At 48.9% G+C, this 142,656-nt stretch overlaps 3 protein-coding genes across 6 annotated transcripts in view; 1 reads left to right on the forward strand and 2 right to left on the reverse strand.

Moving 5' to 3' along the window:
* ABHD6 (abhydrolase domain containing 6, acylglycerol lipase) overlaps positions 1 to 12,134 on the reverse strand; it is a 13,077-nt gene extending 943 nt beyond the window's left edge. Inside the window, exons 1-10 of one of the 2 annotated variants that reach the window (XM_074152190.1) lie at positions 11,934 to 12,134; positions 11,318 to 11,387; positions 9,488 to 9,631; positions 5,906 to 6,062; positions 5,391 to 5,504; positions 5,058 to 5,190; positions 3,629 to 3,786; positions 2,800 to 2,854; positions 2,233 to 2,333; positions 1 to 988 (exon numbers count right to left, since the gene is read on the reverse strand). The exon at positions 1 to 988 is cut by the window's left edge and continues 943 nt beyond it. In XM_074152190.1, the coding sequence (XP_074008291.1) occupies positions 812 to 988; positions 2,233 to 2,333; positions 2,800 to 2,854; positions 3,629 to 3,786; positions 5,058 to 5,190; positions 5,391 to 5,504; positions 5,906 to 6,062; positions 9,488 to 9,606 (1,014 nt within the window). In that variant the 5' untranslated portion in view covers positions 9,607 to 9,631; positions 11,318 to 11,387; positions 11,934 to 12,134 and the 3' untranslated portion in view covers positions 1 to 811. Of the gene's footprint in view, positions 989 to 2,232; positions 2,334 to 2,799; positions 2,855 to 3,628; positions 3,787 to 5,057; positions 5,191 to 5,390; positions 5,505 to 5,905; positions 6,063 to 9,487; positions 9,632 to 11,313; positions 11,388 to 11,933 lie in introns of those variants that run through there. The other variant, XM_074152191.1, reaches the window with a different exon arrangement.
* Positions 12,135 to 22,784: 10,650 nt separating this feature from the next.
* DNASE1L3 (deoxyribonuclease 1L3) lies at positions 22,785 to 28,801 on the forward strand. The gene is made up of 8 exons (XM_074152410.1): positions 22,785 to 22,985; positions 24,693 to 24,781; positions 25,392 to 25,484; positions 25,787 to 25,899; positions 26,432 to 26,544; positions 26,920 to 27,077; positions 27,973 to 28,069; positions 28,304 to 28,801. The coding sequence occupies exons 1-8, from the start codon at positions 22,854 to 22,856 to the stop codon at positions 28,430 to 28,432; spliced, it is 924 nt and encodes a 307-aa protein (XP_074008511.1). The 5' UTR covers positions 22,785 to 22,853; the 3' UTR covers positions 28,433 to 28,801.
* Positions 28,802 to 38,210: 9,409 nt separating this feature from the next.
* On the reverse strand, positions 38,211 to 112,521 carry FLNB (filamin B). Of its 3 annotated transcripts, XM_074152309.1 has the most exons (47): positions 112,161 to 112,521; positions 86,971 to 87,219; positions 85,883 to 85,980; positions 84,854 to 85,001; positions 81,656 to 81,774; positions 80,824 to 80,901; positions 79,867 to 80,029; positions 78,399 to 78,596; positions 76,550 to 76,687; positions 75,201 to 75,327; positions 74,510 to 74,646; positions 73,944 to 74,137; positions 73,450 to 73,563; positions 72,786 to 72,929; positions 72,314 to 72,437; positions 71,895 to 72,055; positions 71,250 to 71,340; positions 70,834 to 71,003; positions 68,530 to 68,647; positions 67,548 to 67,810; positions 66,352 to 66,949; positions 65,947 to 66,120; positions 65,392 to 65,554; positions 64,866 to 65,026; positions 63,570 to 63,737; positions 62,879 to 62,968; positions 61,938 to 62,061; positions 61,521 to 61,677; positions 59,661 to 59,850; positions 57,521 to 57,768; positions 55,694 to 55,768; positions 54,868 to 54,970; positions 53,831 to 53,971; positions 52,088 to 52,216; positions 51,435 to 51,608; positions 51,123 to 51,281; positions 50,537 to 50,740; positions 49,782 to 49,934; positions 49,320 to 49,442; positions 48,491 to 48,757; positions 47,904 to 48,041; positions 47,698 to 47,813; positions 45,730 to 45,862; positions 44,501 to 44,677; positions 41,876 to 42,094; positions 40,729 to 40,932; positions 38,211 to 40,017 (listed from the first exon to the last, which is right to left on the reverse strand). In XM_074152309.1, exons 1-47 carry the CDS (start codon positions 112,507 to 112,509, stop codon positions 39,830 to 39,832), a joined length of 7,959 nt encoding a protein of 2,652 aa, XP_074008410.1. In that variant the 5' UTR covers positions 112,510 to 112,521; the 3' UTR covers positions 38,211 to 39,829. The 3 variants fall into 3 exon arrangements, with proteins under 3 accessions (XP_074008410.1, XP_074008408.1, XP_074008409.1); XM_074152307.1 differs by lacking the exon at positions 62,879 to 62,968 and having other exon boundaries at positions 112,161 to 112,509; XM_074152308.1 differs by lacking the exons at positions 55,694 to 55,768; positions 62,879 to 62,968 and having other exon boundaries at positions 112,161 to 112,509.
* Between the last annotated feature and the right edge of the window lie 30,135 nt (positions 112,522 to 142,656).

Below are 142,656 nucleotides of genomic sequence, written 5' to 3' on the forward strand. Positions count from 1 at the left end.
CTCGGGCTCGGGGACCAAATCGCCCCGGGCAGTTTCCATCCCTCTGGTTCACACGGCGGCGGCGGTGAAGCTGCTGTCTGCACCCCGAGTTTTCACCCACTATGTTCACCCCTGGGGGAACCATCCCCTGGGCAAGGCAGGCTGTGCGCGGGTGCCGTACCCTGGGCAATGTTAAGGCATTACATATACACAGGAGCTGTTCAGGGATTTGAAAAAAACCCACTCAAAGTGTAAACATTTTTTCACACACAGTCATTGGACTTCCACGCATGAAGATTTCTGCTGTTTTCTGCATAAATCACGAGTTAAGGAGCTACACAAAAAGCACTCGAGCAGACGCCTGGAGCACTGGGGTTCTCTTACAGCACGGCAGCATGCAACGCGACGGACTCTAAGTAGTAGAAATAGTCTAAGTCTCAGTCCAGGACGCTTCCTCCTTCCTAAGCTTCTTATATAGTTTAGGTAAATGTCATTAACAACTACGTGCCGGTAACTCGGGTAAGATGGGTGGCTGCATAAGGAGCTTCAGCACACGGCATGGCTAGTGCTTGGTGATTTCAGCTCGTTTCTACTTTATCTCTAAGTAGAAAAGGGGGAGTTTCTGCTTCCGTTCCTGTATCTATGGAGGTTGCTCAATGACCCCTGGGTCGCTGTGCCGGCGGTGCTATAGGTCTAGGTATCAGTGATTCTGCCTTCCTCAGGGACTTTGGCACATTCACCCCGATTCGTACAAGATCCCTGAGAACTTATCAAAGCTGCAGTACTTTACAATTTAAAAGACCCAGCGTGGGCACTTGGCTCTCTGCCATGCTCATGCCTGCTTCTTGTTGTTGTCCATGCTGTGCAGCAGCGCCAGGAACTCCAGGATGAGGTTGGCTGTCTTGCGGGGCCGCTCCACCACCACTGAGTGCCCACAGTTCTCCAGGATGTACACGTGGCAGTCCGGGATAGCGCTCGCTAAAACACTGGCACCAGAAACATCCAGGACCTGGAAGGGAGGGGAAAAATAGTCACTCCCACGGGCAGAACTAGGCTTTCCTGACCACCATAGAAACCCCATTGGAGCCTCCTTTGCAAGTCCAAGCGAGATGCTGAGCAGGGATGTGGGCAGAGCCCTTGTGATGCCAGCCCCATCCCGTGGTACCCGTGCCTGGGGCCAGGACAGGAAGGCTATATGGTGCCGGTCTCAGCATGTGGCAGGGAACTCTCCTGGATGTTTTATGGCTGCCAAGCTCAACGCAAAGGGGTCATTGCAAGCAAATGCTTGCACCTTTGCATTTGCACAGCCCTTTGCATGCGTGCAGCTTGCCTCCTTCCTCCTTCCACTCCTCTCTCTGTAACCAGCCCTACAGAGAAACACCGAACAAGAGAGAGAAGTCCCATGCCTTTGCCTCCCCACCTGCCCACAGACAGCATATCTCTCCCCAGCTGCCAGGACGACTCTTTGCTGGCACTTTATTCCTCTTCCTGGCCAACACATTCCATGGCTGGCACTTGCCCCCTCACCCTCCCCAGCCCCGGCTCTGCCCTCTCCTTCCTCTGGCCCGCCCTGGCTGGCAGCTTTATGCCCATCACCCTGCTGTGCCCCATAATCAAACCCACTGAGGACAGGGACACACGTGTGTGTGGGAAAGTAAGGGAAGATTGGCAAGGAGGACTGTAAACACACTCAAGTGACTTGCATGTGGGGTGCTGGAAAAAACATATATCACACTAGTTGTTGCTTAGTTTTGTGTGCTCAACAAGTAGACCATCTGCACTTAGATAACACAGGCATGGGATGGACTCAGAGGCACCTTATCGAACACGCCTGAGATTCCTGCCCTGCTGTTGAAGAGATCAAAGCACAGCGGAAAACTCTGCCTGCCAGAATCCTTGAAATACAGGCCCAAACAGCAAGTGGGAGCTCTCTCACTCCCTTGCTAACAAGGACTCGCTTGCTAATAAGGACTCTCGCTCCGCAGTGCCTGCGTCCCATGCTTGCCTGCCTCTGCCCAGGTGCTGCTTCAGAGGTTCCCCGATCCATGAGGTATTGAGATTAAATTTGTTCTTTGCCCTTAATCCATGGTTTTGTGGTTGTTCCTGCCTCCTGCCTGCATCGGCTCACACAGTGTCCCAGCTCCCCGCTAGAGCAGCACACAGCTCAGCAGCATGGCCTGTGCCATGCTCCGCAGGTGGACGTGGGCAAAGATGGAGACATGGTCTGATAGGGGAGGTGGAGGGTCCACATACCTGGTCCTGCTTTCCCCAGATGACCTGCGTCGGTGCTTTGATCTTGCTCATGTTCTCGTGGAGAGAGTGCCTGGACTTTTCATCCACAATTTCTAAAAACACTAGTGGGAGGAAGAGGAGAGTCAGCCCTACAGGGGGGATGCTTTGTCTTCCCTTCTCACAGGCGTCCCTGTGGGCCAGCCCTGCCAGTGTCCCCTCAGTGGGAAACCAAGGCAGGGGCGATGGAAAGAGCCCCGACAGGCTGTCCTTGCACAGACTGTCCTGCACTGCCACCAAGCCCCTCTGCAGAGAGATCCTCCTCCAAGCCCATCTCCTTGTAGATATTAGTACTAATTAACCCAGCTGGTATGACAAAGATGAAACAGCGATCCTATCACCCATGGTTGCGGCAGAGGGTTGCTACCAGTGACCAAGGTGTATCCCCAAACCTGTCAATGATGTTTCCCCCTTCCACCCTCAACAAGGCAGCAGGGGGTGCAGGGGACAATTGGCAGCAGGGGACACGAGGCCGGGGACAGCCCACCCCCACGCCCCCGTGATCCAGCTGGAAAGCCTGGCAAGACTTACATTTCCGATAAAAATCATTGTGTGGGATGCGAACGTCAACGAGGCCCTGGAGGATCTGCAGGGAGAGCAGAGGAGAGCTGTTGGGGGGGACACTCGCACCGCCCCGACATGCCCTGTGCAGCCTGGCCCCGGCGCGAGCTCCTTCCTAAGCACGTCTGGCTGTCGCAACTATGCTTAAGTAACATGTATTTCAGCAACAAGTATTTTTGTCTTTTATGATGCCAACCCCATTTTCTCCCCCAGGCCAGCTATTCACAGCCAGCAGGCTGCCTCAGCCATGACTGTGCTTTTCTTCCTTCTTTTATTCTTTTGCTAAAAAAAAAAACAGGTCTTGGCATTACCTTACATTTTTTTTCTTGCTCTCCAATCTACTCATCCCAGATTTCCTAAGGAAAAACGACTTAATGGCCAGCCCCTTGCCAAGTTCCTCTCGCCTGACAATGAGGTGATTAACATTTCCATCGCTGTTGCTTAAAAAGCAGCAAACAATTCCCTTCTAGACCGGACAACAGCCGTCTTAGTTATCTAATGCTTCCTGCCAGCCATATTTACTAAAAAACCCTTCAACCCCCCCAGCCTGCTGCCAAAGATCTTGTGGGAGGAGAAATGTCAGTGGGCCTTGCCAGACGGAGCTGGGAAAAGTGGGTTTGAAGGGAGAGTGGTGGGAAGGTGCTGGGAGCTGGGCTGGGGGTGTCCCGCCTGTGAGATGGGGCCTATGGCAGTGCCGGCTCCGCTCCCGGCATCGCCTTGACTGCTACCATGCAGGCTCAGGGAGAAGCACCTCCGAGGTCCCCTTTCCCGACCACTGCAGCCAGCCCAGGCTCCTTACCTGCTGCGGCACCTTGAAGCGGACGTAGGAACAAAGCTTCAGCATATCCGCCATCTCCTCAGGCGTGGAAGGAATTAAAGGGATCCTGTCGATGCGTTCGGACTTTTGCAGCTCCCGGAGCTGCTTAATGAACTTGCTGTCGGTGGTGCTTGGCAGGCCTGGGTCGAACGAGAAGGGGGATGCATGCTAAAACCCAGATGAGAGCTGAGCATCGCCGTACTGACCTCCCCCATGCCTGCCTCTGGCCTCCCACTTGGTAACTCATTAAAAAAAGAAAAAAAAAGAGGCAGGAAGAAAAAAATCTGTGCATACAGAAACTTCAATATGTACCCAGAGATACCCTGACCTCCCTCCTGACACCACCGAGACCCATGGGCTGACACAACACGAGGTGTGTTCCCTGTAGACAGGCATGAATATTTTGACAAAAACTATAGTGCTTATGCTTATGTGGACAGTGAATGCAAACACTGATGCCCATGGCCATTCTGCCACAGCAAAGGGGCCGACAGAAAATTTCAGAAGCCCCATCCACGTGTACCACTGCAGGGGAAAAATCCCCCAGCAGCTTAACCCCAAACCTCCCTGCAACCTCCACGCAGAGGTTTCACATCCAGAGGCACCGGGAGAGTCAGCCGACATGTCTCCCAGAGAGGAGCGGGAACCTTGCCGCCCCCAGAGCCTGGTAACTAGGTAACGTTCGCTTTGCTTCATTACTTATTTCTTATCTGGGAGCTGCTTTCCTTGTGTGGGAGGGGGAAGGAGCTGCTATAACAACCAGGATGCAGCAAATCCCTCCCTGGCAGAGAAGCGCCCTGCCAAAAACCCCCGTGCCTCCTGCAGCATATCGTGCCCAGGCTCCCCTGAGCCCCCCAGCCAGGGGACAGTGGGGATGGACAGGATGGTGGGGATAAACGGGTGCTGCACAGGCACAGGGACACCCCACTGGTGTGCGCCCAGCCCCAAAGTTCTCTTCCCACTTGGGAGCACCCAAATGTGGGAGGATGGCGCTCTCCAGCTCCCGAAGCCCCAGCCCTCTGGCACACTGGGGCTCTCAAGTGGCCAGACAGGGGAGGCTTTTCCCATTACTGCCTGGGTTCCCCCTCCAGAACAGAGCGGCTATGGATGTGCCCCATAAAATGGCTGCCACCCCAAGGGAAAACACATTTTCTCCCAGAGCAGGTCTTGTCCCATCTGCCCTAGTCCCAGCTCTAACCACAGCACAGCAAACTCCAAAGCCCTGGAGAAGAGCAGTCAGGACAAGGCTGTGGTTTCCTCCCATGCCCTGCTAGAGATTTTCAGACTTGTACATATGGAGTATTTTAAAATTCTTTGCACTAAAAGCCTATTTTGCTCCCAGCGCTGCTCTGGGCTTTCACACCAGCTCCTGCTCGCCCTCTCCTCGTCTCACCCCCCCTGCATTGCCCACCTGCAGGACAGATGAGAGTCAGGCTGCAAATGTCTTCTGGGTACTGAGCAGCATAGACGCCAGCTACATTTCCCCCCATGGAAGTGCCAACCAGATGAAAGGGCCTTCTGTTCAGCTTGATGCACTCCACGAACTGGCAGGGGAGCAGAAGGAGCATTGTTAGGGGAGAGGAAGCAACAGCATGGGGTCATCAGAGAAATTCAAAAAAGCCTGTGGTCAGTGGCTCTGGCTGCCCAGGAAGGACTGTGGGTGGGAATGGGGCCACATGAGACACTGAGCATCTCTCACATCCCCATGTCCCTCTGCAGAGGCGATGTGATGCCGGGGCATTACCTGGTGTATTCTCTCAGCTTGCCCGCTAATGGAGTAATCGTCCAAGGCTGAGCGGGTCGTGCCCTCGTGCCCGGGCATGTCAACGCACACCAAGTGCAGGTTCTTTGGCAGGAACTGCGGAAACAAACCAGGGTGGTTATGGCACAGGGGAACTGCTGAAAAGCCCAGGGATGGAAACTGGTGACCACAGGTGGGAATAGTGGGGCTCACTCTCCTCCTAGAAGCCCCTGGTTCCTCATGCACCATAAGTCAGCTCATGTACCAAGGACAGTATGATGAGAAACCACAGGCCAGACTTGCTTCCCACAGAGGAGGCAGGTACCTACCGCTCTCCCCTGCAGCTCTGTGTGTCATATGGATGAAAAGCATCCAACAAGCAACAGAGCTGGGTAGGGTGTTTCTAGCACATTACAGCCACCATCACAGCCCATGCATGCAACCATTGGGTCCCCACACCACCCCCAAGCCCAGGACCAACCTTGCTAAGGAGTGACATGATAGAAATGGAATCCCACCTTGACTATGGACAACCACATGTCTTTGTGGGCTGAGAACCCATGTAACATCAGGATGGATGGTCGGTATCCAGGTCTCCCTCTATAGGAATAACAAAACTGATAGTCATCGTAGTTTGCATATCTAACCTGCATACCCAAGGCTCGGCGCCAGTACCTGGAAACAAGGAGAGAACAACACCAGTGAGTGAGGCAAGACCGGGACGCAGCAGCAACATAAGCCAGGTGACAGGTCCAAACTCAGCTGCAGATTTGCTAGTTTGCTAAGGCCAGTTAGGCTGGGCCCACACTGGTGCCGCCATGGCCCTAACTGGGATTAATTCTGAGGGTCTGGTCCCTCGACCAGACCCTGTGCTTACATGTGATCCTTTATACGTGTAGTACCAGCCACTGGCTATTCATGGCTGGCCTGGAGATAGCTTGTGGAGACACTCTGTTTGTTAAAAACTTCAAAAAATGCCCAAAATAACTAATTTGCCCAATTCCCTCAAGGCAATGGAAATGGGCCAAAATAACAATGCTAAAACTGAAAATGCCCAAAGGTTGGTATGTGGAGAGAGGCTCGAGAGAGGAAGGCAGCACACATGGCAAGGAAGCGTGCCAGACGGGCAGGCCAAGGGAGGCACGTGTTCCAGGTGGGTAAGGGGAATCGGCACGGGTTTATTTGGGCACAGTCCTGCAGCCATGGGACAGCTTCACCCCATGGACAAGTACATCAGATCCCAGCCAAAACAACCATGTTGCCAGGAGCACCACAGAAACGCAGTTACCATATGCCCATATGATGATCTTTAAAAATTTATTTATACACACAAAAAGGACTGGAGGGGACCATCCTTATACTGGGTCAAACACCCCAGAAGATACTGGGCTAATCCCAGAGAAACCGGGGTTATTCCTCTGAAAGCAGAGAGGCAGACAGCTCCTGCCAGTGCACACAGAGGATGCAGTGAAACTGCCAGCCAGAGGGGACCTGGACAGAGATTATCGGTGACACTTTGAATACATGATGTGTACGTGCGGTCCAAGACGGAGGAGCAGGCACGCTTTCACTGGATTTCCCCTGTGTTCAGACATAACCCTTGTCAGGACAACTACTGGGCTACTCCTCATGGCCAAGATATCTGCAAGTATTTTTGTACATAATACCAGAATTTATTTAAGACGAGAGCAAGGTCACCAACACTGCTGGGCTGTCCTAGCCCTCTGCCCACTCAAAGCTTATGCATAGTACAATCCTCTTTTAGCATAATCCCTTTTTGGAGGGAGTTAGTGGGACTTAAGCAACATCTCGGCTCTGTGCTGGTCCTAGGAGGAGAGGTGAATTTCTCCCTGAATAAGTGTCTTAAGAGTCCTCGCCTCAAAGGCACCGGTGTAAACTACTGATGGGCAAGATGATAACATTTTTAGCAACTGATCCTGATGGATCAATTCAGGAGAAGGCAAAATAATCTGTGCAAAGCTGAACTGATCCCCTGCAAGGTGTTAACATGCGGCTAAACTGATTAACCCGTCGGCAGAGCCCACAGGCTCTGGGGCCGGGGTCAGTGGAGCAGCCCTGGACATCATGCCCAGCAGGGATGTGCATTAGTGGCAGGGGAGGGAGCCAGGCCACCAGCGGCGGGGGCCCTGCGTGACCCTTGGCCACACCGGCTGAGGACATGCAGACTGGCAGCGAGGAGGAAGAACAGGGCAGCGAGTGGTGGGAGAAGCATCCCCAGGGACCTCCTGTGGACCTCCAGGAGTGGTGCTGCAAAGCTGGAGCTGCATGGGGTTAAAGGTGGGGGAGCAGCATCACATGCTGTCTGTCCCCTCTCCTGCCTCTGCCGATGGGGAAACACAATGATTTCACCCAAAAAAGCCAACTCAAAAAGAAGCAAATAGGAAAGGAAGAGTAAAGAGCAAACACGCTCTTCTCGCCCACTGTCCCTAAGAAAAGAGGTGTCCATGAAACACAGAGTATCGCAGTTACTCCTGCAAGATGCCAACGCTGCCAGAAACACCAGAAGAGAGAGAGATGGGGGCACTTGCCCTTCCAAAGAAAACAGCCCTGCTGTTCTCTGCTCACATGCTCCCTCCCTCAGCCAAACACAGACCAACCTACCCACGGTGCATTTTCACTCAGCCCCAAAAGACAGGGCAGCAGGGTCTTCTTTTCCTCCCTTCTTAGCTTGGCTCCTCAAAACTCCCGGCATCAGCCCCTTGCATTTCCTTTGCCCTGTCCTGCCATCCCTTCCTGTGGCCCTCTCAAGGCTTCGCCCTGGCCATACTCGCTCTGCTCTGGTTGCGGCAGCATTCCTCTGGAGATCCTCCTCTCACCCTGAGTCCACCAGGGTCCTTCCCAGCTTCCACCAGCCGCTCATTTGTCCAAGGGAAAAAAAATAATCCTTTGAGTGACTAGCCCGGTGCCATCTGGACCTGTCCCCAGGCAGCAGCAGCCCAGATGTCCCCAGGGCAGGAGGTTGTCACAGCCCCTGCTCCCCTTTGCAGAGCAGTGTTTGTCCTCGCAGCTCCCAGTGATGCACAACGGGAAGAAATTCTCCCCCTGTGCTGATGCAGTCACCGGGGTTTTCATCCCACCCTCCCTCCTCCCGCAGCCCCTAGATGCTGTGATTAAAGGGTTGCTAATAAATGTGCCATTAGAAACAGGCTTCATCAGGCTGCTGCATCTGAGTGCCGGGATGGGCTAATGTCTTTGATTTGGAAACACCGCGTGAGCAAAACTGCAGGGGCCACCATCTGCCAGCAGCACGTGAGGGCAGCCTGCCGTGCTGCCTGCTGCTGGGTGATGAGACACTGCCCCGGCTTCTGAAGGGAGCCTTATTCCAGTTTTTCCCTGCAACAAATCCAGACAGGAAAGCCGCCAGCACGCTTATCGCTGATTTCCAGGGACAGACGAGGACTGAAGGATGGTAGTGCCTGCCTGCCAGTATTGGAAAGGACGAGACGCAAGGGTGTAAGGAAAAGCATCGCTCCGTCTTCTTTGATGCTCCAGCCCAGGAGGGAGGGGAAGAATGGGAAAAGCCTTGTCTGTATGTACTAGCGAGAGAAAAGTCCCTGCCTGCTGAGCAGGCTGTTAATCGGGAGGGAGCGTGTGAGCCGGGAGAGACGTGGCAGAGCCGAGGACACCCACGCTGACAGCTGCATTGATGGGGCAGGAGGTCACCAGCCTGCCAGGGCTGCCAGGCTGGGGGACGGGCAGCAACGGTGATGCCTTTCCCAGCATCAGGACAGTCCCGTCCTTGGGGGAAACAACCCAGAAACGTTTGGAGACATCCCACAGCCCAGGTGAGGCCGTCCTGACAGATATAAGCCTCAGCAGCAAAAAAGCAATAAGAAAATGCCATTTTCTTCTTCCAGAGATGCTTAAAGCTACACACACAGCTGGTATGCCCATGGAAAACCCCACCTCAGCTGCTCCTATTGCCACCACAGGCAGGAACACCCGCCTCTGTCTGTGCCACCTTGCTGCCTGTAGCTCTTTGTGCACCCGTGTGTGTGCCAGGGCGCAGGAACCTGATGAGGACCAGCAATAATTCCTCCCCTGCACTAAAATGAGAGCAGCTGGGCTAATGAACTCACCAGTAGTAGATGCGGATGAGCGCTGAGGGCCAGAGGAGGAAGGAGGCCACAAAGGCCAGGATGGGGATGGCCAGGGTGCCACTGGCGATGACAAACATGTTCAGCACATCCAGGTCCATGCTGCTGTTCACGGCCCAGCCTCACCTGCCCACATTTAGGGAAGGATCAGAGGTTAAACACCAGAAACAATGACAAGTTGATGCTAAATGAGATCTTTGCTGCCGGGGAGAGAGGAAAGCGGCTCTGCGAGAGGCGAAGGAGCATGGCAAAGTGTCTTTCAGTTTTAAAACTTGATTATTTGTTCTGGTTCGTTAATGGATCTAATTATTGCAATGTTATCGTCTCAGGAGAGCACATCTCAAACAGGCAATGAGCCTCCTTGACAGGCACAAACCATGTTCAGGGTGACAGGGCACGGCGTGGCCCTTGGGGCACTTTGCAGACAGGGGGGGGGAATCATACCCTTGGGTGCAGGCAGCCTCTCGCCCCACTTGATGGGAGCGGGCAGGGCTGCCTTAACACAGGCTCCACATTGCTTTTCGGAGGCAGGCATCCAGCTCTGGCTCCCCTCCCCCTGCCCGATCCCAAATCCCCAGCACAGCACACAACCACTGACCTAGAATTGATGGCTTGAGCCCGGCGCTCATTACCGCTCCGCACAGGCACCAACTAATCAAGGGAGCAGAGCCTATTAATGGGCTCGGGAACTGAAGGAAGCAACCTGGCAGGGCGCTCTTTGGCCACCAGCCCTTATCTGAGACAAATTCATCCCCGCCCCCACATCCTCCCTCCTACCCCACAGACAGACGTTTTGCACTTGCTGTCGATCACAGGTCCCCCATCCCAGCTCCTGAGCATCCTTCGGACGAATCTCAGGGGCGGCAGGCGGAGGAGACAGGGTGCAGGGGCAAGCTCTCATGCAACGCTACACTCGTCCCTGAACTCGCCCCACCACAGGGAGCTGGGATATATTTTTCTCATTAAGAGATTAAACCCTGTCACACACACATCTCCTCTAATTCCTCCTGCTGACCAACTTAGGTCTCTCCCTTTCCTCAACACTAACTCCTTTGTCACACATTTATAAAACGAAACATCCTCAATGCCTGCTCTCCCACCAGCCATCCACCTACACCAACACCACCACATTTCTCCGTGCCAGGAGAGACAGTTATTTCTGCTTCCTGCAAGACTCACGGCGGTACATGGTATGTGATGCCGTGAAGCAGGAACCGAATCACCCCAGTCACGTCCTCTCCCCGCTCCGACGCCATCACGCTGGATCACATCAAACCCCCACATTACACACAACCAAGAAAAACAGGTTACAGAAACTCTGAAGCAACAGCCAGGTTTGCCCTCTTGCTCCAGGGAAAATAGGAATAACTGGAATTTGAGGAACAACTGTAAATATTTCCACCGGGCACCTCCTTAACAAAGCTAAGCCTCATTTCTTTCTTCAAGCCTCAACAACACACCGTTATTCGTTTAATTAACATTTTGTAGAAAGATCTTTGATCTCTGTGCAGCTTGTTGGTAGATAAATGCTTTGTGCAACAGATAAACCTTGTACACAAGAGCAGGGCTGCATGGGAGCCCACCTGAAAGCACTTGCTGCCTTTTGCTATGTCACTAAAACAGGGAAACTAAGCACAGAAAATCACCATCATCCCCATCAGTGACCCATAACAAGAAAAGGTTGCAGCTAGGGAAAAGCGTGGGGTGGTGGGAGCCCCCATGCTCCCTGGTTTGGGGTCACCGCCTCCACCGCCTCCGCTGCTCTTGGAAAGCAAAACAAGAAGGAGAAAGCCTTTAAAAAGCTCAGCTTACTTTGCAGAGATCCCCTCCTCCTCTCGGCACAGGTCCTGCTCGCTGTGGGTAGTGGCAGTGTCTGAAAACACTGTCGGAAGAGGGAAAAAAAAAAAATGTTAAAATCGCACTCCTGCTTTTTTTTCCTCCTTTCAGGCTCAGTAGCCAGGCGAGACGGCGAGTTAGGGGTATTTAAGCCACCAGCTTCCCTTCAAGACGCCTCATCTTCACCTTCTGACCAACCTTTCCCCTGTTTATGTAAATATAGTCCTTTGTGCAATAAAGCCAAGCGAGGGCACTTGTTCCAAGCAGGAACAAAGTGCAAGCTGCCATCGGAGATGGAGCAGAAGCTGGGGTGGCAGAGTGAGGAGAGCCGAGTCCAGCAGCCCCCACCGCGGCAGGGCTGTGGCACCCAGCGCAACAGGGTTCATGGTTGCGCTTCGGGTGATTACAGCTATTAGAACAAAGCCAGCTAAGCTCCTTCCCATCCCCTTCCTCTTCGTCTTAAATGTAATTTTCTAAGTGCCCTCAGTGCCCCCCCCCCCCGCCCCAAGCCTTCTCTGTGCGAGTCGGGTTGAAGCGTAGCGCAGCCGCAGGAAATTACTGGAGAGGCAGGAAAACACTGGCCTGAACTCACCGGCAGCTTTTGGCCGTGGAAATTCAAGCTGGAGGTGCCACGGGAGCACAGGAACCCCCCTGCACGAGGGCTGGGGGCTGCTTAGAGCCAGAAAATCCCCAAGAGACCCCCCCCGCCGTGGCTGCAGGGCTGGAGGCACCCTGGGAGGATCCCATCCCCATGTGCCGGAGTGTTTTGGCAGGGCCACGGCAGCCGCCACTCACCACGTGAGCCCCGGCGCCCAATGCTGGCCACGCACACCCGGCAAGCCCCGCTCGGGGCCCCCGCCGGCCATGGGTGCCCGGGGGAGAGGGTGCTCGGGGAGCCCCACGGTGCAGCCCAGCCTCCTTTTGTGCAGGCAGAGCATCACCACCGATTTCCATGGTTACGCCTGATGGAGGCAGCGGGGGGGAAAACGCCGGCAGGCCCAGCTGCGCGGTCAGAGGCAGCCACCATCACCCCAGTCCCCAGCACTCCCAGCCTGGTAAAGCCACCTCTGCCCCCAGCAGCGCTGCAGAGACACTGGCTCCCCAGAGCCACAAGGGAGCACCCACAGTGCCAACACCCTGCGATGGTGATTTGCCTGGGGGATGATCCCCTTCCGTGCTGCAGCCATGCTGGGGACCAGAGCGGGCAGCATCACCCCAGGCACTGGCAAGGTCCTTCACTACCAGCTAGAGAGACATTGTGGGCATAAAAATAAAAGCAAGCCCTGGGGTAACAGCTGTAAGTCTTCAGACCACAGCTCATCCATCACTTTGAGGCACCCTGTGACCAAGAGTCACAGCAAATGGCCCCAAGCATTGCTACTGCCTTCTTGGAAGGATCTCCAAGCACCTCATAAATTAACTTGGAAACATTAATTAGGCAGGCCTGATAAATGCTGTGTGATCACAGCGGCAACAGGGCCAAGGCAGGGCACAGGATGCCAAACCAGGAGCGCCGGTTCCCACGCTGGCAACCAAGCCACAGGCACTAACCACCATGGCCCCTGTGTCCCACCTGGGAGGACCTCCCCCAGACAGGCCACCCCAGGTAATGGGGTGGATAGACCAAGGACAGATGCTAAGAGTCTCCACTTGCATCCTAATTTCTCCCCTGCGCCAAACTCAAGCAGGTGCCTCATCACCTGCAGACAGAGGGGCCAAGAGGCAGGAGGGGATGCAGGTTGCTACGGAGGACAGTGTGTTGATGACAATAAAGGGACAATATAATACTGTGAGCAAGGTTTGAGTCCTCATCGGTATTTTTTCCTCTTTCAAGCTCATTGGATCACACCAGGGAGGTGGGAGAAGACCCAACAGTGTAAATCAAGTGTATATATTGATGTTTTCCAAGCCCGAGATAAGATGCAGCAGCAGGAGCAGACCCCAGTGTGTGGGACCAAAAAACTGCATTTGGCTCAGGCAAAAAAAAAAAAAAAGCAATCACAGAAAAGTGAAAGCAGCTGGGATTGTTACCCAGGGAGACAGGAGGCTCTTGCCCAGGATCAGCATCTCTCACAGAGCAGGGCTCAGAGCCAACCTCTCTGACGGGGCAAGAGCTGGCAAGGGGTACCTGGGGGGGGCAGAGGGGCTCAGCTGGGAAGGGGAGAGCAGCAGCAAACGTGCAAGGTCAGGGAGGGTTTTCACAACGCAGGAGTCATATGTGTGCACTCACTCACCGGACATGCCAAAATTCAAGCACAGGGGCTGTATCGGGCTGTGCTCATCGGGACCGGGCTGCAAAACCGGGGCTGCTGCCTCACTCGGCGTTTCGCTTCCCGCTCCCTGCACCCAGAGCAGCCCATGGCTGACCAACAATAGATTTGGAAACTCCAAATAGCTGAAAGCTAAGCAGCACATTCAGACATACTTTAGGGGTTTTAAGAGCTGAAGAAAACCGACCATCAACTAATTTTAAGATCCTACTGCAGAAATAGGGGGGCTTTGACGGGCCTCAGCGACTGAGATTGGGCCCCCAGAAACCCTGATTTACACCACTAACTGTGTAAGAAGAAAAACCCAAAACATGCAAGTAAGCCATTTCCCTTGGAAACCGCCTCCTCCTTGGCATCCTCAACAGCCAGAAAAATAATACTGACCATAAACACCGACATAACTAATATTACAATTCCTCAGAGGTATATTTTGCAGCGTGATTTTTTAGATGCCAATCTCAGTGAAATTATAATTTAAGATCTATTAATATTCAAATGATCTCTGTCCATCAGCCAGCCCGCTTGCAATCTTAGTCCAGCCTCCGGAGGGCTGAGAGTAGGAAATGTGTCCTTTCACCTTCATTTATTTATAGACAGCAGAAATGAGATCATTATTTCTGCAGCACCGTTTCATGAAACGTGCATCTCTGACCCATTTGTATCTGTGCAACACAGCTCTTAAACGTGAGCCAGAGAGTCTGGGCTGGACCCCATCCCCACTGCTGCACCCCGGGCTGGGAACACGCAGAGACAAGCCATCAGCGTCACTGCCAGCCAGCCTGGGGACAAGGCGGCTGAAAAGCATGACTAGAGTAGGCTGTGCTGCCAGCCAGCCGCTGGTATAGACATTCATAACGTGCCCGTCCTCCTTCCGGACCCCGTCACCATCCCCATCCTGCCGCACACGCATGCAGCGGAGCATGCACAGCACATCTGGTGTCACGAGTGCACCCGGACTCAGCCCTCTCCTGGGTGGGGGGGTAGGAAGGAGGTGGGGAGGGATGGGGTAAGGGTACCGGGGGTCACCTCTAGGTCCCCTCTCCCAGCACACAGCCCCCCCCTCCCCAGGCATCCCCTTCCAGCAAGATGATGGCATTCACCAAACAGCAGCAGCAGCCGAGATGCAACACCGCTCTCCTCCCCTTCGTGCCCTGTTTTCTGATTATTTTATAGGTAGGGTTTTAAGGCAAATTAATTAAATCTTTAATATATATAAATATATACACAATTATTTCTCGCATTTTGGCTTTGCTCCTCATGTCCTGCCCGCTCTCCCTCCCCACCACCAACGGTGCCAGGGTTGGGAGCGGGAGAGAGTCCCGGACGCCGTTGCGGAACCCGGAACCCCCCCTTCGGTCCCTCCTGCTCCTGGCAGTGCTACCGTCAGCCCCGCATCCTCCCCCCGCGCCTCTCACCGATCCGATCTGATCCGTGCCGGGCCGCAATGGCAGCGCTGAGCGGCGAAACGCGGCGGCTCCGTTGCGCCCTCCCTCCGCGCCGGTACCGGGGCGGCTCCGCGGGGGCGCAGCGGAGCGCGGCAGCGGCGAGGCGGGGATGCGGCGAGGCTGTGCGCGGTGCAGGGAGGGGATGTAGAGGGGATACAACTGGGATTCTATCCTTGATACAAGGGAGGGTAAAAGGGGGTTCAATGGGGGTACAACAGGGGGATGCAATAGGTCTGCATTGGAGGTTCAAGGGGGGGGACATGATGGGCCTTCCACGGCGGTACAAGAGGGGTTGAAGGGGGGGTGCAGTGGGGTCACAAGGGGGGTATAATTGGGGTGCAAAGGGCCTGCAAGGTGGCTAAAATGGATGGGGTGATGTAGTGGTACTTCAATGGAGGTGCAAGGGGGATGCAACAGGGATGCAAGGGGGGACACAATGGGGCTTCCATGAAGGTGTTGCAACAGGGGTGGAAGAGGGGCTGCAATGGGAGGGGATACAGTGGAGCAGCAACAGAGGGATGTAGTGGGACTTCAGTGGGGGTGCAAGGGAGGGATGAAATCAGGTTGCAGCAGGGGTACAAGGCGGGGGTTAACAGGGGTATAACTGTGGGATATAATGGGGTTTCCATGGAGTTGCAAGGTGGACACAGTGGCACTGCAATAGGGGTGTGCAAGGGGACTGCAATGAAGCTGTAGAGTGGGTATGGGGGAATAGAACAGGGGTGCAAGGGGAATGCAAGGCAGCAGTACAGGGAAACAGTGGGGATGCTTAGGGGGATGCAATATCACTCCAATTGGGGGTGCAGGGGGCAATGCTATATGGCTGCAAGGGGGATGCAGTGCAGCAGTTCCAGAGGCAGCGCAATGGGGAAAGCAAGGGCTGGGAGGGGGAACAAAAGGGTGCAAGAGGAGACATGACAGGAGTCCAAGGGGGTACAGCAGGGAGTGTAATGCAGCTGCAATAGGGATACAATGGGGAGGTAAGGGGGTATGCAAAGGAGACACAGCAGGGATACAAGGAGGATGCAATGAGGCTACAGAAGTTGTACAATGGGGTTGCCATGGGGATGGAACAGGGATAAAAAAGGGAACGTGATATGGCTGCAACAGGGTTACAACAAGGAGAGACAAGGGTGGATACAACAGGGGTTATAACAGGGATGTAAAGGGGATGCGATACAACTGCCACAGAGCTATAAAGGCGAATGCAGTGCTACACCCCACACAGAGACCACACAGCCCCCTTGCACCAGGCTTGGGAACAAGCTTCGCGGTGGGGGACATCTGTCTCTTTCCCAGGTCCTGGGATGGCGCTGGGATCAGAAAGCACAAAGCTCTGCCACATTTCCCATGGAAAGGACAAAAAGGTAGAAATCAGAGCAACCCACCAATACTTTTACACCTCAAATAGGGTTTATAAGCCTGCCTTTTATGTTACACGCCTGTGACCTGTTCTCTCCTCCCAACAGATGACACTGTTTGCTCTCAAGAGCTGCGTTTCAACCTGCATTTAAAATTGGCTCAGATTTTTCTTAAAACTGCCACCCTTTTGCTATAAGCAAATTTACTTTCCTTCCCCCTGGGTCACATATCAGCTTGGTATGCACCTCTAAGATATGCCCAAAAATATGAGAAAACTTAATTAAATTGGGAATGAGATCAGCTCCTGAGTAAATGCAATCAAATTAGGTCAAATCCTCACCACATCTGTGCTTTGATAAAGGCTTTCCCTTTGGTCTGGCAGTCTTGGAGAACAAAGAAAACTGGTGTAAAGGGCTTTACAGGCCAGAGTTTACTACAACAACCAAAAGCTTTTGGTAAAATGAGCTGTCAGAAGAGATTTATAACCAAAATTGAGGTTTTTATGTGGCCCAGGGATGGCGAGGCACAGCTTTATGCAGCTTTTTGGGGTTTTTTCTTTGAAGATCTTCCCAGTCAAGCTAGGCTACCTGAAGATGATCTTTTGCTGAGATGACCTATGCAAACACAGGAGGTGTTTCACAAGCCTTTAAATGTTATTTGCAGAAATATTTGTTTGTTCGACTTTCTCACGCAGAGCCCCAGGCTCCCGCGGGACACGTGCAGGGCAGCGCTGACTCACGCCAGGGATGGATTACCCATCGGCTGGTTATTCCAAGCCACCTGGTGGGAACGCCCCTGGAAATAGTCATAGCAAATGTCGGCTCTTAAAATAGAGAAACTGAAGCAGAGGCCTGTGGTGGTTTTATATCAAAACAAGGCATGAGCTAACAGAGGAACCCGCTTCCGCAATCCTAGCATGGGCATGCAGTCACAGGGAAGAGTCATCGAGTGTCTCCTTTGGTGGTGATGGGGAAAGGAGGGATCTTCGGGGCTCTCCTGAGCCAGTCACTGCCGGGACAAGGCCACAGCTTCAACAGGTCATGGCCTTGGCGAGGAGGGTGGCAGTGCCATGATGACTTTGTCGAGCACGGGCCAAGGCTGCTCCTCTGTCCCAGCACAGCAGAGGAGTCCTTGGGCTCTCTGGGCGGCACAGGGGACCAAGGGGGAACCCAGGGCAGGGCTGGGCTCCCTGTCCCCACAGAGAGCAGATGAGGCCTGGGCTCGAGAGGAAAACCCCAGCAGATCCCATGGCACCTCCTTGAGGACCCTGCAGAGCTGTTCTTGGGGTAGCCACAGTGCAGCAAGCTCAAATTAAAGGCCAGTGCCTGCACTGACCTGCCCTGTGCATTATGTTTCTCCCCTCAGCCCACATACACAACTCATGACACAGCTGTGGCAGCTGGTGAGGACCAAGTCAGCCCCACGTCACCCCCCAAGACTGCCAGTGGTTCAGAGCCCATTGCCAGCTATCCTGGCCCTCAGCTGAATATTCCTCATTCCTAGAGCCCACATCAGGGACCAGGCTTCCCACCAGCACAGGAGCAGAGCTTTGATGCTGTGAGTGGGGCAAAAGATGACTTATGATCCTGTTAGAAACAAAATGTCTTTCTGAATCAGAGTAGCCACTGGGGAAAAAAAAAAAATATCAGGATTAGCTATCCTATGTTCCCAGAAACAAGGCAGCAAGACTTTCACATAAACTGTCTTGTTTTCCATAGGAAGGTGGAAGCTATGGTTGGATTCTGGCCAGCGTAGCTGTGGAGAACTGAAGCTCCTACCTCACCAAGCTGAGGAGCAGCACTGATCCACCAGATGAAAGGCTTCCATGTTATTTTCCACTGCTGGATGATGAAACCCCAGGGAGCACGGCGGGATTGTTTGCAACCATAACAAGTGAAGGCAAAGCACTTTGGCGAAGTGAATCATCTTCCCAGGGTGACTCGTCCCCACGTATTTCCACTCACGCAATGTCGGCCCCACAGCAATCCCCAGGGGACTGTGGGCACAGGGGAGCAGGGAGGCAGGAGGGTGCCCCACAGCACCCATGGGACCTGCTGTTGAGGAACACCTTGCCGTGCCCTGAGCAGAGGGCAAATTCAGTGACATACAGATGCCAAAATTCACCCCGCAGGGAAGGGATAAGGTCTAAGCTCACCTCGTTTGCAAACAGCAGTTCCCAGTGAGCGCAGGGGTAAATAACACCGCCTCCGCCGCCGCTCCGGGCAGCCATCCCGTCACTCTTCCGCAGCTTCATTGCACAACCTGGGACAAACACAGGAACAAACGCTCCTGGCTTTTAGAACGTTATAAAGCAGGACCTACTTGCCTGTTAACAGCTTTAAATAATACTTTCTTAACGCTACTGAAAGCTAATGCATATATTACACACATTTTAATTGCATCTTTAACTGCTAACAATAAGGGTGTGCTCATCGTCGGAAAACCCTCCTTATTTGGTGCCTGCAATATCTTTATGGAGGTAACTTCAAAGCCTTGTCTAATTGTCATACGTCAAAGGCTTTATTTCAGATTACTGCGTGCTCTCCGACGTCCCAGCTAAGTGGCCTCGTTCAAGAAACTGAAAACATGATGAGGCATTTTTCCTTGAACTGCTGTAGCAGGCAGGCTTCCACGCTTCAAACCGCTACTTGAACAACACTGACGTACTCAGCTGTAAAAGAAAACCGTATCAGAGTCCTGTACTAGCAAAGGAATTATACCCTGACGGTAATTTCTTAAGTAGAACATGTACCTTCCAGAATTATAGATAAAGATTAAGTATCAAAGAAGCCCTATTGATTCAAAACATACCTTGTATCTTGCACGCCATGTATTTTTAGCCTCTATTACACTGAATTTCAAACGGGTCACTCCAGGACACTTACCACTGTTACATTGCCTCTGAAGCCACTTTCCAAATGACCATATTTGGTCTGCAGCCCAGCTGAGAACTTTAGCAATACGAAATGGCCTGAGCACTTTGCTACTTATTAACTTGAAATTCCAGGAGACTTCGATAAGATACTCTGCCTGATGGTTGTGATAAGGCCACCGAGAACCCAAAGGTCATTTCATTTGCCCAAAGGAACTTACTTTTATGGTGATGTTGGGGCTGGCCCTTCCTGCTTCTCCCACAGACCTCCCCTCGCCGCACTGGATTTTGACAGAGCTGCAATTTGGGTAGAAATGATAAAAATCAGGAAACACCCAACACCTTAAAGCCTGGCACATGGGAAGGAGAGCGTGTGCGCCCCTTGTTCAGAAAATAGAGCTGTGGTGGCATCTGGGGAGCACCAGCCACAGTCCCTGCGTTGTCCCTTGGCACTCCAACACCACCCTCTGTCCATGCAGAGTGCTCCCCCAGAGCTGCCCATTCCCCTTTAGGGGGACAGGCTTCTGGGGGTGGTGAAGGGGACAGCAGGGACACCCTGATGGGCCAGGGCTCGGGCAGGCTGGGCCAGGCTCGACACCCTTTGCAGAAGGTACATGGCAGCACCGGTGTCCCCAGCGGTACTAAATGCCCTGACCAGCACACAGCCACCACGTTTTGCTCACAGGAGGAGAAATAAAGCTTCAGCTTCATGTTCAGGTGCTAAGCAAAGCCCCAGGGCGACCCCATGCCCGATGGGTTCTTCCCTTCCCCCTCGGGGCACCCCATGGGTCATGCTGCTCTTTGAGCCCAGAATAGGCTTCCTCTGCAGAAGGGGATGTGGGCTTGCCTGCGGTCTCTCCCTGCAGCCCTCCAGAGAGGCACAGGAAACATCAGAGATCCTCTTGGTCCATCTCTGCCAGCAAAAACAAAGCTGTGGGTGCCCCCCGAGGTAGCTGGGGCTGCAGCTGGAAGGAAGTGGCTGTGCCTGAGGGGTGGGTGAGGAGGACCTCCCACATTGCTGCCAGACCCTCACTGTCCCATGGGGACCCTAAGCAGACATGGGGACACATCCCACCCCATCCATCTCTCAGCACCTTCCTGAGAGTGGAAAGATGGTGTAGGGCTGAATCATTGCCCCAGAGATAGCAACACACCAGCCACAGCACAGGCTGTCAGCAAAGCTTGAATGAAGGACCCTCAGGAGGAGCCAGCAGGGCTCTTTCTCACTGCTCTATGTCTTCCCCAAACTGGCTTTGGCATTACCAACAGCCTCACCTCCTGCATCTTCTCCTCAGGGAGCAGGGAAAGGCTGAGGAGAGGCTTTATTAGGGAATGTCCTGCAGGTGCTGCTCAGCTGCAGGTGATGTCCCTCATCCAGCATCATTCAGAGTAGGGAAAAAACCCAACCCAGGCTGGTTTCTCCAGCAGCTCCACCGCTCTTGTGCAAGACCAGGACAGCCCTGAACTGGCAGGGTTCACCAGCCTTCCTCGAGCAGGTTTTATGGCCTGATAAGGAACAAAGAATAATAAGGAGCGCAGAAAGTGCAGTAAACAGAGAGACAGAGGGGTACAAAAAGGAGTGTGAGCTCCCCATGTCCTCCCTGAGGGTCACCTCACTGCTGCTGCCTGTCCCACTGATAACGCCTGGGATGGAGGGAAAAGGGGAGGCTGATAAGCGAGCAGTCCCGGGGAAAAACACGGCACCAACGAAGGACGAGGTTCAGGGTTAAAGCCCTCATAGGCACCACAACAAACATTTGTTTTTTGACGCCAGGGTAGCCAAAGCAAGCCTGGTTTTGGGGGGAGCTCCAGGTTTTGGTGACTCTGACCCCAAGGCTGCAGCTGCCATCACAAGCCCTTGGCTCACGCTGTGCTTTCAGCAAGGTCAGGCGGGAGATTTACAACCCTTAAAGCTGTCGCTTTCCTTCCCTATTTATTAGTTTCCTCCCGAGCATGTCCTGCCTGGGGCTGGCTCATTAGGGACCCGGCAGAGAGAAAGCACCCTACAGCCCCTGCGTCAGGAGGTGGGACGCTGGATCCCCAAGCAGCTGTGTTGGTTAGAGAGCACCAGGGCAGCATGGCAGCGTGCCCCTCGCCAGCAACAAGCGCTCCAAATCCCCATCCAGCCAAAACGGATTCACAGTGCCCATTCCCACTCTCGCAGCATGAACCCTGGGGAGCTGCAGCCGCCCCCCCCCAGCAAGACTGGGATCTCACTGTGGTCAGCACTGCTGTGACCCCGCCATGTGCTGCATTTTTTGCCAGCTCCATCTGACCCTGTTTAATTGGTTTAGGCGGTTTCGGGAGCCATGCACTGGTGCTGCTGCAACTGGACCTGCATGGGCGGCCGTGCAGGAGGGCAGAGGGGCGCAAGCAGCCTTCATGGCTGTTTTCAGGAAAAGGAGAGAGGATATCAAAGCAGCCTGTAAGCACAGGGAGAAAAATCCAAGACACCTGAAGATGCCATTTAGCCTGACTTCTTGTTATACCTCCTGCCATTATACCCGGTCGGGGGCCAACAAATGCATCTCCATCCGAGGGCTGGCATGTGGTGGAGGAGGAAGGGAGGGCAGGGGGATGGTTTCCCTGCAAACGCCATCCCAGCTGCAGCATCCTCACTCAAGTGTCATCTTGGCCAAACTTGTGTGTCCCCTTCAACCGCATGGCATGAGCCAGACCCACGTGCACACACCTTGGGTCACAAGCCCGAGACTGCTGCACTGGGGACACTTGGTCAGGAGTTTGGGGGGGCAGCACTGCAGGCATCACCTACCTTCCCCAAGGCTGCACCACAGTGGCTGAGCCAGCAGGCCCTGTTAACTGTGGGCAAATGGCTGTGCTGCAGCAATCATCCCACAGCAGGGCACATCACAGCTCTAGGTGAAGGTAGAAGTGGGTAAAAGCGTGTGGCCTGAAGCACTGGATGGTTTATCACTTTCTCACGGCACGATTCTCCAACCAAAGGAACATCAGAACAAAACATGGACATGGTCAAAATCTCCATGTCCAGGGTGTCCCACCACCGTTGCCTTTCACTGGGGTTTCTCGTGCCCACCACTAGTGCCTTCTGGAAACCCCTGTCTCCCCACCACTGCTTCCTCATCCCTTTCACCATCTGCCCCATCCACCTCCTGGTCCTGCAGGATCTTGACCTCTCCCCTGGGGTGGTCTAGGGAGCTCGGTCCTGACCCAGCACTGCTCAGGGTGGTCCCAGCTGGTGCCCAGGCGTGGCGGGCATCCCACAGTGGGTGCCTGCCTGTGGTGGGGGGATGCTGGGGTCTGACAAAGTAGTTGTTCCTCCAGGATGGAAAGTTTGGCTCAGAAGAGCCAGTTTTCCCCCCCAAGGCAGAAGTTCAAAGTCTCCATGTTGCTTCGTGCTGGGAGATGAAAGTGAGGGAAAGGAGGAAATGGTGATTCCTGTTCATGTTTGTGATCGACACAGCTGACTGCTCAGTGTGACCTCCCAACTGGCCACAGAGGGACGGACACACAACACACTCACACTCACATATATATATTTATAGCCACGCTCTCGGCAACTCATTTTATCCAAGTTCCTGAAGATGTTGCTCTTCATCTTGCTTTCACTCTTCAATTTCAACCCATCTCTGAGTCTAAAAATCTGCTCCTTCAATGTAAGGTCTTTTGGAGAAACAAAAATAGCCAGACCTGAAGTCGTCGATGCTGTGGTAAAGGTATGTTCATTTGACTCGATGAGACAGACATTGAGCTGTCCGAGGATTTCTTAGCTACATAATCTTGCACCTTATTTATTTTTCACAGTTGAATTTCAAGTAAAAAAAAAAAAAGAGTTGATAATTTAAATAATTTTATTACTCTTACAGTAAAAATCAGCCTGTGGTTGAGTAGGGTGTTTGCTGTTATTTTAGCCCGCATGAGAATATAACAGAAACAACATTTGCTGTTTCCTTTGGAAAAGGAGTTAGGAAAGGAGGAGAAACTCTGTGGCACAGTAAAAATAATTTTTGCGTTGAATCCACAGAGCTTTGTTTTGTGATACATTATTTACCTTGCTTATGTGCTAATTATTCTGAAATATTCTTGACTAATTAAACATATTCTCAGGACAGCAGAGAGTATCATATTAGAGTATGGTACAAAATTGAAAAGCCTGATTGCTAATTTATGTAAATAAACCCTCACCATCAGGCTTCCTCTGCAGCAGCTGAAGGTAACTCAGTTTTTTAAAAGAACCATGTTTTGGACTTAACAGCTTTTGCCAGTCCTTTCCGAGGTGCCACAGTAACGGGGGACATGGTGCTTGGTGTTAGTGGGATGGCTGTGTGAGCCAAGCGGCAGCAGCAAGGGATGCCACCATTTAGCTGGGCTTTAATCCTTTTGTTGCAAACAGTTGGAGAAGAGGGATTTGCTGGCATTTGCATTTCTGTATTGTCCTTCCTATACTGTCAGCGCTATGGGCAATATATACTAAATTATAGGCCATATATTAATTTCTTGCAAGTTTCAGGGGGCAAAAAGGGGCTTTTTTTCCATGAATATCACCCACAAAGCTTGAAGAGCAACAAAACCAGGGGCAGAAGGAAGCTCCTGAGCGTGCTGGGCTGCGGGGTGAGCTGGGTTTTCCCAGGGGGAACCCCAGCACCGGCCACGGGAGCTGAGCCAGGCTGGCTCCCCCCTTCTCCCCAGCACCTCCTCTGCAGTGCTGCAGCCCATGGGTGCCAGGTCCCTGTTTCCAGACCAGGGGTTGCTTCGGGCCCCATGGGCTGTTTCGGAGGGGTCTGCAACAGATGACTGGGACAGGCGAATGCTGAGAGCACACACAGCTTTCAGAAGGTGCAGCATAGCCATAGGACCTTAGGGGTATATACACCAGAAAAAGGATGAAAATCATTTCAGTGGGTTCATGATAGACCCTAACTGGCTCCCCTCATTGCCCCCCCAAAAGCTCCTGCCACAACCATTTGGGAACGCACTGAATTGGGATGCTTGTGCACAGTGCTGGTCCGAAGCAGAAAGAAAACCTGTGTGGCAGGGGCAGGGAGAAAAGCATGACCGACTGTAGGGGGTGGGGGGCTGCAGGCAGCACCCCAGCAGTGGCGGGGGGAGGGCAGCTCACAGAAGCGGCTCTTGCTGCCCCTTCCCCTCCACACTTCCTCCTCAGGGGCAGGCACAAAAGTTTTTCAACAAACCCGAAACCGCTCTGCTCCAAGTTCCCTCTCCCAGCGCCTGTCACGGTGTGAGGCGGCTCTGAAAGCAGAAGGGCTTCACTCCAGCCACTGCCTCCCTCCTATGACCCCAGGCTGGGCTCTGCTTCTTCCACAAAGGACTTCCCCTGCACCAGTAACCACTTCTTTCTGGCGTCTTTCTAATTCTCCAAAACCCACTGCGTGCAAATTTGCTTCTGCTCCTTCCCCCTGCAGATCATTTCTCGCTGCGACATCATGTTGCTGATGGAAATAAAGGAGAACAAGAACCGGGTTTGCCCTCTCCTGGTGCAGAAGCTCAGCAGGTAGGGTGGCCATGGGCAAGGAGGCAAATATTGGGAACGATGCTTGGCAAGAGCCCGTGCTCTGCTCAGCACCGGGGCAAAAGCTCAGGGTCTGGGCTCTGTCCCAGCCGTCGAGGAAGGACCAGGCTCTGGCAGTCTCACTGAAGGTCATGAGCAAAGCCAGCTCCAGACCACTGTAGGACACGTATTTTAAAAACAAAATAAGATTCAATTTGTTAAAGATTAATTCTCAAAAGAAAACAGAAGGGAGGGACAGTCTGGCACCGGCTGTGGCAGGGCAGCCACCTTTCTGCAAGGTTAGGAGTTGATTTAGACTGGGGATTGCCTGCCAGGACTGGGTCCAGAGGAGAGAGCAGCATACGCCTGGCTGGAACGTGAGACCCAGCTGAAAGAGAGCAGGGGCTGCAATAAGCAGGGAGAAGGTAGAGTGAAAGAGCCGGTGATGGAACACAGGTCCAGACAACTGGTCCTGAGAAGGTTTTTTGCTCCTACCACCCATCTCTGAGGTCAGGAAGGAAACGTCCCATACCCTCGGGCACAGGCAAAATTATCACCCCCTGGGCCCCTTGTGAATGCAGAAATAAACTCAGGAAAACCACTTTCATCCCAGTCAGCTGAAGGGGTCGAAGGAAGAATACAGCTGCGTGATCAGCGAGAGGCTGGGAAGGAAGAGTTACAAGGAGCAGTATGCCTTCATCTACAGGTGAGCAAGCTCCCCTTGCCAACCAGCCAGCCCCTTACTCTGCCCTCTCCCATCACAGCCCTCTAGAGATGGGCTGGACACAGTGGAGGTGACTTTGCTCCAAGAGAGCTGGAGAGGTGCAGGTTGTGCAGGTGGGATGGGCTGTGCCTGCGTCTGGCGATCATTCCAGGCGCAGCCACCAGCCTGCCTGTATCCATCCTGGACCACGGCCCAGGCTCCAGGTCAGAGCACAAGAGTCAGTGTTAGACATGTCCCAGCGAGCTACAAAAGTGACATTCCCCATCCTGTTTATTCTGCTGCAGGCAACATCTGGTATCAGTGAAACAAACCTACCAATACCATGACACCCAGCCCGGGGACGAGGATGCCTTCTCCAGAGAGCCCTTCATGGTCTGGTTCCACTCTCCGAAAACAGGTGAGACATTTCAGAAACAAATCATTCTCCCACTGGTGAGTCTCATGGAACCTGATGGTGCCAGCTGGACCTGTGCACGTGGTGAGGGCAGGCGAAAGGGGCCTTATCCTGACCCCACGCTGCATTTCCTTACAAGAGCAGCATCTGCTTTAGGGGCTGCTGCCTCTGGCATCGCCCGCAGCTCGGTGCACACCACAACCCTGCTGCTGGTAGCCCCAGGAAAGCCTCTGCCACCGCCACAGGCAGTGGTTCCGTGGATGTGCTCCATGCCACTGGTGCGGCCCCAGGAGCAGCCGTTGCCATGGGTGTCGGAGCAGGGTTTGCCTTGCCCTGACACAGCACCTCACCTGGCAGCTCAGCTGATGGGGAGCCCCGTGCAATCACACAGCGGTCGCCTCTGATCCACAGCCAGAACAGAAGCTGTTTCTTCTTCAGAAGAACCTTCTTGCTTCCAAGTCACTCTCTGTTTCTCTGTGATTCAGTGCGTGTTTAACCATTACATTTTTTCCTGTTCTTTTGCCTTGTTTTCAAGCTGTCAAAGAGTTTGCTATAATCCCCCTGCATACCACACCGGAGACAGCGGTACGGGAGATTGATGAGCTCTATGATGTGTACTTAGATGTGAAACAGCGCTGGAAAACTGAGGTTAGTTGACACATCTATGTTACCAACAGCAGCTTTGGTACTGAGTCACTTGGCACACTCTGAAGAGTCTCAATTCACAGCCTGATAACCTTAAAACCGTTGATAGCGAGCCCCAGGTTTTCAGTATCTCTCTGATGTCTTCATCAAGTTCTCCACATTTTAACTGGTAAACTTGAGCTCCCGATAAAAGTGCTGTTTTATCAGCATGCCTTGGTGGTGAGCCCAGCAGAAAGGAGAAACCCCACTGCACTCAAGAGCATTGCTATTTGAGCTGTGTGGGCTATTGGGAGCACCTGTGGACCTTAAAAGTCCTTGCCAGTCTTCTTTTGAAGAGCTGTCCTCATGATTACTTTTGAAAACCCTCCTACCTTCCAGAACTTCATCTTCATGGGGGACTTTAATGCTGGATGTAGCTACGTTCCCCAAAAGCAGTGGAAGAACATTCGGCTAAGGGCTTATTCCGAATTTGTCTGGCTAATCGGCGACAAAAATGACACTACGGTGAAGAGAAGCACAAGCTGCCCGTATGACAGGTAAAGGGTTCACTGCCAAACCGTTCCCTGTTTATGACTTTCTGAGAAAAAAAATATATGGAAAGGTGTCAGTGACTGTCAGATAAAGCAAATCTGCATGAGGCCTTCAAAGATAAAACAGCGTCCAAGGGGAAACGAGATCTGAATACTGCTAGTCAGGAACACAAAGCACTTTTCAGTATTGCTGGCAAGCAGTTTTGCAGAAAGGGCAAGATTTCATGCAAGAACTAGCTGTTGTTGTGACTTAGATAGAGATAAATGACAGGCAATTACGCAGCACTTCTCATCTGCAGGAAGCCCTGCAGGCACCCAGGTGGAAGGTGCTCCTGGTGCTGGCTTTGTGCCATGGTTTTTGCTCTTGCATTCATAGTTTGGATTGACAAATGCAAAATCCGGTTCTGCTCAGGAGGAGGGACACCTCACCTCCCCCGGGCACGTGGCGAGTCCGGCTGTTGCCTGCAGCTCCCTCAGCTGGGACGGTAAATACATCAGCTTATTAGAACCCGGAGTAAGGCAAGACTTAAACCTCTTGCAGAATGAGCTTCTGGATCAAAGCAGGACTTCACTGAGACTCCAGTCATTGGTGTCCTATGATTTTTGTATCCAAAATACAGCTTAGAACTTTGCAACACTGATGGGGTGGATTTAGATCCAAGTCATTTAACGTTGGCTTCCAAGGCCAACACAGACCAAGGTATTTAGGGGTCTCAGTCCCAAGGAAAGCAATCAGCACTCAGCAGAAAGCAGATGCATGCAGGTGTCTCTAAGTAGGCAGTCCATGGGAAAGGACAAACCATACGTAGCTGTGACTCCGTCAAGGCCGCGGGCTCGGTGTAACATGGCTGCTGCTGGTTGAGCACCCCAAAACATCACCTTGCTCCTTTTCTCCTTGCAGGATTGTGGTCAGCGGGCAGAAGCTCATCCACGCCATCGTGCCACACTCTGTCAACATCTTTGATTTCCAGAAGGACTTTCAGATGACCGAGGAGCAGGTAGGCACAGCCCAGGCTGTAGGCTGACACAGGAGCACAAAGCCAATGGTATCCAGGCAGCTTTGAACATGGTCTTGTCCATAAAACCATTGTATCCTCCCCCAAAGTGATGCAATGCTCACATTGCACCTCCCCACATCCACCTCCCCAGCACCACAATGAAACCCTCTGGCACAGGGTTTGGAAAGAACATGGCCGAGCAGCTCCCAACCCCTCTGTGCCCTTGTCTTGCAGGCGCTGGGGGTGAGCGACCACTTCCCTGTAGAGTTTGAGTTAAAAGCAAAAGGCGGCTTCTTCAACTGGCTGAAATCACAGTTTTCAAGGAAGAGGAGACCAAGAAAGAGCCGCCACTTGAGCTCATGAGTGTATGGAGTCCTCTCCCGTGGCGTGGAAATACATGGATGCCAACAGATCTTGTAGAAGACTAGTGTAGATATATTCACAGCAAGTGCAGTATTTAGTGAAAAAAAAACCCAAATATTTTGTTAAAGTTCAAGAAGGCAAGTTAAACCTTCAGGTTATTTTCCTCATTGTATGCAAAGATATATCAGCTAGAAGCAGCATACTATAATTACTGTACTGATCACAAATGCAAGGAGCTACTGCAAGGGTGAAATACCTTCACGTACTTTATTGTAACACCCGAAGGGCAGGGATCTCCATGCGTTCACGCAGACTCTGGCGCTCTGCCATTCCTCTGCAGGGGCAGAGGGATTAAAAGGACATTTCCATATCGTGTGTGTGTGCGTGTGAATGCTTCACAGCTGCAACCGGCGGGACACGGGTCTGTGCCTGGTGATTTGTGATGTAAAATGTTGCTGAACTTACAGTATTTGCTCGGCGTGGGTTTGAAACTGCCCACAGCATCGAGGGCTTGAAAAGACAGAAAGAAAAGACAGAGGGACAGGCAGTGAGAGCCTGTTTTCTGCACTAACCCAGCCAGGGAGCAGGAGGAACAGAGCTCTGGTGGTTCCCAGCCCTGCCTGCCTGCCTGCTGCTGGCACCCTGCCTGCAAACCGCAGGTGAGAAGTCCTGCGGATCCCAGGTGACAGTGCTGCCAACAGAGAGCGTCAGCAAAACTTAAATTAAAATCTTATTTCAGCATCCTGATGTGGAAGTGAGCTGCATCTTCCCCCCACCCCACCCCAAAAAACCTCCATGGCAGCCTAAAGTTCTCTGATGAACCAGACTTTAATGATGATTATTTAACGTAGTGGTGCAGCAATCTGTTTTCTCAGCTCAGCCCACAGGCTGTATTTAGTGCAAACCAAACCCTGTCACACAGATGGCATCTGAAAAGTGAAAATAATCCAACTGTTAGTAGAGGCAAATATTCATCTCCCTTCATCAACACCCCCCAGTCAGTCTGCTGGTGGGACAGGGAGGGCCAGGAAACGAGATATGCTTTTAGGGGAGGAAAACAGTTTGGCCTTTGCGAAACTCACTGTCTGGGGAGAAAGAATTTGAGGAAAGAAACTAAATCGAGAGGAGGTTATCCCAGGAGGGTGCATGCAGGGCAGACAACAAATCCTGCAACTTTCAGTAGCAATTAATCTTGAAATGATACAACATTTCATAAGCTCACAAGCGGTTATACTCCAGTCAAGGCAAAAGGAAAGAGCCTGATTTAGAACAAATATTTACATTGGGATTTTTATAGAAATGCCACTGTCTGGCTGACAGCAGTGATGGTTCATGTGAAGGCTGAAATCAGTCTAAGTCTTTGGCCTCACATCTTTGTCCTACATAAGATTCCGCTCTCTTTTGGCTTTCAGAAAGAAGCAATGCACAAAGGAATAAATCACACTCCAGGAAAGCAATAATGGATACATTCAATCATGAAAAATATGTAAATATGACTAACTTTTACTGAAAAAGCTTTGTCCTTATTTTTGACGTTCAATATAATCCTTTACCCAGCATCTGAAGATAAGAGACGTGGCCAGAGAGTAGCTGCTGCAGCAGCTGCAGCTTCAGGCATGACGTTAGTGGCTGTCCATCCAGAGATGCTCTTGCAGAGAGGCCGAGCATTTGACTGGCAGAGAGACATCTTTATGCAAAATGATGCTCCTCTGTGGAGAGCTGGGATGCATTTTTGTGGGACTCAAAGCAGAGAGACAGCATCTGCACTGGGTTCATAACATTTGATAGGGGCCAGGAAGTGTCCAAAGCTCGTACACTCGGCACAGTCGCTCTCTATAGATATTCCTGTGTATATTACATACAGACATTAGATAATATTATAATTACATCCTAAAAACATTTAACACTTCATGTCACCTCTAGATTTTTCCCCACCAGGGGATCATTACCCTGTCTGTCCCAACTGCGAAGGTGTTTTTAAGTTGCTCCAGCCTGCAGGAGCCTCGATGTATTCTGCAGCTAGAACAAAGCTTCTCTCTATATGAATGAGGCTTCTTGAGCTTTATTTATGATCAAACAGAAGTTTTATACTGGGAATCCGAAATGGCCTGGAGAGATTTTGTCTCATGCAAGCCAGGTCTCAGATCATGGCTGGGAAAGAAACAAAGAGGCTCTTCAGAAGCTGAAAACTCTGTTTCCTCCACAGCAGCCCTGGCCAGGCAAGAACACAGAGCGGATAAGGTTCAGTCAAACAAAAAGTGCTAAGACCTCCCAACCCCTCAGGTTTGGGTCCTTGCAAAGCCCCTGTCCAATGCATGACATCTCCACTGACACACAGACACCCCCAGCCCCATGGAAGGTACCTGCTGCCCTGCATTGGGGATGGAGCCAGGGCTGCCCCTCGCCATGCAGAAACCCACACGAGTATGGTTTTTGCTGCCCTGGAGGAGTGAGTGCCTTGGCAGGGAAACCCCCAGGGACCCCCAGCAGCAGCCCAAGGCAGGACTGCTGTTTCTCCATAACCTCCATCATCTCCACTGGCTAGGTTTGTCCATCTGCACCTTGGACTCACCTGAACAGGGCTTGTGTCCTCTTCCTGGCCTTAGCACCACTCCTCACTAACCCCCGATGGCCCCGACACCTCTCTGTGTGCCACAGGGCAAGAGATGCTTTGGCCCTGGGAAAGGCTCTGTGTACCTCCTTTTGACTCCTTTTAGGTAGTGGCAGCAATAAGAACACAGGAGAGCTGGTACAAAACGCCACAGGGACACATGTGGCTTGTTCGTTTGGGGTCTCCATATTCCCAAACACAGACCAACACAGCATGCACTGCGACTGAACATATGGCACTAGGGGAATGTTAACAAATGATATATGAACCACAATAAATCAGACGAACATGCTGGGATGTGCTGTTTAACGAACTGCATGGGAGAGGAGTCAGCAGGACCAGGGACCATCCCCTCTCTGCATCAGGGCAGGTGTCCCCAGGTCTGAAGCCCTCAGTATGACAATACCCGTGTGCAGCCCAGCCTCTCTTATTTGGGTTTACATCCACATCTGCTTTGCTTTCCTGAAAGTTTAACTGTGCACAAATACACACAGACATGAGCAGTTCAAGCCTGAACGCCCTCCAAAGCTCCCGCTGCTTCCCTGCTGCATGGGTGAACAGAAGCAGGTACCAAAGCCACCACTGATGGGCTTTGGGCTGGGACCCATATGCATCCTGTGTCTGGACATACAGCTGTACACGTGTACAGATGTATGGCCACATACAGATGTGCAGCAAGCAATTAAGCTGCAGCCCCGAGAAAGACTGTGTTGTGTTATCGCACAGTGGGGCCAGTAACATTGATAGAAATATCAAAGGCAGAAAAATCAAAGAGCCTGTTGGTGTGGGACTGCCGAAACCAGCAGTTGGTCCAAGCCTGGCTGCTTCATGGCTCCCTTGGTGTCTGGAGGGATCGTGAGGAGCAGCTCAGAGCCCCAGGCTGGACTTTGCCACACACTGATGGAGCATTCACCACAGAAAAGGACCAAGAGCGGAGCAGGAGTTCCCTTGGCATTGCTCACATGGCACCTGGTGGGGCTTTTCTCTGCCGAGCAAGCCAAGGAGACAGAGAGCAGAAGGTGAAGACAGCAGTCATCTTTTCCCTGCTTTTACTCAAAAAGGAAAACAATGTGAAAATTCACTTCTTTTTTTTTTTTTTCCCCACCTATGGGTCATTAAAAATATTTCCACAACCTCTGTCAGCCCCTTGCCCAGGATAATTCACTTTCTCCCTTCTGCAAGGGCGGCTGGCCACCCCGCGGTGCGGAGCCATCGTGCATTAAATATTATTATGGCACCCTCTGGTGGCAGCGCTATAAATCCCAGCATCAGGGCTGGGTATAAATCCCGCGGTATTTAGACCCAAACGCCACAACACAGACAGCAAACCTGGCTGCGGAAACACAATTTCATCCTTCGCTGGGAGCTCATAGATCCGCGTCCCCATACGTGCCTCTCTACAGGGCTTCTCACTGTCGAGAGCCGGCCCACTGCTGACCCCAAAGTGTCCCTGGTCTCTCTGTGTCTGTAAATGAGTTTTGCAACAAAAAGGTAGCACGTTTTTTGGCTCCAGGCCTGTTCATTCATTGCCCACAGTTATTTAACTAGGAAACATGCTGTGATGACCTTTACGAGGCCACCCTGCTGGCCGGCAGCAGCTCCCAGGACCTTGCTGGCAGGTCACGGGGCACATTCACCCAGGGGACTCCCTGGCGTCCCTTTCCGTACCTGCACCGAACTACTCCAGCAGGGATCACGGCCCTTCCAGCCCGCCCCGGCCCCTCGGGATGTCTTTCAGTGACTCCACTTCTGCCCTTTGTATGGTTTGAACCTGGTTTTGGGATTGAGGCAAGGCTGCTCCAGCACAAGTGGCACCGTCCCCTCTCTGCCATGCCCATCTGTGCCAGGAGCCCCGACCTCTGGCACTGGGGGAAACTGCGATCTGGGTGGGGGTCTCTTTCTGCAGCCCCCCGGGCCAGATTTAGCCCATTGTTCCTCTCTGCCATCCCACGGGTTAAGCGACACCACCTCTACACTCTCACCCAGTATGAAACTATGAACGCCCTCTCTATGCAGCCTGGTCTTCTAGGTGGTGCAAAAAACAAGGTTAAATACTTTAAGTGTTGTTTTAAATATAGTGCCTCAGCTGTCGGTGTTTGCAGGGTACTTTCTCTTATTCCGGAGACAGATTTGACCAGGCTGGATGGAGCTTTGAGCAATCTGGTCTAGTGGGAAGTGTCCCTGCCCACAGCAGGGGAGTTGGAACTTGATGATCTTTAAGGTCCCTTGCAACCCAAACCATTCTATGTTTCTGTGATTTATAGGAATTAATCTCCATATTGGCAAAGGAACCAGAAACCTTCCCTGAAAAGCTCTGCAAATGTCGGCACTTGAGACATGACCGCTTTCTGTGCGTCTCAGCTGGGAGGGGGGCCTGACCCCAACCATTTTCAGTGAAGCCAGATGCTGAATTATCCCTCCCCCCCAAAAAAGAAAACATACTCTCACAGGATATCACTGTCAGAAAGAAATACCCTCCCAGCTCCTCCACAGGGCTCAAAGGAGTCAACAGGCTTCCAGCTAAGCATGGATGTAAATATTTGTAGTACCAAGGTCCTGCAGAAAGGCAGTCAATCACAGGAAAGAGCTGTCAAACATACCTCTGGGTCCTGCTAAATCATATTTTGCCTATCAATTATTTAAAAAAAAAAAAAAAAAATCACATACATTAGACTTTCATTCATGTTATATAAAGAATGCGCTTTAAATCCTGGTCAAATTAATAGCGACACGAGCTATAAATCCAGCCTGATTTAGTGACAATGTTTTTCTAAGCATGCAATATAAATTCACAACTATGAAAATTAACTCTGAAAGTCTGAGAAATTCTGAAAAGCCATTTAAAAGCATTTTCCCGGGAGGCCCTGGGGAAACAGCCCCGCACAAGAGAGAGAGCTGGCAGCAGGGCTGTTTTGATAACCTTCTGTGAGAGGGACCTGCTGAATATTAACGATTACTGCAGGCTGCAGAGAAAAAAAAAAAATTGCTGTAGCCCATCCTGCTGCTTCCTCTTCAGCTCAGATAGAGCTGTGACGATGTGTCACCTCATGGCAGGACGGGGAATATCTCTAAGTTACAGTAACACGGGGAAAAATCACTTTTTAAAATAAATATTTGCTTACAGGAGTTGGGGAGTGTGATGTTTAAAGGCGTGGGTACCAGGCAGGTTTCCTCCTGGCCCAGCTCCGGCAGCGCTGGCTGCTCCGACGGCTCGTCCTGCACCGCCGCTGCCGGTGGCAAAACTTCAGCCACTCCTTTCTGCAACCCTGGATGCAGAGAGGAGATGTACAAAATAAGAAAAAAAAAAAAAAGAAGAAAGATAATAAAGATAAGATCCTCCAAGCCGGCTGGCACAGAAAAAACACCTAGGGATGCTGGTGGCTGCTTTGCGAGACCCCGTCCCCTGCATGCCAGTGGGTCCAGAGCTGTCCCTGACCTGGCAGAGGCCAAACTGGGCAACCGGTTTTGTTTGTCCCGTGGGAGAGAGTGGGGCAGCCAGCTGTCACGATAACAAATGTCTTGGAAAGAACTTTTCTTCAAACAAATAGAAAACACTGAGTAAAAAAGCATCATGCCATTCCCTGAACTAACAGTTTCATGCAACTCCATCCCAGTTTCTGTCAAGTGATGTCTGTTTATATGTAGCCACTTTGGACAGGCTTTTAAAAGTGATTAATACATAATTTATTTCCCTTTTTCTAAGTAAGAAAGGTGCATTGTCTGTACTGCAAGTACATTTTAATGTGGGGTATAAAAAAAAAAAAAATCCGTTTGAAACAAATACATTTGGAAGTTAGAACTGAGTAGAGAAAAAAAGCAGGTTCTGGATTGGAAAATTCACAATCTCACTTTCCACAGACAATTAGAGGGAAAACTAATTAGAGGGTTTGCATAATCTGACCAAAACCAGAGTCCTGCTAAGCAACAGCCCCACCGCCTGCATTGCTAATACACCCCATAAACATCAGAGCAGCTCAGGGCTTCTGGGTGGGTGAAGGGGGACCCATTTTGGACACACAAAGTACTCTGTGCAGTCCCAATGGACCAGAGACTTCCTGCTGCAGTAACATCGCCAGAAAAAATAAGTATACTGGATTATCTTTTTATATTTATATATATTTACACACACACATATTTAAAATACTTCAAGGATTAATTTGAAATAATTTAAAGATGTAATAATTAAAATTATTAAAATAATTTAAATATATTTAATTTGTTAAAGGTAATCACTTACACTGACACTGGAAAGGGCAAAGAGGCACCGCCAGCCCCATGCTGAGCCGTGCTGGTCACCAAATGCCCCAGCTGCCACCAGCTCAGCCCAGCACAGCCATCACGGGGGACACGATTTCGCTCATGGATAAAGCAAGGCACTTGGTGCTACACCCCAAACCATACCATCCAAGGTTGATTATATTTCAAGAAGATTAATATACTAGGGTGACAAATGGCCTGAGGGCTATTTCACCGGCACGCAAGTGCTGAAGGAGATGACCAGCCCTTGGCAGGCCCTGGATGGATCACGTCCCCCTTGCCCGAGGCAGGCAGCCGAGCAGAAACAGCACCTTACACCTTTTGGAAGGAGCTGCACTTTAATGTTTTACTTCAAAAAGGCTGAAGCTACTTGGGAAAGCGGATCCCCATGCTGCCAGGGTCACGCTGGGGCAAATGATAGAGCTGGCAAAGTTTATGGTGTGTGGGGCAGCCTGGGACCGGGCAGCAGCTGGAAGTGCCCGTGCCCGGGGTTTTTCCCCAGAAATGATGTGCAGCCGGGCACTGGAGCCCTGCAGAAGGCAGCTTTGTGCCCAGCCTGAAGGACACCCACAGCAAACCAGGACCTTTACCATGGTCAGAGTGCCTGACAGAGCTGAGCCTGTAACAAGCTGCCTCCCCCAGCTAACACGAGACCTCCTGCATCTTTTGTATCAGGCACAATACAACAAAAGGCATCCATTCACATTTGTGAGTGGTGCAGAAAGCAAGGGCCCTGCTGCCAGCAGTGTGCTGCATGAACTACATGGGTTTGGAGGGGCCATCAGCCACCTCGACTCCTCCCAGGAGCAGCCTCCAAGGCTTTGAGCAGAAGTGGAGGATGCTCTCCTGATTGCATTTCTGTAACAGAGCTGCACAAAACGGAATACAATTCTCAGTTTTGAGCAATGCCTAAGTATGCAAGATATCTGCCATGCTGGTTCCAGAGATGGCCATCACAAACAGATGGAGGCAAGGCCAGGGACACCCAGAAGGATCTGAAGAGGGGACTCCAACAGCTCCCCAAACCAAAGGTGGCCAGCAGGTAACAAATACAGGCAAGACCCCAGAGTACAGCAGGAACAAGCACAGCACAGGGACAGAGACTGCTACAGGACGGGCTTGTGCAGTGTGGAGCAAAGGACAGGCTGAGTGGGCAGGTTGTGAGGAGCTCCAGCTCCTGGACGTCTCCAAACACTCCTTCTCCTTGCCCACTAAAATGAACAAATGCTTCTGGCATCAAAACCCACCAATACCAGACAGAGGGATGGGCTGCTCTTGAGAGTTACCATCCTTGGGTAACTGGTGAGCTGCAGGGACTTACCTTCCACCACCCACCAAAACATCTGCTGAATCTTCTGGGGTGCAGTAGGTAGGCAGCAGGTCCCAGCAGGCTTTCCTATGTGGCAGTGCCCTGAATTATGGGCTCCCCTGGGTCACTGGCCACGAGCAGGCAAGGGTCCAGCTAGCTACCAAGGGCACTGCCAGATCTAGTCGAGTGCTTGCAGGACAGTTTCAGCCATGAGGAGGGTTGGATGAGTTCCCAGTTGCACCCACAGGCCAAATCCTACTGCAAACCACCACCAAAGAGAAAGATTATAAACAAAGAAAAAGAACCTAAGTTCAACCAAATTGGCAGAAAAAAAACCAATTCCACAGCTAGAGGCAAAAAACCCCATACCAGTCCTCTGTAAATAATGAAGAAAGTGCAAGTCTACCCAGCAAGAGGCACTGAGACACCAGTAACGTGGTACACCACCATGGGGCTGCCTGCTAAGGTGGGCCCTGCAAATGGAAACTTTCATCAAGGTACCAAAGACCAAAAACAGCGCACAGTTCCCCCCCAACACAAAGTCAGTCCTCAGCTGCTAGAGCTGGTGGAGTTGGCTGAATGTTGTTACCAAAATCAACACAGCCAAGTTGCACCCAGAGCTCTTCTCATCAGCACCACCAGGTGCTTGCTGTCCTTCGCAAGTTAATTTTTGTGGCACCCCACAGCTGTCAGTGCCCAGGCAAGGCAGAATTGCTCGCTTGAAGCAGAGCTCAGCTTTTGCTGGAGGTAACCTCAGACAAGGTAACAAACAGGGTCCATCACCTTCACCAACTCCCATTAATTTCAACTAGTGCAATTAGATCAAGATGCCAAGCAGTAACAGGCAAGGCGAGTCCAGACAAGAGCAGGGTTACAGGGAAATAGGAGTTTCACAGGCTCGAGGCTCTCAAGGTTTCCTCAACCCAACAGCTGTATCCAGGTTTTTTCGGTTTGTTTTGTTTAAAAACATTAAATAGGAGGTTCAGGCTGACGTAGCACAAAGCTAATGAAACACAGTTAACTATAAAAAGGAAATAATCTGATAAACCTGGGGCAGGAAAGTCCTTGGCAGCCGCTGTGTCTCAGGTTTCAGCAGGGCTTCCAGCGGGAGCCGTGTTTGGGAAAACATCTGCTGGTTTCCATGGCCATGCGCTGGAGCCAGCCGGCCCCAGGTGCAGTGGGAACCACCTTCTGCAAACACAGCCCCAGGGACTTGGAGGAGCCAGTGGGTGCCACTGGCATCACCCGGGATCAGACCCATCACTGTGCTGTCACCTCAGGGGACACACTGCTCTCCAGCTCCGCTGCCCCAGTACCCGGGGTCTACGGCACAACCAGATCATGCCCCATTCACACTCCGCATGCTGCTGCCCAGTACCTTTATGCCACAGCTTAAACTTTTGCCAGACATTTTGTTTTAGGGGAAAAAAAAAGAAAAAAGTGAAAAAAATGAATGGCACTGAGGTTATGGCCAAGTTTTTCAGGGCTACCTGCACAGCTCGTGGGCCAGGGGTTATTCGGTCTTGCCTGAAGCTACTGCACACTGTAGTTTTAGTTTGAGCTTTACTGACTACATATGAAAAGAATCCAATGTTGTTTTTAACATGCACATTTTAATGAAGCAAAAATTTCTATTTAATAAGTTATAAGATACAATTTTACAATCCTGCATTTTATTCCAGTTTATTTTGTTTTTACTTCCTAGTTTACAATGTAATGAGCATTTCACATTAAGGCACAAAAAAAAGCACAGTAAAAAAACCCCAACCTTCCTTTATTTCCCCAATGACTGTGCTGGAGAGTAGTGCATCCACACGTAACTACAGAACCGTAAGCGTGAACTTCTCCCTAGGGACAGACAGTGACATTTCAACAGGTTTTCAACAAATCCTACCTTGTCCTAATCGCAGAGTTAAAGCTCATTTGGAGAGTTTACTAAAGCCCCAGCAGCCGACAGCAATTCAGGTACGCTCTTGGGAAGTAGCACGGAGTAATCCAGGACAAACAGACAGGTTATAATGGAAGTTCTCACTCCCTGACCCTCAGCAGGAATGCCTTTTGCAGCACGAAGGGGATTTCAGGAGAGAGGACTGTGCTTCAGGCATGTCCTTGGACTGAGATATAATAAAGCAATTTGCACTGAAGACAGGTTTGTTGATTGGTATTGCTATTATTGGTTAATTCGCACACCCGCCCTTTCTCCTGCCCCATACCCGACCACAGATGTGGGTCCCATCCCCAGGCTGGCCTCTTCACGCCATCTCAGCTACTCGCCTGGCCACAGCCTCCAGGGAAGCCGCTGGTCACCTTCCCATTGCACCGCTGTGCTACAAACTCCAGCAATTCTGGGTCCTGCAGGCGAGAGCTGCGCCTGGCTCGGCAAGTTTAGGGGCTTTATTTAACTCAGCCAAATCAGGCTGTGTTCTTAAAATAAATCAACAACAGTGGGGGGAGTTACCTGTAAAGTTACAGAAACCTCACCAGAATCCTAAGCTAATTAAAAACCGCGTTGCTAGCATCATGGCCAAAAAGCTACCTCTCTAGATTTACAAAGCGTTAACATAGAAAGGCTGAAAGCTTCCAGGAAGTCATTTTCAGTCTGCTTTTGGTGTGCTATAAAAGATGAACTTTTCCTAAATGTAAACCATTAGCAAAGCATTTTCAGAAACATTTTAAATTTGAGTGGTAAAGCCACCTTTAGTAGCTTTTTATAATGTTAAGCATTAAAATTGATCAAGTATACAAAGGCACCTATTATAGTACCAGTTTTACCTCATTTCTTTACAGAAAAGAATTTGAACTGGGGACAGCCCAAGTCATATTCCATAACTAAAACGTAAAGTCTCCAGTCAAATAAAATCAGTAGTTAAGATACCCAATTACAAAGACAAATTCCAGTTTTCAATTAACACCTAAAGTCTTTAACATCCGCAAGGGAAATTAGTGTCTAGTTATCCACATGATTCTCCAAACATTAACAGTGACCCGGACAGTACTGCAAAGGTACAATTTGAGGAGGACATTAAATAGATTAACATTAGGTTGGTAAGTAGGATAGAAGTGAAATGCTTGTAAAAAATAAAGTTACAGAGTTTACTTCTGACTGTATTGAAATGTGAGCCGTGTGTATCTAGATACTGCACTTTGCAACAGGACTGCACCCCGAACAACTCTACATCTGAACTGCAAACGCAACGATTGACTCTGATGCTGGACGAGTTTAAGGAACGGTGACGTGGAAGGGACTCCCGGGGATGTGCTCGTCACCCCATTTCACTGCCAGTATATAGTCACCCCTTTCCTTGACGACGTATGTGACATTGTACTGATGGCTGCCCAAATGCTTGATGGATACCTCCTCGCAGGGTATTGTAGGTCCGTGGACGCCAACTAACAACATATTTGAACCTACAGCAAAATAACAGATGGTTAGCATTCCTAAGCTTAAATAAACAAGCATGGCTGTACCATAATACATTAGCTCCATAACACAAGGATTTTTTTATTTTCATCCACAGAGTGGCAGTCTGAGGTATGGCTAAGCCAATTTGGTATAAGAAGGAATTTTATTTAAAAAAAGCCCTCAGCCTCATAGAGGCAAGGGTTTATTTGTGCAGTTCACCAGACCTGACAGACCACGATCTAACCAGAGCACAGGAGACATTAACACTGCTCATGAAAGCGAGCAGGCACTGCCTTTTGAGTACTTCATTAGAAGTTAATAGCAGAGACCAGTGAAGACAGCTGGCCTGTAATCCACCCGCTGCAAAGCTCCCAGGTGATGCCAATCAGCGCTCAAGGCTTACGGGAACACCTTGCACTACACACTATAACGCACCACAGGGGTTGCTTAAGTTCAGGAACCCCTTTGTTCTCATGCCATAACCCTGTGGTTTCTTTCAGGTGCGCCTTGCTCAGATGAAGCCATTTGGAGAGGAACTGGCATCTTTACAGCCTGTATATTAGCATTGATTTGTTGAGCACAGCGTAGCATTTAGAGTTTTTCCTCTAGAACCAGATCATCACCTCAAGCTCTGAATTTTAACTTTGCAAGCTGGTTCAGGGCAAAAAATGTCCAGCTAAACCACCCTGACATCCAGCTCGTCCCTGTACCCATACCTGCTTTGCTGCAGTCCACGGAGAAGGAGCTCTTCTGACCCACAAAAGCCTTTGAGAGTCCTGCTCCTCGGGAAACCACTTTGCTAGCATCCGAGGCGGATTTGGGAATGGCGCTATAGCAAGTTTCAGTCGATGACCTTGTCACCGACTCTACCAGGATGGAAGAAGTTTCGTTGGCGCTGCCTGGGCTGACCAGTCGCTGTCCTGGAAACAGAAAAAACTTCTGACGTTCTGATTCACCCCATCTGAAATGCATTTAAAAGGAGGTTTCGAAACCCTCCTAATGACTAGCATGCATTCTGCATCCAAAATGCATTTTTGGAGAGGAGCAATTTCCTACTTGGGTTTTCAAGCCGACATCTTCCAGCAACGCTGGCAACAACCCCATCCCAGAGCCCTGGAGTGGTTAAAGGACCACAGGAACTTCAGGATTCATTAAGCAAAGCTGGCCGCTTAAGAAGAGTTAATTGTGCTCCAATCACCAAATGCCAAAAATTACTCAAGTTGGCAGAAAAGCAGGTGCAATTTTGCAATAACCCATTTTGAAAGCAGAGCATGTCCCAGCCCGGGGGGTAGTCCCTGCCGCCGCTCCCAAGAACATCACCACACCACGGGCACCAGGAGAGGGTTCACTAGCCCAGCGGCAGCAGTGGAGATGAACTCCAGTCTGCGCTAAACCACAGCACTGAAGAGAGAAAAAGCTTCCTAAACCAGCCTTCCTCACATCATCTAAAAGCCTCCCAGACACTACTGACCTTTGCTTAGGTGACACCTGCACCAAAATGAGACCAAGAGGGGCATCACTTATGCTACAGGTGACATTTCAGGCTTTGGGGGGGAAAAGGGGTAAATAAATCATATTTCCCTACTGCCAATGCAACACCCTAGCATTAGGTCAGGATTTAATATTCCCCCAGGAAGCTGTTTTACAGCCCCCCACTGAGTCAAGCTGGCAAGCTCCATGACTAATGCTCCTGTGGCCTCTCCTGAGATCCCTCATCTAGGCTTTGGAGGTGATGAGCAGAAACATTTAGCTTCGCATGGTTTTGGGCCTCTAGACCTGAATTCTGCCCTGTCTCGGAGGGATATATTTGTTGAATGACACAAACTACTTCAGGCACAGAGTAAATACTGGTTAGCTTTTTACCTGTAACCTTTGCCTTGAAGGGGCTGCCCACTATGTGGTTAGGTCCACCATATTTAACTCCAATTAAATAGTTTCCTGGAGCCATAGGTGTGTACATGACTTTGTAACCTTCTGGAGTTTCCTGGCAGTCCATTTTCACCTTTGATGGCCCTTCAATTGTAACAGAGAGGGTACCTGGACCAGCCTTGGTCGTGTTAATGAAAAACTCCGACTGCAATCCTAGAAAGACGTAGCACAGTAAGACAAACTCTTTCTCACACCCCATGTTACAAAAGCAGCCTGTTATTAACTAGGAGTGGGTAATTTGGTGCCAGACGAGGCTGCAGGAGGCTGCGGGCAGGGAGGGACAGCGTGCCTCCCCCCAGCATCCTCGCACGGGCCAGCCCCAGCTGGGGGCTCTGCACCCCAGCTCCCTCCGCGTGACTGCAGGAAAAGGGGTCATGAGAGCCCTTTAGGACCGAAACGGAAGGATTTGGGCATCAAAAGACTGGCTTGGAGAGAAAACTCTCACAAGAAGAGCCTTTCTACTGGGGGCCAGAGCCCGCGCTGACACAGCCGCCTGCTCGGGAAAGCTGAGAGCCATCCCACTGAAAATCAGCAGCGAGGAGCCCACAAGAAAGGAACAGAGATGAGGGGTAGGAGATCTCCTGGAGGAGACGGGTGTTTGAACTGCTCGGCAACCGCACTCCAAGCAGTTTGTGGAAACAAAAGCTTGTTTAATTACAGCATCTGGTTAACACAGCTGAATTATTGCTGCTAATACTAAGCCAATGACACAATGCCAGCAACACAAGAAAAAATTAAGCAAGGCTTTCAGCCCCCAAATAATTTACTGTCAAACTCTGGCTTCAAATATTTATGATCTTTGGGCCGCTGTATCAGACTCTGCTGAAGAGGAATAAAGTGCTCGAGCTCAATCAAAACCAGGACGGTTATGGGAAAGTTTACTACAGCTGCGACTGAAGCATGCAAGCCTGGTGACAAACTAGGGAGAAGTTTCTAGCTTCTCCACACCAGAGGCTGCTGTGTTGCGATGCTGGAAGAACCCGGCTCCCACAGAGGACTGTACCATCCTCCAGCCTTTTAGCAGTAAATCTCACTGGCACCGCCTGCCTGGGAGGACAGGCCCTCAGCTCGCAACGTGCACCACTCAACCAGAGGAAAATTAATTTCCAGAGCCAGCAACCTTCCCAGCTTCTCACTGAAGGCTTCTCGCTCCGAAGTCGCTGCTGTTTCCCCGTGCCCCCGATGAAGGCTCGCATTGTTGGAGGCTGCAGACGCGCTCCCCTCCCGGGGGGCCGTTTCAGGTGCTCAGCCACCGGCTATTGAACCCTCCACACTACAGCATTGTTCGGAAACGCTGCTCAGCAGCTCCCAGGGCACTCGGCTTTTGGCAGCAGCCAGGATTCAACAAGGGGGCACAGAGTAACTTCGCTGAAGTTAAACAGTCTATTTAGATTAAAAACAACCCCAAGCACCTTTATAGATGGAGAAAAATTCCCCTGACCCCGATGCATCAGTGGCTAGTATTAATGAATGCTTTTGTTTCCACCTATTAAAGCTGCACAGGCTATGATGTCTTTATTTTACGTAGTATATCTGCATGTTTCCAAAACCAACTGCTTGGTTTCTCCAGAACAGCAGAAGCTTTGACTAACTGCAGTATTATTTTTTTTTCCAGGGAGAAAAAAAAGGGATGAAATTGAATCCACCAAAGACAGCAGTCAAAAGAATAAGAGGAACTAGCTATCACCTTACATATCAAAACGAAAAAATATAAATCGGTTTTACTCTGATATTCACCTCTGTGTGTGGCCCAAGAAAGCACACAATTAAATAAAATGAAGTGCATATCCTGGAATGTTTTCATACTTTCTTACTAAGGCCATAAATCATATAAATGAAAAAAAAAAAAAAAGCCTAAACCCTACATTCTTGAGTTAAGAACTATCAGATGGAACATGGGGCAGCCACAGCAGATAACCAGGTGTCAGATTCCCAAGAAGAGTCAGCGCTCACGCTGCATCTGAAGCACGTATTGCACAAACGGAACAATCCACCATACTCCCTAGAGTTTACACATCGTATTACATTTAACTTGAAGTTTCTTAGAGGTGCAAGCACTGGAGTAAAGGTAACTGGGTACACCCTCATACCCATTTAATAAACAGAGGTATGCAGGTTAAACAAGACTCCTTCAGCTAGACAGCCAATTCAATATCTGCGTTCACAAAAGCCTCCAGCCTTTGCAGACATCGTGTTCACACATGGAAGGGAGCCAGAGCACCTCCAGTGCCCCGAGGGACCACCGACGTGGAACTAAGCTAACCGGCAGAGTCGTTCCCAGCTGCTAACCAGTTCGAGTGAACTCGTGCTGCAGTTGCTGGTTTACAGAGGTTTTAAGTTTGTTAAGGCTCAGTATAGCCTGCAGACTCACTGATGGATGGTTATAAGACTTGGGGAGCATGCGAGAAAGCAAAATTAGCTTACGCCCAGAGAATGTGGGTTAGTTCAGCTGCCTTAGCAGGGAAAGTCAGGTAAAAATGTGCCTTGGAACAGCTTCTGTCTCTCTCAGAAAGCCAAAGTGGAAACAGGTCTGTATCAGAGATGTAAAAGAAGTGTTACCGGTGGTACCGCTCTCCAGGCCAGAGCCGTACGCCGTGACGAGCGCGGGGTTGCCCGCCTGCCCGGGCTCACCAACACGCACTTTGAAAGGGCTGCCCACCACATGGCTCCCGTTGAACTTCACGTCAATTGAGTGGACGCCATTTTCATGGGGGATGAACCGAACGGCATACTTATCTGCAAGAGAGAAGTGGTTTTTCTGATATATCTGTGATAATAATAAAGCAATAAAACAGCAATTAAACCCGGTGCAGGGCTGGTAAGAAACCCAAGCAAGGCTTCTCTAACGCTACAACACATTTCGGTCCCAGCTGAAGCAAACTCAGCTACACAAGCTTCTTAAGCTCATATTTAAGCAGGAAAACACTGTATTTATCGCAGGAGGTGTCACGGGTTGCATTTTCACCTTGTCTGCTAGGACCTGATCTCAGCTGTCATCTCGTCTGCAGGGTGAGTTTTAGGGTTATTTGCCTCACACGTGCACTAAACATGACAGCTTAATCACAGCCCAACCTGTCAGCAGTCGAGGGAGCGGCACAGAGAAGCAAAGCAGCTGGCGAGACCAACTCTCACCAGCGAGCTGAGCCTGCAGCTCTCACACCACAGACACCGCACCTTTATTTAATAAAGTCATTTGGCAATTTGCTGATATTTAATATTTTTGATTGCGTGTTAACCCAGAGGAGGGACTGATATGCCCCAGCCGGACAGCTGCTGCCTGTCCATAGTACAGGCCATATCTCATTCAGACTTCAAGTGAAAAATAAAAGCTCATTGCTGAAACAGGTGTTGAGCTTTCTGTAGTGTTTGCTTATTTTCAGCTTCCTTGACATTTAGTATGAAGGAGTGAGTGCGAGTTAAAAATAAACTATTAGTCAAAGATGGAAGCATAGCTTTGAAAAATAAACTTCTTCCCTGGCTCAATTCAACAACCACGTCATATTTCATTTATGACTAATATCACTGTACCTTCACTAGCAAAGCCAAGACTTAAATATCTGTATCTTACACAAGGTTAGGGCTCAGTCATTTCATGAGCTATCTAGGAAATCATGGACATAACCCTGACCGAACCACCCTTGACACCAAGCAGTCATTCTCCACGCAAGGTCCTTGTCCCCTGGGTACACCGTTCGCAAGCCAACGGGACTAAAACCCCTCGCGATGGGGCAGTGAGCCTGTTTTGAAGATCACCCAGTTTGTTTTGACCAATGTAAAGCCATGCTCACCTGGCTCCAGCTCAGACACGTGGCACTCTTCTACAGCTCCGGAGGGGCTGTGGACTTTAGCATCAATCTTGCCCTTTGCCCCGTTCAGCCTTATAGCAAAGGATGCTGGCTGATTAACTTTTAATCCAGACTCCTGAGAATGCAACAGTCAGATTATCAACTTTAAACTTCTCGTTTCAGACAGCACAAGATTTGAGGCCAGGAAACAACCACTTCAGCACAGTTTTCTTTTTTTAGATTTCAACCAAGGATGTAAAGTTGTGACTTGCATTAACTCTCAAATCAGAAGCTCTCTCCCTCCTAGGGGGTGGCTGATTTAGGAGTCGCCCATGTTGTCTAGGCTCATTTTTCCCTTGGCAACAGACCATTTTTGGAAGCCAGACGACTCTCCCGAATCAGGCAGAGGCAAGTTTACGAGACTAGTCACCCGTTATCACTGAGGTCAGGCCCCAGTATTCAGGCACTTGATTTAAAGGATGTTTAAGCTTTAGTTCCATTTTCAGCCCATTCATTCATTCCAGATTCATTCAGGGGAAAAGCCTCTGATAATCCAGTTGTCTGAAAGAGTAATATGCATGTTTATATTTGCCACAAGAGGCTGCATTTAGAACGCCACCACAAGACATCTTAACATGAGAAAGTAATTTAAGACACGAAACCAGATGTTGCCGTGCTGTCAGGCCGTCGATGGAAGGCGAGGCAGCTCAGCATCCCTGCTGCACTGCTTCCCAGCCGGAGCCGCCCACGCAGCATCCAGCAGTAACATCTTACGCTGAACACACTTTACCTGGTTTTGTTTTCAACTAACTCCTGAAGAGGGAAATAAATGCAACTGAGTAGAACTGAGGTACAAAGTATAAAGCAAGTCCCTGATGCGGGTTTAGGGGAGGCTGATGCTGCACACTGTGCTCCTTTACCAAATACTCAGCTTTATCTGCCTCTCCAGGACTTAATTGAAGCGAGTATTCCTGTCAAAGAGTCTTTAAATGAAACACAAGAGAAACATCAATACCACAGTGACTAATTAACGCCCTTGTAACTCCTGGTTAGAAGAGATAGTATCAGATCAGGCTGTCATGATTCATTTACACAGCCAAGGTGAAGGAGTCCTGCAGCCCAGGCAAACTCCCAGGGAATGCAGCTGGGACATATCCAAAAAAAAGCCTCAACTGAAGTACTAATTGCTTATCACAACTCAACGAGGACTGAGGTACAGTATATTTAGACACAAATTCTCAGTCTCATGTCCAAGTTTCTGGCTTTGGAGATTTAAGTCTGGCCTTTAATGTTACTTATATTTCAATGCATGTAACCACACACACAAAAATGATATGGTGAGGTTAACAGATGAGCCCAGACCAACTACAAAGCTGTGATTCACTCTGAGATTCGCTACTGTTCATGAATCATCTGAGCTGCGACTGTGTGGTTTCGTGACATCAGCCAGAGCAAATCTGCGCTCCGACTTCACGGCGGGGCCCCCTCCATCTGCCCACGCCAACGCTCCAGCACGGCTGCAGCACCCTCCCAGCCACACAGCCCCACGCTGCCTCGCCTGTGGAAACCCAGCTCTTCATCACTCCACATGTGCACTGAGTAACTCAGTGCCAGCATGATCACTGGTGGTTCACATCCACGTTTCAGTTCTCCTCAGCCTTCCCCTAGCTAATGGGGTAGAAAGCAAGTTTTTGCTCCTCTAATGTTATTTCTAGAGCCTCTTATTCTTAATTCCCAAGTGTTACAACCTGTAATACACTCAGCTGAGCCTTCTACCTTCAAATTCTGGCTAGCTCTACCAGCCCAAGTTACCAAGGGACCAAACCTCTCTACCTGCAAGCTGAGCTTGAAAACAAGCACCAACCAAGGCAAGGCTACTACTAAGAAGAAAGGATAACCATTTTGATCTTGGAGAACAAGGACGAAATCAGTCTGTGTGGCAAGTTGTGGAGATGTTTCCTTATGTCTCACCTGAAGGCTAGTGACAGTGAGCCTGCGAGCATCATCAGAGGGGGCGATGACGGGAACCAGGTAGGGGCTTTCAGGAATGTGCTCATCATTGAACTTTATGGACACCTCATAGTTGCCTGCAGGGAGAAAAAAAGCAGTGAGTGTCCTTAGTTTCTGTGAAAGTAGCATTCAGCATTACTTCAGTATGATTTGGTCTTGGTACATACCTGGCTCTTGAACTATGTACGATACACCACAGGATCCAACTTTATGGTCCTCAAAGGCGATTTCTGCTTTACTTGGGCCTTCTACAGCAATAGACAGTCCTCCAGCTCCAGCTTCCCGTGTCCATATACTGAACTCAGCTGTTGAAGCACAGGAGAGCACACACAAGAGTAAGTTTGCTGCTGCTGCTTGGTTGCAGTTTCTTCCTAACAGACCGTGCAGCATCCCATACTGATGTGTATGAGGAACAGTACCTCATCCCACCATCCTAGGTGATAACATTTAGCAGTTTCTGCAACAGGTTCCTATTAGCCTTGAATTAGCCCTGTACAACACACCTTACAACCTCAAGCTCATCCTATGAGAGCAGTCAGTTTCCAAAATGTGGATTTCTAGACTTCTCCATCCACGTGATGCAGCAATGTTACTTCTCCATGTTTCTCCACTGACCACCCCTGGCTTGGCGCGACCCTACAGTGTTACACCAAGCTCTGCTCAAGCTCTCAGAGGAGAAGCCAACAGAAACCAAAGCACTGCACTGCAGACCAGGACACGGCAGGCGCTGGAGCATAGTGAGAGGAGGACTCACCTGGGACACCCGTCTCTCCACGCTCCAGCCCTGGGCCTCCAGCTCTCACTTTATGGGCTCCTCCCTCGCCCAGTGGCCCCACAGTGAACTGGAAGGGGCTGCCCGGCACTGGCTGCCCTCTGTATTTGACATCCACAGTGTGGACCCCCATTTCTTGTGGTACAAAGCGGACGCAATAGGTGTTTTTGTCAGCTTCTACGATTTCAGCATCAAAGTTTCTTCCAGAGGGACTAGTTACCTGGGCTGTCAAATCCCCACAATCAATTTCTAACAAGAAGAGAATAAAAACATGCAGATTAGAAAGTGACAAAGGGGTTTGGTATGTTATTTTTAGACGCAGGACCTGAGCTCAAGTGATTACACAGTACAAATGACCGAAGAGGCAGGTAGGTGCCGTTTGTACACTCAGCTAGATGCATGCTGCCCGGCCAGTTACAGCTTACCGGCTGCTACGGAGGCAGATGAAGAGGCTGGGTAAGTGCAGCCAGCTAAGACTGGCCTATGTGATTCACATTTGCCAGACAGCACAAACACTTAACAGCCAACATGATGATCTTAAAACCCTGGAGACAGCGTGAGCTCTGCAGCCCATTCTCCAGCCTGCCGTACACAGAATAGGGTAAGGCCTCTCTGGTGTTTATTTCTCTGTACGTTGATCATGGTTATGCTTGTTTTTAACCATGCAAAGAGACCACACTACCAGTGTTTCTTCCCCAAACTGTCTTAATAGGAGCATGTCTTAACATTGAAGTTCCTATTTCCACTGCTCCAGACACACCCACGCTATACAAGTGCAAGTTATGGTTATGGGGATAAGGATGTTGCTTACCTGGAATTTTGAGGTTCAGATCACATATGCTTCCTACTGTTGCAACGGAGGGAGCCCGTCTTGTTCGTGTGATGCTCTCCTTTACTCTTCCTTCACCACTTATCTTCACAGTAAAGGGGCTGCCTGTAAGTACCACAGCAAGTCATTCCTCCTCTGCTCATCATATACTGCATCAAGGGGAGGAGCAGAAGCTTCCTCTGACTTGTATGGATCACAAGGGAAGTTTTAGAGCCAGCTAAGGACAGGCAGGTCCAAGTGAAATACAGCCATGCAACCAGAACAGTTTTGGATGCTGGCTGCTTGTGAAGGATGCTTGCTGCTTGTGAAGGTAAGACCTCCTTGAATCTTTGGGACTTAAGTGCTGAGCCAGATCACACAGCACACCTGCCGTTCCAGTGTGCTGGCCAGCTAGGTAAGACCTTTGTTGTACTAACCAAAAAGCTGCCCAACACTCCTGCTTACCTGGAATATGTTCATCTGCAAATTTAGTGGACACAATGTATACACCAGGTACAGTTGGAAAATAGGACACTTTGCAAGTTCCATCTTCTAGGTCTTCAGTTTGGATATCTACCTTGCTGGGTCCTTCAACTGCCAGTGAGATCCCACCATAACCTGCAATACAGCTAAGTTAGCCTCAGATTTCCATATAAATTTGACATAAAATAGTCCAAACCCATAGCAGTAGCTAGTTAGTAGGTTTGTATCATAATGGGCACATGAGAGTTGCATGATGCCTTAATGACAGTTTGGTAGTCCTAATCAGTCAGATATTCAAGGCACAGCATGCGTTCAGCTCCTAAAGTGCTCTGACCATATCCCTTTTATTTCCTTAATGTTGAAAAGTTAGCTTCAAAGACTGTGGCCAAGGCTCCACTTTAAACCAACAGGGAAATATCTTCCTTGTTTCCTTTTTGCTGTACAACGATACTAAAACCAGCACCATCAAATGAAAGAAAATCGCATCAGTGCCTCAGCAAGTCCCTATTGGCTGTAACGGAAGACGTTAGCCAAGACAATGCAAAGCATTTTAGAAGTTAATAGCACTGTCTGTAGTTAATAACTGACAATAATGACTGTGCATGCTTAATACGCTATTTGCTTCTGCTGCTTTGCAGCTTGTGACCTGGTGGTTGCACGCTGAGGGAGACAATGCTCTCATTTAGAGGAGATACACATCTCGCAGCATCTCACAGTCTCCTTGAGATGGAACTAACCTGCGTCTCTTGTGTCTACAATGAAGTCACACATTTCAAAGGTTCGTCCTTCTACCAAGCCACGTCCAAAAACTCTTGCTCGTCTGGCATCTCCTATCTCAGACTGGACCACCATGATTGTGACAGGGCTGTTTGGTACATGGCTCCCGTTTTTCTTGATGCTAACCAGGTGTTCTCCTACTTCCCGTGGAATGAATGAGATGCCTACAAAGCAGGGAAATGTGACAAATTTATTCACTTTTTATGCATGTTATAGTTGATTTAAATGCCTTAATCACACAAAGAAATGAAATACTGGAAGAGCTCTCTCTTTACACACATTGAAGTGTTGCTCTCAAATGGGCCACAAAGCCATTCACATATGCTGACAAAAAGCACTTCAATCACAACCTGGCACGTCACATGCAAGCTAACACAAGAGGTCATTCTTCACACTCTTCTGTCTTTGGCCAACTGCACCAAACAATATCAACCACTTGGTTTGACAACACTCCTCTGGGAAGGAGCAGAGAAGTCAGTCATTTTACAGCAAACTGGAGTAGAGGCTACAGTACTACTCTCTCAGGTCAAGACTGTCAGAGCTTACCAATGTGGTTATTGGGTAACCTCTTCAGAAGACAAGGCTCATCACGACCCGATGGGGCTTTAATGCTGGCTGTCAGGAGACTGAGATCGGTCTCATTGATGTCCAACAAAAAGTCAGCAGCAGAACCAAGCTTAACCTGGGACCGTCTTCTGTTATCATCTGAATATATAAAGAGAAAGGAGTCAGAAGATGTTACAAGGCTAAGTGCAGAACAAGCTGGAGGAATTCATGTTCCTGCCACAAATCAGGTCCCCGATATTATCAGAGGTTAATTTTCATTATGAAGTGCTTCCAGAATCCTAAACTTTATACCTGTGATCCTGGCCGTGAATGGACTGCCTGGGATGTGTTTGTCGTTGTACTTGACCAGGATACTGTAGTTCCCAGGTAGAGTAGGCAGGTACGTGACTGTGCATGTCCCATCTTTGTTATCAATGCAGCTGATCTCCGCTTTTGAAGGTCCCTCAATAGCCAAGTCCAGCCCACCTAGGAAACAGGGAGAAGAGCACTTCTGTAAATCTTCATGCACACCAAGTCCAGAGACTTGGTCCAAAGACAAAGATCCAGTACTTGTTACTGAAAATGGAGCTTAGATGCGCGTTTTCAAAGGACAGCAGCAAAATGAGCTCAGGCCAATCCACTAAGACCACGGCTCTGTTCAGGCTGTTAGATTTACCTAACAGTGATTCCACACCCAGTCATCATCTTTCAGTTCATTTCTAATTAAAGGAATCATTTGCACTCTGTACCACAGGGTACCTCTACTGCTCTCAGGAAGAAGTAATAAGACAGTTTTTACTGTAAGTTACATCTTGATGAAATCCGTTTCACCTGATATTTGCACAAGTCATTTGTGTCACACCAGAGATTTGCAGTTGAACAGTTGAATGCAAAGTAACACTGATGCGTGTTACACTCCCAGGAGGTTCCTAGCCTAGGGCAGGATGGGTTTAAAGAACACTTACCCTCTCCTGCATCTTCCGTGACAATGGTGAAAGTTGCTGGTTTATTTGCAACCCCATAAATGAGGCCAGGCCCATAGGCAGACACGCTGCCACTGTTTGGGTAATTCACATAGAACTGCAGAGGGCTCTCTAAAGGAGAAAAAAAAAAAACAAACAAAAAAAAACAACAGAAGAAGCACTTTTAAGGACGTGTGGCCTGGACTACAAGAACAAAACAGACATCAAGCTGCTGTGACCCAACAGGATCATCTTATTCTTATGCTTACTGATACCCACGTTCTTCAATGCCATTCTCATCGCTTGATATTTGAAGAACCTGTATGTGACTGTAATGCACTTAAAAAAACCTGAGTAAGTCTCCCCTTTCATCTTCAAAAGATACTTCTCCACAATTTGTTCCACAGTCAGTAATGACAAAGTAACTGTTACTCAAATTACCAGAGATAAGCTTCAATGATGTTGTAATGTGTCTTATTCATTACAAGTTTATTTTTAGCACATTAAATCAGAACATGACTCAGAAGCAGGCTTTCATTTCAGGCACAGATCCTGAATATTGGTAGCTCAGAATTAGGAACTAGCACAGCACATTGTCTGACTCAATGAACCTGAACTAGCAAATTTGAAGGGTATCCAAAAACATATTTGCCAGCCTCAGATTAGCTAAACTGGTGCACAAGAACAAAAAGTACAGTCACCAACAGCCAATAACGGCTTCAAAGAAAGGCACAGATAGCTCTTACATCCAAAGTTAGATTTTGCAGACGAGACAGTAGCAAGTTTGATTCATGATAGCCTTCAAGAAGGAAACATTATGGCATATGATCCTGTCCAGGTGCAGGGTAATGGTCTCACTGAACCAATACATCCGACAGTTTGGCACTTATGGAGGTGCTATTTCCATCCATACAAAGTGCTGAAGATACTGCAGTAGCATCATGCATCACATTATCGAGCTCCCTGCTTCAGCCAAAGTTATCCTGTGTGTCCGTATGCCAACGGAGCCAGCAGCCCAGCTCAGGCAGGGCTGGAGGTATTCTGTCTCACGTCTACACATCCTTCTAAGTCTCTGTCCCTTTTCGCCCCAGCCCCACACAGCCAAAATGCCCGGAGAACCGCGGGGCAGCCCCAGCCTCCAGGCGAGGCAGAACTTTGGCTGGGAGCTGGTGAAGTAAGGACAAAAGAGGGGAAGAGAAAGGGAATGAAAGGCAGTGGTTTCTGTTTGTTAAGAAGCAGCCAGGAAGAAAGAAAGATTACAGCATAGCGTGCATGTGTGTTTTATTTTATTGTGATGGGATGGAAAGAGTAACTATAGTGTTTTAGCCACTTAGTCCTCCCCACAGATTGGAGATTTTATGCCAATGCAGTTTTAAGGATAAACATACACTGTAACCACTAGTTTTGTTGAGCACCATGGCAGTAAATTTCAACCTGAAAAAAAGGGTAGTTAGAAAATTTTATGTTTCTTCTTCATAATAAAATGCCACAAAAGCTAGTTTCCAAAACCAAAATCCATTTTAAGCCTGGCCGGTACTATCAAGCCGCAATGGAAGCTCACATGTGCCGGCACTTACTCCTTCGCTCTAGCTGCTCTCTGGGCTGCCTGCAGATGAACTGCTGTAAGACATCCCGGCCAGTTCTTACTGCAGCGTATACAGCAAGGCTATAGAAACCTCACCAGGGAGCAGATGTGTAGGCAGGACACTGCACTCCAATTTGTGTCGCCTGCTTTGTCAGACTCACCTGGGATGTGCTTTCCCATGTATTTTATGTGCATTTCATGCAGCCCGACCTCAGTAGGAGCGTATCTCACTGTTACTGTGCCATCCTTGTTATCCACAATCTCTGGCGTATCTGTCTTTCCAGAGGGCATGTGTACTTCACCTACAAAAAACCACCATGGGAGTTACAGAAGGCGAAGTTGCCTGCTTCCCCTCTCCCACCCACAAAGAATTGTCTAGCCATTTTAAACACGCATTGTAAATTGTTAAATTCCTTACCCACAGGCACAAATAGGAGACTAATGGGAACACTAACCAGACATGTTTTCTACTTAAGCTACATGAATACAACGCAGTGGTAGACATCTGGCAAACAGTCCTGTGACCTTACAAACTCTGCAGGCAGGCCTGTTTCAGCCACTGAAATTTCCACAGCAAGCCCCAGGAAAGGCACCAGTCTACCTCATCAGAAGACTCTCCCTCTCCTGCAGCTCTTTTGATACGGAAAAATTGACTGTCCCTTCAGCGGGGACAGACTAGGGCTTGGGGTGGGATTGCTGAGCTAGAGGGCAGGAGGGGACACAGTTTGTTCGTGCAGGAGCTCAGTGCAGCCGGGATGCTACTGGGGTGATGCTCTCGGCTGCCAGACCTGTGAAAGAGGGGTCGCCTGCTTCGGGGAAGGTATGTGACAGGAATCCAGGATTTGACTGTTTTGCAGCATCCGCACAACGTAAATAACGGAGCTTATCAAGGATGCATGTAGCTGCTCCAGAGGGGAAAAAGCAGCCAGAGGTCCTACAGTGCCATAGCTCACAGCCTGGCACTGAGGATCACTGCAGCACCAAGAACCCCCTCATTTAACTCAAACCATCAGCAGGGCGTATCCTACTCACCCTCAGCGGGTGCCACTCGATGTGAAATTAAACAACTAAGTTGCTGGCAGGATACAATCCTCCCCCACATGCTGTGGTCTAGACCACCCAGACTGTTAGCTGCAAATGGATAAACATGCTAACAAAAAGCAAAACCTCCCTGAGAGGCTACGCGTGCTCCAGGTACCTGTTATTTCTCCTTTCCTTACGGCAAAAGGGATAACCATATCAAAGGGCCTGAATCCCATGCCATTCATGTCTCCAACCGGGACGTACGCTTCTTCTGTGACCTACAGGAAGCAAAAGGATGGGTCACTTCAAGAAGGAAGGTAGACCCAAGTGAGCATTGAGCAACTCCACTGCGAGCACAAGCAGAAGAGAAGGTGCGGTGATTATCGCAGGCAGCCACAGGACTGGGCTCAACCAGAGCAGCCTCTGGCCAAGCTCTCCTTCACAACACCACCACACCGCAGAGCAGAGCCAATCAAACACGGTGCGAACGGAAGACATGCTGGAAAAAAGTTAGGAGGTAAAAATGGAACACAAAAAGGACGGAAGACAATGTAGTGCACGCAAGACCCGAAGTGGCTCCATCTGAAAGGATTTAGTTGCTTAAGGCCTGGAAGAGAAAGTGATTTTTGAATGGGGCAGAGTGATTGCAACACAAAATGGACAAAAGAAACAAGTTTCACAATGTGACTCTGGACTCAAGACACTGTGCTGTTTGACTGAGAAGACAAAGCGATGCACTCAGGTTGCTTTTGCCAACAGTAGACATTGCAGCAGTAGAAGCTGTAGGTGTAATGATCCTCTTCGTGTTTAAATGAGAGATTATTTGGAGACTCCCTTCAAGCAGCAAAGGAAAAACAAGGTCTGGATCCCAAGAACAATTGATCAAACAGAAAGAATGAACACAATGACCAGAGCAATTCAAGCAGTCCCAAGAAGCAGACTGTCATCTGAAATGGAACACAGATGGGGGAAAACAGCTGAAAAATGTAAAAATTGTGTACCCAAGGGCGGAATCCGGGGGGGGAGGCGCCCACTGGCTCCTGCGACCGCACGGTGACATCATCTGCGTCTACGGCCTGGGCAGGGGTAAAGGCAGGTTAGGTGTTATTCTGGCACGGAGGCATCCCCACCTTTCACAGTGCAGAACGTACAGCTCCTTCTAGGTCCTCAACACCTGCCTCCCACCTCGCAGCCCTCCCAGCGCTCTCGCCACCACAAGGACCTGGATCCAGCCAGGGGAGCTGGGAAACTGCCCCTTATCCATAGGCACTAGGGGAAGCCACCAGCGGCACAGCAAAGGGACAAAGCTAGTATGTGCTGTTGTTGGGAGCTTGAGAGAAGCTGGAAAGCAGCATCTGAACACTAGTGGAACTGAATTTCAGAGTTGCTTTTTTTATGGGACTGGTGCAGGGAGGGAAGCGAAAGGTTTAAACCGAAGATGTGAGTCCCCAGGCGCTGGGAAGCAGGACGTGCGAGCTGGGAGGCAGGGGAAGGCTGCCGTGGGAAGGCTGCTCCCAGCTCGGGTGAACGACCCAGCCCACGTCCAGTCATAGCTGCAAAGCTATTCTTCTGATTCATAGCTGGGATAGCGTCGTCAAGACACCGAATGTGTTTTCCCCTGGCGCAGCCTCCCTTCCCACCGGGCATGCCAAGAGGATGACTTGCAAATTCCCACCTCCCCCACTTGACCCATCGAGAGTGGCTGGGGCTGACACTCATGCACCCAGCTCCACCAGGCTCGGCCACCCCAGCTCCTGCCCATTTACACCACTGCAAACTACCTGAACAAAATAACCCACCGGAAACTTATGCATGGAAAGACTCCACTAAGAAAACCAATGGAAAACAGAAATGCTACTGTTTCACTGTTCTCTGTCCCCAGCTGAGACACCCAAGTCAAACACGTACTATCAGCCAGCTAGGAAGTGGGAATTTTGGCTGGCCAGGAGCAGGCTCCCTGACCTTGAGAGGCATTTCCTGCAGTGAGCTTTGAGCGGTGACCAAGAGAGTCATTTTTCTCGTGGAAATCTTCAGGGACACCAGTAGCAATCCGCCAGGATGGCAGGTAGGAGAAGTGGGCACGCCTGGTCCTGAGGACTCTCCCACAGGCTTCAGCCAGACTCAGCACAAGTATGGCTGCGTGGTTTCAGGGACCAAGATGTGCCGGAGGCTGCCTCGGCTGAGATTACAAGACCAAGACTTGTTTTGCCAACACCGAGAGCTGTTCTTCACATGAAGGGCTTCTCTGAGCCCTGAGAGGCACCTAGTCACCTCCACAGGGAGGCTGGGGTTTTGTTTGCTTTTTAAACCTAAACATGCTGAAGTACTGCATGTTGGAAGGAACATAATTAGAAGGAGAAGGGTTAGGCTATAACAGTTTAACTAGCGCTTGCAAATCATTTTTAAGCGTGAGCTAACAGCCTGCTTCCCTGGGATCTGTCAGCAGACCATTCCTTACTTTGGGGACAACATCATAAAGAGCGAGAGACAAACAAGTCAGAGCACTGTATCTGACAACGGCTGAAGTAATTACTTGTAGAAGCCAATTACAACCACCCTTACATCATTTTGAAAAAGAAATAGGTCAGGAAACGAAAAATGAATTTGTTCAGAGAAGCCAGGTCTTCATCCTCTGATGGTTTCTATCCCTCTTCACTTAACTGTATTGCCTGCTCAAAATAAGCTCTGCAAGTAACAAGGATTCATTAGCTCCTGCTAGCCTAATAAATGCCTAAGCAAACATTTACACACAGAGTTAACCTATCACTAAATAAAACAGGGCAGCAGGAATCCGAGTGGGAGGCATTTTCAGAGCAGAGCTGGCTTACCATGACGGTGAAAGGACTGTTGGGAATGTCCACCCCACCAAAGCGGACATAAATCACATAGGTTCCTGGTTTGGCAGCGGTGTAGAAGATATCGTAAGTCCCGTCCTCGTTTTCAACAACATCTGCTTCAGCTTCTGTCCCATCTGGCGTCAGGACGGTGCACGTAACTTTTCCCTTCCCTGCTGATTTGGCGTCTACCACAAAACCAACCTCCTCACCAGTCTTCACAGTGGGTGCAATTCCAGGACCTACAAGGCAATTTTTGTTACGGAAAGCGTTCAGAGGACAGTTTTCCCAGGCAGGCCGCCCACAAAACTCCTGGATAGCACGGCACCAAAATGCCAGTCCCAGGGACGCACAGACATGGGTTTGGGAGCAGATGTACAACAAGGGACGTTCATAGCGTTGGTCAGCACAGCAGCATGCAAGAGCTGGCCACCAGCGTTCCTTCTCCTCTGCAATCAGAGAGGCTGGATGAGAACAGAGGGGAAAAAAAGCTAAGTTTGAAGAAAGCAATGCCTTAACCCATACTCTTACCATCATGCTCCTTTATGCAGAGCCAAAGGCACTATTTCTGCCCCGGCCAGCGACTCGGCTGCCACTGCTTTACCATAAACCTCCCTGTGTAAGCAGCTATAAAAGGGCACAGTAGCAGCCATGGCCGTGTTTCCTCCTCCATTACCCACAAATGATTTTCCACTGTTCTGCCACACATCCCCAAAAAAGAAAATCATGAAACAATGCCCAAATTGTAGCAATTGGATCCAGCCTGAAGAACGCTGTGTTTAAATGAGAACTGTTAAGTCTTATTTGCAGTATATATTTAATACTCCTGCTTTTCACCGGCACTTGTTACCAGGTAAATGGCTCATTTTCAAGTGGCAACAAACCTGCTGCTTTAATATCTTGACAATATTCCAGCGTCTACTCCTACGGCGATTGTATTTCAGCTTTACAGCAGAGAGTCAGAGGCACTTCTTGGAAAAGGGAAATTTAAGCTGGCATCTGAGAGCAATCACCATCACAGCTATTTTCAATAGTTAGCGACTTGAGTTACTTGGAAGAGTATCAGATTCAGCCATTAATGCCTCTTTTAAAGAAATTTTGAAGCAAAAGGGGTACCTGCCGCTCTGTGTGTCCATTGTTTCAGGAGTATGTTTCTGTTTAAGCAGGCTTGAAGGCAGTCAGCTGCCGGATGGGCACCGGGTGAGCTCTAACTGCACGAGGCAGGTCAGCACAACGCCCGGGCACCCTCACAGGTCTACAACCACAGACCAAGCTTCCCTGTTCAATTTGGTATTTCCTAATTAATTTATTTTAAATTCAGGGGTATTTAACATTCAGTGGCACTCTTGTAAGTAGTTCCTGTCACCTCTGCTCCCTGCCACAGCCTCCAGCTGGCTGGAAGATGGCAACATGTAGCTGTGGCCACCCCAAAGCTGCCTGATGACCATCCTTCCTGATAATGGGTAAGGGTAGAAGCTGTAAGTGGGCTCCTACAGCAACAAATTTGGAGTCCCTCCCCCACAGCAAGCCACTGATTTTTGAGGCAATGATTTTTTTGAGCTGTAGTAACTTCTTATCTTTAGGTTCTCTCCTTCTACCCACACCTTCCAAAAGTCTGTTCAGACCCTGGCCAACCTTGACCAGACAGAAAAGCAGCAGAAACCTCCAACTAATAACACCCAGCCTGAACAGGCTTTGCTAATGCAGAAGCACACAGCCAGCTATTTACATCCTTACAATTAATTCTACTCTTGTTTGGAAGAAAAACTTCTTGCAACACTCACAGCGCAAGGAGCGTGATGCAGTGAACGTGCACAGATGTGCTATTTTTAAATCAACCTCATTGCAGTTCCCAGCAGGATTTATCCAAGCCAAAATAAGCATCAGATTTTGGTTGCATCTGGCTGTTTATGACAACCCAGACAGTTTGAAAGATTTCGCTTGAGATTGTAAGAGATTTCTGCTCACTTGCAGGGTGAACGCTTCTTTATCTTTAGGAAAAAAACCCTTGTAAAAGCAGACAGATTACACAAGTCTCCAGCGTCTTCTAACCCAGTACATGAACTGCACCACACTCCAAAGGCAGCTTTACACCAGGTACAAACAGCATCAAGAGAGGGGAGCCAACACTTACCTGTGGCCAAACACTTGCTGGCATCCCCAGCCGGAGATGCCCGGATCCGATAGGGAGAGGACGGGATATCATCTCCACCGTACTTCACACCAATCGTATAGCGGCCCGTTTTGTCAGGGACGTAGGTGACTGTGTAAGTGCCATCCTTGTTGTCATGAATGTCCACTCTCTTGGGTTTGCCCTCTTGGTCCTGAGGAACGCAAAACAGAAGGGTTAGGCACTTTGAAGTTAGTTATGAATTCCTTTAGGAGGGCAGAAAATCTGTTCACAACCATATTTAGACAGTCTCCAATAGATACAGAACTGCAAGTTTTTGAGGGTTAAATATATTTTGCTCAAGGACTAGCACCAGGAGTAGACTATTAGGAGCAAAAAGGTATCAGACCATTATAAAACAACCAGTGCTATCGTTAACTACCCTTTTTTTGATATGAGAATGTTTATAAGATGCAGCAAGCCATTTTAATGAACTTTGTATTAATTGTAAGAAGTTTTAGGCTTCATTCATTGTCATATCACTGCTGGAAATGAAGAACACTTCCCAGGTCCCTGAGGCACAGATTGGGAGACGGACTGTGCAGCTCTGTCCTGACAAAGCACTGGGTAGTCTTGGCCAGCTGCTCCCCGAAAGGTCTGAGGTCAAGGGGAAGCATCACCAGAGTCTGCTGTCAGCCCTCCTGCAAGGTCTACAGTTAAAAGCAGGCCTATGTAGTCACTTCAACTACCATTTTTATGCTAAATACAAGAATTAAGGAGATGCATAAACAATACAGATCTGAGCTTCAGCATCAAGCTTTCATACCTGCAATGAAGATCAGCACTGGGCATAATGTTTACATTTCAGTACAACTCATCAACTGAAAAGCCTGAAGCATTTTAGAAGGTCTTCCGGGCCTGCTTGCAGAGAACCACGTGTTGACCCCATTCTGTATTTCATGAGTTAACACTGCCTGGGGTACATAAAAGCTGCAAAGGACTTGAGATTCTAGGTATAGCGTGAAAGACCTTACTTCTTTCAGGAAAGCCTGTGAAATGTTTGACATTACAGCTCGGAAAAAGAAGCAAACAAACGCTGTGAGGAGGATCACCCATGCACTCCCACCACGTGGAATGTAATCTTCAAAGCCACAGACAGGCTGGGAGCTCTGATAAGCATTTTGGATTATTTAAGGGCACACCTGCATGCCAGAATAAAGGCAACTGCTTTGGTGCACCTGAGCAGAGAGTGGGACAGGGGGAGCAAGAATGCAGAAGGGCAAGTACAACCGGCCATGCCATGACCTAGGCATGCCAGAGCTGAGAAATGTGCTTTATGGCCCACTAACCAGAGACTTTTTTGCTGAGGCCAGAGAGTCCAGGCACCAGAAATTTCAGGAAGAGCAATAACAAAGTCAAATAAAAACATTCCTACAGTATCTTCTTAAGCAGCTCCCAACTTCTGGCAACCTTGAGGGAGACTTGTTTGTTAATTTATCATCATGTAATGCTCAGTGTGGATGTTATGGCCTTGCTGAACTACACCGCTAGAAGGCTGTCTCCATTTCAAATCCCAGCATTTTCAAAATCTTACAAGAAACTATTTCTCTCATTTTGAGCATTTGCTGAGTGCAAGGTTAAACAAAAGCCAAATATAGCATGGGTGATGATTTTAAAACAGAAGTCTCATAAAAGCAGCCTCAAGAGCTTCACAAAACACAGAGTGCAAGACTTCCCAGTACCAGAGCTTAAGGTCCAGCCAGCAGCCCAGTCTGCAGGACACTGGGTACGTCAGGGTACAGCTGTGGACAATTCCAATAGGAGCCACTCGTGCCCACCTAGAACAACATGTTTCCACTGCTGCTTGGTTTTGTAGTTACTTACAGTGATCTGTACAGCCAGAAGCCCCTGCCCAGCATCCTTAGCATCCACAGCGAACTCCACAGGCAGGCTGGCTGGTATGCCGTAGGAGCTGAGACCTGGTCCGCTTGCTGTCACTTTACTGGCGTCATACATAGGAAGCACCTTTACCTTGAAGGGACTTAAAGGGAAAACGATTATTGTCCCCCTCTTCCTAAGCCAATAGCTGATAATTACTGCAGTACACACTGAGGTGTCTCTGCTGTAGGCGCAGAACTCTGAACCTGAAACCACTGCTGAACCCTGAAATTGTGCAAGGAGCTGCACTAGCAAAGTAGAAAGGAACACAGCTAGCCCTTAAACAGCGCTCATGTGCTGGGAGAGCACGGTTAGGTCATTAAATCTTCAGTTCATCTAAGTTTATCATCTTCATCACCTTACCTGCGAGGAATCTCTTCATCAGCATATTTGACAGAGATCATATAGGGTCCCTCCTGCGTAGGGGTGTACACCACCGTGTGGGTGCCATCTCCGTTGTCTACTACATTAACAGGCTCCACAATTCCTAAAAAAGCAACAGACAATTTTCTCAGCTGCACTATTAAAACTCAATTCCTCACCAGCCATTTGCTGCACAAAGCTCCAAGATGCTCTGCTCATTTACAGTTCGCAACAAGCTAAATTTCAATTTTTAATTTTTTTTAATGAAGGCAATAGGCATGGATCAGTGATCAGTTTCCCTTATTTTGTATTCAAGAGCCATTGACTTGAGACAGATTTGTTATCCACTGCTCTCTGGCCTCCCATCTTCTTGCTGTAAACAAAAGCTAGCATGAAAATACTGGAGAAAAATCTGCCTTTCTGTACAGTCCAGGTCAAGAGCAATTGCTCAACATACACTGAAGACCTTTTGAGAAAGAAAACGAGTAATTGTTATAATTGCCTGAACTGTCATTTACAAGATTACATACTTTTACTGGGATTCACTGCACAGAATTGAGCCCTAAAGACAGTTGGTTTGTAGCATTCACCAACTGAGTCTTTCACAATTAGGTATTTGGAAAGGCAGCTTGCTCCCTAGGCAGGAGCTGCCAAAGCCCAAAGAAAGCAGGATGAACTATTTTGATTTGCATTGAGCTGAATCTACAGAGGATCACATGGCATATCGGTTCAGATCAACACACAAAGCAGCCTACAATTACAAGTTAGCTTTAAAATACAAGAAGGATTAGCAGTAAAGCAAGCACAAAAGAAATGTATAGTCGCCATGCAAAGCCTAAAAGCAACACCATTGGTTCCCATTCCCTCCTGCAGATGATTCTTGCTGTTGGCAGTTGGATTTCTGAGAGCCAAAATTGCCACTAGTTAGTGAGATTTCAAACCTGTCTCAGTGTCACCCTTCGGATCACCTTTAAAGAAATCCGAAATCGCTTTCAATGGGGAGCGCCATCCCTGGGAATCCGTCTCATCCACTAAAATTAAAGAAGGGTTACCTGAGGGGCACCCGTACCATGGTGACCTGACACTCGAGTGGGGAAGTGGCTCCCACCTCCCAGCAAGGTGAGACTTGCAGCCAAAAGGCACTCGTTGCTGAGATACTGTGCCACCGAGACACAGCTTCCTAGGTTAATGCAAACATCATTAACGCTATTGCTCGAGGGCCTTGCTGCTCTCTGGGGACAACTGAGGGTCTCCACCATGTTCCAGAGACTCCTGCAACCCAGTGACAAGGGTTTCCCAAGTCACTATTCACATGTGAGACTTACTCTTTGATGTCTAAATCTAAGCCACAACTGTTCACCAGTGATGGTTACTCATGCCACTTCTCCCAGCTCAGAAGATTAGGATAAAGCCATCAAAGACACTGCCCAAAGCAACACTACCTAGGACATAGTTCTCCCTTTACAGCATGACACATGGGTCAGCTGTCCAGGTGCACACACCAGATGAACAGGAACAGAGCGAAATGCTCATTCAAGTGGTATCACCACTTTTGCAAGCAGGACCAGGACCATGTTACCCACCCAAACACAGCGATGGGGGCACGGCTGGATGGAGTGCTTCAGTTCTTACCTCTGGGTCCTGCCACCACCACCTCAAGGGGTGCTACTCCTGCCTTGCTGGTGTCTACAGTGAAGGACTGTGGGATTTTGGCTCGAACACCTGTTCCCAGACCTGGTCCTACTATCTTCACCTTGCTGGGATCCACAACATCCTTCACAGGAACCTTGAAAGGACTGCCTGGAAGGTAACACAGGAAGTGTTAAACACCACAGAGTTAACAGTTACAGGAAACCAAAGGTCTTTTTCCCTACTTTTCCTTGGGCTTCTTTATTACTATGCCTCAACCTCAGGCAGGAATGACAACGCCACAGCCTCCACGCTACTTCTTTGCTTTTGCAAAAGCCAGAAGTGTAATGGTGGTGCTTCTACATTTTCACTGTCTACTCAACAATTCAGTTGAGATCCATCTGCTTCTCACACCTCAGAAAACAATGCATGAAAGAAACCAGAAGTGCAAACAAACTGTCATGCAGACACTTACTTCCTTCATATTTTACCAAATTCAGTATGTTGACAAATAAAATGGGACCAACGGGAAAGAATTGGCTCACTCACAGCGTCTAGGAAAGAATAGCTAGATGTATGCTGTATGACAGCATGGAAGAACTCGAACAGTGTCTGGCATTTAGGAGCATTTAATTCTTGGTATCAAGCAAAATACCCTTCTTTTAATCATGAACTGCTGGATGCCAGATGTACCTGGAACATTCCTTAAACCTACTTTGCTTCAGCTTAACATCCAGTGCAAATACACGCACAGATAAACGTCTGGTTTAGGAAACAGTTAGTACACTTTCTGCAGTGACCAAAAGTTGCAGTGTTTAATATAATCCCCATTACAAGCTCTCCCATTAGACCATTTTACTGCAGAACAGTCTTGAAAGCACCCACATACCAAAGGGCTGTTTTCTTGACCTAATGCATTACACACCACTTGTGCATAATACCAGTTATTTGCCAAGGGCTAGCGTCCCTTTCCCTGTCCCACCCGCCTGTAACCACTCTGTTGTTCCCCCCTGCGGGTGCTACAGTCTCAATGAGGCTCCTCCACATCCCCAGAGGCTGTTTCAGAAACGAGAAGAGACTGCAGCCCTTCCTCAAAACTACTGCACCACAGCACGAAGTGCTTCACACTTCGTGCCGGGTGTGAGGAACAAAAGCCACCGCTGTTTCTGCCTGAATTCCCAGGAAAAGCACAAAGTCAAAACCTCAACATCCCCCAGCACAAGTGAGATGCAGCCAAGGTACCAAGTCCTCAGCTCAACACCATCCCTCTTCTGAAAGCCACTGAGCAAGAGCTCTTACCAGGAATATGCTCTCCCCCGTATGTGATGTTAACATCGTAGTCTCCTGGAACATAAGGAACATACTCGGCGCTGCAGCTCCCATCCTTGTTATCTTTGCAGCTAATTTTAGACTCTGAAGGTCCTTCAACAGTTATTCCAAGGCCACCAATTCCTGCCCCTCTGCAAGACAGAAACGCACTTTGTTAGAATTACCTGCTTCTAACAGCAACTTCACGTGCTCTGGCTGCATTTTTACCCTCATTGGAAATGCAGTAACTGGACTTCTGACGTCCAGCCTTCTGCATGCTCTGGCATGCAAAGCTGTTCAGCATAACCTCACTCACATTTTCCTAGCATTTTATCCTCAGACACTATCAACCCCTAGTCTCTGCAGAGCAGAGTGCTCAGCATGCGATGAGGTAGCACTCACACTAACCAGAAGGACACAGCTTGGCCTTTTTATAAATATTTGTACTGAGTTTAGCATCCTGCATCACACAGCCCACTACATTCCTCCCTCAGATATTCCTTAAGGATGAAGTTACCTGGTGACAACCGAAAAGGCGTTTGGCTGATTTGTGAAAGCTTCTTTGAGTCCAGGTCCTTCTGCTTTCACACGTGATGGATGGCAGCCCTCTGTCACGTTCACTCTGAAGGGACTGTTTGGCACAGGTACGCCATCGTACGTTACGCTGACTGTGTGCGGACCTGTTAAGAAGAAGAAAACACGTCCTGAGTTCCCTAAATATTCTCATCAATTAACATCACTTCTACAAGATGCTGCAGACTTAAATGTCAGTATTTAAGTCAGTGGGTATGAGCTTCGTCCTGCATTTCACAAGACTTCACTAGTGTTTCATAACCGAGATGCCATCTACACACTCTTCTTCTGAAGCCAAGTTACTGTAAAAGTCAGTTCTTCAAGTTAAAATAAAGCTACTTCCTGCAGAATTAGCTCCTCTACTGGCAAAAATCTTGCTAAGATGCCAACAAGTTACTGGCAGACCTCAGCACTCTGCCAAATGAAAGTGTCAGAAGAGCTGCTTGCTCTTGGTTTTCCCCTCTCAAGTAAAAGAAAAAACCAAAACCCCAGAGGTTACCCTTTTCAAACGGCGTGTACTCTACTGAATACGTTCCATCAGCATTGTCTTGGATGAGACAGTCCGTGGGGGAGCCGGATGGGCTCGTGATCTGCGTCCTAATGTGGTCACCACCAGCCTTCGTTAGAGGTCGAGCATCCACAGTGAACTCGGTTGTAGCTTCTCGGAAGACATCTGCAGGATACATTTTCGAGAGTCACTTCAAGAACCGCATGTATTTCCGATGACAAAATATTTTGTGAACCAGCACGATAAACAACTCATCTGGGAACATAACGAAACACCCCCGTCCGGAGGTCACCATGGGAACATGCAAGGCTATTACAATTTTTAATGCTCCGAGTGCTCTGTGCAGGATAGAGGACCACAAGCCCTGTGAATTCTGATACCAACAGTTATTCTCACCTTTCCCTTCCACTCCGGGCCCAAACACTTTAACTCTGCTTGTGTCCACAGCTGGCTCCACTTTGACCCGGGCTGGGAATTTAGGCACTTGCTCTCCTCCGTATCTCATCTTGATCGTGTACATGCCAGCCGAGAGCGGCACGTATGTTACGACATAGGTCCCGTCTTTGTTATCATCAATCTGGACCTCGGCTTTGGAACCAGTATCCGACACCATGTCCACCCGCAGGTCCCCGGGACCTGCTTCCGTACAGTCGACATTCAGCAGCCCTGCCTCACCTACTTTACCACGTTCCAGACCCGGGCCCGTGGCAATGACTTTAGAGACATCAAATGGCATTTCTATGTCTGCCTTAAACGGCGAACCAGGAATGTGAACTTCTTCGAAGAGAATGTTGACGAAATACTCTCCAGGCTTTGTAGGCAGGTAGGAGACGGAGCAGGTTCCATCGCCATTGTCTGAGCATTCAATTTTAGCTTCACACGGCCCTTCTACTGTCAAACCCAAACCTCCAGTTCCTGCCCCTTTGGTATCTATCGTGAATTGGGCTGGTTTTCCAACGAGGCCCCCTCGAAGACCTGGACCATGAGCTTTTACCTAGAAGAGAATACGCAGTTGAGCTAAACTCATTTTTTCATGTTATTCCCAGCAGAGACTGCCTACTTAGACTTGTTGGTATGTGGGATTTGATTAACAAACTCTTAAAAATACACAGAAAGCAATGTCTCCTTTGCCACTCCTCCCAGTTTTACTGTAAAGTTGACATCTCTCCTCCAAAGAGGTTTCTAGGCAAGGAGATATTCATACTCTCACCATAGCTGTTTTTATATAGCCATGAGATATAAAAGGTAGAAACACTAAAATATTTCATGGCTGCACAGATACTTTTCTTGAAATCTATTTCCTTAGAATCAGTTAATACAGTCAACATGCTCATGAGGCCAACTTCTATTAAATTAAGAGCAATACTTGTATTTGCCACGCTACGCAGGATGCTTGCAGTATTCTTAATTAGTACAATGTTTTTTCAAATACAGTGTTATAGGAATGACTTGCATGAGTCACAGAGCCTGCAAATCCGAGTAAGGATCTTCCTGGGTCTGGTTTGGCCAAAGCCAAGCCAAGTGTCATGCAATAGCCCACAATTCAGTTTTCAGGTATCAGCTGCTGTTACCTCTCTAAGCTACTCACTTACCTTGGAGGGGTCTGGAGGTAGAGTGGCCTCCACAGTGTAGGGGCTCCCTGGGATCGGGTTGCCATCATAACTCACATCCACCATGTACAGTCCTTCTTCCCTTGGGATGTATTTCGCAGTGCTGCACTCCTTACCCAGAACCGGTTCCACCAGACATGGCACAGCTTTCCTCATAGGACTGGAAATATTAACATCCAGTTTACCTTGCCCACCAGCTCCTTTGGTGTCAATTACAAATTCCTGATCCTTCCCTACTTCCACTCCTGAAAAAGACAAAACCATATTACTATGTTTAGTACTCAAGGTCAGACAGTGCTCCAAGAAATCTCTCACGCACATACCACCGAGGGAGCAAGCACTGGCAGAGCCCTGCTCAGTCTGCAACCCTCTGTGTGCAAAAAAACCTGCCAAACCAAACCAAAACAAACCAAAAAAATAAACAAGTGCTTTGGTTAACTGGAAATACAAAGCTACAGTGCTAAACAAGCCTGTAAGACATAGCCTGACAGCATCACAGGCTCATTTCAGGAACACGACAATATTTCACAGCCCTAAGTTCTTCCGCTTTTAGAAAACAAAGAGACTGTATGAATGACATTCTGCACTGTAGCAGTAACTTATGTTTGAACAAACAGCCATGTAGCCCCAAGGAAAACAGATTTCACCAGCAGGTTCCCAGCCTGGTGAAGAGTCCAGCTCTGTTACCACAAGGGACTAAACCCCACACAAGCTTTGTCCACGTTGCTATGTAACCTCTGCAAAAAAAAATAATAATAATCTAAATTGAAATTTAGTCCTCAAGAAGACCAGCTAAGTCAGAGTGATCAAGCTATAACGTTGGAGCTGGTGGATCCCCAACTGTAGCAAGTTAAAAAAGAAGTTTGTTTTGCCCACTTCTGTTCCAGCAGAACATGTCAGCTGTCACAGGTTCCACAGACAATTCAGAGGCCAGCTATGGGAATTCCAGCCCAGAGGTACTTACTGTTTTCGAGTCCATTGACTTTAACTTTGCTCAGGTCTAATGGAGCAGCAACGCCCACAGTGAAAGGGCTTTTAGGGATAGGATCGCCACCATAAGTTACCACAACCTTCATTGGACCCTAGTTGGAGAATTTACAAGTTAGCTCAGTTCCTCACTTCATACAGATGCACTAACATCCCAGCAGTACATAAACCACTTCACCTAATCCATTTCAGCTGACCACAGCCAAACTTACTGGTTTATGGACTTTCAAGCTCCCATCCCACTGCAGGCCTTCAAAGCATTAAATGGTTTTTATTTAATGCAGGAAGAGAGAAAAAGACAGTTCTTTCCAACATTTAATTAGACTATATTCAAACTGCCTGGCAAATGCTCCGGCTCAGGCTGGCTCCCACCCTCCCGGCGCTCGGACCCGACAGCTGAATGAATGTCCCAGTGCTGCAGACCAGGTATCCCCTTCCACCGCATGGAGAGGCCGGGCCAAAGCCAAGCCTGCAAAGAGGCCGTATTATTACAGCATTTGAAATACCAGGGTTTTAAGCTGTACAAGTCAGAAAGATTAATGCTTTTGTGTATTTTGGCTGGAATACTGCACAGCCATGGCAAGCTCCAACCCACGATGTGTGCTCCTTTTATTCTCTCCTACCACAGTCCATATTTTAGCTATATTCACTGTTTGCTTACTTTTCGCTCTTGGCCAGTTCAGCTCCCAAGTGAAATAATCATGGATGTTTCACACAAGCTAGTGAATAGCTTCCATGATTATTCTTGGTTGTTTTTAGAAAACACACACACGGGTAGCTGTAGCAACACCGCAAGTGAGATAGATAAGGCTGAGTAAACAGTATTAAACCAAGGCTCCTCTGCTACTTACGTGGTCCCTCAGGAATTTAACTACCTAGTCCGTCCTCCTCTCACTCCGAAGGGTCCAGAGTCTCATTTGTAATCTACTGCCTACGAACCCGAGAAAGACAGGGTCCAGGAAAGACCTACCTGCTTGCAGCCTGGAGGGACAACAAGGCTACTCTACTGTGCAGTCTATTTTCAACTCCTCTTTTTAACCATTGCTTTCCTGCCACTGCTATCTGTGAGCATCTCCTGTAAGTCCACAGCTCCTCTACGACCCAAGGTACTTCCCCGAGATGGCAGACCCAGGTGGGAAAGCTGGTTTGGGCATCCTGGCTTGTTTCACCACTGCTTTTCAGGTGAAACACAGCAATCTGGCACTGCTCACACACACGCCTGTGGGGTTCAGATGACTTTGCTCCCTTCTGCATACCAACCCTGACTGAACAAGCAAAAGCTTCTCCAAACAGGCACACCAGCCACATCCTGAGATCATGCAACTGCTTTATCCAAAAACAAACGCTAGCTCTATGGCGCTTCCAAGAATGCTAATCCAGCATTATCAGACAAATAATGCTGCAGTCCTCCATATCAGTCCACTTTTATACAGCTACATTCAAGGAAGCTGGTGCAGATGACCGAGGAGCTCATGTGTTTTTGTTCAGTAGAACAAGAGCAGCAAAACACTTTCATCTCAGCACTATAGCACCTACTTCTTCAGAAATACATGAGATTCGTGCATTCTGGCATTTAATGGCCCTTTACAAACACGCAAGCAGAGCATAACAAAAAATACTTCTAGTTATTAGCAGTTTCCACTTTCAGCTCTTTAATGGTGTTGCTAGGATTCATCTGCCCATGAACCAAAAACAGTTAGACTGATTTTTTTTTTTCCAACCCAAGGGCAAACCTCAAACACAGACAAATACTTTGATGCATTTAATCTGCAGCCCAGCTTCCCTCCCCAGAACCCAACTCACTCACTTTCCTGCCAGGGAGCTGCTGCTCCACCACCCGAATGCTGTGCTTTTTGTGCCTGCTCCAGATCACCCTACAGCTCCTTCGACAGCAGCAGCTTGCTGAGAGGTGGCACACCACGGCCCCAACTGCTGGACCACAGCAGCTGGGGCAGCCGCCAGCTCCGTTTGGGACCCTGTGAAGGTTCACCACCTTCCCTCTTCAACTGATAGGGTGTGGAATGACAACATGAGCTGTGCACTACTGCTTCAGTATCTCACCATTCCCAGAAAACAGTGACAAGCTGTCAATAACTAGGCCAGAAAACTGCATTACTGTTTTCCAGTCCCAATTGTCCTGCAGCCTTTAGGGACCCCGGGGAACGGGACACCCTGGCAAGTTTTATCTGCTCATTCCTTTAAGCATAGGTACCAGGGAGGGAGGTCATGGCACTACAACATGAGCCATTCACTCTTGTATTCCTACAGGAGTGAGCCCTACCTGCTGTATTGGAGTGTACCGAACAGTGTGGGAATAGTCATAGTTGTCAATGATATCCAGATCTGCCACCGCCTCTCCTGGCGCCGAGCTGCTGAACTGCACATCCAGCGGCGCTTTTCCAGCTCCCTTGGTGAACACAGTGAAGTGCGTTGGCTTCCCATTTTCCACGCCTGAAGAAAAATGTTAATTCTAATTTATGCAGAGCTCATGCACAGAAACTCTTCCCAAGAAGCATTCAGTACCTATAAAGCCCAATCAAGCAAAATGCCAAGGGAACGGAGTCACTTCCAGTCGCCTGGCACCGCACACTGCTGTACCCAGCACTGCATCCCAGCAATGCTCAGCCAGGCAGTGGCTACCCCGCAACAGCCCCTCACGGTCCAGCACTGGCCACACCACCTCAACCCAGGTCTCACCAGTTTTGTTCAGCCCAGGTCCTTCAGCTTTCACTTTGCTGGCATCGTGTGAGGGGTCCACTTTAACTCTGAACGGGCTGGCAGGGATTTCCTGCAACAGAAATGCAGCTCTAAACATAACCAGGTCACTCTTCACTAGCCAAAAATAGACAGATAATCATTTCAAAATACTCCTCTAACTCCAGCACCATCTTGAGTAAAATTTCACCTCACTTAAACACTCTGCTCTTCCCTACTGAGTAGCATCATTCAAAGTCTAGAGGAAAGTTAACAGCTGGACAGTTTGCAGGGCTGTCTCTCCCTTTTTTTAAGCAAAACCTATTTCTTCCCCGTGTTCCTTGAAAAGTCACTTAGATTTTCTATCCTTTAGAAGGCAGCTTTGCCCCATCACTGAGACCGCATTCATTATGCCGCCCCAACACATTACATGCCTGATGTCTCCAGCCACCCCCTCTCATTTCTGTACCTTCGAGTACTACAAAAGTGTTTCTAAAAAACAGTGAGCAGACAAGGTGCACGTGAGCTGAAACGGAAGGAGCCAGCTGTAAGCCACCACAGCCAGCTGCAGAGTGACACATGCTCGGTGATCAAAGAGGAGATAAACAGACCCGAGAAACACCAGGCTGTAGAACGAAGATTACAAACCTCTCCTGCGAAAAGCACTTTAATGGTGTAGCGCCCAGCGGCAGGTGGTGCGTATTTCACTGTGAACGTGTCATTAGCATTGTGGATGATGTCGAAATCTATGTCTTCTTCCTCATCGCTGACCACACGAGCATCACACTTAATCCCAACACTGACATCACCTAGGAAAAGCAAATGGAGGTTTTGCTACCAGATGGTACAGACATTGCTAGCCAAACGGCCAGCACATTCCCATTTTCAGTAGCTGCTCAAGTCCCCTCGTTAATTGATGTAACGGATCACATCACAATTAATTGCAATGTTCTGCCTCCCAGGGTTTTCCCATGAAACAAGGAAAACCAGCATGAAACAGGACATAATCCCCCACTTTGCATGACCTGTGGTTCTGACACCACCACAACATCCCAGCCTGCCTTTACCTTCTCCTGCATCCGTGCAGTCCACAGTGAAGTGGGTCGGCTCATTCGCTTTTAGGCCAGTTCTCTCCACGCCGGGTCCAAACACTTTCACTTTCTGAGGATGACTCCCTTGACCTATAAGGACCTACATGGATTCACAAGGGTCAGAATCACACATCTGTGTCACGCTCGAGATCACAGTCAAGAGGGAGCATTGCTTGGACAGAGGCGACAGGAAAACAGTCCCAAGGTAAGAACTGATTGCCCCAACTCCCCCAGGCTGCGGCTGGACTGAAAAGAGACCTCCAGTATCTGAGCTTGAAAAAGCAGAAAGCTTTTTTCAAATGGATAGATTCCTAAGGAAAGGGAGCAGAAGGGCACACCTCCTTGAAGTGCACAGAAGGGTTTTATCATCCTAGTTGTAATGACAAGTAGTTGTGAGCACGAACGTCCTACTTGGCTAGAACTAGTAATAATCCATCTCTGTACTTACCCTAAATGGGCTATTGGGCACGTTGGCTCCTCCCCAGACAACAGAAATTGTATGTTTGATTGGTTTAACTGGCACATAGGAACAGGCAAACACACCATCAGGCTTGCTCTTTATCTGGATATCAATAGGGTTTCCTTCTCCATCCTAAAAAGCAGAAATACAAGCAGACAGTTCAGGTATTTTAAAAATAGTTGTATAGTTTGAACAGCTCAAGACTGTTCCAAAATGTGGGGTTTTTTTCCAGAACTACACCTCAGAAATACTGAAGAAATTACACTCCTGTAAGTCTTCCTCATCTAGCACTTGCTCATTCCAACACCATCTTACAACACATATTTTAACAAGCTCCCCTGAGATTCACAGCCTTGGAGACACTTTGGGTGCTTCCAAATGACAACTCCAGGAAATTACAGCTTGCTTTGGCGAGGAGACTCCAAGTAAGGAAGCAAAGCCATGTACTTCATACGCCAGAGAGAAGTCACCTTGTCTTGAGTGAGGTTTGCTGTCTGACTACATTACAGAGATCAAAGCACAGAGCTTTGAGAGAATTACACATGCCCAGAATTAAGTGGTGTGTAAGCGAGCAGAAATACTTAAAGCATTTTTCTCAACAGTATTAAAGAGCTTTTGCTGAAGTTTCTCATAGCTGCCTTTGGCTTTTTACCTGTGCATACATCTTCAGAGGTGCTTTCCCAGCATCCTTGGTTTCAACTGTGAACTCAGCAGGATTGTTCACTATACAGCCAGTCCTCTCCAAGCCCGGGCCATAAGCCTTCACCTAAAAAAGAAAAAAAAAAAAAAAATCAAAAAACAACACCCCAAGAGTCTTAGCTTGCAGTTCAGAAAGAGAAGTAAAACTAAGTGATTTATTTCTGAAGACCTTCCCCTTCCCACAAAACCCATGAAGCATGGGATACAAGCAGAGGCTAGCATGAAAGTTGAGAATTTGGACTAATTCAGCAAGTTTTCATTACATTAAATCAAAACCACAACAGTGTTATTAGAAAAAGCTGAGTAATATCTGGCTGGAGCATGGTAAATTCAGAGCCTTAAGTAGAGGCAGCTGAAGAGTCAAGTTTGTTACCAGAAGCCTTCAGAAACATCTCTACTACAGATATCAAAGACATGCTATGCCATGGGTGAGCTCTTATACACCACCTTATCTGGGTTGAAGTCTCCTGAAGCTGGTCGGATGAAGGCCATGTAAGGGCTGTCTTTTATGTCCTCATCATCGCACATGATGTGCACAGCATATTCACCGGGCTCTTTGGGCCAATACTTCACATCACACGAGCCATCGTTCTTGTCATCACACTCAATTTTAGCTTGAGAAGGGCCTTCTATTGCAAAGCCTGAAAAAAGGAACAAGTAGGTTCCTCGTGTTAAGTTTGTGGTGGCTGCTAATTTAACACCACTTCCCCAAATGGCTTTTTATTAGCCATAACCACACCTGATGCTCTCTATCACCCTTCTTCAGCAATATAGGAAATAATCCATCATTCCCTTCTGGATCTCATCCCGCAAAGCCACAGATTAACATTCCCCATCACACACATTCTTGTCTCTAGGACTTGATTTTGATACTCTGATATAAGTTTGTGTTTAGACCAAAACGTCTTGCAGACTTTTTTTTTTTACTGCTGGGAAAGCTATTGTTTTTGATGAGTCCATTGCTAGCATTGTAATACATAAATATTTCAGACAAACTGAGTAAAGTAACATACCAAGAGAGCCAACTTCTGTGCCAATGGACTCTACCACAAAGTCAGCCGATTTGCCCACAATCCCTTCATGTAGCCCTGGCCCCCAGGCTCGCACTTTCTGAGGACCTGCTTCATGACCCACTTGAACTTCAAAGGGGCTACAAGAGAAAAGCAAAGCACGGGGTTAGAAACAAGGACAAGTATATCATCCATGCTTTTTTTCCCCAGGCATTTTAATGAGGTTTTACATTGGATTTCCCAAATTAATAGAAGCTATCATGTGGTGGCACAGTGCCCAGCAGACTGCCTTTCTAGCAGAGAGGTCATCCAAGCCATCACGTGCTTACATCTTGCACCACAAATCCTGACTGTCAAATATTTGGCTTGCACTGCTTGCTGTAGCCTTGGACACTAAAATAACAGATCCCTTCAAAAAACTCACAGCGAAGTCCAAGCTGCATGATCCACCAAGTTTTATTACTTTTTGTATTCATCATTTTGGGTTTAGCAAGACTGATGCGAATCACTCATCAAAGCTTTCCCAATATAAGCCACCGCAGCCCTAAAATAGGCTGTAGATAAACTGTCACAGCAACTGCTTGCCATTAACTTTGTAAGAGTTTCTTTGAAGGTCAGCATTGTTTAAAAAGCCCACCAAACACACAACCCACCAAAGGGTACAAAAACTCCAAAAAAGCTACTTCTAACTCACCTTTTTGGGATGTTGTGCCCACCCCATGTAATCGTGACAACGTATTTCCCTGGGGTAGCTGGGTAGTATTCAAATGCATATACACCATCCATAAAGCCTTTTTGTTTCACCAGCTCCTCCAAGCCCTCTGTTGAAAGATCAGTTCAGCATTAAACTTAACAGCTTCCATCCTGCCTTCAATTACTCAGACAAGTTCATGTTTTCTAGTATTTATTTTAGCTTGCAAGAATAAATTTCTTCCACCAGAGACAAAAAGGTCAGGTTATAAAGGAAGTTAGTTCTAGTTGCCCTCTAGGACAAAGACAGCAAACACTTCCAGAAGAAATACAGCAGAAAGTATTTTAAGTTACCAGACTTAATAGGTTCCCTTGTGTTTTATTTTCTTAGTCTGCAGTATGATGCATGTCATATGTTAAAACAAAAAAGCTTAACATTTGTCAGACTTTGCAACCACAAGTATGCAGGGAATGCCTACTTTTCATTTTCTTCAAGTTGAAGAATTTAGGGAGAAAAGCTTAATACACTAAAATTTACATCGATACGTCTGTTGCTTCCCCCCCCCGGCCTCTAGCCACGTTAAGCCACACAGTCAGAGCACTATGCGTGGGGAGGAGGTGAAGGCAATACAATGCACCTTTTAATACCGTCCCAGCCGGGGGGAGGTGACGGGCTCACAAGCACAGCACAAGCACGGCAGCTCCCCGGGAGCAGCAGCACGGCCACCGCTGCTGGCAGCCCCAGGAGCCACACACATGAGCCAGTGGCCACCAGCGCTCCCATCACCCCAGCCTGCCATGGTCCAGGCGGAGGGCCACATCCAGAGCTCAGGACACAGCAAAGAACTGGGGACAGATCCTGGCAGAAGGTCTCCATGTCAGCCTACACGTTCCCTCGACCCTCTCCCTCCTCTGCTCATGTGCGCGAGCATCCAGTGCAGCCAGGAGTGCTGCTCTGAGCCCTTCCTAGCTTTACAAGGGCAGGATTTCCACTCTGGAGCGTGACTTGCTCCCATAGATCAGATGAAGTTGCAATGCAAACCCATTAAGTTTGGAGTCCACGGCAGGCAGATCCATGGATTTTCTGTTTTGCTAATAAATATGCATTAAAATGGAGAGACCTAAAACCAGTCCTGTAGATTGTAATCTTACCCAGCCCTGCAGCTTGAAACTGTCACACTAGACAAAGAGTACCAGAAAACCCTTCTGAAATCTGGGGTTTTTTTTTTATAAGGATACAAATCCCATCAGTTCCATCAGGCCACTATCTCCTCACTGCTCTTCCTTTCACAGTCTCCCCTTCTTCCCCTTCTCCAAAATGCATCCACAGCACAAATTCACCCGAACACTTACTTGGTCCCTTTATAGTCACTCCAAGATCTCCGCTCCCTGCTGCTCTCGTGTCAACCTTGAAGTCAGCCGTCTCCCTCATGCGGACGCCCTTGGGCTGCAGACCCCTACCAGTGGCACGGCACGCATTCGGATTGCAGGCTGCAAGGGAATTTCAGACATCAATTCTGTCTTTGATTCTCAACATACACACAGCCTAGCCAGCCTGGAACAACCTTTAATTCCATGTTGACTCAGGGCAACCACAGTTTAGCTTTCAGCACAAGTTTTAAGGTTATAGCATTAAGGGAGACACTCAGGAGTCTGCTCAGCCGTTATCTGTGTCCCATGGTTTTTGGGCAGTAGCGTTCGGTGCAGCCAGGCAACACTGACCCCCTACAAGGGACATTTTTCAGAATTAAAGCAAACACCAAGGCCCTGCTGCTTTCCAGTTTGATGCCAGTTATCAATACAAAACCTTTACATGGCTATCACACACAGATATCCACCATACAGGCACAATCTTCTTGATGCCTTTCGCATTGAGGCACACTGCAGCATGGGGTGAAGCTCCCCTTTGCAGGTGGGCCCCAGTGAAGAGCATTATTGTGCTGTCGGTTCAGAAGCACATGACTGCAATAACTGCTATTGGCCAAAACGAGTTCTGCATGTGCTTCATTAAGAGATGTCACATCAAAACCCCCTGCTTGTCGCAGTTCACAGTTTCAGAAGCAAAATCATTAAGCAGCCATGGGCAGGGGCGGCAGGTTACATATGGCTGAGCTTAAGCTTATGCTTCAGTAGGTTACATATGGCTGAGCTTAAGCTTACACTTGACCCCTTTACTCCAAGTGCTTCTCCAGGCCGGCAGAGTGGCTACATAAATCAGCTAATGTGCACTTATGAACAGTTTTTGTTACACAATCCCATTACCACGTGGTCTTCAACTCCAGAGACCTGAAGGGTTTGAAGAGACTTACAAATAATCACAGGTTCCCAGCAGTGTAATCGCAACATGCATTTCCCCAAAATATGCCGTGCTTACAGCAGGAGCACAACTCTGCCAAGCGGCTCATTAGGTTTTTACTCGTTTTACAAGTTTTACCCTCAGTCCTGCAGCAGCCAACATCACTCCGCATCCTACGCCGGACGGTGTAAGTGAAGATCGCATGCCATCTGCTCACTCTGAAAACTCGGTGGGAGCACAGAGGAGCGTGCCCAACGAGGAGCGGGACCGGCTCTCAGAGCCCTCACACGACTGAGTCAGGCAGCCGGTGGGTAAGCTGGGTCACACACCAAGTTCGCTTGCAACTTTCTTCCCCAACCCCAACAAAACCAAAAAGCCTTTTGGCCAGGACAAGCTGCAGGCTAGAAGCTTACGAAAAGCAAACATGACGGAGCATCCTGCACACCTCTTACCAACTATGAAGCCATTAGCAGTGAAGTCCAAAATTCCACAAATGGAGGGTAGCTCAGGAGAGATGAGCAGAGATCTAAAAGCGTAGGAGCACGTAAGGATGGAACAGAAAGCAAGTTAGGTGTCAGTTAAGGAGGAAACCAGTAAATATAGTCATTTGAGGAACAAAGCTGGAAAACAGCAAGACACTGCATAGCTGCATAAAACACTTCAAAAAAATACAGAGGGCAGCTTAACGTTTGGAGGTCTAGGCAGAAAGGAAACTCTAGCAACAAAAGCCATATTACTGTTAGAGAGCACTACTGTACCCTGAGAATACCCGTGTGACCCACTGAATCAGGTCTAAGATGTTGAAAGGTACAGAGAATGTCCAGGGCAAGATTCAAGCATATTCTGTGATCACATCCAAGGTAAAAAGTGGCCATCTACATTAAGGTGCATTTTTAAAAAGCATACCCTCTCCGACGAGCACAGTGCAAGGAGTTTTGGGAATTGCCTCCCCAGCAAAAGTCACTTTGACAATGTGAGGACCAGCTTGAACAGGTTTGTAGGTGCAACGGTAGACTTGGTTGCCTTTGTCTTCTACTACAACTTCAGCAAGGCTTCTCCCCTGAGGATCCTCCACTTCCACGTTCACGTCACCCACACCGGCACCTGCAGAGGAAACAAGCCCCGCTGAGCCCTGGCTTCCCCACAGCAACGTGCCCTGCGTTTAGGATCACTGGCAGCTGCCCGGGCTCAGCCACCCCTCCTCTGATACCATTTCTAGGCACAGCCAGAACGTTCAGCTTCTACTGACAGCAACCAGGCATTTAAGTGGGGAGTGGGGCAAGACAAGATGGTGGCATCTCCATGAAGCCATCAAACTGACAGGGCTCTGCTGCTCCATTCACAGGGTTTCACAACAGTATAATAACAAGGAACACATATACAGCCTGGTTACCCCATTGCTGCCACCCTGCAGCACCTCTATCCCAGACTAGCCCACAACTTTGCCAGTCAGTTCCATCTCTCAAGCTTTGAAGTCGTTTAGATTAAGAGGTTGGACAATGTGAACACTGGTCTGGACAAGCATCCTTCTCTTCTACGGATATTCACTTTTGTTCAGACACCTGCTCCTCTCACATTTTATTTAACTCATCATGCAACAAAAACAGTTTTCCAGCCACTTTCAGAGGCCAGACATGTCTTTACATGATTCAGACCACTCCCTCTCCCAATTAGAGGCTGAACGTTACACTTCCCCTCACTATAACCACATTTAATTTTACTTCTAAGCACCCTCAGGCAGAAGGCAATTTAAAATATGCTACTCAGCATATTTCAGTGTTTAAATACTTCAAGTAACTGCTCTAAGTAGTTTCACATTGTTCTAAATGAATTAGCATTTGTAGCATCTTATTGAGTTGTTCCTTTAGGCTACAGCATTGGCCTAATAACATGATGGAGATGCTCTAATGAAGATAGTAGCCCTCTAATAATTACAAGAGAGGTTGAAACCAGTTTGCCGTTGAAGTATGAACTCAAAGTAGCACTGTGGAAGATTCCTTCTGTGAAGCTAAATACAGAACACGTTAAGCATTTGCAGTTTACTCACAGTTCATCCTTCAGAGGTGGGCATTTCACATTCCTGTTTAAAATGAGTTGGGGGAAGAAACCAGCCAGGAACTCGCCTGCTGCTATTCAGCAAGTTCATGGCAAATTTCTGGGTAATGCTTTGCACCCTCCTGCCCCAGCTCAGCTCCATACCTCACATGTTTCATACACAGCTGAAGCCTCCAGAACAGCCTGGCTATTATTTCACCTCTGAACTTCATGGGGTTGCAAATCTTCATCCCCTTTTCAGTTTTTTTATTCCTCCAAGGCTTAGGTTCTCCTCACGTTTGAGGAAGCTGTAGGATTTCAGCTGGTTCATCCTGCTTACCTGCTGTGTAGAGGTCAAAGTAGGTAGGCTTGTTGGCAATATTCCCTGTGGCCTCCAGTCCTGGTCCCTTCGCTGTTACTTTGCTCGCATCTCCCTGGGCTTTGTCAACATTCACTTCAAAAGGGCTCTTTGAGATGTGCTGCCCCGCAAACAGGACCGAAACCTAGAGACAGACAGCGTCAGCTCCAACCCACACAGAGCTCAGTGTCACCACCACAGAGCCAAGCACAGGGTGAAGTGCCTGCATTCCCAGTACAGAAAGTCTATGCCTCAGAGGCGAGAGAGACCATCCATCCCACAACCTTCATCCTGTCCATGCCGTGTAACTGCTGGCCACCTCCCTAAAGTGCTACTGATCACAGGGCCAGACCCACCAGAGGGGACGCTTGAATCTGGATGTGCCAATAAGAGGCAGATCACCATCTGGCTATTAAGCGACAGCAGAAGTTGCATTTATCTCTCCAGGCTGGCTGTGGGGACCAGCCATTCAGGCAAGTGCCAAGCCATGGGATCACCCATCATAAACCTGCTTCTGCAGGCACCCGGGGACAGAGCTGGATGAGGAAACCTACTCTGCAAAACCCGTATAGTGGACAATATCATCAGCAGAGAAACGCCTTATAGAAATAACCTGGTACTTTCCTGTGTGACAACCCACAAAACTGGCTTCATGAGCTGCAAGAAGTGGGCCCACATGAGAGGAGAGTCAGCTGTAGGACTTCATACCCAAATAACCACGGACATTCTCTCAACACACACACACACCTTCCCCCTTGAAAAGGGGAGAGCCCCATAGCCCAGACTGCGGACTAAGGCCACACCAGGTTACCTTTTCTTCAGGATATCCAGAGTGGCCCTTACGCCATCAGTAAACAGGCAGCCCTCAGGGGCTCACGCTAACAACCAGCAGAGCAGCTCGTTTAGCAAGAGAACACTGGTTATTGACACACAACCTACCTTGTGAGGTCCAGTAACCCTTGGCATGTACTGAACTGAATAGGTCTTGTTTTTGTCACTGGACGGTGTTATCTTTGCCTAGGAGAGAAAGCACATCCATCGTTGAGCTGCACTTATGCACACCAGCCTAAGATTTTTCTGGGTAGTGCTTGACACTGCAAACTATTTCCAGACATACTAATGTCAGAGATGTATTTCTGTGGGAGCAGGAACACTGGCTACCTTTTCTTCTCATACGGAAAAACCCCCATTGATTTTGTCTTTACATGAGACGAAGCAAGCTATCTTCTCCCCACCCCAGCCCTCTCCCTCGCTGTTAATTGCTCTACTAAGGCAGGCCAACACTGAGGAGACATTAAGTCCAACGTACAGCTGTATTTTTCTGGAATGCTGTAACATGATCAAGTGGAGCACTTGGATGAGAAGTTTCTATAAACATTAAAACCAGCATTTTAACTCAAAATGATTCATGGCATCTAAATAGCTGCTTTAGCCATTCTTGCAGAATGAGTAAGGGCAGACAGTAATTTAGTGATGTGTGTTATCTAAAAGTGTGTCAGAATGTACTTGGCCAGTCAAGCTAAAGCACTGCAACTACTGGACATTGGAGTTGTGTTGCTTAGTTGCAGATAGTGATATTTTTTCAAGTTCATCCAGTAAGGCAATTATGAGGAAAAGCTTGAGGCTTGCACTTTTGATAGATGTTTTTTTGCAACTTCTTTTCAGATTACTTATCTTTTAAGACCTCACTTGTGAAAGACGAAGGTTACTGCAAAAACTTCAGCATTCAGACCAGCTTTACTTTTCCACGGTGAACATTTAACGTACGTACCTCCTCTCTGTTTCCTTCTGGATCCTCTACGAAGACCATCAGGTCTCCCTGCCCAGCACTGATTGTGTCCACTGTGAAGATGGCAGGCTGCTTCACCATGTTCCCATGAGGCTCAATCCCTGCGAGGCAAAGCGGCACATTAGCTGTTGCTACAAAACCCAGAAGGTAGAGCAGAGACTACCCACGAGCTGTCCAAACTGCCCTCCCACACAAGTCCCCAGCAACCAGCTGTCCAGAACATCATGCTCATGAAAAACCCTACTTTTATAGTACAATAATTTTTAAAAACTGGTTGAATCATTGGCACTCGGATCTCTCAAAAGCCCATCTGGCATCTGGTTTCAGGTGAAAGCAAGTTACCCTATTTGCCAGAGCAACGTCCTGAGGGTCACCCCATGGTGAATACCCAGCTGACGTGGACAGTGAGCAGAGTACGTCCATGAGTTGCTCTTTAGGAGCTGCTCTGCTTCCCACGGGTAAATGCTACAATGGTGCTGCACCACAGGAAGGGCAACCAGGGAATTGGGAGAGAAATTTTGGGAAGCCTTTTGGTAAAGACATTACCCTAAAGCCAAGGGTGAAAGACTTATTTAAGCAAAAGAGTTCTTACCTACACTGTCCCATTTTACTCCATTTTCAGAACTCAGCTGTACAGACACTGCTCAGATTTATTCTTTGAAAGCTGCCCAAACTACTTTGCCAGAGTGAACACTGTACAAATGGCATGCAGGAACCTCTTAAAACCACGAAAATCCTGCAATTCGGTATCACTTTCATTTAACTTTTAGTCAGTTTCCTTATTCCTCAGCCCAGGGCCTGCTACAGCATGCATTTACCAGCAGGGTTTCATCATCTCCCTATACTTAGCCCCAGGTCATGACACCTGTTATGGTGGAGTCAGACTGAGTGGGTGGAAGAACTTCCCAAAGTTGCTGGTTCCAGACTAGCCCAAACACATATAACCTTTCCTTCCAAGGGAATTACTCCCCGGCTTATTCATAAAACCGTGGGCACTACTGCTCCATAGCACAATTAGTGGAAAATGCAACGTCTGATAGATTATAAAGGAAGTGGTTGTGAACAACAGAATTCCTGAACTTGTTTATCTTCAGAAAACAATAACTTGAGAGCAATGCAAGGAAGATAATGTTTTTACTAGGAAATCTGAGCATTCTGATAAGGTGTTAACAATTGACATATTCATTCTTTCAAACTAAGCCCTAGATTATCATCTACTTTAAACAGCTATAAATTTGCTCTGCGTATCTTCAGTCCACCACACAAGCATTAGGATGTGGTATTCGAGTTAAATATCCCTCCTTCTGCAAGCACAAGAAGGAGCACTTATCCTCAGACAACAGCTTCAGCCAGGACAGCATTAGTCACAGTGCTTTCTTAGCCTACATTTAGTCTTCTACATTTTACTCTCTTCTCAGAGATCTGCTTTGGCTGGGTAAACGAGAACTCCTAGTGCGTCGGTGATGATCTGCACAACCGAGTACAGCACCTCTGCAGGCTCAGCGCACATCAGGTCTACACACGGCCACCCTAGGAGTGAACCACCGCAGCATCCAGGGCCTCACCTTGGGAGGTTAGGAATTACTTACTGCAGCACATGGAAAAACAGTAATAAAAAAAGCTAAGGCTAACCAACTTCAGACCTGACAATCACCTTTTTCTGGAAGCATGAAGACCTGTTATTCATTTGTCCAAAAGACCCTGCCCAGTTTGGCAGTGAGCCCCTTGCTGTCAAGAGTCACCTTCTGGTTCTGACATAGATTAGCAGTCAGAATTGTCAATTATGTTTTATGACTCTGTTTTGGCAATTAACTTTGGGAAAACATCAATCTTTCAAGAAGAGCCACTCACTATCATTTCCATTACCATGGCTCCAGAGCACTGCATGCACAAAAGTAGACAACAAAATAATTCCAGTTTTTGAAAAAATAAGAACATGACTGAAGCCAGAGCTGACAGACTGAGGCATGCTGATTGGTCATTTACACAGTAAGGGGAGCATGGGTAGTCCATGTATTTGGGATCTGGCAAATGTGTCTATGTATTGTGGTTTGCTGTGGAAGGCACCAATGAAGGACATAAACCCCAAGTAGGGTAAGTGCTAAACCCACTTCTGACTACAGTGACTGCTCATCAGCACAGAGACGGTGTCCATGTCCATTCATTCCACCAGTTAAGTTTCAATGGAAGTTGGAAAAAAATTGACAGTTGAAAAAAAACCAACACAAAAAAAAAACCCACACAGGAAAAAAAGAAGGTTTTGTTTCTTTCCATTATACCCTTATACACCCAATTCTGAAACTCACTAACTCTAAAAATCTTGAAGGACCACAACTGGCCCCAGATCTAAAAAAAAGATGGAACTGAGAACAAAGTGTAATGTGTAAGTGACGTCTTGCTACACACCAAGCACATTAAAGTTAAAAATCTGTTATTCGTTTAGTTCTGACTGTATTCCAATCTAGAACAGAACCACCTCAGAAGTTACAGGAATTATCCATTTAAAAGGTAAGTTAAAAATACTAATGTCTATGTAGATGTCCAGTTGCATAAACATCTACGGACAAGTCCTTCCAATTAGCAAGCACAGTCTTTACAATAAAAGCTTGGCACTATTTAATGATCGAAGGGTTACCAACCCAACTTCATGCATGTGCAAACAAAGTATTCACACCTACTGATTAATTCAAATATCTTATTTAGAATTAGTTGACCCTAATACACATCTGCCACCAAGCCTGGGAAACTGGAGACTCTGCCTCTATAGAGAGCCTGCTCACAGATGCAGATGTAAAGAGGTTTTTCCTCTTTTTGAGGGAGCGCTTTATCACAAGAAGCATTCATGGCTAGATCAACCACTGTCAGCAGCAATACTGCTAGCTTAAATTTCACACCGAGGTTGTTTTAGTCCCGTATCATGCTCCTTCTTCCAGCTGTGGACTGCAAGGCTGGCAGCTTGCAAAACAGGTTCCGAGACTTGGGGGAATTTACATGTTAGAACTAGGAGTGTCTTTTGGACTATATCCACGTATTTCTGAAACTAGGCACCACACCAAGAGTATACAAGTGAAACTTTGAAGTCAGTTACAGTAGGTCTGGAGTTCAACATAAGCAAAAAACCCCACCCAGCTTTCTGAAGAGTTAAACGCTCTCTGCAGCTCAAGCTCACCGACTCCTTACCTCTGCCATAAGCCCTTGCTTTCTTTGGATTCAGTTTGGGTTTTAAAGGAGCTCCTGGTTTCAGCTTGGCTTTGGGGAACTGGGACAGGTAAGTCATTACAGAGTGCTCATCCACATCAGGGTGGATAATTTCTTCAGGGGTAATAACCTGAAAGACAGTGCAATTAAGTATATTGTACCAGTGCTTGGTTACTGCATGTCAACACAAAAACAGAGCTACAACAGAGTCTTACATTTCAAAACTCCCGCATGCTAATGCGAATTCTTACATTTATTTTCCCTTTGATACACACAACATCATTTATTAGCTCATGGTAAGAAAATCAAGAAGCTCATTGTGGTCCAAATGTGGTTTGGGGGCTTTTTGTGTCTTGGTTATAAGAGGTTCTCAGGAGACCGTGACAAACTAAATGGCAGCAAGGCAAGACAACAATAGCTATATTCCCCTGGAAAAGCAACACAGGGATAATTGGAACTGAAAGAATTAGTAATTCATAATCCTGTGTGTTAAAGCTCTGAAGTGCAGTGCTTGCAAAGTGAAACTTGTGACCGGTCTCTTCTCCTGCTCCCACGATACAAGCTGCTCTGACAGCTTCAGAGACTTCAGTGCTTTTGTGCAACTTTATCAGCATGAAAACAATCCTGTTTGCAAATACATTGTTCTCTGTATGGAAGTCATCTTTGCAGGTGGTTTCCGAAGCCAGTGAGTTTTTCCTTCTGTGGAATTCAATGCAGCAAAACAAACTCACTCCATGAGCTAACAAAGCAGGCACATGCACTTTTTTCCCTACCAGAGATGCTGCAACACCGGCTGTCTTCAGTGGAGACACCTACACAAAATCTTACAACCAGAGCTCTGAAATGTAATAGTGAGTTTCATTACAATTTGCCTTTTCTCGGGCAATTTCGCCCAAGTAAACTGTGACTTTTGGAACAGTCCTAGCAACTTCACCTGCTTTCCTCAATCTACATTGAAGCTAGTGGCAAGTCCAAAGCCATCCGCTGTGCTTCCCGCAGGCACAGCCTTACCTGTGGCACACCCAGCCAGTCATCTGCCTGCTGCATGGCTTCCCGAGCGTTGTCAACGGGCTTCTTCGGGTCCCAGGTCTCCCAGTCAGGGCACAGACCTGCAAGCACGTTTCAGTTGTTAGGTGTTGTCTGCAAAGGAGCTTCCCTAGCTGAAGAAACCAAGTACAAACTCCACAGCCACTTTTTTTACACTGTTACACAGAAAAGACATCCAGAGCATTGCAGAAGTAACCAAAACAAGACGGGCATGGGCTGCTCACTGAAATGCTTCTGAGACAACCATCAGCATCTCCACGGGCCCTTACGGCACAGGCAGTAGCAGCCAGTTCAAAAAGACTCCCACCCACCTTGCCTATCAACTAAAGATGTGTTTGTAGCTTTTCCGTCAGCCACACAACTGCACTGCTTTAAGTTTAAGCTGTGCAAGACACCATTCTAAATTCAGCACGAATACATCTAGCCATCCTTTATGTTTCGCTGGCTCTCCTGCAGCAAATTTGGAGAAGAAAATTTCAACTGCTTGCCATAGCACCCCAGATTGCATTAGATGAACACCAGCAATCACACTAGCAAGGCTGTTTTACAAGGTGAGGAAACTGTGCCTTTTTCACACTTCATCACATTACTCGCCTTAAGTAGCACAGCCCCAGCTTGCTAAACACTGAAGTTTCAGGTAGTGTGCAGCTTCTGGCTGCTCTGTGTTCCCTCTGCAATCCTATTTCAGGAGAACACATGAAGCCTCCTGCTGCGCCCTGAAGTTGAAAGGTTGTTGGCATTTTCTGTGGGAACAAGTCTTTCTTGCATTTAGGAGCCAGCATTTGCGCCTTTGTCCCTTGCACCCAATACAAAGCTCAGACGCGGCGCCTCCAACAATGCAATCACACATTCTGCTTTAGGCCAGTATTTCTCTTGGCGAAGTCATTTACAAGTTGCTGCTTCCCACAGCTGGCCTCTTTGGACTCAGGTTTTCTTGAAATCCTCATTCCTGTCTCCAGCTCAGCAGTGAACACCTCCTCCCGTAGTAACAGCAGAGTGGCCACGAGGTCAGCGAGCAAGGAAAACACTGACCATCAGAGCAAAGGACTTACCTGGAGCACAGCTGTCAACAAGAGCCCCCAGTGCTTTGCCATCCTGCCAGTTTTGATTGAAGTTTGTGATTGGCAAGTAAGGAATTTTGTTCTGGATCCAGCCCAGCAGCCTCTGCTTAGGGGTCTGCTTCTTTGCATCATCATCACCTTCATCCTCCCACACTGGCATGGAAATGGAGTAGTGGAGGATAAGGGTCCATATCAGGCCAAGGATCAACTTCAAGTTTCCATCAACGATGGCTTTACTATCTGGAAGACAAAAGACATATATCTGATTATTTCCCACCCTAAAGGAAAGAGGCATGTTTTAAAAATACTGTGCCTGCACTCGTGCCCAGGTAATCAAGGACAAGAAAAACAACCCAGGTCACTGCAGGCAATTGCTCAGGAAGAGACACCATTCTTCATGACCTGCATTAGACAGGTGGAAAAAGAGGAGTCCAAAGACTCAGTGCTCTCCAGCTATTTTGAGAGCTCATTGCTCTCCAAGGGTCGTGTGACTTGTCCTTGAAGATTTACAACGTTAAGCTTAGGAGAACTGGCAGTTTAAGATCTCTGGTATTTTGCATTTGGATTATAAGTGCCACCTGGTATTTTTAATGGCTCTTGCATCTTACGAAAGAGGCCAAACAGCATGTAATGGAGTTCACAAGAACAGCATCCCAACAGAGGGGAAACACCCCAGGATATACCTACAGCACCATTTAGGAAACTGCATTTATATACAGAAACGTGCCTTCCCAAACACCTCAATAGTTTGCATTAAAAATGGTGGCCAGAAAAAGCGCTATATGATGAAGTCCAGCAAAGTCAGAGTCTGGAATTAGAATAAAATCCGGATATATCACGACCTGGGTACAAACGGCAAAGAGGGGAGAGGAAGTCCATCAGGCACCCTTTGCACCACCACACTCCTGCCTGCACAAAACGACATCCCTTCACACTACAAACTGAGAGTTAGAGGAAAAGGAAAATCTAACTCTGGCAACACCACGTCATGCTCTAGCCCAGGAAAAGTTTATCACCGCAGCAGCCACACTGCAGCTCTAGTTTGAGACACATCATTCAGCTGAGCATCAAGATGAGATTGTCATAGAAGCTGTCTAAAGGGGCAGGGTATTTCTCTGCATCCGTTTGGCCTTATGAAGTGACCTCTACAATTTTGTGAATACTCTTGCAATTTACTTTGGTTTTAGCGAGTCACCGGTCAGATGCACTCCCTTGTAGCTGCTACTCAGGCTGCATTACCCTTGGAACAGCTCCAGTCTGTCCAAGCCCAACCAAACCATGGCTGTTCTGCGACGTTACAGGATGGAGGCCCTCAGCCTGACTGATCCTGTCATTCACTGCGACGTGTAACAGCAGAGCACGTTTCTGTTCTTTCCTCCGTTACAACGAAAACTACTGAAGAAACCCTCTTTTCAGTCAACAGAACTTACAAGTGACCTGCAAGCTTTTTGCTGCTCTCCGGCTCCCAGAGCAGATAATGGAGTAAAGACAACCACAGTGATAGAAACTCACTTTCACGCACTGAAATAATTGAACAGGGATCTTAATGAGCGTTCAGTACTTCGACGGCCTTCTCCAGTTCAAATTCAGAGTGTTTACAGGCAGAGTCCTCCAAGCCAAGCCTCACCATGCCCAACACCCACCAGGCAGGCCTCACTTGCTTCTCCTCAGCTCCAGAGACCTCCACAGCAACCCAACACCATCTTATCAATACAAAAAGATCTCCTACAGAATAGTGACCAAGAACAGTAAGCACCAGGGTGTTCCCTTTAACCCAATGCTCAGGCAAAGTAGTTAATATTTACGTGGTTTCACAATAGGGCGGTATGTCCTGAACAGATAATACTGTAACTTCAGACCTTGAATGGCGTTTGGCCTTTCTCGATAGTTAACGTCTGGTTTCTACTCAGATTTTATTTGTACCGGATTTTTTTAACGTTAGTTTTGACTAAACTCACAGGATGATGATAAGTGCCTGTCATTTGACTGCTCACTGGTGATTTCACATCCAGTCTGAGATATACAATAGATAGCTATGAGGTGATTAAGCCCCGCTGGGTTTTAATTACAGGTTCCAAGGTAAAAGTCTGCATCACGTAAGTAATGTGTCTCCTAGCAACAGCTAAACAGACAGTCCCTGCTGTTACCCATTTCCCCCCTCTTTCCAGTTGAGCTGCAAACTGGTCAGGGGAGGGACGATGCTCCCTTACAACCTATTAGGGAAAGCTTTCTTAAAAGAAAGTGTACCAGAGCAGAAGGAAGAGCTGCATTGTACCTAAGAGAGAGACCCCAAGCGCTGCTGGGAGGCTCACCATGGTGCCCGAGCTCCGCAAGCTGGCATTAAGGGCAGGAGCATGCAAAAACTAGACCGTCGGTGTGAGCCCCCGCTGCCCGCTCGCTCCCTGCATCCCACAGCATCTCCACCCTGCACCCCAGGGCAGGACCACCCGCTCAGCACCCTGCTGGCCAGAGCATCCCCAGCCCAGGAACACCCCCCGAGCTTCAGATTTATACTGACATCCGCATTTTGACTGGTGTGGACACAGTGATGATTTACTACACTACAAGTAAACTCATTTCAGAAAGCCATCCAGCATTCGTTCCCAGGGAGGACAGCCAGCGGGACAGAGTCACATCAAGCACACTGCTACACGCACGATACTCAAGACAAAGAATGGCCCGTTTCATATTTACAGCACATAAATAACGTCATGTGTGGATGTGCTGCGGTTACTGCAGCAGGCGTCCATGTGCTCAGCTCAGAGCTTCCTCCAGCACCTCATCACCATCTCCCAGGGCACAGCTGGGCAGTGGTCCTTGACCAGGGGGAAAAGAGCCCATGGACAAGACAGCTTCACATCGAGAGCAAGAATATCCTGTCTCACCAGCCTCATCCAGAGAGGCCAGGTATGGGGCCGCTGCCCCTATGACAGGAAAAGGTCACCACAAGAATGGGACGTCTCTTCCTTCCTGGGGTTTCTTCCTCCCCTGCCATCCCCACGACTGCGCTTCGTTAGCAAAGTTAGCAAGCTCTTACAGCCTCCCGGCTTCCTGACAAGCATAGGGATCTCATGATGTAATTTTTTCCAAGCCTGCTGGTAGGAGGGCTTGTCTGCTTTCATTTGGGGTGGGGAAGGAGGGAGGGAGAAGAACTTCTGGGCAGGACAGGAGACCTTATCAGCACTCAGCAAAGCCACCCGCACCCCGTTCCCAGCCACAGGGGATCCCACCAGCAGCTCAGCCCCTGGCCAGCCTGGGCTTATGATTTCTACCACAATATAGAAGGACCCTCCGGGTTCAAGAAGGGACCAGAGTCCACCCCAAAGCAGGCTTGGCTTCCAAGCAGCTGGTGTAAAGCTCGGCTCCACCCAAGGATTCAGCCTCTCCAGAAAAGCCTCCACTTTGGTGCTGCCTTCTTAATTAACTGACTGAAAACATCCAGTGTCTTCATCGCAAGGTCTCTCGGACATTAAGATGCAGGTATCTGTTAACAGGTCCTGCACAAGGAGCACAGACCTGGTCCGGAGAACCCCAAAACCCGCTTAGGACAGCCACATTTGCAGGCATCCCCCACCAGTTCCCAGTGCGTGCTGCCGGTGTAACACGGCCAAGATTTTGGAACAGTGAAAAAAATACACGGTTTCCAATGACACTTAAGCACCGACAATCACCACTGCAGGCGCTGCCACGGACCCCAGCTCAGCTGGCTTTCCACTGGATTCCCCCCATTCCCTGCTCTCCTTCAAGACACGTTTTCTGGCCATCCCAGGCTGGGAAACAGATTATATGAAGAGCAGATCTTGCAACACCGCTTTCCTACTACAAACATTACTTTTAGGCATACTTATTACTCACATAATCTACGCTTTGAAGCTTTACAGAGCCTTTTAAGCTACGTGTCTCAATTACTCCTCTGGAGCTTACAGTAAATTTGCAGCACAGAGATGCACACCTGTGGTCAGTGCAAGTGCCCATCCCCTCGAGGACGCACCCCCATTGCTGGCAGTGCGAGCAGCTGTGTTTGGCACGCAGCTTTGATAAATTAAGGTAGATGGGAATAAATTGTCTGCTTTCAGCTGAAATGGAGAGTGTGTGTTTACTCCATGGCACCAGGCGAGTTTCTGCAGACTAAAGGAGCCCTCTCCACAAGGCGACAGCCACCGATCCCGCCTTCCCGTGCCTCGGAGGAAGCGAGCTGGTGCATCTCATCCACCAAGATAGCTTAGCAGGGCTGAAAAAATTCTTCACAGCACCATTCTAGATAGCTTTAATGTAACTTTTTTTTGGAGAAAGCGTGGCCATCTGCAAAATTTTCTTTATTCAGGTTACAATGCCTGTGTTAAGACCCGCAGGATGCCCTCACACACATGCCAGAGCACACTCGCTCCCTGCTTCCCTGCACCCAGTAGGAGATGCATGCTTTGGAGATCAAAGTCCCTGCAGAGCTGAGTCACACCACCGCACCAGCAGCAGAGCAGGATACCTGCTGACACCGATTTGACTCGTACTTTCAAAGGACAGATTTTTATAGGGAGCCCAGGCACGAAGCAGGAATCCATGGCTGGAGTGCCACAGGACCTCTCGCCAGCCCCAGACCAGTACATCAGAGGACTTCAGCTCAGTGGGAAACACAGGCAACGAACTTTAGAGGTGCCATCTGGAACAGCCAAAGGGCAAGGGGTTTGGGTTGTTTTTTGTTTTTTTGTTTTTTTTTTTTATTTTTCATTAGAACCCAGAGGTTTTTGGCTGTGACATGCAAGTCCTGCAGATACTCAGCTGCAGACTCCAAACTTGTGAATGCTGTTAGATGACCACTTTTAGACAGTCTGCAAGTATCACTGCCGAGACACATAGTCCAGAACCAGCAAGAAGCAGAAACACTCAAGTCCGGCTTTAACAGGAACCTTCATTCCCACCTACACTGTTCAATGTACATTTTAACTTGGGCTACCCCAACTCTAACTTTGCTTTCCTCCCCAAAAAGCACCCGATGGCAGCCCAGCGTCAACAAAGCAGCTGCGGCCGTGCAGCACGAGGCAGCCCGGGCTGGCTGCACGCCGGCAGGACCCATCTGCAGGGAGAGATGCTGCAGCCAGCCCGCCGAGAGCTCCTGGCGTCGGGACGCAGCTCAACAGGACCCGCACCCGCCAACGAGACTTAAGCTGTTCTGCAGAATCAACACCAGCATTGAATAAAGCGAGCCCTCACTCTCCTCTAATAAAATAAAATAATAAAAAAAGAAAAAGCCTATATATAGCCTACAACATTAAGTTTTATGTAGGAGTATCCTGCTTCTTAGTCAGCTATTAGGATTTAAGTGGCTGCCTGGTAGGGTGAAGAGGAAAACAGACTGAACCAGAGCTCGTTTGCTTCCCCCATCACACCTCCGAGTCTAGATTGTAATTCTTACCCTTTTATTATCCTATTAACTAAGTGGCAACTGGCCCAAAAAATGGATTATGGCGATTCCATAGGCCAGCACTACACGCCACCAGTCTCAGTCTTGAAAAAGAACCAAGTTTTAACTGCTCGAGCTGATTTATAATTGTTGCTCTATACTAAATATTAATACGATATGTTACTCTTGGACTGTTAATATCATACTCCTTAAAGCACAAAGAAAGACGTTAAAGTATCCAGCCTTCAGCCAGCAGGGTGACTAGCGTGAGCCAACAATGTGACCACCTTGAGACAAACGTGTGTCATTTTTACAGCTTGGGCCACAAAAAACTTCCCAACCCAGCCTACCAAGTGGACAACTGCCAACGCTGCAGAGCTTGGTCCTCTGTCTTTGTGTATTTGCCCCAGGAGCAAGAGCCAGCAACAAAACCTGGCATTGATTTGAAGCTTGCAAATCCATCTACTCCAGGAGAGATCCCTAAATTCCACCTGGAGTGTTGTGCCACTGCCAGCAGGGTGGCAAGATCTCTCACTTAATGTTGGCTCTTTAGATAGAGCTGTCTTAAGGCCACTAAGTCAATTCAGCATCTTCTGCCTTTAACCTAAGCATTTAGGGCACATTACAATTCAGTTTCAGGCATCTTCAGAGCTGTAAGAATAGTTATTAGATTTACAAACCATCATCACTTGATTTCAGGAGCTAGCACTGCAAGAGAAATTTCTGTAACCTCATGCATCTTTCAGAACAGCTTCACTTGTCCTTCTTGGGTTTTTTCCCAGCCCAGTGTATACACCCTGTATTTCAGTCAGCTCTCTACTGGAAGAAGCAGTTTCCACAGGGGGAAAAAAAAATATATATATATATTTCAAAAGTTCTTGCCGACTGAGAGTCCCCTCACTCCTCTGCTCAAAAGGGTTTCCAAATTGCAACATGGAAAATTCCGAGCAGGTTTTTGGGAAAAAGGGAAAAAGTCTTCTCCATAAGGGCCATTGCATACTGGAACAGAAGCTCCGAGTCCATAAGGACTTCATCCACCGAAGTACTCAAACTGAACCAGGCACACCTTTGAGCAACCTGATCAAGCTGGGTCTGCTATGAATACATGGCTTTAACTAGATGACCTTCATTAGGTCTCTGCAAAGCTAAATTATTCTACAATTAAAAAAACAACGCATCCACTGTTTCCAACAACTTTGTGACTAGTATCTCTTGCTCATGTGCAAGCCTGCTTTGCATTCAGATTAAGCACAAGTAGTACCCAAACTGCGGCAGCGCTCCCTGAACTCTGCCCTACAGCAGAGCCGCAAGTCATTTTCTGTTGGACAATTAGTGGAAACAAGATAAGCTACCGCAGCGGAGAGCTTCCTTACTAAATCCAGCTAGCAATACAGACTGCACAAAGTCTCGTGAAACAAATGAAGGACTGAAAAAGCAAATTTTGAGTAGTGAATTTTTTTTTATTTTTTTTTTTTAAAATACAGCTTCCTGGCCAAGGCTGCAGTCAACACTGCTTGTGTAGTCTGAGCAAAGACATCTCAGTTTTGCTGTTGATCTTCACATGTGGAAGTTCTATCACAACCAGCACTGATCTTTGCATCCACCTTCTCTAAAAAGTGGTCACCCTCTCCAAACTTGATGTCTTCTCCATTTACAGTTTTGTTTTATGCATTATATGGAGGAAGAACCCAACATGCATAGTTCTTAATACAAAACAAAGGAGCAGTCTCAACACCAGCCCTTACTCTCTATTTCCAGACACAGAAGGAATTTTGTACAGTGCACAAAGTTCATCTCAGTTATGGATCATTTATGTACAAGCTGTAGGAATTTCAAATCCTGGTATCTTGAAGTTTCTGAGGACTTTCCCACCTCTAATTAAGCAGCTAAAGCAATTGGGGGCAGAAAAATTAAGCACTCATTAGGGCTTAATCTTCTGCAACAGTAAGAACTCCACATTGACTGGAGCTCTTCCAAAGCCCTGCTCCGCACCGTGTGGATGCCAAACAGAAGTATACAGATCGGATGGAGCTGAGCAAGCTGTCTAAGGAAAGCCTTTGCTGAAGCCTACAGTATGTGTTCACAGGCTTACCGCGCCTGCTAAAGACATTAGCGACATCCTCTGTAGGGATACTATGTCTTTAAATCAATTACATGGGTTCCTCTGTGCTTTGAGAACATACTGCAACCATTTCCTCCAGTGACCCTGGAGCCCAGGTCCACCTCGCAGCTTGCCGGGAGCTCGGAGTGTCCCTTCACCGGGAAAGCCGGCTGCGCGTGGCCAGGAGACAAGCTGTGCCCCCTGCACAGAGCTGGCACTGGGGCCACTGAACTCCGGCCAGCTCCGTGGATTCCTAGCTGTGACCCACTAGCCTCAAACAGCAACGTGCTCCAGCCCTGCTACATCTTGGCTGCAGGAGAGATGCTCCTCAGCATCCAGCTCACCTGAGCACCAGCGGGCATTCAGCCCATCTGCTCCCAGCTCACTCCTGCATCCTACCAGGACATGGCCAGCGGTCTGCTTCATTAACAAGCCCCAGGGTGATCATTAGCCAGGAAAGTGTATCTTCAGGAAGTGCAAGTGATGCACCACGTACACAGCAGGTCCGCTAAGCTTTTTACAAGGGGAGCTTTTCAGAGAAGGAATGCCATTTTATGGGAGGGCTGTAAGAACAGAGCGTTGATCTGGGCACAGAGAGGAGGATGGGAAAAAAAATGCTGGATGGGCTTTCTGGGGTTTGGTTGGGGTTTTTTTTTGTTTGATGGGTTTGGTTTTTTTTGGTTTGGTTTTGGTTTTGTTTTGTTGGTTTGTTTTTTTTTTTTTCCAAGGGGACAGAAACCATTTTCTTCTATGCCTACAAGGGTGCCTCCTTATTTATTAAAAAAAAGAAGCAAGATTCCTTTGTGAGACTCATTTTAGGATTTGAGATATTAAACACTACAGTTCAGACCTTTTCCATAGTTTTTGCTTTAACTGGATTTGAAACCACCCAGATCAGCCGGAGAACTTCAGGCTGCTATCGCAGCCATCACCCTGTACTGTCTACTGATGCATGTTGGGCCTCTGGAAATGATGTCTCATGAGGTGGAACAGGCAATTGTAAAAATAAGGCAAAATCCAGCCTTATCAGAATAGGCTTGGTAAGGAAAAACAAATCCTACAGACTTTTAATACAGAAAAGAATAAGAAGAATCAAGCTAGTGGAGCTCACAGGAGTGGAATACAGGTTAAAATAGCTCTGCCCAGCTTCTTAATGGGCACCTGGAGCCCACTAAAGTCTCACATGCAGAAGAGAAAGCCATAAACATGAAGCAAGTTTAAGCCAGCAGTATAACAACAGCAGGAACAAACCCAGCTTGTGCAAGAGAAAGTGGAAACCCAAGGGAGTTGGAAGGAGAAGTCAAGAATTTCAAAATTAGGAATTGTTCGGGTGGGTGGGTAAAAAAAGTCAAACTGTGGGTGGCTTAGGATCAAATTCTTTAACACTTTCAGTCTGAATACACCTAGGGTTTCTGTTGCCTTAAGAGCCAAGTAATGGATATGAGAAGGTAAAGGTGCGGACCTGACGCTCGGAAAGAGCCCCAGGCAGGAGGTGCGGGAGCACATCTGACTCTCGGAGCCAGCGCTCCTGGGGAGCATCTCCACCCCCAGCGCGGGGAGGGCTCCACGCTGCTGGGACAGGACCAGCAGGGAGCAAGGATGAAACACAGAAGAATAAGAGCTGCCGGTCACACCGGCTGTTTCAGAGGCAGTTGCTCACTGCCAAGCAGGTCCCCGCTCGCGGGACGGCAGTGCAGACACCCAGCCGAGCCGCATACAGGAATGCTGCGCTAATTATTTGAGATCCTTTACAGGGGAGAAAAAAAAAAAAACAGAAGAAAAAAAAAAAGGAGTCTGAATGTCCAGCCTTTATACAGCAGCAAGTTTCCATGAGTGCTGCTTTGTTTGCAGCGAGCGAGCCCCTCGCCAGCTCCGAGGGCATCCCGCCGCCGTGCTCTGACCCTGAAACCCTGGCTCAGCTCGTTAACCGAGCACCCGGCAGCACCGTACCATTCCCGTAAACCCCCTGGTGGAGACGTGGGCTCCGGCCGCCCCGCCAAGCACAGGGCCTGCCACGGCACGCCGCCGTCCATGACATCATTGCCAAAACCGCCCCGACAATGGGCCCTGTGAGCGCGGCCCCACTCGCACCCAGCGAAGCGCATTCCCCGCTGCTGAGCTCATCCCACCGCCCCTCCGGTGCCGGCACCGGGAGCAGCCAGGACACCGCGGCTCCCGCTTGCGGGAAGCGCCCCGTGCCGTGGCCGAAGGAGTTCGGTGCCCTCCATTGCAACCCACGGCAGTGAACTCCAACCACTGCGTTCGGCAGCTGCGTTTTGGGGGAGGAATGAGGGGAAGCTGGGCGGCAGGGGCAGGAATGGGCTTGCAACCCCTTCATGACTCACCATGCAAAGGGAGCCCAAGTCCACTCGGGACTTTCTTGCTCCCCACCGGTTCGGGGTGACGCAGCAGCCCTCCATCCTCCAGGGCAGCATGGCTGGCAGCACCCAAAGACCGGTTGCATCAACCCCACGGGCAATAGGCAGCTTGGGAAAGTCCCTGGAAAGGGGCAGGCAGCATGGGATGGGGCCGTGGGAAGGGCTGCAGGATTGCACCCACCGCTCCAGGGTCAAACACCAGAGGAGGGAAGCATCAGGAAGCCATGGGGACAGGTCAATGCAAGCAGTCTGAGCGCTGATTAATCATTCAGGAATGACCGGTGAAGGAAAGTCCCTGCAGCGGGGAGTGAGCATCCCGGAAAGTGGATTTCTGTTAAATGATGGAGGGAGGGGGGAAGAAAGTCTTCCTGCATTTGCCACACTCTGCTAAGAAATGCTTGGCTCGGCTTTTGGAGCCAAGTGGCATGACACAAGGTACACCTCCATCCGCGGGGCATGGGACAGGAGCAAAAGGGGAATGATGCTGTGCCAGGTCTCTGCTCCCCAGGGGTCACTGCATTCATTGCCACAGCACTGCAAGGCTTCACCCTCCCATCACAGCGAGCTGCTACGACTCAGCAACACCACTACCCAAGTCACAGGAAACAAGTTCCACTTTAAGCAAGACATCAAAATTTTAGTCAAATGCGAAATTGCCAAAGCTTAGCACGAAATACTTGTCTAGGAGTCTGATAAACTGGCGGTTGTTCTTTCATGCACACATGCAAACAGAAAAGCAGCTCATCACAACACATCACGTGCTTACACAACTGGAAAGCCAAGCCTTGATCAGCAAGGCTGGACTGATAAAAAACAGCCGTAGAGTCAGATTTCTGCAAGTGTAACACGACAAAACTAAGAATCGCCTCTGAAGGACGAGAGTGCTGTAACCATCTCTGCAGGATTAAGGTAATCCTAAATCTCACAGGGTCACTTCAGGTTGCATCAAGGTTAAAAACCTGGCTAGGTCTTGCAAAGACCTCCCCGGGGCTGGCAGAGGCATTAGGTGACAAGTCATTAGCACTGCCTTGTAGCCTACATTACTGAAGGAAGGTTACCAAGCTTCAGTGCAGGGGACCCAGAGGAAGGTCCACCCTCAGGCACCAGCGTGCACTGGAGATGGAAAAGGTGCAAGGAATGCGGCTGCAAGAGAAATGTCCCGGCGAGGCCAAAGAGCAACGAGTAATCCAGAGGTTTTCAGACGCTAGAGTGACCTCGGCATTACTGAAAAGCGTGTTTACTCACACTGGGAGTAGGTCAAGATAGTTATAAGAAACAGCATGTAAAATCCTGCCGAGATAAATGAGCCCATTCAGATAGGGCTGTCCTACATCTTCTGTGTGGCAGACGCCAGGCATGAAAGCTGCAATGGATGGAGCTTCTGAGGCCAAAACCAACACATTGGAAATTATCAGAAGTGATTACTGTTTGGGGAAATCCTTGGCCACAACATACACCAAGATTCAATTTTTCCATCTGAAACCAGAATCACTGTACTGACTGTGATTCACTGTGCACGGGGCTGTTCGAAGGAAATCCCCATTCATCCAGCTCTGTGTGCCTCAACCCATCTCCACTCCACGCTGCAGCACCAGAGGGCTCAGGATTGGAGCATACTTCATGCTGCAGGGTTGGTGACACATCAGAAAACACCCTGCCTGTTACTTTAGCTATGCAAAACGTTTGTGGCTTGTCTCAGTACTGATAGTCTCCGATTTTGAGCACCTAACAGCACAGCTCCACGCAGGTTTTCTTTGAAGCATTTAAGCACAGATACCTTGTTACAGAAGCTCTGTAGCCCAGTTACAAAAGTTATTCCAGAATTTATCAGCAGGTCAGCTATCTCCATTCTATCATTTCCCTGAGAAGCAATAGGAAAGGTGATTAATCTCTAACATGCAATTGCACCCCCACTGCAGATAAGAATGGCTACTTTGAAAATGTCCCTCCAACATCTGAGCCATTTCAACAATTCATTTTGACATTCAGACATAAGTACGCACTCTTAACACACAGCACCAAAAGCAGCCCTACACCCATGCACTGCCACCAGAACGTGTCTCACCACACCACTGCAACTCTGTGCTGCCGTGATGGTGCAAACCCCCTGACACCAGCTGTGGTCCTGCCTGCGAGCTACAGCCACGGCACTGCCACCGAGTGCCCATCAGGAGGGGGATGACACATCCGCACACAGCAGGCTGCTGCCTGCGCCCACGCGCCAAGTGGGGATGCTCGGGGCTGTTGCACGGTCACTATAAACACGTGCATCCACTGCACATCCCTGGCAGGCTTTTCCATGCTTCTCCACTTGCTTTTCCATGACCACCATGAAGAGGTCTTAATGCTCTTGTGTATAAGCCACTTAGATGTTAATTCTTGATGAGCTTTCACATACAGACTCTTATCCTCCCCTCCACTGGAAACCATGACCATACCTGTCCAAAAACAAAGGCCATTTTCCTCCCGGAAGGCCAATCCTTCAATAAAAACTATTCAGTGTTGTGCAGCCGCTGCTTGAAGGAAGCGGCTTTCCCCTCTTTCTGGAGAAAGGAGTGAAGTTGTTCGAACATATTGCTGTGTACTCATGCAACCCAGCAGTAAACACACTTCCGTCTGCACATAGCACAAGGCTCACCCCGGCACGGTCGAGATTTAAGCCGTGTGTGTTTAACATCCCACACAGGACAGGGCTGTGTTTATACGGTTTCGGCTACAAGCCGCTAACAGAAGGAATAGACGCTTGGCTCGAGGCCCAGGTAATTCATCCGACGGTGGCAGCCCCTATCAGACAGACCTCTTTTGAGAGGAGCCTCCACCAGCAGGAGCCCGGCGGTGAATCTGCAGAGGCACAAGACTGCACGGGTGGTCTCCGAGCACCTTAAAGAGGACCATATGGGATTAATGGTGCAGCTTGAGCACATATTAGCCGCAGCTGTGTGACGCGCGCCTCTGCAGACCACGCGCCCGCTCCTCCCACCCAAACTCGCTCACCACGCGGCCACGCTTTGCTCGGGATGCGCGAGTTCTGCCTCGATCCCCGCGGCACAAGGGACCCCGGCTCACACCAGCTGCTCTCCCACACCGTGGGTCCGGTGCCGTGGATGGGCTCTCCCCGCAGGCTGGGCTTCCAATCTTCCAGCTTAAAGGCTTCACGCAAGGCTCTCCAAACTTCACAAGCTCACAGCTCTCACCCCGGTCCGCGGGGACAGCACTCCACCACACACATGGACCAAGCAGGGTGCAGGCAATTACCCAAATCCTCACCAGCTGCAAGATCTCATTTTTAATCTGCAGTCTCACATTGTTCACATTTGCAAGCCTATTGTGTTTCACATTTTTAACACGACACACAAAAAATAAAAGCACTGGCTCTAGGGGCAATTTTGGAATATTTGCAGCAGCAGCACTGCAAGCTACACTGCTCTGCCTGATCTCCCGTACCCCTTCCAGTTACTTACCAGGTTAGCTACAGCATTAGGCCACCTCATTTGCTACCAATTTCTCCATTTCACCATGAAAAACGTTTAGTCACATGCTATTGCCTCCATCCAGACAGAACGAAAGCCACAGAGGTGTTTGTCCTACTCCTAGATGAAGAACAGGCTGCTCCTTTCAGCTCCTACAGCTGAGTTTGAGCACTTCTGCTGTCCAGTACCACTTCAGAAGCCTGAGCTACTCTTCTTACAGGGAGAGTATGAAATATTCCGCAGCTTGTTAAAACCTATGTTTAAGTAACAAAGCTAGTTAATTAAAATATTTAAGCTTCCCCTGCCTTAGGCAGTGTTTCCAACCAATAGTTGCAGCACTTCACGTGAAGCAGTTCATTTTTCCTCCTTGCAATCAAAAACCTGTTAAAGGTACATACTTTTTGTAAGTTACTTGTCTATATTAGAAGAGTTATTTCTTTTGTTTTAAACACCGAACTCAGAGCTAGGCTACAAAACCATGGTAAAATCTGAAGTTGATTTGTTGAAGTAGGGTTTTATGCCACTAATGTCAGCAGGCGCTTCCCCAGTTGGGCCAGGGTTGCTCAACAGAGCTTTCCAGCTGGGAAAGCCCAGACATCTCCACCGTTTCCGGGACCTGAACTACCAGCTCCTCGCTGGAGTCTCCTGCTCCTGGTGTTTTCATGGCAGAGCAAAGCACCTTTGTGGGATGACCCTCGCTCCAGACTGTTTCCTCCTAGAAAGCGGTATATTGGGATATACTCAAGCGAGGATCCCAGCAGGGATGCAGTTAATTTGCTGGGACAAGGTCTTTGTAATACCCTTGTCCAGGAGTCCCACATGCTCCTATCTCTATAACTGCAGATGTCTGCAAGTAATTAGCGTGCTCAGTAATACTCATTTAGCAGCCATTAATCATCCAGTGAGACAGCACCAAGGGCAGGGCTGAGCCGCTTTACTGTGACAGTGAGCTGAACACAAAACTCCCATTAGTGCGTCTTCACCCCGAGATATTGGAGGACAACCTCAGGCTATTCCAACTCCTTTTTGGGTGTAAAAACTATAACTGGGTACCTGTGAGCTGCGCCTGCTTCTGCACAGCCCTGGGGCACACCGCAGCCCAGGGTGACAGGGATCTGCAGGTGCTCCTCGGTAGCCTGATGTTGTAGCCCCTCAAGTAGGCATCTCGCTTGGCCTTTGGCGACTTTGTTGAGCTGGCAATCCTTGCTCTGGCTCACTGCTCGGGTTCAGTACAGGAGGGGGGGTTACCAACACCCAGCCAACCTCTGCCATCTGGGGTGTGCTCTGACAGCAGCTGCGCTGGGCTGTGGTCACTCTCCTCCCTTTGGCCAGCCACATCTGATGTAGCTGTTCAGTTGTCCAGCAAACACGCTGCATCCTCTGCTACGAGTGCCAAACTCACTTCAGCCAGCACTGGATACCACAAGGCTACACAACAACAAAGCACTAAGAGAGCATTAAGATGGCACCACTACAGAGGATCCCGTGGTCCCAGTTTAAAAGCCTCCATCCCTTTGTCCTGACATCCGCAGTGTCCAGCACTGCTGAGCTTGGGCTCTGGCACTGGAAGTCACTGCTCTTTCAAGAGTCACCACAAATTTTCCTAGCAGTCACCAGCCTAATTTTCCTATTTCTTCATAGCTGCATTTTTACCACAAGCTTAAAAGAGTTACCAAAAGAAATAATTCTCAAAGACAACTAAAGCTGTTTCTATTTGACTTTCAATTAGATCATTGATCTCGTTCAAGCAGTTACATAAGCTATCAGATATTTGCATGCAGCCACACTGTTAATCAACAGCCGGAACAAAGCTGAAACAACACGATTAGCATCCTAAATCTTCCCACAGCCAGTACGTTAATTCTGCTCAGACACCAACTCTACCCCCACAGGGGAATTTGATAACGAGCAGCATCGCAGTAAGTGACAACAACTGCTCAGAGCCACCAAGACCAGCAGTGACACCAGCAAACAGCAGCTCTGCTGGAGCATCCAGGTGTTGGAGCAGGCTCAGGGGTGCCTGGGCTTTGGATTATTTGGGAAACCAACAAGTAGAATTACTCTGAGTCTTGCAGAAAGAAGGAAACTCCACAGAAATTCACTGTTTAGCTATGAAGGTGAAGTAACACTTGGTACCTTGCATCATCAAGACGGCAGTTAGACACCAACTCTGTTTAGCAAGCCAGTGCTCCCCATTCTGCAGTGAGGATCAAAAGCAGTCAGACTAATCCAGGGTTCGTGTCTCACACCATGACAGACACAAGGCATATTTGTCATCCTGCCAGTTCCCAACCAGGGAGATGCATCAGAGGCAAATGCAGGACCCTGCACATACCCCCCAGCTCAGGCTCTTCGCTCCTGTGGTCCAAGCCCAGAGGGACCTCCTGCTGCTGCTACACTCACCTCACAATAAAGGGAGGACCTACACAGAGGTAAAGGTCACCTCCAAGACATACTCATCAGTGGTTTAGCCTTGAGACCTCAAGTAGCTCCAAGACCTGGCTTGCCAGTATTTGCCTGTGGGAAGTCCACTAAAACTGCTGCACCTACTGCTGCAAGGTTGTGGTGAGAAAGGGGAATGTAAAACAGTTAATTGTAACAATTAAAGGAAGCACAGATAGAGTGCGTTAGTATCTAGCCAAGGGGAACAGCATTTCCTCTTCTGTGTTTGAATAACCTTCGGATGCACATATCACGGGTGTTTGCTCAGAGGAGCTCCCTGCCCTGTGCCTTCTGCTGCCGGGCTCCAGGGGAGACTGTCACAGCTTGTTCCCGTAACATGGCTCACCAGTTGCCACCTACGGCTCGCTTCGGGCCCACCAACCACGACAGTGCCCTTTAACATAGGCTCAGGCATACAGACACGTACATTGTCTCCTCACAAGAGCAGCCACAGACTAATCAAAACCAGTAGGCAGCCGGAGATGGCCGTGGGCTGGGAGGCGCGGAGGAGAGCCTGCCGCCAGCATCCCACCCCGGGGGTCAGGCTGGAGCAGCCCCCAGGTCCAGAGGCGCTCTCAGCACCCAGGCAAGGCGAGGGAGCTGGCATTCCAGGGCAGCACTTCACAGCTCAGCCCAGAGCTCACCTCGCAGGCAGACACTCTGAAGTGCCCCCCCACACACAGATTTCGGCACAAGAAGCGGTTGGAAAGGCGGCAGCCGTGGGATGGCAGGAAGGGCGGCTCCACTGCTCGCAGTCACCGCTCCGCAAACGCCTGCACCCCACCCAGGCTTGCAGAAGACGGCGAGAGCCTCCCCAGCGGTGCGGGGTGAGCAGAGGGTGGCTCAGCACAGCACCCACCCACGCGAGCATCCTCTGCGGCGATGCACCGCCTGCGCCCGGGCGACGCCGGGACGTGCTGCTGCCACTGCTCTTGCCCAACTTCCCCCCGACAGGGCGCTGGCTGGGTGACAGCGTGGCAGTCCGTCTGTCCGTCTGCGCCCACCTCACCCTCAGAGGACCCGGCATTTGGGAGCTGTGCAGCCCGGCCAGCTCACGCTGGAGCAATTCAGAGCTCTGACAAATAAACGCGTCATGATTTACAGCATGCCCTGAAGCAAGGGAGAAGGAGCCGCAGCCCATGATGTCATTGCAGCCCACAGCCATTTTTGTGCTATTACTGGGTAACATTGGCAGGAGAGTTCATGCAACCTGCTGAGGCTGTTAGGTAAAGCCAGCTTGTCCCTTTGCAAGAAAGATCCCAGCCTGGATGTTCAAAGCTCTGCCACCACCAACTTACCAGCCCGATGAGTAAAACTTGATATATTTCAGTGACCCAGAGAAAACAACTCTGAAATATCAGCTGAATTTATGCTTTGCAAGTTAGAGATTACCTTCAGTATTTATTGGTTCCTTCCCACTATATTAGCAGTCTAACGCGAGTTGTGAGGGACAGCAGAAGACCATCACCTATCTGACTCAGAGGAAACATCCCATTTGCAACCAGACAGTGCAGCTGTATGTGCGGCCACTCTTCTCAGATGGTTTTAGAGAGCCATGCTTTCTTCCAAGGGCAGTACCAGCAGGAGATCCAAACAACCCCAACCCATCACACCAGGGGAGACAGGACTCAGCTGCTCCATCCTCTGCCCACCCGCAGGCAGCTCCAGGGCAGTGTCTGCTGTGTTACTCAGCACAAGGGAGGATGTGCAAGGCAACCCCTGCTTCCCCAGCAACTTGGGCAAAGCTGTGCTTGGCTGTTGTTTGAAGTGGCCTGGCTTGGTTTTGCTAACACATACAAAAAAAAAAAATCTAGTTTATTCTTGCAGTGGTTGTATTACAGTTGCCATGTACTAGCATAGTAGGAACTAGACATGGCATACATCTCCCTATGGATGTTAGGCTTCAACTACTTACAGAAGAACAGTGTTTACACAAGGAATTGCCACAGCAGATCCAATCCTCACTGTGATGTACCAGATGCTAGGTAGACACTTCCAAAACTCAAGGTTAGTTACAGGAGGGACAAAAAGCTGAGGGAGGCTCACAGACAGGTTAGAGACCATGTCAGAGCCCAGAGAACCATCTAGTTATGATACAACACACACTCACTGCAAGGCTTTCGAGTACAGGAACTATGATTTATCACCTAATTATGACCTGGAAGAAAGTACCTTCCCTGTTAGATTACAGAGTACTGGTCCTTCCTCAGGAGGAACACAAACAGGTAGGAGTGCAAGCTACAAGAAACTTTTGCCTTATGGGGAAAAACAACCTGCACCAAGTTCCCAGAAGCAAGACCTAGGGAAAAAAACCTCACTCGAACTTCACTGCATTAACCCAAATCAACAGGCAGAGCTCGCTTGGCCCACAGAAGAGAGAACCTCAGATCTCGCTCGACTCAACTCTGAACCCGAGGTCAAGTTCCCAGGAAGAGCAAGGGTAGCTCTGCTCACCCCACCCAGGCGGCGGTTGCAAGATGGGTGGGTGAGTATCCACCTCTACCACGCACACACTGCTATCGAGAAAAGATACCAGAGCAGCTAGCACTGGTTTCACAGGCACAGTATTTTCATGAAAACTGCTACTTTCATTTCTCCAAACACAATGTGAAGGTACATAGCTGTTCCCCGCCACCATCAGCATGAATTCAGCCTGCAGCAAACTAAGCCTTGTGAGCAGTGCCATATGGTGAAGGCTACAGCAAAGACTGCTAGATCTCCTTACAATGATGGGCAGCGCCTTCCCTTGGGCTTTTCTATGTATATTTTGCTTTGGATTCTTCCCCCAACAGTTAACACTCGGCTACACAGCATTTCCTTCCTCCAGCAAAGACACACTTGGAATGTCTGACTGTTTTTCTTGCCAAGTCCACGCAGATTGCAGCAATACAGCCTCACCTACTTCCACCCACCAGGTCTGCCCATCGCTACCTGGGTTCACCTTCACAGAGATGACTCCCCCTCGCCACAGGTGGGGTGCTCTGGAACAGGACCCACAGTACTATCAGAGCACACACACAAAAAGCAAGAAGATCTCACAGGATCCTACAGGTTTCTCTACAGAAAGCCTGGCTACCTCACCACCAAGAGCCAAAGTCAGACTTGATGCTTTGTAAGCAACAGCTGCTGGGAGTGGTTCTTCAGGCACACCAGTACCAACCACCAGAGCCAAACCATGGGTTGCTGTATCTTCATTACTGTAATGACCTACAGGTCAGGTACCATATTCGTGAGCTGTGTACCACACCAGGTAGTGAAGAAGACAGGTCCACAGGCAGGTCCACCCAATGCTGGTGGCAGAGACCTGGCGAGCATCACAGTATAGCAGAGGTCTGTTCACACCAGCATCACCTGCAACACACTGTTTCACTCTGGTGTGCTTGCTTAGCATGTATTAGCGGTCTAGACTTGGCAGGCCCTTGCTCACATCCCACACTAGCTGCGCATGAAAGCCTGTTTCTGAGGGACAGAGAGAAAACAGAATTCCTCTGCAGCTTGGGGGATTCAGAGATCATTGTTTTACTTCCCATCGCTTGGAGCGGACACCGAACAATGCTGGCAACACAGAAGCATGGCCACACACAAGGTTAACCACATTCTTAGATTACAGTCATAGGCTAGAAAAAGTTATCCTGACCCATTTAGACTTAAACATCCCCATGTAAGTCAATACAGGACATGGCATTAGAATATGGAGCAGTTAAGACTGCAGTCCTTCTTGAATAGCTGGCATGGTGTTCAGTGCCTTAAATGAAAAAGCTGTTTAGCACATTAGTCTAACTGGTCCCAAGTAATTTTACTGAAGTTTGATCACTTTACAAGTTTCCGCTCATATGTAAAAGAATGCAAGAACAGTCTGTGTAAGCTACCTTAAAGTTTCCCGTAACTTGGAGCAAAAAGCTCATGCAGAGTCACTTTTGCTTTACACCAGCAGTCCAACTATTGAAACAGAAGGTCCTGAGGAGACCAACCACTCTCAGAAACCAAAGCCACCTCCAGGCTCCAGCAGTGAGGCCCACTGCCAGTCTATCAAAAATAATTTTCGAGGGGAAGAATTAAGTGTCACATTTCCAAGAAGCAGAAAGCTGCTTCCAAGACACACTGGATATTTTCCAGAAAACAGCCTCCAGGGAAGTCACAGGTAAGTGGCAGACAACATGCAAGTGTATTTTGACTACCTCCTTATGATGTGTTAATAGCACCTGGAGTGAGACAGAGAGAGACCCTAAGTGTATACAGGCTAAACACACATTTTCCTTTTTTCAGTTTTCAAGCACCTAGCTCCAGGCGTTACAGGACAATACACTTAAGTTTTAGAAAAGATGAATTTTCCTCTAAAAACTTAAGATTTGCTTTGTCACCCTTCAGTGAGCGTATCAGCAGCCTAGGGAAGAAAGTTGGTTTTCAACCATTTTCCTGAAATGAGATTTCAAAAGGGTACTCAAAGGACTCGCTGGCCAAGATACTTTAATCTTTAGAGCATGCTGGAGGTCTGCACTACAGAGCACAGTGCATACATCGAGTATTCGGTCATTAACCAAAAAACCACCTAATCTGCAGGTTAGGCTCAGTCAGAAACAGACAGCCCTTCCAGAAGTACTCCTGCAGCTGGGACATGCCAAGACCACCAAGGTCTCCACAAGGCACATACCAACAGATCACAGTTATACCTCATCCCCTCCTCACCCATCTCCCTCCTGGCATGGCTCAACTCCCTCCAGGCGCTGCAGCGGGATCCGGGACCACCACAAAGACAAACCTTAAAAACAACCACACAGCTGTAGCTGGGGCTGGCACTGGATCCCAGTGACACCCCACAGCCGGGAGGCAAGCCAGAGCTGCTCACTTACCTGGTAAAACCACAACCCAGCAAAGGGAAACTACACATTTTTCAGTTTGATCAATCTGACGGCTGCAGTCTAAGGTTGCGGTTTTACCAAACAAACAAGCCAACCGCTCGGCACCCATCCTGCCCCTGCCAGTGACACGGGGCTGCCGGGCAAGCAGTGGCCATAAGGACACTGCCAACAGGCACTGACCAGCACCAGAGCACACACCTAGGACCTGCCAGCTGCAAGCTTGGGTGCAACTTGGCAGGTCATAGCCCAAAACCACCTGCCAAGCTTTAGACACTGAACTCCTCTATTTCTGAGCTAAATCAGTTGACTCCTATTGCCCGGTATCAGGGTTTCCAGGGGCAAGCTCTGTGCTGAATTATCTTCAACCCTCCCTCATCCGCCACTTGCTGCAGCTTTTACCAAGGCACAATGTGGCTCTCGTACAAAGCAATCTGCGGAGTCAATCAGCTCCTTTGGCCAAGAGCAAAGCCCTTGTGCCCTGCATTCCTGGCGTCCTACTCCGCAGCGCCTGTCACGCCACATGCCACTCAGCACCCAGGAATCTGCAATTATCTCAGTCTAGCAGACAAAAAAAAAAGCTAGACTTAATACTTGTTAACACTTGAGTAGCCCAGCAGCTACCTCATGTTGAGCAGAAGACTCCCAGAATGGTAAGGGTTGGAAGGGGCCATTTCACTTTGTCCTGTCACCAGGCACCACTGAAAAGAGTCTGGCCCCATCCTCTTGACACCCACCCTTTAGATATTGATAAGCATTGATGAGATCCCCTCTCAGTCTTCTCTTCTCCAGGCTAAACAGACCCAGGTCTCTCACTCAGCCTTTCCTCATAAGAGAGATGCTCCAGTCCTCTGATCATCTTCATAGCCCTCCACTGGGCTCTCTCCAGTAGTTTCTTGTCCTTCTTGAACTGGGGAGCCCAGAACTGGATGCAGTATTCCAAATGTGGCCTCACCAGGGCAGAGCAGAGGGGGAGAATACCCTCCCTCAACCTACTGGCCACACACTTTTTAATGCACCCCAGGATAGCATTGGCCTTCTCAGCCACATTGCTGGCTCATGGGCAACTTGTTGTCCACCAGGACCCTCAGGCCCCTCTCCGCAGAGCTGCTTTCCAGCTGGTCAGCCCCCAACCTTTACCGGTGCATGGGGTTATTTCTCCCTAGGTGCAGGACTCTACACTTGCCCTTTTTTGAACTTCATTAGGTTCCTCTCTGCTGAACTCTCTAGCCTGTCCTGGTCTCACTGAATGGCAGCACCGCCTTCTGGTGTGTCAGCCACCCCTCCCAGCTTTGTGTCATCAGCAAACTTGCTGAGGGTACACTCTGTCCTCTCATTCAGGTTGTTGACAAATATATTGAACAAGACTGGGCCCAGTACTGACCCCTGGGGAACACCACTACTTACAGGCCTCCAACTAGACTCTGCACCGCTGATCACAACCCTCTGAGCTCTGCCATTCAGCCAGTTCTCAGTCCACCTCACTGTCCACTCATCTAACCCACGCTTCATAAGCTTACCTCTGAAGATGTTATGGGAGACAGCGTCAAGAGTGTTGCTCAAGTCAAGGTAGACAACATTCACTGCTCTCCCCTCATCTACCCAGCCAGTCATGCCATCATAAAAGGCTATCAGATTGGTCAACTCCTTCATGTTCAAGTCACCTGCCGTAACAACAGCTTTTTCAGAGCTTCCAATCCCATCTTTGCTGGATGGCACAAAGCACCTATGTGCTATATGGCTGGTTTTACAGTAGACCACACATGTGGTCACATCTGCACTGAAATGAAGGCCCTTCACGCCTAGAAGAAAAGCATCTTGAAACTACCAACAGACTCTGAGCCAAAACTAAACAAGGGGTAACAGCAACAGGAGAGGTTGGACTCCTAACTGGGCATCCAGAAAGGGTTCTGGCCAAACACTATAGATTTAAACTGACTTCTCTGCTTCTAGGCAGACTAATTTTAAATTGAGAAAAACTGAATGCCAAAAGCTTGCTACTGAAAAAAAAGTTTAAAAGTGTGGTTGTAGTACAGCAGCGGTAGCTGAGCCATAATACATGGCTTCCAAAATGTTCCTGGAAGTTAAATAATAACTGGAACAGGCACTGCATCCACTTAGCAGAGGTCTGATGGCATTATTAATGCCAGAAATCCAGCAGCCGCAGCTGTCAGGTTTTCCCGGCTGATTTGGCTCAGAGCTGGCCCTAAACACCCCAGGCCCTAAAGAACAACCTGGTCATAAAAGTTCTCTACCTAAAAGCCTTTACTGGTATGTAGCTCCAGACCCCACAATGGCCTTGTTTTTGTTCAGCACCACAAAAGAAGAGACTAAGAACTAGAAACAAAAAGAAAACCCCAAGTTCTTCAGAACCCACAGGGAGAAAGGCACTCGGGGAAGGCAGCGACCCCAGGGACACTGCGCCTGCAGGAGAGGTGGTCCTTCAGCCGAATGGAGCAGAGCGAGGCTTGCTTTGAACGTCTTTTTTGGAAAGTGAGTTCAGGATGTTTTTCCAGGCTTCAGTTTATCCAGGACTGTACATATAGTAGGGCTCCTGTGCTACCACTTGGCTCTGGTGGCACAGCACGGATGGAGCTGTAAACCCCTTCATGCAGAGGCTGGGACATGGCAAAGGCACTAGCAGCCATAGACATTTCATTCTCCAAAGCTTCAACTATAGGTTTTGGCGGGGGGGGGGGGGGGGGGGGGGGGGGGAGGGAGAGGGTTGGGTTTTGGTGGTTTGGTTGGTTGGTTGTTCTGTTTTTAATAGCCAACGCTATGCAAGTAAACTGCAAAACAGTTAGACAAGTCCTAAACGATTACGGCCAGCCCGCAGCTCAGTCTAACCCTGCACGGGAGTGGTGCTGCTGCTGCAGCAGCGTCTCGAGAAAGGAAGTCGCTGGAAGCCAGGCCTGACCGGACTAACCTTGATCTCCCAAACCCGCAGCCCTCGGGAAGTCCCACGGACAAATAGGAAGGCAGCTGGAGCAGCAACATTTTTCTAGGGCAAACAATACAATAGGAGGGGAGCGCTGGCCTGGCGTTAGCCCTGTGTCTGGTAGGGAGCTATTCCAGCGGCTGAAGCAGAAAGGTGAGCTCCGATGTCGGCAAAAGCAAGCTCGGCCCAGGAGTCAGCAGCTGCAACTCGAACCCCACTGTGTGCGAAGGGAATGCATCTCTGAGTAAATAATTAGCACCAGCTCCATTCACAGCTGCAAGTACATTAGCTGTTTTGCCCTAGGAGGATAATCAGCCACTCGGGACCCAACAGTCCCCATTCCTCTAAAGCTGCTTTTACACGCTAGTAAAGAGGAACAACAGGGTGCCTACCTACTCCACCCAGCCACAGGCTTCCAGAGGGGACCAGGTCTCTCCCAAACTGGAGAAGTTTCTATTTTCTTGCTATTATAGCTAAAGCCTCTAAACAGCTTTCACCTTGGCCAAGAGTTTTAGGCAACAGAGCAGAGCTGCACTCACCCAAATTCAGCTGTGCAATTCATTGAGGCCAGAGTCATCAGGAGGCAGTAATTAGAGTTATCTGGCAAAGAGCTAGAAAAGGCATTCACATTCCTTCCCAGAGATCTCTCAGGCATTCAAATTATTGCTTTACAGACTGCTGCTGCAGCCACACCTGAGCTATTCCCAAAACAGTTACCACATGCATTCCTGAGGGATCATCTGCAATGTGACATTTGTGCATGCCAACAGCTTTTAATTTCCTGAGCAGCCCACCAGTTATCTAGCAATGGCACCCTCCAGTATGGCATGGACAGTCTAACCCAGTGCCAGCCAGGCCAGGCATTAGCTCAAACCACCCATCTCCAGGAGTTAGCAGAGCTCCTTGTACATTTTCTGCCACAGCAGAAAGATTAAGGAGAAAGTGCAGTCTGTTCAAAAGCTGCAACTGCGCTTAAGCAAGCGTCCACACTAACCTGAACACTGGCATCATCTACTGGGCTCCAGCGATCCAAGAAAAACCTCCTTATGCTCCTCTGCCACCTATGGTAGTGCGTATCTCCCTGCAGCTCACCCCACGGCAGTCAGGCTCCAGCACCCTGCCAGAGTCCAGGTACCCCTGGCTGGACACAGGCTGGGGCAAGCATCGTCCTGGCTGCATCTCCTGCCAGGGCTGTCAGAGGGGTCTGACATTTCCCTGGGGAAATGGGCTGCACAGGGAGAGAACATGCTCTGGCACTGGGCTTCTTCAATAAAAGACCTGAAAGCAAAGCCTCACCTATGAAATAGTTGCTGAGAGAGAAACTGAGGAGGATGGGACAACACTGACAGCTCTGACAGCCGGGCCCCACAGCACACAGTTTTAGACTAACACAACACTGCACCCCCAAAGCTTCCTCTTTATAGAAAGAAAAAGTAGCAATTCCTCAGCTCCCAACCCTGCAGCCCCAAGGAGCCCGGCCAGCAGCACCATCCACGCTCTGCGGGACAAAGGTCCAGTGCGGGGAGAGGGGGATAAAAAAAAACCCCACAATAAAATGAAAAAAAAACCCCAAACCCACCGGCCGGGGATGCACTCACCGATGGAGACCAGCTTGATGCTCTCCCGCTCCAGGAACTCGAGGGCCACCGAGACGTTCTCCAGCTGCATCTGGCGGAAGGTGGGCCGCTGGTGGTACTTGCGGTACATGCGCTTCTGGCTGAGCACCTCCAGGAGGGCGATGAGGCGCAGCCCATCGCTCAGGTCGTGCTGCAGGTTGCCGATGCGCTTGTTGACGCAGCGCAGGTGCTCGTTGCACCAGCGGGTGAAGGTGTTCTGCTGGATCCGCTTCCAGGGCGCGTCCTCCGCCAGGTCCTTCTCGGTGGCCGGCATCTCGCCGTCGGGATCGGCCGCTCTGCGCCCGCCCTGGCCCCGCGCCTGCGTGCTCATGGCGCTGCCCCGCTCCGCCTCCTCCTCCGCCTCCTCCTCCTCCTCCTCCGCGATCCGCCCCGCCCGGCCGCGCCCGCCCGCCTGCGGGGAGGGAGTACGGCGATCAGCGGCAGCCCCGATCCGCCGCCTGGTCCCGCCGCCCCCGCTGCTGCGCCCGCCCGCTCCGCGCTGCTCCTCCGCTCCCCGGCTCTGCGCCGGCCCCGCGCCGCCGCCCGGCCTTTATCCGCCGGCAGCGGCACGCCCTCGGCTGCATCAGCCTCCGCGCCCCGCCGCACCGGCCCCGCGGGGGGGCTGCCGGCTCCCCCTCAGCCTCCGCGCCCCGCCGCACCGGCCCCGCGGGGGGGCTGCCGGCTCCCCCTACCCCGCTGGAGCCGCCCTCAGCCGGGCCGGCGGGGCACCCTCGGGCTGCGGGACAGGCGGGAGTGGGACTCTTGGGGTGCAGCGGTGCCTTGGGTGCAGCGCCGTGGCACCGGGGCACAAGCTGCGCCGCACGTCCCCGGTGGCACCAGTGCGCAGGCAGGAGGGCGACTCACCTGGGCTAATGCGTGGCCAGGGGTGCTAGCCCCCTTGCACCAGGGCACAAGCACAGCTGACACCCACCAGCACAGCACCCTTCCAACAGTACGGGCAGCACCACCCGAGAGGGAGCATCTGGGGGGACCACGGGTGGGCGACCCACCCACCACGGAGGGGGGGACCATGGGTGGGCGACCCAGCGCTGGGGGATGCCGGCAGAACCCGGTCTCTGCGGGCAGGGGAGAGATTCGCTGCTGCACATCTGTAAAATACTGCAGCCATCAGGAACGCTGTGCAAAGTACAGCCTGGGTCAGGAGGGGGTGATGGTGCTCCCACAAGATGCAGCACATGCTGAGGGAGAGCACCCTCTGGGCCGGTACGCACGACTTTAACGACCATTTAAAGAAAATAGAAACTTCAAAAAGCAATCAAGTAATTTCCCCCCCCTTTCTTTTGTGGCTGATTTCCTGCCATGCCACTCCCTGCCAGCATGCAGGACTGTAACTTGCCGCTGACTCATTTGATGACAGCAAAGAGTCAACAGAACTACCCCAACTGCAGTTGCTACGCGCTGACTCTGTGCGGGTTGCCGAGACATCTCATGACATTTATTGGTCAGTGAAAGCTGCAGAGAGGTGTCCCTGCGTGTCCCTGCCCTGAGGGAAGCCTGCGCCCACCCGCTCGCCTTCCCCTCGGGCACTGATCCTCCGCACACACTTACAGTCCTGGCTCTGCTGCCGGGCGCTGCTCCACCGATGTCAAGCAAAGTTTATGCCCTGTGTATCTATTTACATCAAGGCCGTCGCACTGAAAGATGTGAGAGTCTGTCAGAGGAAAAAAAAAAAACTCCATTAAAACACAATCAATAAAGTCTAATTCAATTAAATGACCATAGCCACTCGCCACTAAAATTAGAATACAGATTTCCAACGATTTTCTTTCAAGGGTTTTATTCTAAATCCTTTACTAAAGCATGGCACCGTGGTTTCTCTCCAGTGACCTAACAACTCCTTTCCCCAGACTATGCAAGTTTTATTAGATAAATTTGTTCACCAAAAAAAAAAAGAAAGAAGCAAAGATGATGATGGGGTCAAGTGGGAGTTATGCCTAAACTCCCACTGCTCCCCAAGCAGTAGGCAGCATCAGCTCCTTTTTTAAAACTATCAAAGAAATCGGAGAGGAGATTTAATATACTGAAATGATGAGGTGTATCTCATGGCGCAACAGCCACTGCCCTTTCCTGAAATTATTGAGCCAAGCAGCAAGAAGGATTGGAATAAAAACTGAATAAATAAAAATTTACAGAGCAAAGTCGGTGACAGGCCATAGAGGTGCCCCAGCCGGGGCAGGTGGTGCCTCTGCCAGCAGCTCCACTGTCGGCACAGGCTGGTCCAGCCCAGGGGAAAGCAGGCTGGAAACATGGAGCTCAGCCTTTTTTCAATGGCTTTTCTCCCGTCATTGTATACTTCATCTTTTAATAAATGCTAATTGCTTATCGACTTTGGCCTGGGTTGGGACTCATTAGCAACTACTCCACATCCGGATTATCTGATTGCTTATAACATTTTTATTTCCATTCCTTTCCACTCCCACACCTAGCAATGCACACTCTCTTTAGTATCGTTTTGTGCCCAGGCCAAGTGAAAGTAGGAGCTTCAGCCATTTTTTCTGTAGCAAAAGAAGTGAATAAAAGTTAAACAGGAAAAAGGCAGAGAAAAGGACCTTAATTTTTAACTTAAATATTTAGCTAAAATTTTCAACAGAGGTCATTTTTCCCATAGACCCAGCAAAGAAAAATTTTATCCCAGCAACGTATTGTGCAACAACATGCTCTGCACACACAAGGACAGCAGTTTCTGCGAGTGGCTTTGTACCACTTTGTCCATCCATCCCGCCAGCAGCATTCAGGCACAAAACCAGACGTGAAGCTCTCAGCAAAGCACGAGCACGGATCTGTAAACCCAGCTGTAAATCCAGCCTCGGGAGAAGGGCAGCGGCACAGTTGGGGCTATTGCTGCTTGGGACCACGCGGGATCGGTGGGATGTTGGTGGTCTGGGTGCAGCAGCCCATGTCGCAGCTGCCCTTCCCTGTACATCACAGGGCTCTTGAACAGAATTCAGCCTTTTGCATCCTGGTTGCTTTCAGGATTATTGGGAAACAAAGACTGCTTTATGTGAAGAGAATGAAAAAAAGCAAAATCATTTCTGCTCTGAGGAACAGATCTTGTTTCCTTCCTTCCTTCCTTACCATTCCCAGACGATGCTCCCAGTTGTGGTCTGAGCAATGGAGGGGGGCAGCCCCAGCATGCCCTACATCGCCTGCACAGGTGATCAGGAGAGGCACCGTGTCTGGGAGCTGCCTGGCCACAAGTGTGTCACCCGATGGTGGCAGTGACTGCTATGCCAGGCAGCTCCACCGGCACCAATGCCTCTTCCTCCTCTGCTGATGAGAGACCCGCCCTGTGCTGCCCTGTGATCGGGCTGTTCTTGGGGTCATGTTCGGCCTGAAAAAATGGATTTCCTTTGAAACGAAGTTGGATGACACTTTAACACAAGTGAACACGTGTTTCAAGTCTCGTCAGGAGGCAAAGAAGTAAAAACAAGCTAACCCGTGAATCCGTACTTGCTGGAATGCCATCTTGATGCTGTATATTATTACAAATGAACTAACGTATGCCTTGCAGAAATACCTTATGTGTATATTTATATGGGTAGATATTTGTAGAGGGAGGGACATTTCAACACTGCGCTCTGGGGCAGATACTTTTTTCTTTTAGTTTGTGCTGTATGACGAGGATCTTTCCATCCTGGCTCTTCCTTTGCTCACTAGATGCAGATAAAAGGAAGGAAGAACACTGTCATTGCTTTTTTGGTTCTCTTTAAGCAGTTGCAAAAGCACAGCATTGGATTTTTTCCACTGTTTTAAAAATACTCTTCCTCCCTTTTCATGATAATTCACTGCAAGACCCTGTTTATTCAGCAGCAGACATCTTCCACTGCCACATACTTAATGCTGTATCATAGAACTGCTCAGAATATTTTGCATTTGAAAACACATCCTTGACAAAAGGAATGAATTGTGATAGCATTTGGTTTCTCTATTTTTAGCTAAAAGACATTGAAAAATGTCTCTCAAACCAGAGAGACCAGGCTCTGTGAATTTGCAGGGAGTGAATTCCTGCTTCGTAGACAGGAATAAAAAAACTAGGAGCATAGTTTAAACTGTAAAGGTAAATAAAAGTTGGCTGGCCTTTACAGGTCTGCTGCTGCTCTTGCTGGAATCCGTGATAATCCTTAATGGAAACTTAATCTCCGCACAGATTTTTCATCACAGCTTTCGGGGCCTTGGAAGCATACTGTGGGACTCCGCAGTGGACATTTGCCATTAATTTTTTGGAGCATCCTAAAAGTAGGGGGAAGTAGCAGCTCTGACCACCGGCTGTTCCGCTCAGGAAAGGTCTGTTTCAGCCTGGCTTGCAAAAGCAGAAGGGTGTGGGGAGCGGCGGCGCAGGCCCTCACTGACATCAGTGGACAGGCAGCGCATGATGGGGTGACTAATGAAGTCTGGTGTCTGCTTCAGGGTAATCGACTTTATCACGGTCTCATGTGATGATATGTTCTTGGATTCCTCCTAACCATGGGCTATTTACGAGAGATCCCAGCCATTTGGGACACTGTTCGTGTTCTCTGCGTTATCCAGCAACAGCTTGCTTTGATCGTAAGAGGACAAGAATTGGAATTAATATCAAATGTTAATCCAACATCTGCACGGTTTGCTTAGGGCAGGAATCGGCTGTGGCTGAGCATTCAGGGCTGAGCCTTCACAGGTGGAAGGGCTTTTGTCCACCACTGGCAGATCATGGTTCGGCTAACATCTCTCTGAGCATCTCTGCAACTAGAAACGTCATCTTTCAAAGATTTCAGTGGTTTTGCTAACACATGAAGAGCACTGATTTTTTTCCCACACTGCAGCTGACCACACACAAATGACTTTGAAGGTGCATCACATCTCAGCAGAAACGTGTGGTGAAAAGCCAGCAAGATGCGTCCATCCTTTCCAAAAGCTTCTGTCAAAGCCGCAGCACGCTGAGGGTTTGTACCCCAGGGCTGTCGAAGCTTGGGAGTTGTCAGGGCAATGACTTGGAAAAAGGAACAACTAGGCCATGGGCTATATCACCCAGTCAGCTTTAGAAATTTATCAGGAGATTTTAAATATTTATAAGTTTTTGGCACATAATAGCCCTATCCAAACACAGGATAGCATTGTGCACTGCAACAAAAGCCATGTGCAACAAATGCCATAAAATAAATTATAGCACATTCAAAACACTGTGCAGATGCTAATCCTCGCAGCACCACAGGGCGACTCAGCCGCTAATCCACCACTCAGCCAGTAACTTTAAAGAGAAGTTGAGGCTCAAAGTAGTTAAAGGTTTGGTTTTTCGGAAGCCACAGACAGGGTAACTGGATGGAATTTCATGACTAAGTGACCATAAATGGCATTGCCGTGCAGCCAGCAGCACCGATCCTGGCTCAGCAATCACAGCCGGGTCCCTGGGAGCAGCACCCAGTCTCCTACGTCAAAGGTTTCCAAACACACTGCATGTTTTCTTCTCCAGGTACACTATTTACTGAGTTTTAAAAGACAATAGAAGTGTTTCTTCTCAATTGATAAAGTAGTCATTAAGCCTGTCCTTTTGTTACTGTGATCGCTACCAAGCGAAGCAAAACTGAGACAAGTCGTTCAAGTCAAAGCATGAATTCAATGGATTGCGTCATGGATCACATTTTCCTTATTCAGCAACTCCATGGAAGGCAAAGGAGTTCTGCATTATACAGTTATTGGCTAGGACATTTGATACAACTTGTTCTGAGTTTTTCCATCTTCTTTTTCCTCCTACCTCTGTTGTCCAGGAGAGACAGCAATATGAGAGCACGCGGCAGCAGTTCATCAGACAGAGGGCTGTCTTTAGGCAGAGAAATCTCTAGAAATATACTGAAAAATATAAGACTTCATCCTGGAATTTGTATGGAAATCTATCATTCAAAAGTCTATTTAGGCAACAGTTGCTTGTAGTAGCAGTTGTGTCTGGTCCATTTTTTTCATCTGTCTGTGTCTGGAAGAATATGATTTTTCTTCTGTATATAGAGGTCTTGCTGCATTATATATGTGTATATATATATGTCTTGCTGCATTAAATATGTATCCAGAAGCTGAAACTGGTGCCAAAAGCAGCCATCCATCTGGCAAACACAGCGCTTTGCCAGAACTTACAGTGCTGCTGTTGTTTTGGATCCTGGAGAGGCTCGCAGCTGGAATGTAAAGCTCTGGTTTTGACACGGGCTGCAAATGGCCCAAGAGCAAGGCTGCTCATGCTTTTTGCTGTCCTGTGACAGCTGAAATCAGGGGAGACAACCAAACTGGAATCCATTTAGCACATACTGGAAGAGCAAAGACAGGGCTTTCCCTGGGAGTGTGTCTCATGCAGGAATTCACCTTGTTTCTTTGTCCAAAATACTCTTGCTGTTATTCCTATGGAAACACTGCAAAGTTAATCTATTTTTCCAGGTTCATCTATTTTTCTGATTGATAAACTGCTGCAGGGGGTTTCATTTTGCTTCTAATTTGTGAAGACAGTTTTAAGTGAAAAAAAAATGCACGCTCACAGCCATGGATAGTGACCTCTCTCTTTGCGGAATCCAAATAAAAGTTGTGTTGGTACCTGAGGACGATGCCTGGCAGTGCAAACCATCCCACAGCAGCGCCTGCTCCCAGCCAGAACTGCCCCCCCGCCAAGCACCAGGAATGCAGCGACGGCCGCGCTGTGGGTGTCTGAGTGAAACATAGCTTACCCAAATAAATGCGACTTGGCATACCAAACACGAAGTTGAAAAATAATTTGAAAGAGCAACTCATTTTTAAAATAACTCAGGATCTGATTTCACGACCTGGGAAGTCAGACCCTATACAAAGGCACACAATGCTCCAGTGTGCGGCTAATCACAGCTTCCTGCCCCTATCAGATACCGCAGGCACCGTCCTCATTAGGCATTTTCTGTGCTTGCTCCCAGCTTCACCTACTGCTTGTGTTTGCATTCAGAGTAACCATCCTAAGATGGTTCGCCCTTTTTTCCTCGGGGTTTGAGCTTCTTTTCTTGTGCTTTTACTCCGTGAGTTGGAGTTCGCAGGAGTGACGGTGTAAAATCAGAATAAAACATCTCACACCTGCAAGAGCTTGTGGACTGCACAGAATTCCAGGTGTTCCCCGGTCACACTTCGGGAGCTGCTTTAACCTGGGGTACAGATGAATAGTTGTGTTTGACTGCGGAGCAGCGGCCAAGCTCCTCCTTGGGACAGCTGGGTGAAGCAGAGGAAGGAACGCTTTCCAGGGGAATGCTGTATATTTTTTAAACAAACCAAAGCCCTTCTGTGTGACATAAACAGAACTGTTGACCTACGTGCAGCCAAAGGGGGAGGTCGTTGGGCTCTCCTGGCGCGCACCCCGGGACGCGGCAGCCGCACGGATGAGAATGCCCGTGCAGGGAGTGAGTGAAACCACGCTCATCCCGGCTGTTTCAGAAGGAAGGCACGATGCCATGCAGCGCTCATCTCTACCGTCCCCATTGCGGTGTCCTCTCATGATGGTGAATAATCAACAACAAAAAAAACCAACCACGTCTTAAGTGGATTTGCTTTCTGCAAAAGGCTGAAGTCACTCTCCTTTATTATTTTTTTTAAACGTTTCTCACAAAAACATTCCCAGGCAGAAATCTTGCATAAGAAGCCTTGAGTCTACTGACTCATTCTGAAAGCTACTTTATAAGACCCTACATGGGCTGATAAGCCTTGGCCGGCACATGAGGGCCGTACATTGTTCTGCTGCTCAGCCCAGTGTGGTGCTGGCAGCCTGGTCCTGATCCAACCAAGCCATTAGGGTATTTAACTTCCTCCATAAAGGAGGAATGTGTGTGTGAGGCCATGTATTTGGGGCGTTTCTCTGCTCGAAGGGGAGCTAACCTTTTAAACATGTTGCAGAACCAGAAGGAAAGGCAGAGACCTCTGTGGGCAGCAGCACATTGATTTGGGTGAGAATTAGGAATAAGGTGGAAGAAAAGCACTCAGACTTGGCCAGCAGTCACCAGCCTCAATCCACTCTTCCTCCAAGCAGTTTATTCACTTCTGCCATTAATAGAATGTCCCACGCCTCATCTCTGCCCAGCAACACCCTGTGAGGAGGAAAGGCGGAGGTGGCTGTGAGGGTGCAAGAAGCACCAGCCAGGGAAAAAGGGCTGCTGTCCCAGAAAATAATGGGAGATGCCACAACCTGGGAATGGGCAAGAGGAAGGCGGCAGCTCGGGAAGCCCTGGGCTGTGTGTGCTGGCACAGCCCCCAGCAGGAACTGGGGGGCTGGGTGTCCAGGGGCGGCTCCACAGGGTTTGTCCAGAGAAACTAGAGCCCCAGATGGGAGAAAACAGGCCAGCAAGAAAGCTGAGCAGATCACCCATCCCCACAGCATGATGTGTGCCTTACCTATTCTCAGGAACTTTTCTGAGAATAAGCTTTTCCTAAAAACTCTGAGATTCCCCTGTGAGGACCCCTGCTCTGCTCCAGCTCTGGCCTTGTCTCCCAGGGCAAAACCTGCAATTCCCGTGTTCCTGCCTGTCTCACTGTAAAATGAGTATAACAGTGATTCCTGGCTTTTGCAAAGCAGCTCCAAAATCAACAGCTAAAAAAAAAGGCAATAAAAGGTATGCTACTGGGAGAAGGTGGCATCATAAAGGTGTTACTGGTGGCACTAACTGGGCAGCTGGCACTGCTTGCTCCTTGTGTGCCTGACAGAGACCTGAAACGGGACATACTACCTAGAATGAGCCCTGTCACCTGCTGTCTGATTGAAAAGGACCAAAAGTAAAAATAGATCCTTTTCAATCAAAGAACAGCATATTTCAAAGGGCAATTCAGCCACGGTGCAGTAGTTAGCATTGAACTTCACATCAACCATCTGGTACAGTGCTCCCAGCAAGGAACCTTGTCTTTATAATCCATAGTGGATTGTGGCTTCCCTACGGGTTAAAACACCAACAGAGAGGCTGGTATGACACAGAGGGGAAACAGGGAGCCCTACCAAGCCCAGTCCTGCTAATTGGAGTGAGCAAGAGCAAAAAGTAATGGGGGAACAGGGTTGGGGCATGGCTTGAGCCCCCTTTTTGAGGGTGGTCACCATGCCTTAGTCCCAGCTGCCCCATTGCTGCAATGGTGGTGTTAGAGAAGGAAGAGGGAAGAATGAGATATAGATATGGCAGCCTCAGGTAGGTGGTTTTATCTTTACAGCCGTGGTGATAACACAGATTACAGCAGGTTGGAGGCCATCCAGCTGGGGCCAGTCATGCTATGTGGGAGCCCTGTGGGGGCCTGGCAGCAGGGACCTCACTGGGGCGTGAGCAGGGCTACAGAAGCCCTGCAAAGCTCTGGGTTATCACCGCTGCCCTCTCAGAGGCACTGGCTGCCTGCACAGGCACAGCACGGTGGCCACCCAGGCACCTCCAATGGCCCTTGTTTGCTTTTGGCCTCTCTGAAGCTCGAGCCCAGGGAGGGAGGTGGCAGCAGTTCCTCTGGGGACCAGAAACCCCCCAGTTTGCAACACACACCATCAGGGCCGGGTGCACCTACAAGAAGCCCCCTTCTCCTGCTCTCCATATGGCAATGGTCTTCCGGATGTATCTCCTTCTTGTTGGACGTCGTATGTAAAATTTTCCTCCTCTCTGCATGGACTTCGGTCCTTTGGCACCAGCCATCACTGGCTGGCAAGCTCCTGGTATGACTGTGCCTTAAAGGGTCGGGCTGAGCGGGCGAGCGCCAGCCCCCCTGCCTTACCTCTGTCTCTCTGGGAGCAGCAGCTGGAAAGACCCGGCAGCGAGAGCCTTCGCTCCTGTGAGAAAAGCACAAACCTGACCAGTAACACACTGGTGCCGCCAGTGCCCAGCTGGCACGGTAACCAAGGGGCAACCACAGCCCGGGGTCTGGGAGCTCTGTACAGATGGACGAGCCGTGCCCTGCCTTGTGACAGGCCAGTTCAGCCCCACAGGAGCCTTTCTCCTCCTGCTCCTTCTCCAGCCTCAGTGGTGGCGTGCCCGGCCATGTGCCAAACCAGGGAGGCACTGGCCCACTGTGTTTTCTGTAGTCCTCACAGCAGCAGCGATTTTTCTTTCTGCAAAGCAAAAATCCTCTCCCTGGTTCCTTGGCAGCAGCAATCCCCCAGTAGCAAAGTTGGGGGGCGGGGGGGGAAGGGTGATGAACTGGTTGCAAACTGGTGAAGTGCAACTGGGAAAGAGCTTTGCCATTTGTACTCCAGGCTGGAAGGCTCAAGGCAGGAGAGCAGCAGCCCGTGCAGTTCGCAGTTTCCCATCCTGGCAAATCCCAACCCCTTTAAGAGTTCTTAGAAACACTAATTAGTGCAAAGCCCGTTTAGCTGCCAGCCTTGGAGGCCAAAGGGATACTGTAGAGGCCAAAGGGGTGCTCCAGAGGCAACCACTGACCCACAGGGCCACGCGAAGGGCACTTCAACCCGGGGCCGGAGAAAAGCTTGTAAGGGATCTGGGGGTTAGAGACAAAGCGGTTCTGCTGCGGGACACGGCGAGGCAACGGCCACGGCGAGTGGGTGCCCCAGGCAGGACCGAGCCCGCGGCCGCAGGGCGCTGTGAGCGGGGCGGGCGGGGGGTCCCTGCGGGCAGCCGCCTCCCACGCCCCGCCACCGGGGCGGGCGAACCCCCCACGCAAACACTTCCCGATGCTGCCACCTACCGCCACCAGCCCGCCCGGCCCCGCGGCGCCCACGGCCGTGCCCCGGGCTGGCGAGTCGCTCCCCGCCGGGACTTGCCACGGCTGGCACCCAACCTGTCCGTACGGCCGCTCCTCGCCCCACGGGGCACCGGCCAGCTCTCGGCACGGGGCAAACCCCAGCGAAACCAGTCGGTGAGTTTAGTTCCGTAAAGATCCCCGCAAACCCGCAGCGGGGAAATCTGCACCGGAGGAAGGGTTCTCTCGCTCCCCCCGAGCTGCGGCTGGGTGGGAGGCAGGGAAGGGGATGTGCTGCCCCTGCCGCGGCCTGGGAATATCTCCTAATGCCGCAGGAATGTGGTTATGTCATGGCGAGTCCCCCACACGCCCTGCCACTGCCTCCCAGCCATCCGCCAGCCGAAAGTGCTGGGAAGCATCGTTACCGCTGAAACGGAGGCATAAATTTCTGCTGGCGGGGCTCCTGGCTGAGGAAACTTGTAAGCCGTAACAACCACTCACGGCAACACAGTTACTCCGACATTTCGCACATACCTGTCCCATTCGTGAGACCTGCGGGCAGGAGGAGGGGGGAAAAGGTTCTTAAAAAACTTTTCATTTTCCTTACGTAGTTGAGCGTTACCGGGGGCGATATTTCTGACCGTGCACGAATCCTTCCGGCTGAACTCACTGGGCATGACGCACCCACAGGAGGGGAAAGCACGCCCCATAAAAGAGCAGCTAAAGTACTCTCCTGCTGAGCTGCTCTTTCAGAAGATCTGTATTTCTTTTTCCAGCCGAGGAGCTTTATTATTACAGAAAGAACATGAGGTTTTTATGAGTGATTTTACAAATTAGTTTCTCAAATTCTTTGCAGCAGCACAAGAAATGTTGCAGTCATTAAAGTTCATAGAAAGTATTGACTGCTCCAGCACAGCAAAGCTTTTCCCTCTGCAGCAGAAACAAAGCAAAGTCTCCCCTGGCATGTTTAGACATCTGACCCTAAAACACTGCTCCTCATCTCTCCGCCATAGCCGTCCGGCCACTCATCCTGCCCTTGTACACATCGGTGGCACCAGCTCGGAGCTGAACCAGCACAAACCCAGCTAAAAACATGATTTTAAAAACAAATAACTAATTATTTCCCTTCACCACATTTAATTTGGGCTCATGCAGAAATGCTGTTCATCCAATAGTCCAAAATATGTCACGTATTAGGAGCTAAAGAGTCCAACCCAATGAATGAGTCATCACCCAGTGGATGAAATCCCATATCTTCATGGCTGCTCATAAATAAGACAAGCTCAACTTTATAGTAAGTCATAAGTAAACAATGAACTATATGAAAATCAGAATCAGCTGTGTTATAACTGCACGGGCACAGTGCCCATGCAGAAATGAAAAGCGAATGTGATACCATCACCGCTTGGCTTCAGAGGCTGAATGTGGGGCTGAAACTCTTAACAGGGGTTTTGATGCGTGTAGCAGGGTGGTCGGACATCCAGACCTTTGAGGCCACTGCAGATGCCTGTTTGCAATAAACAACACATTATCCCGGCCATTACCACTTCTGAATGCAGCCTCACATCCCAACGGGCAGATTTTCTGAAGCTATCGTCTGGTATCTTCTCACTACAGCCCAACATCTCCTGCTCTCTCCTGGGTGGAAAAGAAGGGCAGCAAAAAGCTACTCCTCTACCCTGCGACGAGCATCAGCGCATCCCATGCATCCCCCATAACCGCTACCCTGAGGGCTGGGCTGGAGTCACAGAGCTGGCTGGGGTTTTTTGGAGGGAGGGGGAGCTGGTTTGTTAATTACAATTGGAACCGACATTGTAGGAGATGGCAGGAAATAGCAGAAAGTATTGATCAACCTCTGCCTCTCTATAAAATTAACAGCAAATAAAACACAACATTGCAGTAAGTGGAAGCCTGACCGCAGCCAAAGGGCTGGGTGAGAGAAGATGCACTCTCAGCACAGGGAAAGCCTCCAGTGAAGGGACTACAAGCAGCAGGGGCAGCTGAAGCCACCTACAAGTTCAAGCTCCATCATCCCCATGGGAAGGGTGTCTCTGGCCACAAGCATCTCCTGAGGCTGTGACTTGGCTTTGCAGGGGGCATTTACTCCAAAAAAAGCTACCTTGTGGAAGACTTTGGGAAATGAATGTTTTCTCTCCCCCTCTTCTCATATCCTATTTATGTCCAGGTTAATGGTGCAGGTGGGATACTCATCCTCAGAGCGTCAGAGGAGGCAGACAAGCAGATCCTTGGATTTGGGGGAAAACCAGGGTGTGCTTGGCCAGTACTGGAGGGGAAGCAGCAGGTGGACAAGGTTGACCATCTCAGAGGATTTTCAGTTTTCCTGAACTGACATCATGCAGGAAACCATTAAAGGCAGAGGCATCCAGAGATGCTATTGCCCAAAGAAAGCATTCCAGGGATAGATGCTGGACGGAGAAGCAGCCATTGAAGACTTCCAGGTCCATGTGGGCTCAGTGATGCACTCTGAGGTGGAGATGTCCTGCTGCTCCCTAGCCCTAACCTTCTCCTCTTCAGTACAACGAAGCAGCTCAGGCTGCCCTGAGAACAGCTATAGGGCCAAGACAGTAGCTGTCTGGCTATAGGAAGGGGAGAGACCAAAGCAGCTTTTTCCTGAGAGCGCAAAGCTCCAGCATCTGCCAAAATACACAAGGACACAGCCTGCCTTGCGACTGTCCCTGCAGAGCAGGGGCTGGGGCAGATCAGGATATCCTTTCCACACTGCTGTGAATAGACACAGGGGACGGGACCTTTAAGATGTATCAGAGCAATGAAGGCCAGAAGAGACACAAGCCTAGTCATGGTCGCTTGGTCCACCCCATGGGATGCAGGATCTCACACCAGGGGACAGAGCCTGACTCCCTCTCCCCCTGCAGCATTCCCACTGCCCTGCCACCTCTGAATGCATGGCCCTAAAACACTGGGGATGGTGGGACCATCTCAGGACTCCACAGATGACAGCCATGTCCACTCAGGAGACCTCCAAAGAGGTCCTCTGGCTCCCCAGGTTCCTGACAGTCCTCAGCCCAAGCGGCTCCAGCTGTCAGAGCAGGGTGGGCAGCACCACAGCCCCAGCACAGGCTCTGCCCTGGCACGCTCCGACTGGGGAAGGCGGTTTATTTTCTCAACTCCATTATAGTTGCAATAGAGCAGAGCACAAACATAATCCAACCAGAGATGCGACTGCAGAAGCACAAATCTCTACCTTCTGTGCAAGCAGACATCCCCCATATATGTTCTCTTTTTAACATTGGAAATATTGTACCTTGTTAATAAGGTTCTGTAAATGCATTAATAATTTCCACAAAGGAAAGAACGTACAACTTGCATTGGCACAACATTACTTCTAATCAAGTGATCTTCATAATTCTCCAGAACAAACAGAACTTCATATTTTCCATATGTAACCATCTTTGTCACCCAAAGCACTTTGCATTCAATAAAAATACCAGCTTTCATTAGAGAAAAAAAAAAAAAAAAAAAAAAAAACAAAACAAAAAACAAACCCTTCTGGTGCAGAGTTTTCCTGGCATTGCACATCTCTGGTTCCCTCACTCAACATGTTTAGAATTAAAACACAAAACCTTAACTCACCCTCTAATGATCTGTTTGTTTCCAGATTCATATTCCCACAATATGTTTGCTGACAGCAGTTGGGCTCTTTGACAACAGACAAGTATTTTTTTTCCCCCAACGATGTATATTTGCTTCGTTCTGGTGCGTTACAGGGGAAGGGCACAGGCTGTACGAGCTGTCACCAACACTGTGACTGTAAGACCGAGTGTAATTTATCTACTACAAACTAAATGTTTATACTAAGTGTCCTTTGTTCCCAACATTATCGCTTCAACATTCAGCTTTTTAAGACGAGAGCTGTGAGAAAGGTTGAGCTCTGCTTTGAAAGGATTTTTAAATTTAGCATCACTATGAGTCAGAGCCAGAATCCCGATGCGAACCGTTCTCAGGAGGAGGATGGTTGAAAGCTGCTCCCTTCGGTTTCAGGCACTTCAAAACTGTTCTTTTCAGCTTTGTGTTACATGTTAGAACAGAATGAGAGCAAACCAATTCTTGAAAGGATACATTGTTTCAAAATAAAGCCAAAATGCTACACCCAAACAGCGTTGGATGCAGTATTTTGACGTTATTGCAGCTTATTTCTTTCTTCCGCCCTTAAATTAATCCCTCGAAACTCATATCAATTTCACAAAGCGCTTTGATCTCAACAGAAATGGAACACGCTGGGATGAAATCTGGTCCCACCGATATGTCCTCAGCCTTTCTCACCTGCCCATCGACGGACGGGGCCAGGAAGGTGTCCCCCCCCTTGGTGTCCACACACAGCCACGCTCAGGCACCAGCAGCAACAGGGCATTATTTAATAAACTGTGACATCCAAACACAAAACAAACCTAAGTCTCTAATACCCAGAGAGCCCTGGATGTGGTCTATTTTAAAAGTAAAAATTCTCTCATATCTTTCTGGGTCTAATGCAAGTTTCTCTGTCAGCTGAATATCACCCCTTGTTAATGGCATGGATAACCTCATCCCATATAAGCATACTGGAAAACTGCACCCAGGTGTGGCAGCCACCACTCAGGAAAGACAAGAAGGAAAGGGAGAGCAGCGAGGAGGATGGCGCAGGAAACCCACCTTGTAGCGAAGGGCTTCAGAAGCCTGATCTGCTGCTGAGAAGGTCGAGGCCAGACGTGGCCAGGGTCTGCAGCACCTGCAGGGGGAAGAGCAGTGTCAGAGGCGAGGGGTCCTCAGATATTTTCCCCAGAGGGAAAAGTTCTCACTGGCAGAAAGCTGCAGCTAGGCAAAGCCCAGGGAAATATAGTCAACCAGGAGGAACTAGACCATGTGAACAACTAACTGTACCCTTATCCATCTATTATGGTAGATCCTTCACCACTGCATATGGAAAAAAGCTTCTCTAAAACACACATAATTTAAATAGGAACTACTGAAAGTGGTTGTCCCACCTGTTATATTATACCTTGCCACTGAGTTCACAGTCCCTGTTTCCTTGAGGGTAATTTGTCCTATGAAGAGTGATTCCAAGTTTTACTCCTAGAAAGAATTAATCTCTCTATTACCTCAATTTTCACAGCACTTAGAATTATTCTTATTTTTTTATTGAAAAATATTTTAGACACAACAAACGAAAAACCTCCAGGTTAATCTGAAGAAAGGAAATCCTTCCCGTGGACTCCCCTTTGCTCCCTGCTGAGATGATGACTCAGAAGACTGCAAAGTCGCAGCAGTGTGCCAGGGTGTTTCTCTGGGGTGTGAGGCTGACTCTCCTTTAGTGGAGATAACAGCTTTATGGCACAGGCATTGTTCTGCTTTACCAGTGCCCTGTTTTCACAAGGTATTTAATGAATAGGCTTTCAACAGCAAAAACATAGGCTGAGATCAGGAAGGCAAATGACCTTTGGGCTCGTGATTGCATGTTCACATAGTTACACTTATTTTCCTCATTAACATACAAGTATCCCTTTTTTGTTAACACAATATATTTAATTTTAATAGACTTTTTTTATTGTATTTAAAAATGTGGAGGAAAACAGAAAAAAAAAATCCCATTGTTCTCCCACATGTTTGTTTTCACTACAACTACTAAGAGGAAAAGCCCTTTACAAAAACAGGATACAGCAGACTCGTCTGCACTGTGCGTCCCCCGCACACTCGCACACTCCGGGCACGGTTGCAGTGGTAATCAAGGGTCCATAGAAAGTCATAAATAAATGAAAAACATCAATGGGAATTTTATTACCCAGTCAAATGGGAGTAGCATCAAGTCCCTCCTGAATAAACCCCACCAGCCGGGGTAGGTTAGCCTTGGTCACATCACACTCTGCCTATAGGCGTTTTTTCCCTGTGACTGCGGTTATGGACAATGAAGGGCAGACAGGGATGTCCCCCAGGCAAACCCCACCGCTGTGGGAAGGCCTCGAGCCAACAAGCTGCATGGCAAAAAATATAGCACCCTGCACCTCTTCCCCGCTGTCCTAAGAGACAAACCCCCAGTGTCCCATCCAATGTCACCTACATCAGATGCTGCCTGGCCCCAGATGTCCCCAAATCCCCCATGGGCTTTGCTAAGCAATCACAGCCTGTCTCTGGGTGCCTCAGAGCGGGGCTCCCTGTTGCATTTCTACTAATGACTTTTCGGAGCTCCTCTCTTAACGTATCCCGCAGCTTCCTTTCCCCCCGCTTGGATTATTGCTTCCCCTGCTTGTCTTTTGCCCGGTCGGTGGAGGGGTCCCCGGCTGTTCCAGCCCCTGGGAAAGGCGCCGGGGCCCAGGAAGGACTCACAGGCTGCACTCACTGCAAAGCACATTCCTTAGGGCTGTTGTTAAGAAGATAATAAAATTTGCTGTTTTCTTTCTTTCTTTCTTTCTCCCTGCACATTAGCATTTGGAGGAGTTCATGCTTCCAAAGAATAACACTGACTTGTTCTCCGTGATATGGAAGAATAAATCAAGCGCAGTTACCAGGAGATCTGCATTTCTGTAATCAAGAGCCTCATCTCTGGCCAGAAAGTACCTTGTGGGAATTAGGTTGTAGCAACTGGAAGGCCAGTAAAGAGAATTTGAGCTTTTCCGACTCTGAAACACGGTGATTGCAATTCCATTTGCCTGGTCAGAAACTACTGCTTAGCAGCCATCTGCCCAGCAACCTCCTTCAGACACCATCCCAAGATCAGTTTAATAATAATAAAAAGAATCTCAGATTTTAGGAAAATATTTTTTTTTCTGGTTTCTTTCAAAAGAAAGGGAAAGGAAAAACGCCGTAAGGGTTGAGGTATTCTTTGAGGAGAGGGGAACAATATGCTATTTCAGTTTTAGTTTTATTGGGATGTGGTTGTACTTGTTTTCTTTTAAACTGAGTGTAATCCCTGTTTCTTCAACAGAATAGATTGTGAATTTTTAGTCAGCTTTGATTTCTGAACAAGAAGAATTGTCACTGTGATGTAAAATTATTACATTTTACAGTGTAAATGATACGATAAATGTTTATGCAAATCCTTGGGTAAGACTACACCACTTTATTACTGCAAAATAAACATCCGAATTACTGACACAGTCCCGTTGAATGAGTGAGTATTTCCTTTCATTCAATAAACAGAAGAGCCAGGGAGATAACACAGACTTAGCACAACAGGCTATGCCTGATATTACTTAGAATCAGATCACAGTGTTTTCAGCTCAAGGAATAAGAAAGCCAATTTCCGTCTATATGGAGAAGATCTTTCATTGTCTAGAAACTGTAAACTGCCATCCCACGCTTTTTGCATTTATTGGTAAATAGCTGCCTATTATTGGAGGAAAGGATTAAAGAATATGCCCATCAGAAGCAGACCCACAACATCCCCCCTTGCTGCATGTGAGGAGCTCAGATACAAAGCCATGTTGTTCCAGAAGCCCCACGATCCACCAGTTGTGCGTCCCAAAAGGCAAGAAATCGCACGGCTTTGGTCGTTCTGCCGTTCCCCGGGCGGTGTTAGGACAAGCTCGCTTTGAGCAATCCCTTTCCCGAAAGCGGCTCAGGGACAGCCCTCCCGGCGCTCCCTCCATCCCAGGGACCATCATACCCCACCGTCGCCCTCCCACCCCATCCCCAGGGTCCCGCCGGAGCGGAGGGCAGCTCCCGCTCAATGTCCAGCCCCGACATCCCTGGCACCTACCGGCCACCGCTCCCGATGGATGGGACTGCCGGGCTTGGGCTGGGGAGCCGCTGCTGGCCCGGCAGCGGGAGGTCACCAGGCTGCTGGTTTGATCTTCAGTTCGTTTTCCATCTGAAAAGTTTAACTCCTTCACGTCCTGGGAGGCAAAATATCATCAGGGCCGGCTGAGCTGCCGCGCTGGTCCCTTGCTGGGGACACTGAGCACACCCTTGTGCCAGGCTGCTGAAGATGAGGACATGCACCTAAGCGAAACCAGGACGTGGGGGGGAGACGTGCTGTGGGCTCTGAGACTTGGGGGTGAGTTTGCTGCAGAGAAGCCCAGGGTGAGATGTTCCTCTTAACAACTTACACCGCCCCAAACCCAGTCCCAAAACCTCCCGTATTCCCACGCATTCCTGTGGCTGCCAAATCCCCTCCAGAGACCCCAGGGGCTTATACTTGGGAAGGGAAGGGGAAAACCTTTGACAGCACTTTTTTTCCCTTTCTCACCAAGCCCCTGGGAAATTGCGTGGGGTGGAAACTGTTTTTGACAGAGGAGAAACACGGATCTGTGAGAGCACGCTGGGAGGTCGCCCGAAAACATCCCAGCCCCACTGATGGTAGCCCCCAGCAGGACCCAGCCCAGCCATGTCCATTTCTGGGCACCCACCTCCCTCCTTGCTTTGATGAGAGAAGGGTTCCTGGAGATGGCAATTGGGTTTGGTGCACCAGATCAAGATGAAAGAGCGTTTGCTTGCGTGAAAGCAGAGGGAAGAAGATGCCCCTGCGTGGTCCTCGCAGCCCACTGGGTTCCCCGCTCCCTGTGTGCTGGCACCAGCCCATGCATGTGGTACTGCCATAATGCACAGGATGGGGTAGGACCAGCCACCAGGAACTCAAAATACTGCTATTTCCAGCAAGATACATAAAATGGTTCTGTGATGATGTCAGCCCTGACCACCATGTTCCTCTTGCCCTTCTCTACTGTATGACTGTTGAGCAATGGAAATGCTTTCTGCATTTTAGGGCATTGTTTCTGCTCGGCTGCCCCACACTTGGGCTCATCCTCACCTTTAGCCACCACCCGTGGCCCATGCAGGCTGGTCAGAAGTGGCAGATGGAAATTTTTAGGCTCCTGCCCCCCAGGAAACTAAGCTAAGCCTGACTCCGGCAAAGTCTTCTTCAAACACTGCTTGTTAGGCGTGAAATCATGACCCGGTATAAACTCTGCTCTTGGAGTTGCAGTCACACGTGGGCTGTCATCTCGCTCCAGTGGTTGGAGGAAAGGGACAGGCGTGAATACTTACCAGCTCCTGGGCAGGAGGATGCGCAGGGTGGGACAGGCTGCACGCCGTCAATGGGAAGGCCATGCACAGCAGGGACAGGAGCGTTTCATGGGGCCCTTGGGAAGACATTAGGGCCAAGCTGCAGTGGAGGTTTGCTCATGGACTCAACGTGCCCCGGGGTGTTGCAGTGTCCCGGGGATGGTTCACGCTGGCACTGGCTGTGCTGAACCCAGCTGCCACCCACTTCCCTGAACCTCTGCATCCTTTCCAGGGCATCAGCCCCCACATCCGCAGGACTCTATACAGGTCCTCATCGCTGGCAACAAAGTGCTCAGAACAAACAACAAACACAAGGCTCCTGCAACTCCCAGCTCAGACACTGGGATGTCCCACCCCTTACCCTGCATCTGGGCTTCACTTCTGAGCTCCCCGAGACACAGGCTTTCCCCAGACCCTTGGGGAAGTGCATTTTAGCCACATATAAATAATGTGAACCTCAGCCAGCCCCTCTGGAGTGGATGCACCCATCAGCACCTCTTCCTGCCCAGGTGGCTCCCAAAGGACCAACAGTGCCACAGCCAGGCTCCTCAAGCACCCAGGCACAAGTTACATGGAAAGTGACTTTTGTCCCCAGTAATAGGAGCCTCGATGAAAGAGGAGCTCAAGCGAGGGAGGGGAGAGGCGCCCTCCTGCCCTTTTTCCCTGGAGCAGGAGGCTCCGACTGTAGTGCTGTAATTCCAGGTGACACCCAGCATCCCCAGGGCTTCACCGTCAATGGCGCACGAGACGGCAGGCAACACGTAATCCCTGCGCAGACACCCTTATCGAAGGGCTGCAGCGGCTTTTCACTTCATCCCTGAGATTAGCCCCACTATTTGACTTAACTTAAAGGCCAACATTTAAGATAATTTTTCAAATCTTGCTCTGGAGGGAGGGCAGCTTTGGGGCTTTTGATTTCAAGTATGAAAAATGCAATTACAGATAATGATGCCTCTTGCTGCAGCACAAGCAAGAAACCTTTCTGTGTCTCATGGCTGGTCCTTGTGTCCTAAAGTAAAAGAGGGTTTCTGCTTTCATTACAAAACATATTTGTATTTCAGCCTGAAAGGTCTTCTCATCTGGGAGCTCTCTAGCGGCCAGCAGTCTCTCCTGCATCTGGTGTTACTTAGCCAGCAATTTTTCTTCTGCATTGCCTGGGGGCCAAAAGTACTCCCCAAAACACGAAACACAGGTTAAAATTGTTTAGAGAACAAAACTCTGTTAGAACGTTTTATTGGAGTCCAGGGAAATTACTTTTAAAATACATACATATAATATTAGCAGCAATAATATACTTTTTAAAAGTCCACTGTAAAAGTAATGATGTTTCAGAACGGAGCCAGCGTTTCAAACCCATCTGTATGGAGATCACATCAGACACACGGCTTATGTTTCCACTTTCTGCAGCGTGAAAGAGAATATGTTGCTAAATGTATGTACCTCTAGTTAACACGTTTCCTAAACTTGGATAGTTGGGTGCTTGCTGGAACTCAGAAAGCTTTACTTTCACAGAAAGCTAAAATTGGCGGGGAGGGGGGGGGGAGGGGGTTATTAGTAAACACAGGCTTCTCACCTTGTATCAAAATCACCCTCCTCAGTCCTTATTGGGTTCTGTTGCTATGATGCTTAAATCCACCGGTATACTTACGTTATTATAAGGTGACTAATTCATCTAGGAAATGAATAGTGCAGGACCTGTCCCAGCAGCTGTCTCACAGCATTACATTGCAAACATTTAGGTTCACCTGGTTGACATCAACCTTCCATCTTCCTCTACCTATAGTTAGGTGAGGGTTGGAGGTGCCAGTGGCCAGGTAGGAGCTGCACTGGCCACCCTGCAGGACCCTGCCCTCTGCCCAGCACTGGTACAAGGCAGCTCCAGCACCTGGGCCACCCCGGCCTTGGCCCTTGCTGATGTTAATTAAGCAGTTGCATTAAACCCTAGTGACTTGTCAGCTGAAAACAGAGAGATTGAGTTACCTCCACGTGTGTTTCTTACGAGCAGAAGCAAGGTCTCCTATTTTGCACCTCCCCACGAGGAGGAGCCCAGTGGGCTGAGGGCATTTGGCGGAGGTGGTTAAAGGAGGTGCAATCACAGCTGATTTGGACCCTGCCCAGGGTACACTAGGTCCAAGCACATTATACATCACCTTTGCTTATGGTTACCTGCCCTTGATGGCATTTTCTGTGGGGAATGGGAGCTCCAGAGGACTGCTCCCATCTGCAGAAAGATGCCATCAGCTGGGGTAGAGAGACAGGCGGTGCGGTGGGGATCTGCTGGCATGCGCGCTCTAAAGCTACTCTGAGGTTTTCACATCATCTTAAAAAAAAGGTGAAAAAAAATATAAATTATAGTACCAGAACAATGAAATCTGAGCAAACAACACTAGTGGACTTTTTTCCTAATTTCTTAAGCCATCTCCTATGTTTATAAATCAAAAGGAAACATTTAGAGGTTCCTAGTTTGAGATCTCATTTCCTGCTAATCAGAGACACCCTGAATACTTCTCACTCTCTGTTTTCCCATGTTGCCTTCTCACAGAAATTATCATTGAAAGCATCATATTTTTGTCAAAAATACACCTTTTCATTAAAAAAAGATACATTGTTTCTTCAGTCTTATTACAGCCCTACTTTTTTTTTTTTTTTTTTTTTTAATATGGGAACAAGCATTTTTTTAAACTTAAAGAAACCCTTCTCAGAAGGGGTGGAGGTGTGAAATATTTCTAAGATGCAGTTTTCTTTGATTTCCAAAGAATTTGATTCAAATGCTAGAAAACTATGGAAAATAATCCCAGTGAGAGAGGAGTAACAGAGAGCCGGGTTCTTCCTAAGCCTCCGAGACCCTTTCAAGTTGGTCTGAAAACCCTATTGTTAATCAAAATAATTGCATGAGAACCAATCAGGAAATCCTGAAACATTCAAAATGAAAACTTGTCATTACAAATTCACCATCATGGCTAAAAACCAGATTATCTCTGTCAAAAGCTGTGGGAAAGTTTGCTTTGTAGCAGTAGGGGCAGAAATAAATATTTGCCCAATCTGTTTTGTTTATCCTAAAAACATATATACATGTGCAGAGCTTCAATTAAACATTATTTTCTTTTCCCCAAGGTGCGCACCATTTGAACTGCCCACGTGAGGAGCTTTTCAAGCATCTCTCCCAGGAGCCGGGGCGATGGCTCGACGCCAGCGAGTTAGTCAGAGAGTTACGCCACGGCGGGGCAGGTTGGACTGCTTTGAATTTTAAGCCTCATTTCTTCAGTCTCACCTCTGAGCCCATTTAAACGTAGCTGACCCCTTGCTATAATTTAAAGCAGACGCACAAAGTGCCACTGAAAACATACCTGTGCACGTGCTGTTATTTTTGCCCGTAGATGCCAGGCACATCCACGTGGCCGAGGCTGGCACTTGCTGGGGACCAGGTGCAGGGTGAAGAGGTTTGGGTGCTGACAGGGTTGGTTTCACCAAGAGAATGTTCAGATTCCCCAAATTACAGTATTTAAAACATTTAGGAAATTGCGTATTTTCTCAAGGAAGAGTGGTGCTGGGGATGACAGAGTCAGTAGAAGAGCTTGATCGACCCATGTTGGCCCTCACCACCCTGACCACCACCAGTGCTGCCAGCTCCTCTCCCGTGGATCCCCTTCCCTCCTAACGGAGTCCTTTCCTCTCCAGGGATTCAACATTTTCACTAATTTCAAGTCAAGTGATTGCTCAAGCAAGGGCCCAGCTTGCTTGAGGACACCAGGCCAAAACAAGCAGTTCAAACCACAGCCATTTATAGCCCTGCGGTGGTCAGGAGCCTCTCCTGCACGTACCCCAAGAATAAAGTCCTCTGCGCTGACCGCTGCTTTTGCAGGGACACACACATTCAGAGTTGCGGATGTGAAAGGTCTCCAGTCTGGGTTCTCTTCTGTAACAGCTGTTCGCAAAGTTAATGGCACGCTTTGTTTTGAAAATAAGGTCCATACTTATAAACATGTCATTTAAAAATGCAGTTGTTTAAAAAACAATCAGAAAAATAAAAGGACAAAAATTCCAGCCCAGTGGTCCAACCCTCCTGGTCCACTCCCTTGTGGCAGCAACATTCAAACAGGTGAAAAGGAGAGGAAAACAAGGGCTGGAAAAAGAACGAATGGTCACCACATTTAAAAACACCTGCTGGAAGTGACTGCAGCAGAAAATAGTTCAGAACATTTTGGGAAATACACAGATGATGCCCATAACCCACCACCGCTCCTAAGGGAGCTGGGGACCTCTGGGTGCTTCACCCCAGGACCCCACCGGAGCATCCGCTGATTGCACTGGCATCACATGAAAGTGCAACAATCCTCTGTGAGGTACAAAGATCCTTTCAAAAATCTCTTCTCGGCTGAAATAACTCGCAGCTAAACAAAAGTAGAGCTTATTTTGTCCGGATTTAGCAAGACTTGGCTCTTCATCATCTCAGGAGATTGGGGTCTTAGTGCTTCTCCCACTTGAGTCATCAGGAACGCTGCCACAGGCTCCAGACAGCAACCAGACCGTGTCCTACAGGCTTATCTGTCGAGCTGACACCTTTTAGTTTCCTAGCACCTATCGTAACGATAAATTTGCCAGAGCTGGGCATTGCTACAAGTAGAGAAGGATAGACAGCAGCTTTGGGTCCTCCCAGCTCAACCACCACACCCACTGCTGAACAAACCATCTTCTGGGACCCCCTGCGGTGGGGCTGAGCCTGGGGGACATCTAGGATACCTCCAGCTCTGGACCTACGGTTGGGGTTTCTCTTTCCTGGCCATGGGGCAGCACCACAGCTGTAATACGTGTTTTAGGAATGACAAATTCTGGTATTTTGCTCCCACTCTCCTTCCTGGCCCTTGCAGCGTGGTTAAGGGCTGGCTCACCCCAAAGTGCTGCAGCTGGGACCAACAGGTCCTGTGACAGTGCAGGAGTTTGCACGTCAGCACCACCACTGCTATGGGAGGAAGACGACTGGTTCAACACAACGCTCTCTTTCTGAGTAAGAAGCGGTGGCAGCTCCAGGCTGTTTACCTGCATGGTTGAATTTAATTTTCAACCCATTTCTGTAGGACGTAGCAGTAAATTTTTGTAAAACCGTGGAAGCATCCCCTTGCAGGACCACCATCACTTCTGGTGTCAGACACCAGGAGCACTTTCAGCCCTGCTGTGCTGTGGCACCTCACTGGCACCACGAGCCATTGCTGCAGCCAGTGACCCATCAAAGCCAACTGGTAGCTCTGACCAGCTATTTATGCCTCCACGTACCCATAGAGAGGTCTGCCCCAGCAGAACAGGCAGAGGAGGCACACTGCAACCACCCGCAGGCACCTTCTTCCCACCCCTTGGAAGAAACGGAGAAACCCAAAGGGAGTCGAGGACACCTTAAGAGAGGAACAGAAACCAACGGGGAGCTGTGCTGGGAGGGAAAGAGGCCGAGGAGCAGGATTACAGATGAATAACATGTGCAGTGTAATTAATCTAGATTAGTTTTTATTTTATAGCATTAACAGCCCGCGGTCCCAGCATGCGGTGATCTGGTGCTGCGAGTTCCCAGCCCGTGCAGGGCCGGGTCGGGTCCCCGGCGCTGGGAGAGCTCCAAGCAGGGCGTCAGCGCGGAGGAAGCGGCGCTGGTGACTCACCGGCTGCGTGCTTGCTTGGAGACTAATGAACTCATAGCCGGCGCTCTGGCCCTTTCCACGGCCCCCCTTCCATTAATCTTCTGGTTAAACAGGCGCAGCGGTTGCTCGAGGGGGAAATTCCCACAGAGCAGAAGGATTTGTGCCGGCAGCCCCCCTGCACCGACCTCCTTCGCGGAGCCAAACGTCCCACTCCTCCGACCCGGCAGCATGCTCGGGAGCCGCTGGGATTTACGGCTCTTCCTCCCAACTGCCCTTGGAGGCTGGGTCTCCTGCAACGCACGCCGGGTGATGGGGGTTCAGGCTCCAATTCCCGTCTTGGGAATGAAATGCAGACTCAGGGTCTCGCCCTGGTGTCCAGCAGCTCACGATGACATCTTTGCTCCCATAAAAGATTCATCTTGGCACTTTTAGGCAGATTCCACCTTCTGCAATAGCAAGTTGCCTATCTGAAGTGCTCGTAGCCATCCTCACCACCCTCCCGGCCTTAAGGGGCTCGTGTATCTGTTCTGTCTGGAGCAATAATAGAGCTTTTCCAGCCTCAAAAAACCCAATCCCAAATATGAAGCATGGTTAAAAATTATTTCTTAAAACTTCTCAGACACAAGAGCTGGAGTAGCAGGAAAACCTGAGATCTTGGAGACAGGCTCCACAGGTGAACAACGTGTGACAGAATTCAATCTGTACTTGCCATTTCATCCAGGAGAGACTGTATTTAACATCATATCGTCATGTGGAAAACTCCTAAATCATTCTAGGGATGGTAGAGACCTGTAACTGCAGTCTTTGCCCCAAAGGCTTTGCAGCCTTGGGGAATGGGACAACCAGTACAACCAGGGACCAGGGGTCCAGTTACCACACAGCTACTTTACTCCATCTTTTGACTTTATTTTATATTTGTATTTCTTCAATATAATAGAATACAACTTATTTTACATAATGTATACAAACTATATCACAATGCTTTACAGAGCAAAGCATGAATTACATGGTAAAAACTGGGAGAACAACGATGAGGTCCTCTGCACTGCCAAGCCCCCTGTTTTCTCCCTATTCGGTGACCTCCCAGGACGCCCTCAGTCTTCTGGAAAACTCCCAACTGACTAATTACTGGCCCCAAGGTGAACTTCTCTTGTCACCAACGCACTCCCCACTCTCCAGTGCATGGGCAGGGCTGGAGCCCCACCGCTGCTGCTGCCTGCCCCAGGGCTTGTAAGCTCCCCTTGTTCTTATCTCCATTTTTTTCCAAAAGCCATAAAAAGCAGCTCTCTTTCTTTTAAGCAACATAATTATTCCCAAAATAATTACTGCAAACTCAGGGAAAAAAAAAAAAAACAACCCACCACCTTGTTCTTTTCTCTGAGGATGAGCTATTTTTTTGCACAGCACACGGGTGGCCCCAGATAAACCACTGGGTTTGGCAATGCCGATTGCTGCATTTATGAAAGCAATAAATCCATCACAGCTCCACAGTAACAGAGCCGGGGCAGGATGCGGACCTGTCTCCTCTGATAGTCTCTTTTTGTGGCTGCTTTATGAAAACAGCTACAAACGGGATGTTGTAAGTGACGTTAGATTGACGACGGCCAGGTCTCTAAGACCTAGCGATGAGAGTACCGACAAGGGGAAAGGGAGGGTTTCAGCTACTGGGAGAGCACGAGGCAGCGGACAGCCGGAGCTGCCAGGAGTCACACACACAACAGGGAGATTGCAAGGACGGACAGAGGAAGACTGACCTTATGGCCAGAAGAAAAGCTTTCAGATGGATCCCCAAAGCGATCCCTGTAGGAATCCCGAAGGAAACGCACACACCTATGCAAACACACATACTCGTAGCAACAAACAGAAGGTACTGGCTACGGCTTCCCCCAGCGCCCGCGTCACTGCAGAGCATCCCATTGTGAACAGGGCGCTATTTTAACAAATATTTTTAATGAGTAATAAGAATAATAAAACACCCATTTTTCCATTCTCTAACCTAATGGAATAAACGTATAAGTTCACAGCATCTGTACAACAATGTCATGTCCAGAAACTTCTCCAAATATGGAAAGATCGGGATCCCTTCCTGAAAGAGCAAAACCGAACACACCCATGGCAGAACCGGTGACAATGGGCAGAGAAAGGCAGGCATGTGGGAATAAGTTTCTCTACAACACCTAAATTAGAAACATAGGTCAAATATACATTTGATGGGTAGGAAAAAAATGGTTAGTTGACAAGAAACCAGAGAGTTTTCCTAACTTCAGAGTGTGCTTCTCTTCCTAATCCCTTTCATTCCAGTTCCACATCAATGAATCAGACTTTGACCTAAAACCTTGCAGCAGGAGAATTAGCCAAATGCTTGAATTAAATATTGCTTATAAAAATCTATTTCCTTTTCATAACAGCAAACTTTCCAACTGGGAAAAGCGTTTGAGGCCCACATGCTTTCTAAGTTTGCAGAAATAGAAGTTTCTCTCCGTTATACCCCATCCTTCATAATCTGGAAAAGATACAGCCTTACACATCGAATTCTTTTCCAGGAGAAACTCAGCAGGATATTTGCTTAACCAGGAGGAATTCTCTACATCTAAACGATCCTTGAATGATCTCTTCATTTTTGACCACGCTTCCTGTAGTCCTTGAAACCACTTCAAGTATGATGGGTCTCTGCTGACCCTGGTGGCTGGAATTCCTCCCGACCAGGACCCGGAGCATCTGCTGCGGCTCTCCTGGGCCCAGCAGCCAAAGGGACGAACCTACCTCAGCTTGACTACACAGTCAAGTGCTACCGCAAGGTCATTCCAGCAGAAAACAATAACAATAATCTCAGACCCTGCCCGCATAACTGCATTTACCGAGAAACCCCCAAAACGACCCAATCAAAAAAAACCCATGTCCCTCTCAATTTTATAATATATTCACATTATATAGTTACAATCTCTGGAGAAGACCAGCCTTGGCTCGTTAAGTACACACAAATTAAGCCCACACAAACAAATTAAGCCTCGCAAATAAAATAAACACATTGCCAGATTACCTGTGGCCACGCTGGCAGAGGTAGGTGAACTACGGCTTACAACACTTTCAAGAAGAGACTAAGACTTGAGGGATAGGATCGGGTCCTGCCCGTCTAATTTTGCTTTTAATCTATGGAGGTACACAAGCTTTTATCTCTACTTAAAGTTTGGACATGATGCACAACTGATAAGATGGTAACTGTAATCTCAAATACTAAAATAGCAAAGCATTTATTAAATAAGTACTGGCTAGTCCATACAAAGCTTCTCTTCCAGAGAAGGTTCTGAGAATGATTAAAAAACATTTAAAGCCTAAATAAGACTTTGGTGACTGTTATGGTCTCATTTTCTTAGTCCATCAGTCACCACTCTTGGCTCAGCTTATGAGCAGCAACCATTTTTCAGACCATGGAAAGGAAGTTGTATCTTCCCTACAAGCAAGCAGAAGACCATCACGTTTAACTAACGATGGAAGCTTTGCCTGTGGAAAATATCATCATTTGAGTTTCTATATTGGTGGCATAACTGGAATATCTAAGTAATCGAGTGAGTATTCTCTTGGACTAGTTTTAAGATTACTGCATAAAAGGAAATGCTTTGAAGTTCTGGCAAAAATGAGAACTGGTACTGGTGGCTTTATATCCTGCTGGGCCTTTCAGGGGCCATAAGCATATATTTAGAGCAGCAATTAGGTCAAGCTTTTCTGTCATCCTCAAGAAATGTAAAAGCATTTCTTGAGAATTATTCCTTAACAAGAGAGGAAAAGGGAGGCAGCTCTTCATTTCACTCCTGACTTTTAGAGGGTGGCTTTACATGATGCTCTGCAAATGCAGAAGGACAGGCTCAAGGAGCACATGTAGTCCAGGGCCCACTCCTACAAAGCAGCACATGCCAACAAACCTGCAAGCGCCGTGGACTTCAAGTGAACCCATTGCTGTGGTCCATATACATGCCCTCTCCACCACGTAGGCATGCTCCAGCCACAGGGAAGATGTCCTGTAGACCTCGTCCAGTAAGTTTCTTTGAACCTCTGCCTGAGGTCTGATGTTCTTGCAGGAACACGGGGCCACGATCCAAGGCAAGGTCACAACACAGACCCTCTTAAACCATCCCAATGCAGATGGCACTCTATCAGATGGCTTTCAGTGCACACAGCATCAATTCCCACCTGCCGCATCCTGCTGCCTCCATAAAGTAGGAAAGACACATACAGTAAGTGTCATAGACAAGTTATTTTGGTGGGTAAACAACAACTAGTGGACAAGACACACAAAAAAAAAGGCAAAAACTTAAGAGTTTAGTACGGCACCAGTTAGCTTAGAATATTCTTTTTGCTTTACCTCCCTTGCTTCAATCGGATCAGTACTTTTTACTACAGTCTTTATCACATCTTATCAATTAAACCATTACTCAATTCTGTTGAAGCAAAATAGATTGCATCGCAAAGTATAATTTCCTAGGATTTCATGGTCATGGCATGCTAAGTCATACTGATTCCTGTTCTAGATGTGCAAATGGAGATGTGTTGAGTTTTGAAGGACACAGAAGATCCTACTAAATACCCACTAAATAGCCCTTCTTCAGAAAGTACTATATGTAGATACAAGGACCACTGAAAGAGTCCGGAAAACACAGACCATATCCTAAGGCAGTGATGCTTCAAACATGTGCTGAAGCCCATAAAAATAAGTTAAAGGCTGTGTTGACAGACAGGATGAAGGGAAAATCTGTTTCTGGGATTAGTAGTTACAAAAGGTCTTCCAGATTCTGGAGTAATCACAGGATGAGATTTCCAGATGGCTACCCAGGATCTTAGTAAGACCAGGGAAGGAACATGCAACCCTAAAGTTACCAGGGCACAGCAAACCTTCTAGATAAACGGTATCTCAAGGGTACTCCTGACAATTGTCACAAAAGGTGGCACTCAAAATCTTCTCCAAATGAGGGCCAGACTCGCCAAAACTGGTCAAAATCTCACCTTCCTGGAAGCAGGTGGTGTGAAAACTGTTTCTTGCCCCGCATGTCAGCCAGGACATCAGCCTCTAGCCCTGGCAGACCCACGCCAATGGAGCGGCACACCAAGCCCTTTGGGGAGGATTTGCCTGGGGCACTGCTATAAGACAGACAATCCCGGATCCAGCGAGAAGCTGGTGTATGTTTCTGAAATGCCCCAAAACA

This window comes from Numenius arquata, chromosome 8 (assembly GCF_964106895.1).
Source record: "Numenius arquata chromosome 8, bNumArq3.hap1.1, whole genome shotgun sequence".
Lineage (NCBI taxonomy): Eukaryota > Metazoa > Chordata > Aves > Charadriiformes > Scolopacidae > Numenius > Numenius arquata.

Excerpts from the sequence above, each read along its gene's own strand:
- DNASE1L3 (XM_074152410.1), top strand. The coding sequence starts at position 22,854 with ATGTTGCTCTTCATCTTGCTTTCACTCTTCAATTTCAACCCATCTCTG. Across the intron at positions 22,986-24,692 it reads TCGTCGATGCTGTGGTAAAG|ATCATTTCTCGCTGCGACAT; the intron begins GTATGTTCATTT and ends TTCCCCCTGCAG. Across the intron at positions 25,485-25,786 it reads CAGTATGCCTTCATCTACAG|GCAACATCTGGTATCAGTGA; the intron begins GTGAGCAAGCTC and ends ATTCTGCTGCAG.
- FLNB (XM_074152309.1), bottom strand. The coding sequence starts at position 112,509 with ATGAGCACGCAGGCGCGGGGCCAGGGCGGGCGCAGAGCGGCCGATCCC. Across the intron at positions 78,597-79,866 it reads CTTTGACCTCTACACAGCAG|GTGCCGGTGTGGGTGACGTG; the intron begins GTAAGCAGGATG and ends TTTCCTCTGCAG. Across the intron at positions 51,609-52,087 it reads CACGGAAGATGCAGGAGAGG|GTGGGCTGGACTTGGCTATT; the intron begins GTAAGTGTTCTT and ends CCTGTTTCCTAG.